Here is a 144,179-nt window from a genome sequence, read left to right on the forward strand (position 1 = left end):
GTTCTCCGACCTGACCCTCAGAGGCCAATGCCAACAAGAAAAAGAGCCTTGGAGAAACAATCCCGAACCAAAGGGGCCACTACAAACCGAGGGGCAAAAAGATAAGAGAGCAACCCGATCCAAAGACCAGGACAGCCCATGCGGCGCATGAGCAGGCAGGTGGGTGACAACGCACAAGACAATTTGCGAAACAGTGCAGAAGTAACATCAATGCTAAATGCCAGCTGCAGTGGCTCCGCCAGCACCGCACAATAAGAGGCGACAGTATTCGGCATAAGATGACGGTCCTGAAACAACCACGAGAGAAAGGACAAGACAACCCTATCGGAAAGCGAAGTAAACCTACGAAGGGACAAGAAGAGCCTGAAGGACAACCAGGAAACTTCATACTGTCACCGAGATGAGGCACAAAAGTGGGACAATTAACAAAGCCACCATACAAGTAGTGATACTCTAGTAAAAAAGACCAGACGCAAAGACTCAAGGAGACGATCGAACCAGCCATGTAACGGATCTGCTAAAAGAGGCAGAGCCACGGGAAAACCCCTAGGTTCGGACACCGAGCAAGCAGCGCCTGAAACCAAGGCTGGGCCGGCCACCAAGGAGCCAAGAGGACTACTCTTCCCTGGTAAGTTTCCAAGCGAGCTAGGACCTAGAGCAACAGATGAACTAAGGGAAAGTGGTACAGGAAACCCCACCTCGATTAGTCCTGCCGAAAGGCATCGACCCCGACTGACGGCCCCGCAGTCGTGGGAAGGGCACCACATATATCGGGAAATGCCTCGACCACGCCGACGTGAAGAGGTCCACCTTCAGGAGCCCATACGTCCGGCAGAGCCAACTGAACAAGTCTGCTTCAACTGTCCATTCCATGGACAGGGGAATGAACCAAGACAGGCTGTCCACCAGGACGTTGGACACCCCTCAAACGTGAACCGCCAGGAGAACCAAACCCCGATAACTCAGCAGACAAGTCACTCAAAGCGACCAGCCCCAAAGAGCCAAGGACCGCATTGAACCCCCACAGTTCAAGCAATGAACCACCGGGGAGCAGTTCAAATGGAGCCTGATCGTCGATTCGAACCCTCCGAAGAGACATCCACATCACTGCAAACTCCCGCACCATGCTGTGGGCCTGACGGTAGAACAAATCCCACCTCCCCTGGCCAGCCTAGTGAATACTGGTCACAAAGCCCCAGCCGAGAGACAAAGTGCCTGTGAACACATCGAGTGAGAGGCGCGGGTAGGCGCCAAGGCACTGAACCACAAAAAACCTGAAGAGGAAGCCAATGATGCAGCAACCGACGCAAGGCCCTCGGAGGCCGAACCCAGTGATCGCGAGAGGCATGGAAGGGATCCCTCACAAACCCTCGAGCAGCCACCAAGTAACCCAGGAGCCCTCCAGAAAACAGGCGAAGGCAGGACTGCAGCCAAAGCAGAGCCTCCGGAGGGACACACAGGGAAGGGGTCCAAGAGTCCCACACAAGGCACAACCAAGTCCGAACCTGACAGAGAACCAGATGGGACTTCCTCCAGTTTACCAGAAACACAAACCCGGCTAGCCGGAAAAGAACCAAATCCCTGGTGAGCAGACACGCAAACTGGCTGGGAGCCCACACCAGCCAGTCGTCAAGGTAGACCAGCACCCGAACCCCTAACAGATGCAGAAGGCCCACTATGACCCGGGTAAGGCATGTCAACACACAAGGTGCCAGCTTCAAAACGAATAGAAGGCAATGAAAGTGGTAACAGATGCCACACAAATCCAAGCCAGTCCCTGAGCCCAGGATGAATCGGAACGTGCCAATACGCGTCCCAAAGGTCCAGGGACACCATCCAAGCGCCCAGCTCCATGAGAAACAGGACCAGCAACAGTAGTCATCTGACAGGAGTGGCAATAGACCCAGGGGCTCAGACGGGACCAGTCCAGAATGAACCTCAGGTCTGCTCGGTCCCATTTCGGGACTGAGCAAACAGCATGAGCCTTCCCCCATCGCCCCATCAATGGGAAGAACTGAGAAAGTGTAGAGGCCCCTTGCAAGAACCCGACTTACACACAGAGCAATCACCGCGCCAACCAGACGAAGACGGGGTCAAAAGGTGGCGCCGGCTCCAAAACTGGCACCGCCGGCCTACCATGATGGGAGAAACCACAAGCCCTGGCACAACCTCTCCAGGAAGAACTCCCATACCCCGCCCCCCCCATCCCTCCCTTGGAGGAGCAACAAGTCCGACATAGGACGGCAACTCGAAGAAGCTGCCTGCATATACTGCCCAACCGCAGATTCTGCAAACAGCAAGGGGACAAAAAGGTGAAGAAAACCTAAGAGCCAGGGCCCAAACAGATTCCAAAGAGGAAGTGACCACTACCTGCTGACACGCGAGATGCAAAGCAAAAAAAGAAAGACTCTGCATCCCGCAGGATCCCACAAGGGGCCTCGTAGCCTGGTGGATAGCGCGCAGGACTCGTAATTCTGTGGCGCGGGTTCGATTCCCGCACGAGGCAGAAACAAATGGGCAAAGTTTCTTTCACCCTAAATGCCCCTGTTACCTAGCAGTAAATAGGTACCTGGGAGTTAGTCAGCTGTCACGGGCTGCTTCCTGGGGGTGGAGGCCTGGTCGAGGACCGGGCCGCGGGGACACTAGAAAAAGACCCGAAATCATCTCAAGATAACCTCAAGGATCGGTGCGAACAGCTTAAACAGAGCAGACGACGCACATGCTGCCGAAACCATGGCACCGGACCCCAGGAACAGCTCTAAGCACTTCCACATCCTTCTTAAGTCAATCAGAGAACAGCTTCATGAAGGAAAAGAACCACAAGACCGAAGCCAACAGGCCATGAGCGCGCAAGTCCTCCGCAATCAGTGCAGCCGAAAGGGAGAAAACCTGTATGTGAAGCTGCACCATGCCAATATCCTGAGGAAGGACAGGGGCGAGCAAGCACGCACTGAGGTGCTCAAACTTGCCCCCCCTAGATGAACCTGGACCAATGTCAGCACCTCACGCCACTCAAGCTTGCAGGAACAACAAAGTACTGTATGCCAAGCCTCCAACAAAAAGAGCAGTCCGCTAGCCAGTATGACTCCGGAATCTCATAATGAACCCAGTAGGAAGACGAAGACCCAAACCTGAATGAAGACCGAGTCCTGATGGAGGCATAATCTGGGTCGTGCAGGAGGTAAGCAGCAATGGCTTCCTGAACCTCATGAGGAAGGATGCGGGAAGCCGAAAATCCCCGGATGGACGGGACCGATGGACCCGAAGGGATATGGAACTGAATCTGGGAAGAGGCCGACACCAAATCCAACTCGTACACGGAGGGGAGGAAAGAAAACCCTACTCCTTGTATCAGCAAGCCCTGCTCCGAGGGTAGAAAAACCCAAGCGGGGCCCACAGCCTCCAAATCAACCCCTCCCCAGCCCCGAGAACCTCCACATCGGGACTCAGGACCTAGGGGCAGAGTTGTCCTCCAAAGCCCGGCCTCAAAGAAAAAGCCAGAAAGGCAGTAAGGAGGGGGTCCCACTGGTCAGACCCAGACGCCATGGCTGGAGGAACCAACTCTAATGCTTCCGTCGCCAGCCCGGCAGGGGCATCCCGAGACTGCTTGAGTCTCAAAACCAGCTAAACCCTGCTGCGACCCCCGAAACCCTTAGACACTTTGGAGCCAGAAGCAGAGGGGAAGGATCAGAATGAAGAGGGTGGCAGATGGAACCAGAGTTGAGGCGACTATCACTCCCAAGTCCGAGTCCCTATAACCAGAACGAGGCGGTCTCAGGGTTTCTGGGACAGCAATCAACCTAGCGCATTGCAGCAACCTAAACCTAGCATGCAATGCCTTAGCTGCTTGCACCCGAATAGAATCATCAGTAGACTGGGTGAACCAAGTCACTAACAGGCTACAAAAACTCGCAGGACTACGGGTCAAAGGCGTCACTGACCCAACAGGCAGCATAACGGAGGCAAAAACGGCGAGTCACCCGAAACAAGGGGATAGAGCAACCCTCAAACTCACATGTGAGAGGAGACCCAAGGGTTGTATCCATCTCATGCCTGGTCTCATGCACCGCTGCGGGGATTCCCAGGACCCTTAGACTGGTACTGCTAAGGGAAGCCCCAGGCAGGATACTGCAAACCCACAGCCAAATCCACCAAGAAAACCCACTAAAAACTGTGCCCCTGGTATGTGTCCACTCACAGGGACCTAGTGGAGGTCCCACCAAAAGACAATGGTAATAACCTAACACAAGGGGCAGCCCCCTACCAGGCAGGAAACAAAAACAAAAGAAAAACCCTGCAAGAGGACAATGTACCCAGGTGGAACAGAGCCGGCCGTGATAACTAGCTTGGCTTACATAACTAGGAAAGAGGTGATAACTAGCTGTGCAATACCCCACACCCCAACTAGTGCAAACTACCCCCCTTTCCAATAGCACCAAGGGTGCAGAAAACACCCCCACACATTAAGGGCAGCCAATCACCGAGCAGCAAAAGACCTAGCAGAGTTAGATCCCAAGGTGACTTGTGGAAGGAGGCCCCAAGCCCCAAGGGCAGTATGTACAGGGTTCCTAGGGAAGATAACCCTAGATACATGCAGCCCAAGTATTTGTGAGATTACTCCTGGCACACGCACCAGAGGACAGCACCACACCACAAGGAACAGAGCTTGAAGACAGAATCTGGAGCCAGAGTCACCAGACCATTGCCAATCACACCAGTCGAAGAACTGAGATTTAGGTAGCCCGTGTGAGGGGTCTGCTCCCCTTCCCAGGGAGGGGGAAGCTGCGCAGACAGTGGCATGACACGTGATGACGTCATGCTCGTTTTCATTTGGAGAGTTCTGTCCAATCATTTGAATATCAGTAGTAGTTTTAACGAGAATAGGGGTTTGTTTTGGGGCGCTTACCTTTCTGGGTGCCTAACCCAGTCAACGGCAGACATAGACACAGAATGGCAGACTCCAAACCACATGTGCAATTCTATAGGCCATTGCTCCTCGCGCCTCTCTGAGGGGGGCCAGGTTCTGACTCGTGGTCCCTGGTAGGCCTAGAACTTCATTCACTTGACTGATCCCAAAGTCTAATATATCCATATCAGCCTGGATAGCTCCGGGGAGCTGGAGGGGCTTCCCTCCAGAAAGATAAATATGTTCTTTTTATTTATAGAAAAAGTGCAAATAAAAAGTAGCTGCAATCAAGGTAGTTAAAAATTACTAGTTTAAACATTTTAAAATGGTTCAAGGACAGTCTCAAACTGCCATTATTTGGTTACTATACCACCAGTTTAGGAACCCGTATTAAAGAGTATACAACCTTAAGAAACCACCTAAAATGGCATGACCAAACTAGTCTTACAGCATAAACAGGACATCCACTCACCTATTCCATATGCTATCCAATCCGTAGTTGTAGTTACTGTACTTGTTTGGATGTGACATTTTTTAGACTGGGACTTTCCTACCCACTCGACACCTTGTGATTGAAGATCTGGTCAGCAATCCCACTGCAAGAGGAAATACTGTATACAGTATTAAATACTCCTAGCAATAATGGCATTTTCATATAGGACATTTATCAGATAAAAATTCTTACTACAGTACAACCTCGATTCAATGTACTATATGGGACCAACCCCAGTTCGTTGGATCGTTGGATTAGTTGCAAGAGGTGACCTTCAGGAGGCGTTTGTGTCAGTGTCTTTTTTTTCTGTGCACAATAAAAATGCATTATCATATTAAATACTGTACCTATATATTACTTCTCTACTAAAAAATACTGGAATTCATAAATTTACCTTACTGTTGGAGTTATGTCCATCTTGAAGTTTCGTGAAATTGTGAATGCTCTACAGTAAATACGTGCTGTAGTGCATTATGCCGTTAGCACTGTGTTGATTAAAAGTAGTTCTGCTTTATGTTGAGTACTACAATACAGTTTATAAAAACTATTGTACACTAAAATTCATGCAACTTTAATTTTAACACTGTGTACACACTTAAATTTAACACTTGTTCTAACTGTTCACGCCGCACACGATGTTTTTAGATGTTTGCATCAGCTTTGCTGGTGCTCGCTGCTGCTGTGGGTTCAGCTGCTTCTGAGCTGGTGCTGGCTGCTGTACCAGTGCTGGGTACAACTGTGCTCGTGCTGGGTACGGCTGTTCTCGTGCTGGGAACGGCTGTTCTTGTGCTGGGTACGGCTGTTCTCGTGCTGGGTACGGCTGTTCTCGTGCTGGGTACGGCTGTTCTCATGCTGGGTTCGACTGTTCTCGTGCTTGGTATGGCTGTTCTCGTACTTGGTACGGCTGTTCTCTTGCTGGGTACGGCTGTTCTCGTGCTGGGTATGGCTGTTCTCGTACTTAATATGGCTGTTCTCTTGCTGGGTACGGCTGTTCTCATGCTGGGTATGGCTGTTCTCGTGCTGGGTACGGCTGTTCTCATGCTTGGTACGGCTGTTCTCATGCTGGTTGCTTCGTACCACTCTGGGTACAGCTGGGTACCACTCTGGGTACGGCTGTGCTCATGCTGGTTGATTTTCTGCTACTAGTTCTTGCAAAATATTGCTTCATTTTTGGCATTAATAAGGCACTATTAGTAAGCCCCTGAGACATTTTGTTTTATAACCAAAGAGCTGTAGTAAAAAAATGGTCAATTCCACAATTATTCTTCCACCGGCGGATAAATACTGTACGTCAATCGCAGATAAAGCTAAGGGCACTGGGTGCATACTGTACAAACGCAGACTAAGTCTATATGTACACCCTTTAGTCGGCTGGTGTTTAAGCCAGATCCAGTAACATAAATCTCTCTTAAATATTCAATTTACATCAAATTATATATTTTGGGGTTATATATTTAGTTTAGCAACATTATTACGGTAATAAGAGCTATACAAAATACTTATTTTGGAAGTGATTTATTAATTTTATTATTTCGAAGTCGTAGGTCACTGAACTGTGGCGACGAAATCGAACAAAACACGCCTGGTGTTGTGTTTGATTTCCAGTAATATAAATTTCTCTCAAATATTCGATTTACATCAAATTATATATTTTTGGGTTACATGTTTAGTTTAGCAACATTATTACGGTAATAAGAGCTATAAAAAATACTTACTTTGGAACTGATTTATTAATTTTATTATTTCGAAGCTGGAGATCACTGAACTGTTGCGACGAAATCGAACAAAACAAGCATGGTGTTGTGGACAGGGATTAGACCCGTCCACTCGTGCTGGAGTTGTGCTGCCAATAACGTGAATAATTTCTTAAATACCAGATATCAATCATATTACAGTATATTTTTGGTTTAATTTAGTTTAGTTTAATTAGGATGATAAAGAGTTATAAAAACATTAGTTTTAGAAATGATTTATTAATCTGAAACGTTTAAAGTCATGGGTCACTGAACTATGACAACACAGACTATAGTGAGTGAAACCTCACTGTAAAGTGACGTTTACTGTACAGTATTCCCTTATCTGTCCACCCTCACTTGTCTTGTTTCATCACAGAAAATGTATATAAGAAGATTTCACAACATTAGCTAGCTATTCACGATTCAGCCTTTAAATTAATTTACAAAGATACGTGTGCCACAAATCGGTGAACGAAAATCATTGAAACTCAGTCGTTCACTTGTGTGGACCACTCTGGCTGGTGTTTGGTTAATATGCGTCACTTCTTGTATGGAACATTTTGGCTGGTGTTTGGTTCATATGATTCACTTGTTGTGTGGTCCACTTGTGTGATCCAACTTGTCTTATGAAGGAATTATTAATAGTAATCTGTGATAGAATGAGACATTTTCCACCACTCTGTGAACTCTGTCCCATCATCATAAGCTTGTGGACCGTTTGTGGTCACCTTGTGTGGTCCACTTGTGTGATCCAACTTGTCATATGAAGGAATTAATAATTGTAATCTGTGATAGAATGGGAAAGTTTTCCACCAGTTTGTGAACTCTTGTCTCGATGTCGTAAGCAAATCCAAACATCCCCCGCTTCGGCGAACCATTGTTCGTCGAACTGGGCGAGTAAATCCGGCCTGAAAAGTGTGCGAACTAGCTGGAGATTCGTTGAATCGGGGTACGTTGAATCGAGGTTGTACTGTATATTGCCCCTTGGCAATCATTAGGTGTCCTAAGGTCTAGGATTAGATCACAAAACATATTATAGAGGGTGTACACCATTTAAAGGAATATCTAATATTACTCTTCAATTTCCACTATTCAATACACAATCAACTAATAGTTCCAATTTTACATGACTAATCAACAGACCACTACAAATTTTCCAATCCTGCCAGAATTGTTGACCCATTCAGTAATTTATTTGCAAAGGAAATTTTGCATTAAACTACTTATATCCTTAAGTTTATGTACATTTCTTATATAATCATCAGTTACAAGTTTCTAAACATGCCTACTGGCAATCTTTAGGTGTCCTAAGAGTTATATTATATCACCACAATGTTCTTTGCCTATAGGAAAGTACCCCAAGCATTTGACAACTAATATGATCTTAACACTTTCGTGCTCCCTGGGATGGTTAAAAAAAAAGCAGTATGTGCGCGGTGCGGTTTTGCTGCGTAAGCGTAAAAACAAAAATGTGAATACTCTTTTTACTCTCCTTACCTTAGTTCTTGAGCTACGTATTTAATTTTGGTACCAACGTGTTCGCAATAAAATTCTCTAGAAGAACATCAGTAAAAAAAAGTCACGAAACGTATAGGGATACCAGCACCAAATAAATAACTACAAAGATGACTCGCCGTGAGCGCCCAACAGCAACAAAAAGTTTTTACTCTTGGGATTGTTATCACCTCCACACTTGTCCTACAGCGTTAATTTTGGTATCAATGGACTCGCAATGAAATTCCCAACACGGTGATATGAATATAAGCGTAGAATAATGATTGCGGCCCGCTCGCAAGAGTGTGGGAAGTGGTGAAATTGTTACCCGGTATCGGTGACGGGACGACGCACGGTGCTTTGAAAGTTTATACTTATTTCACTCTCATGACATTAATTTTCTATGTACGTCATTCATTTTTGTGTCAATGTGTTTGCAATAGAATGTTCTATGAGCCTGTAGGTAAAAAAGATCAACAAAGCGTAAGATAGAATAGCGCCAAATATAAAACAACGCTGGAACATATCAGTGAGCGTCAAACACACACGAAATGTTTTTACTTTTGTTATGTTTGTCAAGTTTATACTTGTTGCACACAGTTATTTTTGGTTGTACATTGATCGGAATAAAATTCCCTAATCAGACATATGCATATAATACATGATATGGTGGAAGCATTACCAGTATAAACGGCTAAAGTCACCCACCTGCAACCCGTTTGGGACATAATACCATTTGATCGAAGTGTTTCATACCTTTCATGAACTTATTGTACCATGCAGCCTAGTGGTGAGAAAGAGAGCCTCATGGCGCGCAGTTTGAAACAAACCCAAAGTAAATCGGATAAAAATTGAATTTTATACAAATATTTTAAAAGAGGACATAACTTTATGTCCACCATGCGGGAGCGGTTGGCGAAACAGGACTCCTCAGTGAGTCCTGATCCCGCGAAAGTGTTAAGTCTTTGTCAGTTTGGCTTCCACTCCCAAAAACAGAGTACCAACAATGCAATTATTAGCCCTCAAACTGCGCATATCATATATAAATGATATCAGTGACAAAACCGAAACCGCGCACATCATTTATATATGATTTCGTGTCTAGCGCTATAATTTAAACGCCCCGCCTGGGATAGGGGCAGCTATAGTACAGCCACGACCGATAGTTGCCAGATGCCACCTAGAAAAAAATCCAGGCCAACATTCTTGGGTGTTAGAGCGTCAGTATTGAGGAAGCCACCAAGGCTGGCACACGCAGCACGAGCTCACAGCACCGCTGTTCAGCTTGTGACCACAGCATCGCCTACAAATGCCAAAATATATTTGATACTGCTATTATTTAGCAGTGATAGTATTAGTGAAGCCCACTGACTGTGATAAAACTGACCAGGATTCTGATAATAGCAGGATTGTGGTGATATTTAGCGCTGTGCTCCATGGAGGGAGGGTTGTGGCGTCGTCTTCTGACTGTGTGTAGCCACCATTTATTGATTGCACTCACCATACCAGCTTAGTGGTTCGCTATGGTGAACACAAATGTAGATACTTATATATAACGTGTGTATAGTGTGAGATCACAGCGTGAGGAGTAGGTTGGGAGCCGCCATTTTGGTGAAGGAGGAGCATCGTCTGCACGACTTGGCATGTTGTTTACTGATGGCCACTATGGTCTTTGGGCACCATACCAGCTTATTTGTACAGGTATGGTGAATAAAACAGGTAGATACATATATATAACGTCTGTGTACAGTGAATAAATGCAAAAACAGTACTGTGGGAGGAGAATGAGGGCGAGTGAGGTGGTGTTGAGGGAGGGAGTGGCAGTGAGTGGCTCGCTGGTGTTTGGCGGTCACTCCTCGTTGCTTTTTGACTCACAAGACCAACTTAGTAGTTCGTAATGGTGAACAAAACATGCAGATACTTATATATAACCTGTGTATATAGTGTAACAACAGCAAAACTATTTGTTTATTGTTTTATGAACATAATAATTGAATCACTAATATGCACACCATAATTTTGAGTACAGCGATGGTTCACACGTTTTATTATATAAATATATCACAATTCACTGTATGGAATAATATTACTGCAAAAAACTAAGAAAAAACCAATCAGAGACATTGAAATAAATACGTAATAATATATTTGTGGCAACTGCCGTCTGACAGCTCGGGCGGAGTAGACCTCGTCTGGCGAAGGTTCTGCCAACGCCCCTTTTTTGCCACACTTCCCTACCCTATTGCGGCTAAAATATGCCCCCTACAATTTTTTTGTTATTTTTTCCGTGATCAGGAACAAAAATTAACACTTCTATAAGGCGAAAGAATTTTTTGGATTTTTTTTTTGTTGCATCTGTGGGCGTAAATTCCATTGGGGCCCCCTAGCGGTTTGAGGGTTAGTATGCTTGATATAATCAACTCAGTTCTTGACAAAAATGAATTTCAGATTGGACTCTTCATTGACCTGAGAAAGGCCTTTGATACTGTTAACCATACCCACCTCTTACTTAATCTCCGCCATTATGGAATCCAAGGCCTTGCCCTTAACTATATTCAATCCTATCTTAGAGACAGACACCAATAATTAGCCATCAATGATATAACCTCTCCCACTCTACTATTAACTGTAGGAGCGCCACAGGGCAGCATCCTAGGACCTCTCCTATTTCTTATATACATCAATGATCTGCCTAATGTCTTTAACATCCTTAACCCTTAAATGGCGCATGGCTATATACCATTTGACACCCACAGGCGCATACAAAAAAAAAAAAAAAAGTGTTGAATGTAACGAAACGCCATTTTCTGGGCGAGTCCCGGAGGCTCCCCGAAGCTTTCTCAGGCTGATATGCTAATGTCAGACTTTGACATCAGTCATGTGTATGGAGTTCTGAGGCCTACCGGGGACCATGGCCAGAACCGGGCCCCCCTCAGAGAGGCAAGGGAAGCAATGGCCTATAGAAACCCCCGTGTGGTTGGAAGCATTCTATGTCTGCCATCGATCGGAACAGGCACCCAGAAAGGTAAGCACCTCAAAACAAACCCGTATTCTGGTTAAAATTGCTACCAAAAGCCGAACTAGTGGATAGAATTCCCCAACAGAAAAACAAGCAAACTAGTGTGACGTCACACGTCACCGCTGTCTGCGCAGCACCCCCCTCCCCGGGAGGGGGAAGGGGGAGCCCCAGACCCTCCACGCCGGCTACCCACACCTCAGTTCTTGAGGCTGGATGTCAAAAATGCGAAAAAAACGCCGACCGGAGGGAGGGAGGGATGCCGGGGAGCCTCCGGGACTCGCCCAGAAAATGGCGTTTCATTACATTCAATGCTGGTTTTCTGGGGGAAGCCCCATCTGCTCCCCGGAGCTAACTACCCACAGATTGAAAAAGAGGGACTTACCCGGGAGGTGGTCGTCGCTCACTCCTCAACTCGAAGCCGAGACAACTGGCTGCAACCGCCGACCCAGAGCAACACAGGCCCGACGGGGCCCAGGGACATTCACAAGGTAACGAGCAGCCAGGACCCTGTTCGACCGCCAAAATCCCCGCACCTGAATATCAGACCAAGACATATTCCCAAAGACGGCAGCAAAAGCCGCGAACTTACGAACGTCATGGGCACGGGTATAGACCACAGGCTGGCTGGACTTAATAACCCTGCAGACGACCTGAGAGACCCAAACCCGCGAACAGGGAAGAAGGGAAACCGGATCAACCCAAAGCGCGTCCCCGGACACAGAAGCCGTGGTGCGCAAATAACGGCGAAGCACCGCAACCAAACACAAAACATGATGCACCCCCGGCCTGACCAACCTAGCATCAACCACCCACGGACCCCTCCGGAACCCAGCAGTCTCATTCTTCGCCAGAAAAGAAGGAGACGGCTGCAAACGAACAAAATAATCACCACGACCAAAAGAGCAGAAAAACCTGTGCCGAAGGAGAGCATGAAGCTCCCCTACCCGACCCCCAGAGGCCAATGCCAACAAGAAAAGAGCCTTGGAAAAAAAATCCTGGACCGAAGGAGCCACAACGAAACAAGGAGACGAAGGGAAAGCGAGCACTCGATCCAAAGACCAGGACGGCTCAGGCGGCGCATGAGCAGGCCGGAGGCGAAACAATTCACGAGACAGCTTGCGAAACGGCGCAGACGTAACATCGATACCGAAGGCAAGCTGAAGCGGCTCCGCCAGCGCCGCACGACACGAGGCGACAGTGTTAGGCATAAGATGACGGTCCTGAAACAACCAAGAGAGGAAGGACAAGACCACCCGAACAGACAAGGAAGTAACACGACGAAGATGCAAAAAGAAATAGAAGGACCGCCAGGAAACTTCATACTGCCGCCGAGAAGAAGCCCGCAGGTGGGACACCAACAAGGAGGCCACCTGATCACCATAGAGATGATCATAAACTCGAGTAAAAAAAACCATACGCGAAGACTCGAGGAGAAGATCGAACCAGCCACGTGACGTACCGGCCCGATCTGCTGAAAGAGGCGGAGCCGCGGGAAAACCCTCGGGTTCGGACACCGAGCAAGCAGCGCATGACACCATGGCTGGGCCGGCCACCAAGGGGCCAGAAGGACTACTCTCCCCTGGTAAGTCTCTAAGCGAATCAGGGCCTGGAGCAACAGCCGAACTGGGGGAAAGAGGTACAGGACCCCCCCCCCCTAGACCAGTCTAGCCGAAAGGCATCGACCCTGATGGCCTCGCGATCGGGGAAGGGCGCCACATACACGGGAAGACACCACGACCATGCCAACGCGAAGAGGTCCATCTCGGGACGCCCGAACGTCTGGCAAAGCCAATGGAAGGACTCGTCGTCGACCGCCCATTCCATGGAGAGGGGAACGAAGCGAGACAGGACGTCGGCCAAGACGTTGGACACTCCCTGTACATGAACCACCAGGAGAGCCAAACCCCGAGAACTCAGCAGACGAGTCACCCAAAGCGACCAACCCCAAAGAGACAAGGACCGCATCGAACCCCCGCGGTTCAGGCAATGAACCACCAGAGAGCAGTCCGAATGGAGCCGAATCGTCGATCCGCGGGCCACCCGAATCCTCCCAAGAGCAAACCACACTGCCGCGAACTCCCGCACCGTGCTGTGAGCTCGACGGAAAGACGGATCCCAACGCCCCTGGCCGGCCTGGTGAGCACTGGTCACAAAGCCCCAGCCGAGAGACGACGCATCCGTGTACACATCGAGCGAGGGCTCGGGTAGACGCCAAGGCACTGAACCCCGAAAAACCCGAAGAGGAAGCCGGTGACACAGCAACCGACGCAAGGCCCCCGGGGGTCGAACCCTGCGATCGCGAGAGGCGCGGAAGGGGTGACCCTGAAGGAACCAGAGCAGCCGACGAAGCCAAACCCGACCCAGCGGGTAGACCACTATCGAAGTTCAGGCTCCCACACAGCCCCTCGAGCAACCGCCGGGTGACCCGAAGGCCCACCAGAAACAGACGAAGGCGGGACTGCAGCCGCAGGAGAGACTCTGGAGGGAGAGACAAGGAGGCGGTTCGAGAGTCCCAAACGAGACCCAGCCAAGTCAGAACCTGAGAGGTGACCAGATGGGACTTCCTCCAGTTCACCAAGAACCCGAACCCGGCGAGCTGGGAAAGAACCAAATCCCTGGGTAGCAAGCAAGCTGACCAGCTGGGAGCCCAAACCAGCCAGTCGTCGAGGTAGGCCAACACCCGAACACCTAGGAGACGCAAACGGGCCACTACAACCCGTGTGAGGCGTGTGAACACGCGCCTTACCTGGCGCGTGTTCACGTTGATTGGCACCTCGCACCACCTGAACCTGGCACCTCGCCTGGTTGAACCTCGCGAGGTGCCAGGTTCAACTCGAATGGGAGACAACGAAAGCGGTAACTCAGACGCCCCACAACAAAACCGAGCCAGTCCCTGAACCGTGGATGAATTGGGACATGCCAATAAGCGTCCCGGAGGTCCAGGGACACCATCTAAGCGCCCGGCTCCAAGAGGAGCCGAACCTGAGACAGCGTAGTCATCCGAAAGGAGGAGCAATGAACCCAGGGGTTCAGACGGGACAAGTCCAGAATGAACCGCAGGTCCGCGCAGTCCCGTTTCGGAACCGGAAACAGACGGGAAACCCATCTGAGGGACGACATCGTTTCGACGACGCCCAAGTATACCCAATCCAAGACGACTCGACAGAGCGCAGGGAAAGAAACCTGCCAGCCCCGACCCCCCCAAGGGGGGGAGGGGCCACCCAACGCCACCGCAGGCTGACAGACATGACCCGAAAGGCCCACGAATCGTGGGACCAGGAGTGGGCGAACAGCGCAAGCCGCCCCTCCCCCCCCCCACATCGGAACCACGAAAGGGCCGGCGACTCTTACAAGACCCAGAACCCCGCACAGAGTGAACACCGCGCTGACCAGACGAGGGAGGGTCTGGGGAGTAGGAGCCGAACCTGAACCTGACACCAGTGGCCTACCACGACGAGAGGAACCCCGCGCTCTGGCACGACCCTTCCGGGAAGACCCACCCCGGGACCCCTGGAAAACCAACAAGTCCGACATCGGACGACAAGCCGACGACGCAGCCTGAATAAACTGCGCCACAGTCGACTCATCAAACAGAAAAGGACAAAAAGGCAAAGAACGCCTAAGAGCCAGAGCCCAAGCAGATTCCACGGAGGAACCCAGCACCATCTGCCGACACGTGAGACGGGAAGCATAAAACAGGGAAACCGCATCCCGCAAAATCGGCGTGAACAGCTTCAACAAGGCAGCTGACGAACGCGCTGCCGAGAACAAGGCGCCGGACCCAGGGACGGACCCAAGCGTCCTCATATCCTCCACGAGCCAATCCGAGGACAGCTCCAGGAGGGAAAAGAACCGCAAGGCCGAAGCCAAAAGGCCCCGGGCGCGCAAGTCCTCCGCAATGAGCGCCGCCGAAAGGGTGGGAACCTGCACATGGAGCTGAATAACGCCCACATCGCGGGGAAGGGCAGGGGCAAACAAGCACTCATTCAGGTACTCAAGATCGCCCCCCAGGAAAACCTGAAGCACCGTGGAAGCTTCCCGCCACCCCAGCGTGCGGGAATGACAGAAGGAATGCCAGGAATCTAGAATAAACAAGGGGCAGTCTGCTAGCCAGGAAGACTCCGGAACCTCATAACGGAGCCAGAAACGGAACGAAGTCCCAAACCTGAACTCGGACGGATCCATTTCTGAGGCATAATCCGGGTCACGCAGGAGGTAAGCTGCAAAGGCCACCAGGTTGGATGCGATAAGCTGAAAACTTCCGAAAAGACGGAACCGACGTACCTTGGGGAACACGGAACCGAACCTGGAGGAGGAGCCGACACCAAATCCAACTCATACGCAGAGGGGGGGAAAAGAAAACCCCACTCCTTGTAACAATAAGCCACGCTCAGAGGGAAGAAAAACCCAGGCGGGGTCCAGCGGGGTCCAAGGCTCCCAAGTCAGCCCCTCCCCAGCCTCGAGGTCCTTCAACACAGGACCCGGGGCTGAGTCCTCTCCCCAAGCCCCTACCCCACAAGACAAGGACGGAGCAGCCATAGAAGCTGGAGGAAGGGGGGCCCACTGGTCAGACCCAGAAGCTTCGGCCGGGAGACAAGACTCAAATGCCTCTGCCGCCCCCACTGGAAGGGGCACCCCCCGAAGCTGCCCAAGTCTCGAGATCAAGTAACCCCTGCTCCGACCCCGAAACCCTCGGACGCTTTGAAGCCGGAAGCATGGGGGGGGGGGACCAGAATGAACATTAGGGGGAAGGACGAGGAGGTGCGGACTGAACCAGGATCGAAGCGACCCCCACCCCCCCAAGTCCGGGTCTCGAAAAGCAAAGCGGGGCAGCCCTGAGGCATCCGGGTGAGCAACCAACCGAGCTCGTTGCAACAGACGAAACCTAGACTGCAACGCATGCGCCGCCTGTACCCGAATAGAATCAGAAGATTGGGTAAATTGAGTCACAAGCAAGCAGCAAAACTCACAGGACTCAGGGTCGAAAGTATCACCGACCCAACAGGCAGCGTGGCAGAGGCAAAAACAATGAGGGTCACCCTGAGACAAGGGGACCGAGCAGCCCTCAAACTCACACACAGCAAGCGGGGACTCCGGGGTCACATCCATCGGACCCACGCGCCCCCTAGGGGATTCCCAGGGTCCTGAGCGTTTACTTTAACCCTTAAACTGCGCAACGCGCCTGCAGGCTCACGTCTGGTTTGCGCAACACGCCTCCGGGTATTTGTATTTTTCACGTTCCATTCAAAACTCCCGCGGCTACATGGGGTTCACATCAGCTTCCTCAGGGCTCTTGTAAACAGACGCCATCTTTAAAAAAAATCGTGGTCCACATTCCCGGGTGTGGGAGCCTCAATAGTGTGTGCGCAACCGAGGCTGGCGCTCGCAGCATGAGCACACAGCACTGCTGTTCAGCATGTGACCACAGCATCGCCTAATAATGTCAAAATATATATATAACTTGTATTATTTAGCTATGATAGTGATATATATAAGCGCCTGAGTGTGATAATGACTGGGTACAATGTTCAAATATCAGTGATTCAATGCTGTTCACGATGTTCGCAGTGCTAGTCACAGCACCACAGCATTATTTCGTTCAACTAGGAATCTTCAAATGATTTCTTAGGTTTCTTTTCAAAATAAACGTGTGGTCAATTATTCATTTACAGGAATTAGTGACCAGGATTGTGATAATAGCAGGAATGTGGTTATAATTAGCGTTGTGCGTAGTATTGTGGAAGGAGGAATTTTGATGAGGGAAGGAGGGCGAGAACTGAGGTAGCCTCATTGTGTGTGTGGCTGCCACTCTTGTTTTGCTCACCATACTAGCTTAGTGGTTCGCTATGGGCAACACATATGTACATGGGTATATATAGTGTGTGTATATAGTGTAAGAACAGCAACAGGAGAATGTTGAGAGGAGCTATTTTGGTGAGGGAGGTGACGTAATCGTAGCGTCGTCTGCTGTGTGATTTTTCATGCAGTGTATGGTGGCCACTGTACTGTTTGGACACAATACCGGCTTACTTGCATAGTTCTGGTAAATAAAACATGTAGATAGGTATATAGAACATGTGTAATAAGAACTATAACAATATGGTGGGAGGAGCAATGTTGGTGAGTAAGATGTTGGAGTGAGAGAGACAGGCTGGCTGTGGCTGCTCTCACTCGAGGCAGCTGCTGTTGGCCCATACGAGGCAGCTGCTGTTGGCCCATACGAGGCAGCTGCTGTTGGCCCATACGAGGCAGCTGCTGTTGGCCCATACGAGGCAGCTGCTGTTGGCCCATACGAGGCAGCTGCTGTTGGCCCATACGGGGCAGCTGCTGTTGGCCCATACGAGGCAGCTGCTATTGGCCCATACGGGGCAGCTGCTATTGGCCCATACGGGGCAGCTGCTATTGGCCCATACGGGGCAGCTGCTATTGGCCCATACGGGGCAGCTGCTATTGGCCCATACGGGGCAGCTGCTATTGGCCCATACGAAGCAGCTGCTATTGGCCCATACGGGGCAGCTGCTATTGGCCCATACGGGGCAGCTGCTATTGGCCCATACGAGGCAGCTGCTATTGGCCCATACGGGGCAGCTGCTATTGGTCCATACGGGGCAGCTGCTATTGGCCCATACGGGGCAGCTGCTATTGGCCCATATGGGGCAGCTGCTATTGGCCCATACGGGGCAGCTGCTATTGGCCCATACGGGGCAGCTGCTATTGGCCCATACGGGGCAGCTGCTATTGGCCCATACGGGGCAGCTGCTATTGGCCCATACGGGGCAGCTGCTATTGGCCCATATGGGGCAGTTGCTATTGGCCCATATGGGGCAGCTGCTATTGGCCCATACGAGGCAGCTGCTGTTGGCCCATACGAGGCAGCTGCTGTTGGCCCATACGAGGCAGCTGCTGTTGGCCCATACGAGGCAGCTGCTATTGGCCCATACGAGGCAGCTGCTATTGGCCCATACAAGGCAGCTGATATTGGCCCATACGAGGCAGCTGATATTGGCCCATACGAGGCAGCTGATATTGGCCCATACGAGGCAGCTGCTATTGGCCCATACGAAGCAGCTGCTACGCGGTGTTCTGAATGTGTTGATGGTGAATGTATAGTGTGTGACAGTGTATAGTGTGTAAATAGATTGTATATATACACAAATTAGCATGATACATAGTAAATATGTGCTGCATATGTGTACACAAGTTTCATGCACGTAACACAGTGTCTACGGACAGTACGGATGTTGTACTACGATATTATAGTGTACGTGTTCATTATACATTGGATTGGCACATAAAAACAATGAAAATGTATTTGGAAAGGTGCGCAAAAAATGAACGAAAATATATTCGCGGCAACTCGCGCGCCCCGCCCCGAGCGCTTACGGCACGGGCGCACGGGGAATGATGACGTCACGCCCCAACTTCCGGACCCCATAGCAGCCAAAATAAGTTTCGACTTTTTTTTTACATACCCATACTGAGGGAAGGGTTTTTAACACTTTAAAAAGGAAAAAGAATTTTTTCCAGAGAATTTATTTCCTGCGCACTGCGGGGGTGTCACATTTGGAGGCAACGCAGTTAAGGGGTTAAGAGGACTTGCGCTCAGGTAGTCCCAGGCAGGGGGCTGCTAACCGGCGCCCAAAACTACCAAGCGAACTTCTATAGCTGTACCCCAGGGACATGTACACTCACGGGGACCTAGCAGGGGGTGCCACTGAGGAGAACCGTGAAAGGTCAAAAACTAGTGGAACAAGAGGGCAGAACCCCCTACCAGGCAAAAACAAAAGGAAAAACAAAACCCCGCAGGAGGACAGCGAACCCCAAGGAACAGAGCCAGCCGCTATGTCGGGAATACAAGCTGTGCAGCACCCTGCGCCCCTACCAGTGCAAGCTGCCTCTTACCTGCCAGTAACAAGGGAGAACAGAACACCCAAGAGCACAACAGGCGGCCGAAAAAACAAAAAAGGTAAAACAGACCAGCAGAGGCAGACCCCAAGGAGGCTGTGGAAGGTGGCCCCAAGCCCCAAGGGCAGTACTTACAGGGCACCTAGAGAAGGAAGCCCTAGGCACATGCAGCCCGAGTACTGAAGATAACTCCTGACTCTCACACCCACAAAAACAAACACCACACACAAAGCACAGTGCTGTAGCGACACCGGAGTCAGAGCACACGACCTTCGCCTAAAGCATCAGCCTCAAGAACTGAGGTGTGGAGGGTCTGGGGCTCCCCCTTCCCCTTCCCGGGGAGGGGGGAGCTGCGCAGACAGCAGCGCGGTGACGTGTGACGTCACACTAGTTTCTTTGTTTTTCTGTTGGGGAGTTCTATCCAATAGTTCGGATTTTGGTAGCAATTTTAACAAGAATACGGGTTTGTTTTGAGGCGCTTACCTTTCTGGGTGCCTGTTCCGGTCGATGGCAGACATAGAATGCTTCCAACCACACTGGGGTTTCTATAGGCCATTGCTCCCCTTGCCTCTCTGAGGGGGCCCGGTTTTGGCCGTGGTCCCCGGTAGGCCTAAGAACTCCATACACATGACTGATGACTGCTATAGGGCGGGGAAGTCTGGCAAAAAACAGGCGCTGACTCAGCGTGTGTCCCAGGTGGTCTGTTGCTCGCCAGCTGTCAGGCTGGAGTTGCCACAAAGAGATAATTACCTAATTATTTCAATATGTCTCCGATTGATTTTTCGTAGTTTTTTTGCTGTAATATTATTCAATAGTGTGTAGTGTGATATATTTATATAATAAAATGACTGAATCATCGCTGTACTAAAAAATATGGTGTGCATATTGTTGATTCAATTATGTTCATCAAACAGTGAACAATTATGTTCATCACTCACCCACATTCTCCTCCCACCATACTGTTTTTGCTTTTATTCACTATATACAGACGCTATATATAAGTATCTACATTTGTGTTCACCATAACGAACCACTAAGTTGATATGCTGAGTGGCAGTGGCAGCCTGCCACTGGCTGCCACTCTCTCCCTCCCTCACCTCACCTGACTTGCCACCATTCTCCTCCACCATACTGTTTTTGCTTTTATATACAGACATTATATATAAGTATTTACATGTTTTGTTCACCATAACTGTACATCTAAGCTTGTATGGTGAGTAAAGGCACAAAGACGTAGCTACTCATACAGTCAGCTGATGGCTGCCGCCCTCAAGGCCAGACGCACTAATATTTCTCCTCCAACAATACTGTTTGTGGTGTTACTGTCTCCACTCGATCATCCGGACTATATGGGAAGGACCCCCAGCCGGATTATCACATTTTTCGGATAATGGTACTTTTTCACCTACGAGTCCAAAAGTGACCATTTCCAACTATTTTTATACTACAAACAACATAATTTGAATTGCCTTGCCACATATAATTATTAAATATTCAACTAGAAACCTCAACTTACCTTGTTGATGTTCGTTTTCTTGATTGATGCCACACATCTTGAAGGTAAGAATTCTTAACAATTTACGTAACCTATACTAACACAACACTAAAATTAACACTTAAAATTACTGTACAAGTTCATTAAGCAAAGTGAGTTTTGACTGCCAGCTGCTGAAGCCTCACTGGTTGAAAGTATTTGGCTTGCCTGTGAGGCCTCACTTGTTGAAGGCGCTTGGCTTGCCTGTGATGCCTCACTTGTTAAAAGTGCAAGGCTTGCCTGTGACGCCTCACTTGTTAAAGGCGCTTGCTTGCGCCTTTAACAAGTGAGATGTTGCATGCAAATGTTGAAGGCATTTGGCTGCCTGTGACGCCTCACTGGTTGAACAACACGTAACTTGTCTTTAATTGCAAGGACAACCTTCTTCCTCTTAACACCTCCAGAACGATTGATGCTGCTACCAGACATAGTCTTGGCCAAAAATATTCAAAGTTACTATGAAAATAAAAAAGTTATTTAAAAAAATATTTCACTAATGGCGCAGCACTGTGTATAACACGAGGGACAGACGCACAATTTTCCCCACACAGACGGGGAATTTCTCAATAAACTCCGCGCAGCACGGTGGTTAAACCTATATTGTTTGCTGATGATACTACCCTCATCTACTCAGACCCCAACCCACACACATTAACCCTTGTCCTGCTCAGGGCTAATTAGCATTTGCCACCCACAGGCACATACCAAAAAAAAAAAGTTTTTTCTTCTAAACCTATTAATTTGTGTCCTCTGATCATGGGAGAAATAGTAAAAAAATCGTAAGTGGCATATATTGCCTGCTATAGGGCAGGGAAGTCTGGCAAAAAACAGGCGCTGACTCAGCGTGCGTCCCAGGCGATCTGCTCCTCCCCAGCTGTCAGGCAGGAGTGGTCACAAAAAGATAATTACCTAATTATGGTATTTCAATGTCTCTGATTTTTTGCAGTTTTTTTGCTGTAATATTATTCAGTAGTGTGTAGTGTGATATATTTATATAATAAAATGTGTGAATCATCACTGTACTCAAAATTATGGTGTGCATATTGTTGATTCAATTATTATGTTCATCAAACAGTGAACAAATACTTTGTCATTTATTACACTATATACACAGGTTATATATAAGTATCTGCATGTTTTTTTCACCATAACAAACCACTAAGTTGGTATTATGAGTCAAGAATCAACAAGGAGAGACCGCCACACGCCAGTCAGCCACTCGCTGCCACTCACTCCCTCAACACCTCACTTGCCCACATTCTCCTCCCACCATACTGTTTTTGCCTTTATTCACTATATACAGACGTTATATGTAAGTATCTACATGTTTTGTTCACCACAACAGTACAACTAAGCTGATATAGTTAGTTCAGGCACTAGGAGACGTTGCTACACAGACAACTGGCAGCTTCTTCCCTCGCACATTCAAGGTCAGACGCACTAAAATATCTCCCCCAACAATACCGTTTGTGGTGTTATTAAACTATATACACATTATATATAAGTATCTACATTCGTGTTCACCATAACGAACTATTAAGTTGGTATGCTGAGTGGCAGTGGCAGCCAGTGGCAGGCTGCCACTGGCTGCCTCTTTCTCCCTCCCTCACTGCCTCACTTTCTCCCTCCCTGATTCGCCATCATTCTCCTCCCACAATACTATTTTTGCTTTTATTCACTATATACAGACGTTATATATAAGTATCTGCATGTTTTGTTCACCATAGCGAACAACTAAGCTGGTATAGTGAGTCCAGACAGTAAAAGGTGGTCACACAGAGACAGCAGACAATGCTACCTCCCTCCCCACCAAGATTACTCCTCCCACTACAGCGCTAATTATCACAATAATCCTGTTATTATCAGAATCTTGGTTATTTTTATCACAGTCAGGGGTCTTCTGTAAGACTATCATCACTAAATAATAGCATGAACATATATATTATGGCATTTTTAGGCGATGCTGTGGTCACAAGCTGAACAGTAGTGCTGTGAGTTCATGATGCATGCATCAGGCTTGGTGGCCACTCAATACTGATTCATTCATGAATCAACTGATTCAATATAAATTCACACCCGGGAATTTGGCCTACAATTTTAAAAAACCAGCGTTGAATGTAATGAAACGCTATTTTCTGGGTGAGTCCCGGAGGCTCCCCGGAGCTATCCATGGCTGATATGGATACCCTAACTATTTTGCATCAGTCGATGTGGGTGGAGTTCTAGGCCTACTGGGGACCACGAGCCAGAACCTGGCCCCCTCACCAGAGGCACGGGGAGCAATGGCCATAGAATTGCACATGTGATTTGGAGCATTCTATATCTGCCATCGACCGGGACAGGCACCCAGAAAGGTAAGCGCCACAAAACAAACCCCTATTCTGGTTAACAACAAAAATCGGCAAACTAGTGGACAGAACTCCCCCAAGAAAAACGAACTAACAAGCATGACATCACACAAGCCACGCCGCATGTCTACGCAGCTCCCCCCTCCCCGGGAGGGGGAAGGGGGAGCCCCAGACCCCCGCGCAAGCGATCCCCGCCCCAGTTTTGAGGCTGGATATCAAAATCGCGAAAAAACGCCGACCGGAAGGTGCCGGGGAGCCTCCGGGACTCGCCCAGAAAATGGCGTTTCATTACATTCAACGCTGGTTTTCTGGAGGGAGCCCCTACGGCTCCCCAGAGCTACTTCACCAAAGACTACCTAAGAAACAAGGGGACATACCCGGGAGGCGGTCGGTGCTCCACTCCTCAACACAAAGTCAAGACAACACCAGGTGAACCCCTGGCCTGATAACCCAAGCAACAACCACCCAAGGACCCCACCGGAAAGCAGCAGTCACATCCTTCACCAGAAAAAGGGAGATGGCTGCAGACGAACAAACCTATGACCACGACCATAGGAGCAAATAACCACTGCGCCTGAGAAGAGCATGAAGCTCCGCCACATGAACCCCAGAGGCCAATGCCAACAGAAAAAGAGCCGTAGCAAAGTAATCCTGAACTGAAGGAGCCACAACAAACCAAGGAGAAGAAAGACAGGAGAGCACCCTGTCCAAAGACCAGGACCGCAGGACCGAAACCAAAAAGCCACAAGCTCGCTATTCTACCACCACAAGTGTAGCCGACAGGGAAGGAGCCCGCACAAAGGCCCCCCACATTAGCCCCACCCCAGCCCCGGGAACCCACCTTGCAGGCCCCGGAACCGAGCTGTCCCCCCAAGCCCCAGTGTCAAGAAAAACCCCGGGGCAGCCGTGAAAAGCACTAAGGAAGGGAGCCGACTGGGCTCAGGAACTTGAACCAAAAGCGAATAATAGGCGAGGGGCGAGACGAAGATCCCAAGCTCATCCCCAGCCAGCACAATGAGGTTAGGACAGAGAATCCCAGGAACATGAAAAAACCAGGCCTGGCACAGCAAGACCAGCAAGGAAGGAGGGCCCCAGAGGGAACACGGAAGGACCGAACAAAACGCCACAACCATACCCCTACATGCAGCTGCAGTACCAAAACCGCAGCGAAACGTCACCACACTCCCCGAGGAAGTGACAGAGAAGATAAAGATAAACTAGAACACGAGTGGCACACAACAAGGGGACACAGGCGGAAACCGAGTACCCAACCGAGCCACAGGGACGGTAGAAGAAACGTGTGCAGTGTAACAGGCAAGAGATGGAACACATTAGGCAGCCATACCTGGGCTGACCCCATACACAGCCCCAAGAGCAGAGACGAGAGTGCCCAGGAAGCAAAGAATCTGCACGTCAGGCGAACGACAGGTGAGAGGCGGAACGAAAGAGCCAGAACCCAACCCCTCAAGCACAAGGAGGCGAGCACATAACACCCTCGACACAGGAAAATGTACCACTGAACAGGCACCTCCACCGTTGCACCATGGAACAAGGTGGAGGCGGGGCCTCGAACTCAAGCATGGTTAGACAAGCATAGGAGAGGGGGGCAGGATGAGTACAGGCAGGAGCCGCCTCGTAAGAGCCAAGAGGCCACCTGCAGTCACCCGTGAACCGAGGAAGGAATTGGGTGGTGTGAACAAGAGCTGCCACATATGGGCCAATAGCCCTGGAGCAGGCACTTCGGTTGTTACGTTCCACGTTCTCAAGTACGTATGTACACCCATTCCTAGTTCCAAAAACAAAAACAGTGTCAGGACGAAGGAGATGTCAGACCGCACCAACCCACCTGCAGAACATAGGCGCTGAAGGGCCATGACGAAAGCCTATGAGAATGTAGCCGCCGGAGGCGGTAAGGGTGCCCATGCAGGAGAGGAGGAGGGGAGCGGCGAAGGAGGCTCCCCCCTAAAACACAAGGAAAAAACCTCGTGACTTCCCCACAGCGGCACTCCAGAACACCCCCAAGAGAACGGGGCACGGACTGGAGAAAGATAAGAGAGAGAGGCGAGCGCCCCCCCCCCCCCCCCCCCCGAGATAAAATGGACGCAGAACACCGACACGTGTGCACACCGCCCGGAACCAAAACAAACTCCCATGGCGCATGTGCAGGACATGAAGTAGCCCAACAAGGCGACAAATAGCCCAACAAAGCGACAAGCAGTCCAACCGGCGACAAGTAGCCCATTTGGCTATAAGGAGCCCAACCGGCTACAAGTAGCCCAATCCGGCATCCCGGACCAGAACGGAAGGAACCATCGCGGAGGCAAATTCCGGGTCATGCAGGAGGTAAGCTGCAAAGGCCAACAACACCGCAGGCGAAGAGATGCGGGTAGCCGAAAACCTCCGGAAGACGGAACCGAAGAAACCACAGTGACATGGAACCGAACCAGGGGAGGAGCAGAACCCAAGTCCAAATCGTATGCAGAGGGGGGGAAAAGAAAACCCCCACTCCTTGCAATAGTAAGCCCCGCTCAGAAGGACGGAAATCCAGGCGGAGCCCAAGGCCCCCAAGGCCGCTCCTCCCTAACCCCAGGAGTCTCTACACCAGGCCCCGGGGCCGAGTCGACCTCCAAAGCCCCGACCTCACAAGAAAAAGCCGGGGCAGCCGAGAGAGCTGGAAGAGAAGGGGCCCACTGGTCAGACCCCGGAGCATCGGCCGGAGGAACGGACTCGAATGCCTCCGCTGCTACCCCGGACGGGGCAACCCCCGAAACTGCCCAAGTCTCAGAAACCTCTAACCCCGCCCCGACCCTGAAGCCTGCAGACGCTTAGGGGCCGGAAACAGGAGGGGGAGGGGGAACAAAATGAACCACCGAAGGAGAAAAACAAGGGGGCGTGGACGGAACCAAGGCCGAAGCGACCAAAACCCCCAAGTCCGGGTCCCTACACAAAGCGGCGCAGCCTTGGGGCGTCCGGGGAAGCAACAACCCAAGCACGTTGCAACAACCTACCCTGCAACGCGCGAGCTGCCTGCACCCAAGGGAATTCATCAGCAGACTGGGTGAATTGAGTCATGAACAAGCAACAAAGCTCGCAGGACTCGGGGTCGAATGTTCCACCGACCCAACAGGCAGCATGATGGAGGCAAAAACAAGGAGAGTCACCCTGAGACAAAGGGACAGAGCAACCCTCAACTCGCACAAAGCGAGAGGGAACGCAAGGGTCTCCACTATCAGACCCGAGAGCCCCCGTGGGGTTTCCCACGTCCCCTAGACTGGGTCTGCTAAGGGTTATCCCAGGCAGGGCACTGCTAACCGGCGCCACAAACTACCAAGCAAACTGCTAAAGCTGAACCCACAGGACGTGTCCACCCGTGAGGGCAAAGCAGGGGGTGCCACCACACAAACGACCCTAATATAAGGGGGGGGAGGGACACAAGGCAGACCCCCCCCCCTACCAGGCAAAAACAAATATAAAAAAAAAAACACAAGTGGACAACGTACCCAGAGGAACAGAGCCGGCCGCTGTTATAGGTAAAAACTATAAGGTGTGAGGTGAAAACTAGCTACGCAGTATCCTGCTCCCCACCAGTGCTATAACTACCACTTACCCCAGGTAAACAAGGAAGGAAAACCCCCAAACACTCGGGACGGCCAAATGCCAAGCAGCGAAAAGCCAACAGAGGTAGACCCAAGGTGACTTGTGGAATGCAACCCCAAGCCCCAAGGGCGGTACTTACAGGGCACTCAGGGGAAGGTGACCCTAAGCATATGCAGCCCGAGAACCTGAAGAGCAGCACTGAAAACAAGTCACAGCACTGAGACAAGACCGGAGCTGGAGCCACACGACCATGCACTATCCCATCAGCCTGAGGAACCGAGGCGGGGATTGCCGGCGCGGGGGTCTGGGGCTCCCCCCTTTCCCCTCCTGGGGATGGGGGAGCTGCGCAGACATGCGGCGTGGCTTGTGTGACGTCATGCTTGTAAGTTTGTTTTTCTTGGGGAGTTCTGTCCACTCGTTTGTCGATTTTCGTTGTTAACCAGAATAGGGGTTTGTTTTGTTGTGCTTACCTTTCTGGGTGCCTGTCCTGGTCGATGGCAGATATAGAATGCTCTAAATCACATGTGCAATTCTATGGGCCATTGCTCCCCGTGCCTCTGTGAGGGGGCCAGGTTCTGGCTCGTGGTCTCCGGTAGGCCTAGAACTCCACCCACATCAACTGATGCAAAATAGTTAGGGTATCTATATCAGCCATGGAAAGCTCTGGGGAGCCGTAGGGGCTCCCCCAGAAAAAAAAATGGCGTCTGTTTACAAGAGCCCTGATGAAGGCGAGGTGAACCCTTTGTATCCGCGGGCCGTTTATATCTTGTGTAGTACTCCAACACGTCATATGACATGATGATGGGCAATTTATAGCAAGTTACTCAACACATCATATTGCGTGTTGTGCAGTTTAAGGGTTAAATAATATTGTAAATAATGAATTAAAAAAGTCCACTCATGGATGTCAACTAAAACTCACACTAAACATAGAAAGGAACTACATCTCATTTGGAAGCACATCAACAAATGCAAATGATGGAAAGTTCCTCGGCCTATACCTAGACAAGAGACTCAACTTCAGCACCCACATTCAACACAAAAAAGGTTTCTAAAACAGTTGGCATACTCCCTAAGATCAGATATTATGTACCCTACTCTGCTCTCCTCTCTCTCTTGGTTATCTTGTTATCTTGAGATGATTTCGGGGCTTCAGTGTCCCCGCGGCCTGGTCCTCAACCAGGCCTCAACCCCCAGGAAGCAGCCCGTGACAGCTGACTTACACCCAGGTACCTATTTTACTGCTAGGTAACAGGGGCATAGGGTGAAAGAAACTCTGCCCATTGTTTCTCGCTGGCGCCCGGGATCGAACCCGGGACCACAGGATCACAAGTCCAGTGTGCTGTCCGCTCGGTCGACCGGCTCCTAGAGTGGGAGTAAAGGAGTCCTAGGATGGAGTGAAGGAATAGTGCCCAAATTCTTATATCATTTGGGATTAAAGATCAATACTGTAAGATCATCACTTTACAATCAAAGTGGATGGATAAATCCAAAGACATGTAAAACAAAATAGATGCCAGAGCTATGAGGAAAGGCTGAAGACTTTTGAATATAACGAAAAAATATCATGGACCTCACACAAGTCTGCCAAAGAATATGAAAAGAGAGAAGCTTTTGAAACATGACATTTGCAAACTATTGTATAAATGGCAAAGATAAGATAATGTGAGTGACTGATTGACTGATTTTCACCAGAGTGACTGATTTTTGGACTAAACTTCAGGAGATGGTAGTGTGTATTAAAACCATTGAGATAAAAATATATTATAAAATATATAAATTATAGAAAGACAGTACACCACAACAACTGGCATTTTATAACTATAAATTACACCAGAACCCAGATTACACCAGAAATTAAATTACACCATAGTATGTACAATACAAAAAATACATGCTTGATACAACTTATGCTCAATAGTTAAAGAAAGATACAGAGCATATAAGTCAACAGTTGCACGTACCAATAAGAAGCCATCCAGCGACAAAGGGTACCGTGGAAGCCAGCATTGTGCCTCATCTACTTAAAACACCAAGACATAGGCCACCAACAGGACCCCCCCATCAGAGCTCCCTAGTTCATTGACGATGAGAACCACATATTTTGTTCCGTGGTCAGATGCAGCGGTCCAGTGGTTGTATTAGACATGAATTTAGGACCAGCTGGAGACGAGTAGCCCAACACAGTCCCAGCAGCCAGGGCACCCATGATAGCTAATGACAATGTTAGTGCAGTATTAGATGGACAAGCTGAGAAAGCAATCAATTCATGCATACAATTCCAATGATGTAAAATTTACTCAATTCATTAATTACTATAATCCATTTAATTTTGCAATCCAATAAGGCATAAAGACACCCATTTCTTTTATTCTTTCTTATTCATGCTCACTACATCTCCATCTTTTAGGGCTCTTTTCCACTTGGAAAAAAAAACAAGGCAAATGGGGGGGGGGACCTTCGACAAGCTGCCGACTTCCTGTCCTCGTCGAGGCCACTAGGGTTAGTGGCCCTCAGGTAAATCAGGTAAATCTTTTTATATAATTCAATGATGCACTCGTCAGCATATCCTGCTTATAATCTTTTCATTGGAAGCAATTTAAGAATATTCAACTATCTCACAACCAATGCATAATCACTGCCTACTGACTTGTAATGTTCCATTAATTTTATTTCATAGGAAGTGAGGCGCCAGATGATTAGATTAAGACCACAAACTGCTACCACATAACCTTGTACCCTACTACATACTAGAAGGTGAAGGGACGACGACGCCTCGGTCCGTCCTGGGCCATTCTCAAGTCGATTGTGAGAATGATTTGAGAATGGTCCAGAACTGGACCGAAACGTCATCATCCCCACCTTCCAGTGTGTGGTCTGGTCAACATACTTAAGCCACATTATTGTGACTCATCGCCTGCCTACTGCATGCATTCTGTGCACTCTTCACACTTAATCCATGCTTACTTACACACTTAGTATGTCAACCTAACCACTTAAGAACATGAGAACATTGGAGGCCTATTGAGTAATGCAGAGCAGATCCTATAAGAACATAAAAATGAAGGTAACTGCAGAAGGCCTATTGGCCCATATGAGACAGCTCTTACTTATATCCACCCAATCTCTATATCCATATCTAGCAGGGATTAAAGTATTTGATTAGGGTCCCAATCAACCATGTCAGTGCATTATCTTTTAAGCTTTTCATTTACCACAATTTGTACACCACATCTTTCCAGGATATTAATCATTTACTTTATTCCCCAAACACCACAGATCTCAGATTGTCTATTTCTACTGCTCTAATTCTTGATTTTTCTCATTTCTGTCACAGTAGCATCTTGCATCCATTTGTACAGGTAGGAACTACTGCATTACTTCTTTATGCAGTCCACTAGTTGCATCTCTTTCTAAATGATCCTTTCTATCCGGCCACCAAATGTAACAAATTATTAAATTTACCAAGGTCCTAATGCTTTCTGATGATTCTCATCCTAATAGAGTTGCTCTTTCTCATTTCTGCTAGAGGATGTGAAGATGCTGTAATTGTTAAGTAAGGAGAAAAGTAACATACTTTCTTTTCAGTGCAAATGTAAGGAGAATACTTGTTATTTTAATAATTGAGAAGTTAAGATTAAACAATGATTTTGTGGAATATAAAAATCACGTTCAGTACATTCATTTCCATCAAATCTCACCAGAAACTTCTCTTGCTGCTACCCATATCTCGAAGCTCTAATCATGCTCCAATCACCGAGTACAGTAACTAATAAAATAATACATCATGTTTGTATGACCAACCTGCAAAGGCAGTGAGATACTGAGTAGCATGTCCCTTTGAATGCCTTGCTACAAGTGGTATTGTTGGCCTCGTGTCATCCATTCCGCTTGCCAAATTTCTCTGTGGTGGTGAAGAAAATTATGCACTTATCAATCTTAATTATGGTATCTGTGCATGGGGTTCAACCTCTGCAAACTACCTCAAGCCCATCATCACCCAGCAGAAATCTGCTATCAGGACAATAACAAACTGCTTTCAGACAACACACAGTTCCCCTGTTTAAATCCCTAAACATGCTAAACATAAATTCACTCCATACATTCTCGTGTCAATTACATTTATAAAACCCTTTTTCTAAGTGCAAACCCTGTACTGAAACTCTTCCTTGACAGATATAATAGAACACATAATCACCACACCAGACACAAATCTTTTTGATATCGCCCAGTCAAACTGAATCTGTGTAAACACACTGCAAATAAAGGTACCTAGTCTAAGGAACTCACTCCCTAATGAATTGAAAAGCTGTCCAACTTTTGCTTTATTCAAAAATAAAACCAAAAAGTACCTAATTTCAGCTTCATAGTCTTCTACCTAGAGCTTTATCTTCGCACCGTTTCTAGTGCTACCCATTCCTCCAATATTTGTACCTAAGACATATTACTTTACCATTGTAATCTTAGATCACCTGATAACATGTTGTATTTAGTGCATATTCTACTGCATTATTCCTTGTAATGATCCTCATATTGTGCTTCAGTGAACCTATGTATAACCCTGAGATGTTTTCCTAATATGCCTAGTAATACTTGTTCATTATTGTGTATTGTTATTATTGTGTATTATTCTAATCTGCTTTTGTGTCAACAATTTTTGCAAAGTACCTGTAAACTTCTTTTTTTTTTCAATTTACTATAATTTTTCTACTTAAAATCATCTGTACTTGTAAAGTAAAGCTGTAAAGTACCTGTAACCATTTTTTGTCAATTTTACTGTTAATTATCTAAAAATTATCTGTTAGTTTAAGGACTTGCCCGAAACGCTATGCGTGCTAAGTGGTTTTACAAGAATGGAAATTCAACTTAAATTCTATATTCTCTGTTAACCCCCAATGTACCTTCTTGTATATATATAAATAAATAAATTTATAAATTAATCTCCGTGGTGTAGTGGTAAGACACTCACCTGGCGTTCCGCACGCGCTTTGTCATGGGTTCGTATCCTGGCCGGGAAGGATTTACTGGGTGCAAATCCTTAACTGTAGCCTCTGTTTAACTCAACAGTAAAATGGGTACTTGGTTGTAACAACGATTCTTCGTGGGGATCATATTCCAGGGACCTGCCCAAAACGCTGCGCGTACTAGTGGCTGTACAGGAATGTTACATCACTTGTATATAAAAAAAAAATGAATTAATTCAGCTTTAGACAATGTTAACATCAGCAATAAAACTGATGCAAAGTTCCTTGGCATATGCTTAGACAAGAGACTCAATTTTAGCACTCACATGAAATACAATACTAAGAAAGTCTCAAAAACAGTTGGATACTCTCTAAAATCAAATATTATGTTCCAAACTCTGCTCTCCTCTCATAATACTATGCAAAAAATCTATCCCTATCTTACATATGGTATCTGTGCATGGGGTTCAACCACTGCAAACTACCTCAAGCCCATCACCACCCAGCAAAAATCTGCTATAAGAACAATATCAAACTCTGCTTTCAGACGACAACACTCGGTCCCCCTGTTTGAATCCCTAAACATGCTAAACAAACTCACTCCACACATTCTCTTGTGCCATTTACAAAACCCTGTTCTTAAATGCAAACCCTGTTCTAAAACTCTTTCTGGGCATAATAAGGTATAGTACACCATGTGGGGTAATAGACCCCATAATCACCATACTGTACCAGAAATATATATCTGATATCCCCAGTCAAACTTAATCTGTGTAAACACTATGCAAATAAAGGGGCTTTTTCTATGGAATTCACTCACTAATGAATTGAAAAGCTGTTTAACTTTTGCCTTATTCAAAAATAAAACCAAAAAGTACCTAATTTCATCTTTAAAGTTTCCTATTTAGTGCTTTATACTCACTGTATCTAGTGCAACCCAATCCCCCAATATTGTACCTAAGCCATACAATCTTTACCTTTGTCATCACTGCTATCACCTATATCATGTTTGTTATATTGAGTACATATTTTATTGCATTATTCCTTGAAATGATCCACAAATTGTGCTTCAATGAACCAGTTGATAATCCTATTTTGCCCTAATATACCTACTAATCTTTGTTATTATTGTGTATTAATCTAATTATTGTGTATTGTGTTAAATTTTCTTACAATACATGTGTAAACATTTTTTGTCAATTTTGCTGGAAATTATCTACTTAAAACTATCTGTTAAATTAAGGACCTGCTCTTAACGCTATGCGTACTAGTGGCTTTACAAGAATGTAAAAATCTTCATTGCTATGTACTCTCTTAACCCCCAATGTACCTTCTTGTATATATAAAAATGAATAAATATTAAAACCTACTTAACTGGTGTTATTTTTAATAGTTTAAAACCACTGTCCTGGTGGTTTTGAGCTAGATATCCAGCTCTTCATCTCAAGTGTTCACAATGTCACTCAACTGATGTACTAAATAGCCCAAACCTAACCTAACCAACGACCATGAATAAAAAACTGGACATTACATCAATTTTGCAGGCCACTATGATTTTTAGTTAACAGTTTTGGTGTTGGAGGATTTAAGCATCAAAATGTGACTTACAGTAATATTTGAGAGAACAGGTTCAGATATCACCTAGCAAGTCTGCATCAAACCCCTGCATATCAACACAAGTGAAAAAATCAGACAGTTGGTACCAGCAAATGTACGTTTCAACAATGTCGACTAGAAGTTATAAGGAATAAACTGCAGGCATAATTCTGTAGCACTGACATGCTTGTATGTATTTAATAAAAACTTGAACAAAGTGGCTAATACAAGTTATGGCACAATTTTAGTCTTACAGGACAGACTAGGATAAGAATCTTAAGTAATGAAACTACATTTAAGTGCATGAAGTATTGTATTTAGTACAAATGTATTTAGTACATTTACAAGACTAAATTTATCAAAAGGTTGAATCGTCAATATTCAAACAATGGGGCCAATGTATTTCATCGCATACAGGTTACATATTACCCTATGCTGCTGGAAACCAATTGTTAAAAGCAAATATATTGCTTGCATTTTAAAGTGGTAACCATACACTGACCTACTAAAATTAAACTGTAAAACTAAACTCTTTTAATTAGATTTAGAAATCCCTAGGTGTTAATGGTGACAGGACCTGTACAATTAAAACATTAAGATAGATGACAATACCTGGCCCTCCCAAGCACAAATTTAAGACCAACAATGGTATGACTTTTGCAACACTTACATCATTCAACTTTCCATCACCAGGAACACAGCCTCATTACCACAGCATTAGCATTGCATTGTGATCCATTACATCCACACACAATGTACATGAAGGAAGGTGCATGAGCCAGGAGCACTTTTGACTAATGTACACAAAACTAAGAACGACCCCTGAAAATCTCTCAAAGTATCTTTTCTAAAACATCTTTCTGAAAAGAAACATTGTGTGTATCGAGCCCATGTTAGATTCCCAGACACCTGGCTAGCTGCCCCGACCCTACAGGTGTGTGCACACATTAACATTCCACTACAGAAGTGCACATATAAGAATCTTCCTCATTCTGTGTGCATTGCACCAAACAGCTCGCATAATGCATTTAAGAATTACTTGCTAGTAATTCTACTTAGGGAGAACATAGCCACAGCAGATTAAGCAAAATCATGAGAACGAATAATTATTCTACATAGATGTGTACCCCCAAGGGGGCATTTCGTACCCAAGCCTGCTTACAAATGTTTAAGCATTTGTAAGCAGGCTACAAACATACAGTTATATACTGTATATAGAACTTTCTGTACTGCCTCAAAGGCCTAAACCTATTATTCAAATAACACCCAGAAGTTATATAGCACTATTTAGTGGCAAAGACATTTATGGCACTAAATAGTGGTCTTAACATGGTCATTAAAAGACCTTCAGTGTTTGACAGTGTTAAACAGCACATTAGAGATGACTAGAGCAAGGCAGGCCAGTCACCATCACTAATACAGTACTGTATTTAATATTTCAGTTAACCATGCATTTGTCCCCCACAATAGCTCAACCTCCACAACTAGCCCCACCACACTGCCTCCCGGGTCCGTCTAATTACTGCAAGCTACCGCAAGTTATACAAGCTTCACAAAGCTTCCTGACAATACGTTAGTAATGAATAAATATGACATGTTAGGTTAGGCTGACCTAACCTAACCAAACCAAAACTAACCTAACCTAAGCTAACTGACGCTTGGATCGTCTACTTGATTTGGCATCACCAGTTCATTATTTTCGTCTAATTTCTTTATAAAAAGATACTTTTTCTGATTAAAATTATGTTTTTTCGTGTTGTACATTCAGCACCAACATTATAATGAGTAAATATATCATATTTATTCATTACTAACGTATTGCCAGGAAGCTTTGTGAAGCTTGTGGTAGCTTGCGGTAATTAGACGGACCGCTGCCCCCAACAACTAGCCCCACATAACGCTGCCCCCTACAACTAGCCCCAGATGATAGTTGGGGCAGAAATAAGCTGGAGACGCCAGAGGATGCGGCGTCCATAAGCCCTTTAATTACCTGCTTCTCTCAACTAGCCCCGGCACGAACTAGTCTCAGCACGAACTAGTCTCAGCAGATCCAACTAGCAACACCACACTCGCCCCCAGTAGTCGGTGTACACCGCCCCCCCCCCCAATCCAGTGGGAAGCGGTGCATAGGTTATAATCACTTAGTTACTACCTACAGTTAGCAAACTGGGGATATTTGGCTAAAATTTCTGGTAGCAGATAATTTTTAATGACATATTTACACATCGTTGGAACATTGGTTATAGAATTGTCTCTGAATTCACGTATCTTTTCGCACTCCACCATATAGTGACGGTGGGTGTGCGAATAATTTTGTTGACAGTTTACATTTGGTCAGGTCTACATCGGCAGATAATGAGAATTCCCAGAGATACTTGTAACTGAGTCTAAGCCGAGCAGAAACAACATCTAGAAGACTGCAAAATAAATAAAATACAACATTACATTTGTATCAGCAAAGATCAGTGACAAAGAAAATGGGCGGAGGAAGGCGGCGAGGAAGCGAGCGAGTGACATCTTCACAACAAACGGGAGCTGCTGTACAGGGTGTAAACTACCTTTATTTATTTATTTATTTATTTATTTATTTATTTATATATATACAAGAAGGTACATTGGGTTTGTGAGAATACATTGGATAGTACAGTATTTACATTCTTGTAAAGCCACTAGTACGCACAGCGTTTCGGGCAGGTCCTTAATCTAGCAGATAATTTTAAGTAGGTAATTTCAATCAGAATTGATAAATGATAGATACATTACAAGAGAAAAATGAGATGAGAGAGATAAGTAGGTATATTAAAGCACATTGTTATAATAAAGCTCTGATTAATTACATTGACAGCTTGATTAGTAATTTAAACAAGGTTAATAGACACCAAACAGCAGATTGACAGCACATATATAAGACAGCAATGATCACAATGGTAAAGATGTTCAGATTGGGTACATAAAGATTGGGAGACTGGGTAGCAAAAGATACAGATAAACAAGATTTATAAACACCATACAACAGATTGGCAGCACATATAAGAAAACAGCAATGATCACAATGGTAAAGATGTTTAAATTGGGAACATTAAGGTTGGGAGATTGGGTAGCAATTGATACAGTGCAATTTTAAGGCAAAAAGTGAAAAACTATGAAGATGAAATTAGGTACTTTTTAGTATTGATTTTGAATGATGTAAAAGTTGGACAGCTTTTCAATTCAGTAGGGAGTGAGTTCCATAAACTGGGTCCCTTTATTTGCATAGAGTGTTTACACAGATTAAGTTTAACTCTGGGTATATCGAAGAGATATTTATTTCTGGTGTGGTGATAATGGGTCCTATTACATCTGTCCAGGAAGAGTTTCAGACAAGGATTTGCATTTAAGAACAGGGTTTTGTAAATGTAGTTGACACAGGAGAATTTGTGGAGTGAGATTATGTTTAGCATATTTAGGGAGTTAAACAAGGGGGCTGTGTGTTGTCTGAAAGCAGAATTTGACATTATTCTGATAGCAGATTTTTGCTGGATGATGATGGACTTGAGGTGGTTTGCAGTGGTTGAACCCCATGCACAGATACCATAGTTAAGATAGGGATAGATTAGTGCATAATATAGAGAGATGAGAGCAGAGTTAGGAACATAATATCTGATTTTGGAGAGTATACCAACTGTTTTAGAAACTTTCTTAGTTATGTGTTGTATGTGGGTACTGAAGTTAAGTCTCTTATCTAGGAATATGCCAAGAAACTTTCCATCATTCTTATTGCTAATGTTTGCATTGTCAATCTGAAGCTGAATTGCATTTGTAGATTTGCTTCCAAATAGGATGTAGTAGGTCTTTTCTATGTTAAGTGTTAGTTTGTTGGTTGACATCCATAAGTGGACTTTTTTTAGTTCATTATTAACAACACCATTTAGTGTATGTGGGTTGGGATCAGAGTAGATGAGGGTAGTATCATCAGCAAACAAAATAGGTTTCAGAATGTTAGAGACATTAGGCAGATCATTAATGTATATAAGAAAAAGAAGAGGTCCCAAGATGCTGCCCTGTGGCACTCCAACAGTTATTGGTAGAATGGGAGAGATTATATAATTGATGGCTACACATTGGTGTCTATCACTAAGATAGGATTGGATATAGTCCAGAGCATGGCCTCGGATCCCATAATGATGGAGTTTACTTAAGAGGTAATCGTGATTAACAGTATCAAAGGCCTTTCTCAGGTCAATGAAGAGTCCAATTGGAAACTCATTTTTGTCAAGAGCTGAGTAAATTATATCAAGGAGACTAATAATTGCATCGTTGGTACTCTTTTGAGAGCGGAATCCAAACTGACAGGGGCTAAGAATGTCGAATTTTACGAGATAGGAGTAGAGCTGTTTGTAGATAATTTTTTCAAATATTTTTGATAGTATGGGTAGGTTCGATATTGGTCTATAGTTGTTTATGTCTGACGGATTACCTCCTTTATGAACTGGCGTTACTCTTGCTTTTTTAAGGATATCAGGGAAGGTATGACACTCAAGGGATTTGTTGAACAGCAGAGCTATAGGTGGCGCAAGGGCATGGGAGGCGCTCTTGTATACAATGGATGGGATTTCACTGATGTTCCCAGCTTTGGTTTTTAGTGAGTGTATGATGGACACAACATCTGACGGGCTGACTGGTGAGAGGAGAAGAGAGTTTGGATAGCTGCCTGAGAGATATGTGTTGATATGATATCTGTCACTCTGTACCACTGCGCACCGTACACACCCATACAGATAAAAAATTAACCCAACAGTTAACCCACATAACCCCCGCTTCCCAACCAATCACTCACAAAATCTTTCCTCACACGGGCTACAAATAACCTCAATATAGACCTCTCTCTACTCCAAAACTCGGAAACCCAACTTATTGTTCCCCCTATTCCACCTTGGCTTTATACAACTCCTAATACAGCAATGCAACTCAAAGACAACATTCCAAAGTCTGCACCAAACTCAGCCATAGCCTCAGTCTTTCTCTCAACAATGAAAAATTGCTACCCAAATACCACAGCGATTTATACAGATGGATCTCGCATCATCATGAACAACGTACCCTCGGTCACTAGCGCTGTATGGATACCGGAATACCATCTCAAGCAGGGATGGCGATTACCAAACCAACTATCTGTTTTCACAGCTGAATTATATGCCTTATATCAAGCTCTCCAAATAATCACAATATTACCAATCGGGACATATATAATCTGCAGTGACTCCAAGAGTGCGATTCAAGCCATTACATACTCTTCAACAACGTGCAAGGAGTTTGTTTACCCATGTCTTCAACTTCTTCATGAACATCGATTAAACGGTTATGATACCTCTATCCAATGGGTCCCAGCGCATTGTGGTATTCTCCATAATGAACTAATAGATCAACTAGCCAAAGCAATGCACAACACACCTCACAGTACCCGTCATCCAATTCCCCATGTTGCACGTAAAGGAGCCTTCAAAAATGCCATCACCCAAGATTTTGCGACGAAATGGAAAACGTCATGCTCACCCTTATACTATGGGTCCATAAAAAAGAAATAGGAAACTTGGAAACATGTCAGATATAAAAGCAGAGAAACTGATGCATTTCAGCCTCAGATTCTGCTATTGAGTTCAATAGGTTCTTCTCTTCCATTGGGTCATCCCTTGCAAATGATATTCCATCTTCCAGTACTGACGTTAAGGACTATCTCACAGGTAACTATCCACAGTCTCTGTACCTAAAGCCTATTAATTCCACTGACGTCAATGAGATAATCCTTTCCCTTAAAACCAAGTCTAGTGCCCTTGAGGAGATACCAATGTAACGGTTCTATTGTTACGTAAAGTATGGTGACAATAAACACAGACACTAAGATACTATATATATATTTGGTCGAATATACAGAAGTACACAGGTGATACTTTGGTGTGAGTTGAGCGCACTGAGCGTCGGTACAGTATCTCGCAAGTGTCTGCTCTAGACCACACTTGAAAGTAGACTAGTTAATGTTTGATAAAGATTGATTGATAAAGATTAAGCCACCCAAGAGGTGGCACGGGCATGAATAGCCCGTAAGTGGTACAATTTTTTTTTTCTCAGTATAAAGTTAATGTTTGCTATTCTGCTGCTTATATGCTCGGGCAACACCTCACCGTGTTGCCCGGGCAACGCCTCACCCCTTCATCTCCAAAGGTTGACAGGAATATTAACAATGCATTTGGAGCGAGTATATTATTGGGATAATCTACTCGCTACACCAACTTCAATTTACAAAAAAGCCTCCAGATCTTTAGCCCCTGCTATTGCATTGCTCTTCAACAAGTCACTTGAACTCCTAACCTTTCCAGATATTCTAAAAAACACGAGAGTAACGCCTGTCCACAAATGTGGTGATCCCACAGATGTTAACAACTACAGACCTATATCAATCCTCCCAAACTTGTCAAAAAATTTTGAAAAACTAATCTATAAGCAGCTTTACTCTTATCTAGCCAAACACAATATACTTAGCCCTTGCCAATATGGCTTCAGACCCAAAAAAAGCACTAACGATGCACTTATTAGTATGCTTAACTCGATTCATACAGCTCTTGATAAAAATGAGTTCCCTGTTGGGTTATTTGTGGACCTGCGTAAAGCTTTTGACACTGTCAACCACCAAAACCTTCTTCTTAAACTACATCATTATGGAGTCAGAGGACACTCCCTGCAATACCTCAAATCCTACCTTACTGACAGGCTCCAGTATGTTTCTGTGAATAATACAATTTCTCCCACCCTACCCATCAACATTGGTGTTCCTCAGGGCAGCATACTTGGCCCTCTCCTCTTTCTCATCTACATTAATGACCTTCCAAATGCCTCCCAACACCTCAAACCAATTCTATTTGCTGACGACACAACCTTCATTTACTCCAGTCCTGACCCCCTTGCTCTAAATGCCACAGTAAATACTGAGCTAAATAAAGTCCATCTGTGGCTAACTGCCAACAAACTCACCCTTAACATTGACAAAACTTTCTATATTCTGTTTGGCAATAAATCCTCTAATCAAATAAATCTCAAAATAAACAATACCCAAATTTGTAACAAATTAGATGGCAAATTCCTTGGCATTCTCACTGACCACAAGCTAAATTTCCAGGGACACATTCTAAATATATCAAAAAAAGTTTCAAAAACTGTTGGCATTCTTTCTAAGATCAGATATTATGTACCCCGCCCTGCCCTGGTGACTCTCTATTTCTCCCTCGTCTATCCATATCTCAACTATGGTATTTGTGCTTGGGGTTCTACTACCCAAAATCATTTACGTCCTCTAATTACCCAACACAAAGCTGCTATTAGGACAATATCCAACTCTGGCCCCAGACATCACTCGGTACCCTTACTCAAATCTCTGAATATGTTAGACATTAAGTCACTACACATTCTCTCATGTGTATAGCAATATGGAAGTTGTAGTGAAGGACCTGGTGACTCTAGTGGGAGCCCTGAGGACAGAGTTGGACTCTCTGCGGGAGGAGGTGCGTCAGCTGAAAGAACAACGAGAAGTAACGAAGGAGGAGACCAGTAGTAAAGGAACCTCGTTCCTTTACTACTGGTAAGGGTAAATGTTCGTCCCATAAGAACATAAGAACAAAGGCAACTGCAGAAGGCCTATTGGCCCATACGAGGCAGCTCCTATTTATAACCACCCAATCCCACTCATATACATGTCCAACCCATGCTTGAAACAATCGAGGGACCCCACCTCCACAATGTTACGCGGCAATTGTTCCACAAATCAACAACCCTGTTACTGAACCAGTATTTACCCAAGTCTTTCCTAAATCTAAACTTTTCCAATTTATACCCATTGTTTCGTGTTCTGTCTTGTGTTGATACTTTTAATACCCTATTAATATCCCATTTGTTATGTCCATTCACCAACTTGTAAACCTCTATCATGTCACCCCTAACTCTTCGCCTTTCCAGTGAATGCAACTTAAGCTTTGTTAATCTTTCTTCATATGAAAGATTTCTAATTTGGGGAATTAACTTAGTCATCCTACGCTGGACACGTTCAAGTGAATTTATATCCATTCTATAATATGGCGACCAAAACTGAACTGCATAATCTAAATGGGGCCTAACTAGAGCAAGATATAGCTTGAGAACCACACCAGGTGTCTTGTTACTAACGCTGCGATTAATAAATCCAAGTGTCCGATTTGCCTTATTACGAACATTTATGCATTGATCCTTTTGTTTTAAATTCTTACTAATCATAACTCCCAGATCCCTTTCGCAATTCGACTTCGCAATCTCAACACCATCTAGCTCGTATCTTGTAACCCTATCATCATTACCTAACCTCAGAACTTTACATTTATCAGCATTAAACTGCATCTGCCAATCCTTCGACCATTTCAAAACCCTATCTAGATCAACTTGAAGTGATAGTGAGTCCTCCTCCGAATTAATTTCCTTACCGATTTTCGTATCATCGGCAAATTTGCAAATGTTGCTACTCAAACCTGAATCTAAATCATTTATATATATTATAAACAACAGAGATCCCAGGACAGAGCCTTGAGGCACTCCACTTACAACATTTTCCCACTCTGACTTGACTCCATTTATACTAACTCTCTGTTTCCTTTGGTATAGCCATGCCCTAATCCAGCTTAATATAGCACCCCCAATACCATGAGACTCTATCTTTTTAATCAGTCTTTCATGTGGCACTGTATCAAAAGCTTTGCTAAAGTCAAGGTACACAACATCGCAATCCTTACCACTATCAACTGCCTCAACAATGCTAGAATAAAAAGATAACAAACTTGTTAAACATGAACGGCCATTTATAAAACCATGTTGCGACTCAATTATTAATTTATGTTTTTCAAGATGAAGACGAATTTTATTTGCTATTATAGATTTGAGTAACTTTCCCACAATAGACGTTAGGCTAATTGGTCGATAGTTAGACGCAAGTGATCTATCTCCTTTCTTAAAAACTGGTATCACATTAGCAACTTTCCAAAACTCTGGCACTCTGCCTGACTCTATTGATTTATTAAATATGGTTGACAGTGGGTCACAAAGCTCCTCTTTGCATTCTTTAAGCACCCTGGCAAACACTTCATCCGGCCCTGGGGATTTGTTTGGTTTGAGTTTTACTATTTGTTGAAGAACATCCTCCCTGGTAACTGCTAAACTCGTCAACCTGTCCTCGTCCCCACCCACATAGACTTGTTCAGCTGAAGGCATATTGTTAAGTTCCTCTTTAGTAAATACAGATACAAAATATTTATTAAAAATACTACTCATCTCTTCATCACTATCTGTTATTTGACCTGTCTCAGTTTTGAATGGACCTATCCTTTCCCTAGTCTTAGTACGATATAACTGAAAAAAACTTTTAAGATTTGTCTTTGCTTGCCCTGCTATGCGAACTTCATAGTTTCTTTTTGCTTTCCTTATATCTTTTTTAACATTTCTAACCAGTTGTACGAATTCCTGTTCTAAAGTGACCTCCCCATTTTTAATCCTTTTGTACCAAGCTCTCTTTTTACCTATAAAGTTCTTCAAATTCTTTGTTATCCATTTTGGGTCATTAGTATTCGATCTATTCAATTTGTATGGTATACTACGTTCCTGTGCTTTGTTTAGAATATTCTTAAATAAGTTATATATTGAATCCACGTCGAAATCCCCATTTACGTCCCCTGTCGCTGGGTTCATGTCTCGCTCCAAGACCGGCCCCCACCCCATACCCAAGACTTTCCAATCAATTTGACCCAAAAAATTTCTTAGGCTATTAAAAAATCAGCTTTTCGAAAATCTGGCACTTTAACAGAATTTTCTCCTACAGGCCTATTCCATTCTATGCTAAATCTGATTTCTTTGTGATCACTGTTCCCTAGCTCACTCCCTATTTCGATGTCATTAATTTGTGTTTCCCTGTTAGTTAACACTAAATCTAAAATATTATTTTCCCGTGTTGGTTCCTTAATGTGATTAATTTTCAATTCTGATTGAAATTACCTACTTAAAATTATCTGCTAGATTAAGGACCTGCCCGAAACGCTGTGCGTACTAGTGGCTTTACAAGAATGTAAATACTGTACTATCCAATGTATTCTCACAAACCCAATGTACCTTCTTGTATATATATAAATAAATAAATAAATAAATAAATAAATAAATAAATAAATAAATAAATAAATAAATAAATAAATAAATAAATAAATAAATAAATAAATAAATAAATAAATAAATAAATAAATAAATGTGTTGCGTAAGAAAGCAATCGTCAATTAATTCTAGAAAATCTTCTGCTTCACTATTCCCTGTTTTGTTCAACCAGTTTATTCCACTAAAATTAAAGTCACCCATGAATTCAGACACATCAGTGTTAGGAATTCTATAGACTGCACCCACAGACAGGACAGACTCGGCACCCTTGACTCTGAAACTGGCGAAGATATATACTCCCCACAGTATATACTCCTACTAGTTCTATACCTACCACATATACTCCTCTAGTTCTAATTATTTTTAAGCATGTTAGTTCTTGGTGGTAGTAAAGAGCAGTACCACCACCTCTCTGCATTTGACGACAGTTGTGAATTGCCGAGTAGTTAGTCATGTTAAAGAGTTAAGTAGTATCTTCTTTCAACCACGTTTCAGTAAGTATAATAAAAGAGAATTTGTTGTCAATAGTTTCAATCAAGTCACTAACATCATCGAAGTGTTTACCTAGGGATCTAACGTTCAAGTTGATTACAGAGATATTGTGATTATCTGTTAATACATTGTTTACATCATGTGCTGTAAAATATCTGCAATTTTGATCATTGAAGTGATGATTGTCATAGATAGTGGATAAGTGGTTTAGTTCTGGGTCTATACTTGTCTGCATAAAAAGGCTGTTTGCAGGAAAACAAGGCAAGAATGGCAAATTACAAAATAGAAAACAAAGAAAAAAGTAGAATAAAAATTCTAAAGTAATATAAACTTAATGGTAATTTTAAGTAAAAAGAAAAAAAAACTTAATGGGAACTAGGAATGTAAAAAATTAACTAGAATAATTAATAACAATAGATGACCAAAAAAGTAAAAAAGCAATTATGAAATCTATAAGATGAAAAGCTTGCTTTTCAACACAAACCTTAGAAATCTAATACTAGATAACAGACTGAACAAAAACCATCTAATTATCGCAGGGGACTTTAATATTGACCTCTGCGAGCCTGAACACCCTACTGCTGTTAGCTTCCTCAACTGTATGAATTCCTGCTTCCTCATACCCTTAATCACTAGACCAACTAGAATCACTGATAGTACTGCTACGACTCTAGATCACATCTGGACCAACATAACCTCTCCGCTTACTTCAGGTATAATCACCGATAGCACTACAGACCATTACCCCACATTTCTCTTAACTAACATTAGCAAACCACCTCTAGAGACAAGGGAGTTAAGCTTTAGGCTGCACAATGAAACTGCTATAAACAATTTTATAACTGCTGCTGATAATGTCAACTGGGAGTCCGAGTTAGGTAACATAGGGGACATCAACCTAGCAGTGCAATCTTTTCTACAAACAACTCTTAGCCTTTATAACACCCACTGTCCTATGCTTACAAAACAAGTCACAAGCAAAAGGCTTAACAATCCTTGGCTTACAAAGGGAATACTTAAATCCATTAACAAAAAACACGACCTTGAGAAGAAGTATAGGCTAGGAACAGTCTCCAAAGAATTCTCAAAGAATTACTCGTTATTGCTATCTAAAATAATTAGACGAGCCAAAACTAAATACTATGAAGATAAATTTACCCAAATAAAGAGCAACATTAAAAAAACTTGGAGCACAATTTCACAAATATTGGGATCAAAGAAGATTTTAAATAACAAACCAACACTCCTTTCCAATAACGATGGTCAGCTTTCAGCCTCTGATTCTGCTATTGAGTTCAATAGGTTCTTCTCTTCCATTGGGTCATCCCTTGCAAATGATATTCCATCTTCCTGTACGGATGTTAAGGACTATCTTACAGGTAACTACCCACAGTCTCTGTACCTAAAGCCTACTAGTTCCACTGATGTCAATGAGATAATCCTTTCCTTTAAAACCAAGTCTAGTGCCCTCGAGGAGATACCAACTTTAATTTACAAAAAAAACTCCAGATCTTTAGCCCCTGCTATTGCATTGCTCTTCAACAAGTCACTTGAACTCCAAACCTTTCCAGACATTCTAAAAAAAGCAAGAGTAACCCCTGTCCACAAATGTGGTGATCTCACAGATGTTAACAACTACAGACCTATATCAATCCTGCCTAACTTGTCAAAAATATTCGAAAAACTAATCTACAAGCAGCTTTACTCTTTTCTAGCCAAACACAATATACTTAGCTCTTGTCAATACGGCTTCAGACCCAAAAAAAGCACTAACGATGCACTTATTAGTATGATTAACTTAATTCACGCAGCTCTTGATAAAAAGGAGTTTCCTGTTGGGTTATTTGTGGACCTGCGTAAGGCTTTTGACACTGTCAACCACCAAAACGTTCTTCTTAAATTACATCATTATGGGGTCAGAGGACACTCCCTGCAATACCTCAAATCTTATCTTACTGACAGGCTCCAGTATGTTTCTGTGAATAATACAATTTCTCCCACCCTACCCATCAACATTGGTGTTCCTCAGGGCAGCATACTTGGCCCTCTCCTCTTTCTCATCTACATTAATGACCTTCCAAATGCCTCCCAACACCTCAAACCAATTCTATTTGCTGACGACACAACCTTCATTTACTCCAGTCCTGACCCCCTTGCTCTAAATGCCACAGTAAATACTGAGCTAAATAAAGTCCATCTGTGGCTAACTGCCAACAAACTCACCCTTAACATTGACAAAACTTTCTATATTCTGTTTGGCAATAAATCCTCTAATCAGATAAATCTCAAAATAAACAATACCCAAATTTGTAACAAATTAGATGGCAAATTCCTTGGCGTTCTCATCAACCACAAGCTGAATTTCCAGGGACACATTCTAAATATATCAAAAAACGTTTCAAAAACTGTTGGCATTCTTTCTAAGATCAGATATTATGTACCCCGCCCTGCCCTGGTTACTCTCTATTACTCCCTCATCTATCCATACCTCAACTATGGTATTTGTGCTTGGGGTTCTACTACCCAAAATCATTTACGTCCTCTAATTACCAAACACAAAGCTGCTATTAGGACAATAACCAACTCTGGCCCCAGACAGCACTCGGTACCCTTACTCAAATCTCTGAATATGTTAGATATTAAGTCACTGCACATTCTCTCTTGTGTATTATACATATATAAAACGCTGAACTGTAATGCCAATCCTGACCTCAAAAGCTTCTTTGAAGGTTGTAACAGAACCCATGAGCACCACACCAGAAATAAATACAGTTTTGATATTCCTAGAGTACGACTTAATCAAACTAGAAATGCTCTACAAATCAAGGGACCCAGAATGTGGAATGACCTTCCCAACCATGTTAAAGACTGTACCTCTCTCAACCAGTTTAAGATAAAAACTAAACACTACCTAATAAATTCCCTGTAACCTACCTCACTCCTCTATTGTCAACCCATGTCTGTTTTTTTTTAATCAACACTGTTTGTCAACCTATTGTATTTGGGTGCTTTTTCAGTCATGTTCCCCCTTTTTTTTATCTTTATTTGTATTTGTTCTCAACACTTTTTATTCTTTATGCTCAATTAGTATTAAGTTCTAGATATTAATGTTTTTCTTGCCCGAAACGCATTGCGTAATAGTGGCTTTAGGCATTGTATGTATTAGCTCTATCTATATATCAATCCATTAATGTAACATCACTTGTATGTATGTACCTTACCTGAATAAACATATTTATATTTATTTATTTATATGACGTCACCTACTGTTAGATCTAGATGCCCTAGATATTTCATCCCATAGATGCTTTGCTTCCATTCTGTCTAAATTTGGTGGCCTATATATAACTCCTATTATAATATTATTTGCTTTTTCGTATAATTCTATCCATATAGTTTCTGTGTGTGGCTCAGTTTTGATTCCCTCTTTGAGACTACATTTCAAATTGTCCCTAACATATATGGCTACTCCCCCTCCTCGTCTAATATATCTATCTGTGTGAAATAGTTTAAATCCATTTATTTGATATTCAGCTAATAGTTCTCTATTTTCTACATTCATCCACGTTTCGGTAAGTGCAATAATATCTATTTTTTCTGTGCAGATAAGAGCATTTAATTCGTTAATTTTATTTCTTAGACTTCTACTGTTAGTGTAATATACCCTAAGTGAATTGTTATTTTGAGGCCCTTCCCTTTCCCTGATCATTTTGCCAATTCCTTTCTCCCACAAACACATACTTTTATTATCTCCTTCCTCCAAATCAATTCCCATACCTCTATCTACTAACAGTTTAAACCCAAACAAACACCTCTAACCACTTCTTCCAACGAGTTCGCAACAGCAACAACCCCAGCTCTCGATAAATGCACCCCATCACGAGCATACATTTCATTTCTTCCATAGAAGTGTTCCCAGTTGTCTATGAAAGATATTGCATTTGATTTGCAATATCTTTCCAGCCGGCAATTGACACCAAGTGCCCTTGACATCCATTCATTTCCCACTCCCTTTCTTGGAAGAATGCCACATATGATCGGGATTCCTCCCTTGCTCCTAACTAATTCAATGGCTGTCCTGAATCTCTTTATTAGTTCCTCACTCGTAACTTGTCCAACATCATTACCTCCTGCACTAATACAAATAATGGGTTTGTTCCCATTTCCTGTCATAATATCATTCATGTTTCCAACAATATCACCAATTCCAGCCCCCGGATAGCAAACCCTTAATCTGTTCCCCCTATCTCTGGCACAAAACGTTCTGTCTAAATACCTCACCTGGGAATCTCCCACAACCAAAATTCGCTTCGATTCTCCCTTTTCCTTTCGAACAGTTTGAGGGACCTGCGCTTCAATGCTCCTCGTTGCTTTGCCTCCTCCTTGAACAACAGGTTCACCACAGCACTCGTCCTCTAATACGTCAAATGCATTAAAAGTCCTTAGGTGTAGGCTATTAGTTGTCGGTTTTGCCAAGGTCTTCTTAAGACCCCTGTCTTTCCCAACTTGCCAAGACGAGGTCTTCTTAATACTGGTCCCGTCAGTCCTTCTTAATGAGGTCCCGTCAACACTGGCCTCCTCCTTCGTTTCCTCCAGAAGTCTCAGCCGTCGTACCTCCTCCCGCAGGGAATCCATCTCTGCTCTCAGAGCTCCAACCAGACTCACCAAATCCTTCACTAATCCTTCCATTATTGCAATAATAATGTTACTAGAATCGGAGCTCCAGCTAACACAACCTCTCACTGTGACTGCACCTGACTGACTGACGAAACTAGAAATGCTCTACAAATCAAGGGACCCAGATTGTGGAATGACCTTCCCAACCATGTTAAAGACTGTACCTCTCTCAACCAGTTTAAGATAAAAACGAAGCTATACCTAATAAATTCCCTGTAACCAACCTTACCTCTCTAATGTCATCCAATGTCTGTTTTTTTAAAGAGCGCTGTTTGTCGACAGAATTGTATTTGTGCTGCTTTTTCAGCTATGTTTTCATTTTACTCTTTATGCTCAATTAGTATTAAGCTTTAGTCATTTAAGTTTTTTATGCCCGAAACGCTTTGCGTAATAGTGGCTTTAGGCATTGTATGTACTAGCCCTAACTATAAATCCATCACTCTTTGTAAAATCTCTTTTATGTATGTACCTTACCTAAATAAACATTTTGATTTTGATTTTTGATTTGATTTGATATAACGATGACCAGATTAAGGCTGGGACACAGCAAACTAGCAGCACACAGCTCTAAGTACAGAACAGACATCAACGAACTCTGCATCCACTGCCAGGTGCCTGAAACAGTCGAACACTATCTCCTTCACTGCTTCCGACATTATAGCGCCAGAGTAAATCTCAAACAAGTACTTATTTCACTTAAAATACCCTTTACCATCGAGCACCTATTAGGAGGCGGTGACCACTCGTTACAAGAAAAATACCAAATAGTCAAAGCACTGGCTAAATATCTCCAGTCGACCAACAAATTGGGTCACATCTGACCCGCGCCACATTTATACCTGGCGCCAGCAACAGCTAAACACAGAAAACAACTGCCTCGTCGCAGCACCATGGATCAGCTGACGCCACAAACACAACACACCGCCCTACAGTGCGGCAAGTCTCCCTCTAACACACACCTCTGTTCTAGTCGTCGCTCCTCTATCTACAGCACAACGCAACAAGCACTTTTGAAACTCTTATCATCCTCAACATAAACGCCTCTACCAACATCTGCACTGGTGCAGTCATCGGGAGGACAAACCCTTCATGCAAACTGCACCTACTATCAACAAGAAGAAGTAAACGATCCTTACGAAAACACTAACGCTCCGGTCTGCTGTGTCCAAAATACCCGTCAAATTTTCCCTCCCACAATACTCTCAAAACACTTATGGCAGTGTAAATATGTGGTGATGGCACACCAGAGAGAGAGAGAGAAGATTAAGCCACCCAAAAGGTGGCACGGGCATGAATAGCCCGTAAGTGGTGGCCCTTTTGAGCCATTTCCAGTATCAATAGATGATACTGGAGATCTGTGGAGGTGCGACTGCACCCTGCGTGACGGGAGATGTCTCCCGGACCAAGTGGTGACCAGATGGTGTGGCACACCACTGAAGATATTAAGGATATACCACGAAAAAGAGACAAAACTGTTGAAGGAAGGAGTCTCTGGTTCCACCTAACCACCTTGTTCCTCGCTCTCTCATCATCCTCCGTAAGTACTCGAGTGCTTTCTGCTCCACCATGGTCTTACATAGGCCTATACAGTTGTTGGAGTGTGGACATTGACCTATGGCATTTTTGGGGTGTATGGACATTGACCTATGGCATTGTTGAAGGTGGACATTGACCTATGGCATTGTTGGGGGTGTGGATATTGACCTATGACATTGTTGGGGGGTGAATATTGACCTATGGCATTTGTGGAGGCGGTCGCCTATGGGGTTTGGGACGACCAACCACGTGGTAGCTTATCAGAGTAACAATAATGTGGAGGTGACCCCAAGTGGAACAACAACAGACGTACAGTAATAGTTCACCTTGAGCTGTCGTCGTCGTGGGAGGTAGGTCTGGGAGGGCAGGTGAAGCAAGTCTAGGCTTCTCAGGAAGGATAGGATAGAGGGAGTCAAAGCCTCTTTAGGAGTCCTATAGGCACATATCCTAAGTGCCAGTGGTGCCGGGTAGGCGTCGTCCGTGCTGGGTCACATGCAGTTCAAATCTGGCTCTCCCAACCTACGCGGGTAGGCTGTGCGCAGTCGCCGTCCACCAATCAGGGTACAGTCCTGCCTATACTATAAAATGTCTCCTTTGGCGGGCACTTTGAATGTGGTTCCCTCCACACTCCTCCTGTCCCTATAGAACAATGGGTATACTAGAGGGGGAAATGTTTCACTATATATAACATGTCAATATCAAATCTACCCATTCTATCAAAAATATTTGAAAAAATTATTTACAAACAGCTCTATTCCTACCTCGTAAAATTCGACATACTCAGCCCCTGCCAGTTTGGCTTCCGGTCCCAAAAGAGCACCAACGATGCAATCATTAGTCTCCTTGACGTTATCTACTCAGCCCTTGACAAAAATGAGTTTTCGATTGGACTCTTCATTGACCTAAGAAAAGCCTTTGATACTGTTAATCACAACTACCTCTTACTTAAACTCCAGCATTATGGAATCCGAGGCCTTGCCCTTGACTACATCCGATCCTATCTTAGTGACAGACACCAATATGTAACCATCAATGATACAACTTCTTCCACTCTACCAATTACCGTTGGAGTGCCACAGGGCAGCATCTTAGGACCTCTTCTATTTCTTATATATATAAACGATCTGCCCAATGTCTCTAATATTCTCAAACCTATATTGTTTGCTGACGATACTACCCTTATCTATTCAAACCTCAACCCACATACACTAAATAATGTTGTGAATAATGAATTAAAAATGGTCCACTTATGGATGTCAACGAACAAACTAACATTAAACATCGAAAAGTCTTACTACATCTTATTTGGAAGCAAATCATCAAATGCAATTCAGCTACAGATAGACAACATTAACATCATTAATAAAAATGATGGCAAGTTTCTTGGCCTATTCCTAGACAAGAGACTCAACTTCAGCACCCACATTCAACACATAACTAAGAAAGTCTCTAAGACAGTTGGTATACTCTCCAAAATCAGATATTATGTTCCTAATTCTGCTCTCCTCTCACTATATTATGCACTAATCTACTCCTATCTTAATTATGGTATCTGTGCATGGGGGTCTACCACTGCAAACCACCTTAAGCCCATCATCACACAGCAAAAATCTGCTATCAGAATAATAACTAACTCTGCTTTCAGACAACACTCAGCTCCCTTGTTTAAATCCCTAAACTTGCTAAATATTAACTCCCTCCACACATTCTCTTGTGTCAACTACATTTACAAAACCCTGTTCTTAAATGCAAACCATGCTCTGAAACTCTCCCTGGACAGATGTAATTGGACCCATTATCACCACACCAGAAATAAATATCTCTTTGATATCTCCAGGGGTCAAACTTAATCTGTGTAAACACTATGCAAATTAAGGGACCTAGTCTATGGAACTCACTCCCTAGTGAATTGAAAAACTGTAAAACTTTTGCCTTATTTAAAAGCAAAACCAAAAAGTACCTAACTTCATCTTCTTAGTTTCCTACACTGAGCTTTAAATTTGCTCTGTACCTAGTGTTATCCAATCTCCTAATTTTTATGTAATATCAAACAACCTTATCATTGTGTTCATTGCTGTCTTCTTTTATGTGCTAGCCATATGCTGTATTGTGACTACCAATTTTTGTCAACTACCATTCAAGCTGTCATTGCAATCAATCTTATATTGTTCCTGCTGTATTGTGCCTACCAATTTTTGTCAACTACCATTCAAGCTGTCATTGCAATCAATCTTAGCTACCTATGTGCTTTAATATACTGTACCTACAATTTTCTCTCATCTTTTTTTTTTCATTTCATGTAACTGTTATCATTTTTTTGTCCATAAATTTTGCAAGTATTTACCTCCTTAAAATTTTCTTAGATTAAGGACCTGCCCGAAACGCTGCGCGTGCTAGTGGCTTTACAAGACTGTAATTACCATATTTGTATCCTCACATTCCTTATGTACATTCTTGTATATGCATAAATAAATAAATAAATAAATAAATAAATAAATAAATAAATAAATAAATAAATAAATAAATGTCTTTTTGTAAAAAGTCTTCTCCAGCTCCACACCAGGGGATGGAGTTGCAAGCAAAGCCACAAAGGAGAACATTTCTGGCTTCATGAATGGGTCCTATTACAATTATTACCCGTATTATCTTTGCACTATACACGAACATTACAATTATTACCCGTATTATCTTTGCACTATACACGAACTGTTTCAACATTGCATACACTACACTATCTTTCCCTTTCCTTTTTTTTTTTTTTTTTTTTTTTTTTTTTTTTTTTTTTTTTTTTTTTTCCTTTGCCCTTATGGCTCACACCGAGGACTCACACCGAGGACATGCATACTCTGGTTTAGACCGTACACTCGCCAGAGTCACTCCCACGCAGACCCCATGGAACCACTCCGCGCACATATCACATTGCACCATAAACTTTCCATCGTATGGTTGCCGACACACACACAGTAAAGGTCCTTGTATGGCACTCCCACTGGGTCCTGAACCTGTGACATATGACGTTTAAACTTCTCAATCCAGCTGGGGCATGTAAGGTCCTTGCACTTCTTTAGTTTATCGTGATTTGCTGTGATATTGTCATTCTGGAGCTTGACCCTGAATAAACAAGATGAGAACTTGTGGATGATGACGCCTGGGCCCTTTCACTGCGGTGAGATCTTCCGGCACTGCCCCTTCACCTGTGCCGTGTCTAGCAGGTAAACCAGGTCCCCTTTCTCATAGACCTGTAGCCGTGCCCGTAGGTCATAATATCTCTTCATTCGTTCCTGGTTTGTAGATAGAGATTTCCGTGCCAATGCATGCGCCTTCTCAATTTCCCTCTGCAAATTTGCTAAGTAAGGTATTGCATCTGATTGAAGTTGCACCTCCCGGGGGTACATTAAATCTATTGGCTGGTTGGTTTCCCAACCGAGCATTAACTTGTTGGGCGTGAAGCCAGTCTGTCGGTTCACACTAGACCTGATGGCCCCTGCTATGTGTTGAATATAGGTGTCCCAGCTGTCATGTTGGGAACTGGCATAACACCGCAATGCATCCATGATGGTTCTGTTATATCTTTCCACCTGCCCATTCGCCGACGGCCTGTAGGCGGTAGTCTGGGCCTTGTGGATGTGCATCAATTCACAGAGTTTCGTAAACAAGTCACTTTCAAAATTCCTGCCCTGGTCAGTGAAGATCTCAAACGGATACCCGAACCTGGTGAAGAACCCATCGAGTGCTGCTCTGGCGGTGTCCTCTGCCGTCTGGGACGGTAGTGGCACACACTCAATCCATTTAGTGAACTGATCTACCATCACCAGGAGATATTCGTTGCCTTTCGGAGTCTTAGGCAATGGTCCCAAAATGTCCAAGTGTACCCTTTCCATTGATGCACCCGCATGGTACTTAAGCAGCTCGTGCCTGCTGGTCTTGGATGCTTTTTTGTTCATACTACAGTAGTGGCATGATGCCACGTAGTTGGCAACATCCGTTGATAGCCCATACCAGAAGTACCTTGATCTGACCCGCTCCATTGTGCGATTTCGGCCCTGGTGGCCCATATCAGGTATATCATGACACAGATTCAGTACCTCCTGCCTCAGGCTGGTGGGTATATACAAAAGCTTCTGGGCGGCTCCCCCCTGATCTACTTTGTGCCACCACCAAAGCCCATTTTCCATGAGAAATGCCTCTTTGTTTAACCAGTAGTATTTTGTTGCGGGACTGGCTCCGAACAGGTCCCCTTCTGCTGGTTGACGGCCTCCCACCCATTCTCTTACCATTCTCATGTCCGGGTCTCTCTCCGTCTCCTCCTATAACTCGAGTAAATGCAATCCTAGTCTGTCCGCCGTTGTTCTGGTGATGATCCTAATGCTTACTACTTCTGGAGCCATTGCATCTTCCTCCTTATCCAGTGTCTCCGCAGGCTTCCTTCGGCCATCGTCAAAAGGGTCCCATGGGAAGACAGTCAAGTTGGAATCCTCCGACCACCAGTCTTGAATAGGGGCTGTAGTGTCACTTGTCTAATCGTCCCCCGGATCTGAACATTACATGCACATCTGAACGAGCCCGTAGCCAGTGGGACGACGTCATCTACCGTCTCCTGGAAGGTCGCCCAGTTCTGATGTGCCCTGCGACAATATGGACATCCTCCACACGGCAGGTCCTGCACTGGCATGTCCTGGCGAAAGTGGGTACATGCCTGTTGAGCGCTTCCCTCCCTGGATAAAGAGTCTGCATTGTTGTGTTTTTTACCTGCTCTATGTTGGATTTTTAGATCAAATTGGCTCAGCTCCTCCAGCCAACGTGCTAGTTGGCCCTGGGGGTTCTTAAACCTAATCAGCCAGACCAAGCTGCCGTGGTCAGTGCGAATGGTAAAAGGCCCCCCAAGAGATAGTGCCGGAAAAGCCTGGTAAACCTGACTACTGCCAATAACTCTTTCCTCGTGGTGCAATACCTTCTCTGTTCTGGGGTCAATGCGAAGCTGGCATAAGCAATTACCTTCTCTTTCTTCTCTTGAACCTGTAGCAGCTCCGCTCCTATCGCCCAGTCGGAGGCATCGGTGTCCAGGATGAAGGGGTCATGTCCATTAGGTAATCCCAGCACCGGAGCTGTAGTTAAGGCCATTTTGATAGCTGCAAAGGCCTCCTGATGCTTGTCTCCCCATTCGAATCTGTTTCCGCCGGTCAGTGCATATAGGGGTGCGGCTAACTCTGCGAATCCCTTTATGAAGGCCCGATGGTAGTTGGCCAGTCCCAGAAATCTTTCCACGTCTTTGGATGACCCAGGCTTCTGCCATTTCACCTCTGTGTCTATTGCCTCTTTTCCCAGTTCTAGTCCCGCCCTGCTAACCATCCTGCTTAGGAACTCAACCCGCTTCTTAAAGAGGGCACATTTTTGTGGTTTCAGGCGTAAACCATAGGTCCTGAATCTCTCAAATACCTGTGCTAGGTTGGAGAAGTGGCTTTGGAATGAATCACCCAGCACTAAGATGTCATCCAAGAATGCTAGCAGTTTCCCAATTTAGCTCCCGCAACACCAAGTTCATGACCCTGGCGTAGGTAGCCGGAGCATTACAGAGACCAAAGGCCATTTTCCTAAATTCAAACAGTCCGTACTTTGTGATGAATGCCGTCTTCTTCTGCTATGTTGATCTGATAATAGGCCGAGTTGGCATCTAGCTTGCTAAACCATTCGTTTCCCGCCAAGGTGTCCAGACACTCATCGACTAGGGGGAGTGGGTACACGTCCTTTATGGTGCGAGAGTTTAACCCTCGATAGTCTACACACCACCGAACTGACGCATCCCTTTTCCTTACCAGAACTGGTGCCGATGCCCACTCAGATACTGACGGTTGGATGATGCCCGCGTCGAGCATGCGCTGAAGGTGTCCTTTCTCCTCCTGTGCGAAGCATGCGGGTGTTCGTCGTATTTTTGCTTCACGGGTCTTGCATTACCCGTGTCGATGCGGTGAGATACCTCCTTGAACGATCCCAGGTCAAATTCACTTGAGGCAAAGATGTCCTGGAAGTTCCATAACAGGTGGGTCAGTTGGCTTGCCTGTTCTGCTGTCAGCGTTTCTTCGACGTCCTGTACCATGGTCATCATATGAGGAGGTAGTTTGACTTGAGTTTCACTTGGTACCCTCCCCACTGCCCTTGCTGCTACCGCTGGACCCGGCCCAGGTAGAATTTCCCATACTGCCTCTGCATTGGCCACATGCATCCGCCTCTTTAATGTAATATTCTGTCTCGTTACATTGAGTACACATACCTTCAGGGTTCCTCCCTCCTGATGGAGTGTGCGAACCACTGGCACCTGCCCATCCTCCAGGGGCTCCACTATACACTGGGGCATGCTTTTGTCCAGTTCACATTTGACCCTGGCCACTGAATGTGGTGGGATAACAGTGTATTGGGACAATGCTACTTTAGCGATGCACGGAGCTAGGTTAGGGTTAGGCTCCTCTTTCTTCTCTAACTGCATGGGAATCACCTGTCCCTGTAATATCATTTGGGACTTGTCCAGGACTATACTGGCACCGTATCTTTTCATGAAATCGAGCCCTAGCAACATGTTGTCTGCAATGGGCGCCACGTACACTCCCACAGTGTATTCCCATCCCGCAACCAGCAAGGGGATGGGGCCCACCAGTGTTCCCGTAAGGTGCATACGTTTCTCCGCCGTGCTTTTTTTTGGAGGTCGAGGGAGGGGGAAGACGTACCGTGCGCGCTTCGTTAAAATCGTGACATTAACCTTGATTTCTTAGGACTACTGCCATGGATTACTGATTACAGACACAAAGTGCATAGTGACCCGCTGGAAAATTGAAAATAGTCATTAACAATAGAACTTTGTGTTAAATAGAGAATAAACGGGAGACCACGTGTGAGCCAGTGCACGAGGATTTGTGTACATGCGTGTATTAGGAAAAAAATAGTGAACGGTTATTCGTGGAACAGTGATGCGGAACGGGTATCACAACAACATATAAGTTGGAAGTGAAGGAAAATCGTGCATAGAATATTATAAATATAGAATACTAGAAATATAGAATAGTGGCAAGAGGCGGCATCAGTGGTTATAAATCGAGTAACTGGAAACTGGTGACATCAACCTGGGACATCAAGAGGTCACCTGTACCGACCGGGGACCAGCTTCGCTACCCTACGCTAAGTACCTGCCATAAAGTTTGAACAAAATAACATACATAATATTACAAATATACGGTATACATATAATATTATAAATATTAAACATATAAATATATACATATAATTTTATAAAGAGTTAAAAGGACTGACATCAACAAGTGATCCATACAGTGAACCTCAAATACAATACAATACATCAGACAATGGAGAGGTGTGGCGAGTGTTCGGGAGTACTGGGAAAACGTAATGTAGGCGTCCAGTGTTGCATCTGTAACATAAGATTTCACTTGGGCTGTACAGAATTAGCTCCAGAATGCACAAAAAGGCAAGGAATTTACTGGGTTTGCAAAGATGACAGATTAATGTCAGAGAACATAACTAAACTGATGAAAAACATTCCCGAGTCACAGAGATTATCATTCACAGACAAGCTACCAGTGATATATGTGGACTGGGAAAAGACAACATTGGATAATGACCAAAACTCAGGAACAGATAGTTTAGAGAACCACAGCAGTAGTGTGGAGGAAGAGGCTATTGTGGTACAAAATAACAGCAATATTGCAGAGCCAGGTAATATAAACGATGAGAGCAACAGTGAGACAGAGTGCATAGATGAAGGAATTGGGACGGAAAACGGAGATGGCTCCAATAAAGAGGTAGACAAGACAGTCACAGATATAAATACCTTGAGAAACGCAAAACCAGAACACATTTGCAAATTCTACGCTAAAGGAATATGCAAATATGGAAAATTAGGAGCAAAATGCCATTTTCTGCATCCTCGAAAATGCAGGAACATGTTGGAGAGGGGTACATGCCGTTTTGGAACAGGGTGTAGATACTTCCACCCTAAATTATGTCAATTTTCAATTAGGGACAAAAAATGCTACAATCTTCAGTGTCCGGAATTCCACGTGAGAGGTACACAGCGTTATAGACGGGAAGATCAATATGACACTACTGGAAATTTTTTAGAGGAAGGCAGAAACAGAGTAGTAAATATAAGAGAGAGGAACAGTCAGATGGTGACAAGAAAGTGCGCCCTCTTGAGTTGAAGGAAGGAAGCCTCGTATTGAGAGTGAATGAGGCTGCGCCCGCCAATCAGAGCAGGAAACTAGCTCCAAGGTGGCGAGGACCATATAGAGTAATTAAAAGGGCGGGGCCAGTTAATCTTGTTATAAAAGGAGTGTTCGAGGACCAGGTGGAAAGGACAATTCATGTAAATAAATTGAAACAATATCATGCTAGAGAGGAATTAGAACTGCCTTCAGCGGGTCTAGTTCCTGACTCATGGCTTCACCGACGAGTCAGAAGATGAGGATGATCCTCTGTCATCGCTCATCAGTAGTCAGGTGCAGTCTCGCCACCCTATGGTGACGAGATCTCGCGCTATACAGTAAAGTAACTTCCTTAGTTAGTATAATTTAGTATTCATTAGATTTTCCTGTAAAGGCAATGAGGTGTACTATGTCTATACTTGACTCAAGTAGCAACTTTTACCGTGCTCTTGGGTTCCACCCCCACCAAACCCAGAGTATATCTATGCTTCCGCTGTGTTGTGTCTGTCTGTTCCCAGGTCTGATTGGTACACCGACCCAGTTGTTCCAGCCACACGTGAACCCTTGTCTGTAAAGACCGAGGGGGGAGGCACGTTACACAAAGCCCTCCCCCCACCAGACCCAATAACCCATACATCAGTTACTTTGGGGATAAGTGACTGTCCAAGAGTCACCCGGCCGACGCCTTACGTCACTAACGAGGTTGTCAGGGCCAGCGAGCTGTCCACATTATAGCAGTCACCGGAGGTGCCATACAACGCCGGGGTAGCTGTCTCGAGATCACCACTACCCACCTGCTGCGTCATCAAGACTGCAGCCATTCCAGCAGTGTTGGAGGAGAGGTCAAGAAATGGAAAGCACGTAGCAGTACTCAAGAATTTCGCCGGAAGATTAATGATTACGTCATCTGAAGTAACAAGAAAGCAGAAGTAAGGCGGTCACAGGTGGAAGGCACGGTTTCCCTACAGAGTACCGGGACTCGCCAATAGAAGGTCGCAAAATTGTCTCCTTTGGCCTAAAGTCGGCGGTACGAGGGTATACACAGTTGGTGTTTACGGCCTAGTAACCTGGTGACATCAAGAAACGCCGGAGATGACGTGAGCAATGATGGAAGACGAGATTCACCTGTTCTGCAAACAAGCAACCCGCCTCTACGACCTTCTAACATCACTCCTGCTAAGAGACACCGTTGGTACATCCAGTCCTGCTCTGCTGTGGTCATCTGCGCCGTCAAGTTTAACATCAAGACTGCCGTGTGAACTGTGATTGATATGAAGGCGTGTGAACTGTCGAGAGCAAGATTAATGGCCGAAGTAACAGTATTCTACAGCTGTCACTTGGCACTCAGCTCTACTACACTCTGTCGTCATTCAGGAGTACCGGATGGGAGTACAAGAGGACCAGGTATTGATGTCTACACATGGGAAGAAGCAAGATCGACATCGTCATCGTTAGCGACTACATTCAGCATCCAGCAGCAGCGATTTTTTTTCTCGTTTACTCAATATGAACAATTGATACAAACAACAACGTTGGCTCTGAACATCTGTGTAAAGAACATCTGGACACTTTTGTTTAAATGTTGAAAAACAGAGTTAGAATTACAATACTTTTTAAATGTTGAAAAACAGATTTTAAATAATTCTGGTATAATATATGAAAATTTTACTCTATAAATTGGTCAGTAATCAAAATCGAAGCCCCTGTGTAATTGTCTCAGCCCAGAACAAACGGTTATGGAAAATTATGTTGTGATACTTTTGCAGAATGTTTGAACACAGGAGAGGCGGACCAATATAAACATTGACACTTCTAGTGAGTGAGAACACTTGGCTGTACAGTCAGCTGAAACCTGTGATATAGTATAGGAATTTATTTTTTATTTTTAGATACATGTAATAAACATTAGGTGTGTTCCTTAACATGTCAAGGTTGACATTGATGGGGAGTGGGTAGTACACGGATGTGTACCTGATAGTTCCGTAGTACACTCTCGGATGACAAAGTTCAGTCTGATGATATAACTTTAATGTTTAGGTTTGAGCACGGTGTGGCCGGCTCTTGAGGACACACGAACTTGGCTAGTGAAGAGCCAAGAGAGTTTAATAGCTAGTCTTTGATGGTAGAGTAGGGACATGTTATTTAGCTATGTCAGTAAGGATAGGATGTATGTTTCCTGATATTGGAGGATTGCTGTCAGTTGACAGCTGAGAAATTTATGAATTTAAACATGTTGATGTTGGACACTCAAATATTTGTCAAATTTCATTAGTTAGGGTAGCTTTTGTTTGTGGCATGAGTTGAATTGTGGGTTTGGATACTAAACCTCGTGATTTTTTTAACAAATTAACAAGGTTTACTAAGTGCTTGTGCGGGGGGTTGTAACAAACTAGGCTGGTTGTAAGAATTATCCAGAGTGGGTTATCGACAAAAGAGAATGGGAAGCTGAGCCCGCATGGTGACCTGGGAACCAGGACCCCAGGGGAATTCGCGGTGGAAATAACCGACGCTTTGTTCATAGCTGCGTATAATGAACCATCCTATAGTATTCGGTAATTTAGAGAAATTAGCCTTTATTCATTTTGCATTAAAATTGTATTGTATAATAGTACTGGATACAATATCAAGAGTATTCTAATTATTGAGTTTAAGTCACCATCAGTGACGTCACGAATCAGATCTAACTTGTAAGGCGGAGTGACCGGCGGTCATAGGTCATCAGGGTTGACAGGTCTACTATTTCTCAAAGTTCAATTAACCATTTTGGGGGATCAGAAACAGCTCTGCCGTTAGATGCTTGTGTAATTTAATTTCAGTAAAATAATTCAACCAGTCTGGATCAATTCAGTACAAACAGAGGTTAATTGTTATAACTTAAACCTGGCTAAGTAACTGGTAAGCGAGGCGGAAGGATACAATGTTCTAGTCTGGGCTAGATCAGACGAGGACAGGTCAGTGTGGTCACGAGAGCAGCTGGGAGAGGTCAAACATCTTACCTCTCCCCGAGACCAGCCCAACATCTTTAGCTGGTAAAACATAGAGGTATAGTTGCTATGGTTATTTATAGAATAGTCTTCATTGCCATTTACGTCAAGTAGGGAGTGTTAAAGTGACAGGGAGTGAACATATTTAGATTTTGTTTTAGTTTTTCTTTTAATAAATTAATTAAGTTAATAAATTGCATTTTTATTATTTCCATGTGTTTTATGTGTATACTTGTCCTGGTCACGTGGTCCACACGAGGAAGAGTTGGATTGGGCGCCGATTCTAACATCGATTCTAACATCGAATCATTCCCGTGTAATTAATTTCACACTCTTAAGTTTCCACGGTCATCGGTTATAGTGGGGATCAAGCCCCAAGGTTGATTAATTCGCATGATCGATCCAGACCTCGATCATTGCTGTGTTACTGGTCTGGTGGTGGCAGCGTAGAGGCGACTCTAGGGTTTTGCTCAAAGCCTAGGTCACGTCATACTGGGTGTAGAATCCTAAGTCGGTCAATCGTCTTAGGACCACGTGGCGTGGAGTTGGCTTTGGTAAATATTTTTGGAGTCCCTTGGTAGAGAATAAAAAGTAAGAATACGGGTAGAGGGCAAAGAAGGAAGATAAGTAGAGAGAACCCTAACCAGTGTTACAATGGAACCACTACAGGATTACAGAGGGGAACGAAGGTACCCACAAGACTGGAATACAAATTATCAACAAGCACACAGGTACTACACCAGACAACACCCGTCCTACTACCAAAACTGGATGAATCACTTCCAAAACAACACACCCTGAACGCAAACACAGTGGCCTCCTTACCAGAGCCTCAGATATTAACACCAAGTAAGGCTTCCAGCACTACCACTAACACGATAACATCATTTATATTTGCCAACATCCAGGGTATAAAAACACGCAAATCCAACAAAGTTCACTTTATAGATGGTCTCCTTCATGAGGCAAATGCAGTGTTTGCAGCCCTAACAGAAACCCACACAAAGGACTACCATGATGGTGAAATATGGATCTCAGAGTACAATCTTTTCAGATGTGATTTTATTTTTTATTTTTTTTATTTTTATTTATATATATACAAGAAGGTACATTGGGTTTGTGAGAATACATTGGATAGTACAGTATTTACACTCTTGTAAAGCCACTAGTACGCGCAGCGTTTCGGGCAGGTCCTTAATCAAACAGATAATTTTAAGTAGGTAATTTCTGTCAGAATTGATAAATGATAAAGATACATTGCAAGAGAAAAATGAGATGAGAGAGCTTAGTAAGTATATTAAAGCACATTGTTATATTAAAGCTCTGATTGATTACATTGACAGCTTGATTAGTAATTTAAACAAGATTAATAGACACCATACAGCAGATTGACAGCACATATAAGGCAGCAATGATCACAATGGTAAAGATGTTCAGATTGGGTACATAAAGATTGGGAGACTGGGTAGCAATAGATACAGATAAACAAGATTAATAAACACCATACAGCAGAATGGCAGCACATATAAGAAGACAGCAATGATCACAATGGTAAAGATGTTCAAATTGGGAACATAAAGGTTGGGAGATTGGGTAGCAATAGATACAGTGCAATTTTAAGGCAAAAAGTGAAAAACTATGAATAGGAAACTATAAATGAAAACTATGATAGGAAACACCGGCTTCAGGGTGGGGTCAGCCTCTACATCAAAGACACACTCATCTGTATTGAGCTGCTAAACACCTCAAATGATTTGGTGGAAGTGCTGATAATCAAAATAGAGATTCTAAATGTAGTTATTGTCCTTGTATATAAGTCACCGGAGGCAAACCCTCAGCAGTTTAAAGAAGAGTTCAATATAGTGAACTCTTCACAATAATGTGCCTCCCTTTGAACTTTGCAATCCACCCTTCACTAGCTTGGAAATCCTTTATTCCCAGGCTTTCTGCAAACCTGCTTGCAGCATTTTGTATTTCTGGGCCGTGAATTGTCATGCCAGCTGTGCGGTGCTGAGCAAACCTCTTGTACACAGCCTCATCCAACTATACATGCATCAATTTTTCAAAGTTTTTCTACCACACTCTCTGCACCTTTACTCTCACTGGTTGAAATGTATTTCAGATATTTCTCTTTTTGTTTCCTTATATCAGAAACAATACTAGTGCCCATATTAACCCTTAAACTGCACAACGCACCTGCAGGCCCCTTGTCTGGTTTGCGCAATGCGCCTCTGGGTATTTGTATTTTTCATGTTCCATTCAAAACTCCCGAGGCTACATGGGGTTCACATCAGCTTCCTCAGGGCTCTTGTGAACAGACGCCATCTTTAAAAAAACATTGGCCACATTCCCGGGTGTGAGAGCCTCAGTACTGAGTGAGCAACCATGGCTGGCGCACACAGCATGAGCTTACAGCACTGCTGTTCAGCTTGTGACCACAGCATCACCTAATAATGTCAAAATATATATATAACTTGTATTATTTAGCCATGATAGTATTTCAGAAGAGCCTGAGTGTGATAATGACTGTGTACAATGTTCAAATATCAGTGATTCAATGCTGTTCACGATGTTCACAGCGCTAGCCACAGCATTATTTCGTCCCTCAAGGAATCTTCAAACGACTTCCTAGGTTCCTTTACAAAATAAACTTGTGGTCAATTATTCATTTACAGGATTTAGTGACCAGTATTGTGATAACAGCAGGATTGTAGTGATAATAAGCACGGTGCATAGTTTTGTGGGAGGAGGAATTGTGGTGAGGGAGGGAGGGAGGGAGGGAGAGAATCGAAATTGAATTGAAATTGAAATAAGTTTATTGAGGTAAAATACACACAAAGGGATGAGGTAGCTCAAGCTATTCTCACCCCATTCAGTACAACGTGTTAATATATACATATACACACATCACAAATAAACACATTACCAAACATTTTGAGAGGTAAAAATATACATTTCCTCCTTCACAAGTAGTATGTTATCAGACGTACACACAAATACTTTTATGACCTAGGTATACTGTATAGACAATTTGCAAGACACCTGCAGATAATTCAACAAAATATTACAATCTTGGTGCAAAATTCTTATATCTCTCAAGAATATCATCAACCTTTCCGTTGTGACACATCCAGGCTATTTGTTCAGGAACAGTCCTTATCTCAGTGTTTCTATATACACTAATCAACGGACAATCAAGAATATAATGGGCAAGGGTGTGAGACCTTAACATACCACATAGTTTACACTTCGTGTCATTACCATGAACATCTATCCCATATTCCCAGTAATATTTGTACCCAAGCCTGAGCCGCATGTACACAGAGTCACTCCAAGCATTTCTCCTTTTACCATAAGTGAAATGGGTGTTTTGACTCACATACATGTAGTGTTGCATGGTTTGACTACTCTCATACATTATCTCTCTCCTCTCCACTCCCGCCTGTGCCTGAATATTTCTGATTTTGCTTCTTATTTGTCTCATTGTGAATTCACATTCAATGTCAACTTGTGGTTTTGATGTGGCACGTTTGGCCAAGTCATCCGCCACCTCGTTGAGCACTATTCCAACGTGAGATGGAATCCACATGAATTTCACACTATAACCTTTCAGCTGTATCTCAGTTATTCTTCTCTTACAGTCCTCCACTATAGACATGAAGACTGGGTTTCGACTGTTTAAGGACTCCAGTGCTCCTCGGCTATCGACAAATACAAAAACATTTTTGTCGTCATGACGTACTTCCTCCAAACACGCCAGAATGGCCTGCAGTTCAGCTTGTGTGGATGATATATAATTACTAAGCCGGAGTTCAATTATCCTGTCCACAGTCCCAAACTCCGTATAATCCCTTATTAGGACACCACACCCTGCCCTGCCATCCTCCGCCACCGACCCGTCGCAATATACATGTAAACTGTTGCCTCTTGGTAACCGAGATATCATGCTTCCATACAAACACCGTAATTGTCCCGGTTCATGATGAATCTTTTTCACCTTGAGGGGTACAATTTCGACGTCTATTTTCTGTACTTTCCAGGGAGCAGACATATTACACTTTCGAGAGGGTTTACAGCAGTCAAGTACGTCGTATTCCCTGAGGTCATGAGCTAATCCTCTCGTATAGCGTGTCTCCCTCAGTTTCCTGGAAGTGTGTACGTCACTCAAGCAGGTCTGAACGCTCTCAAACAGCTTATCCCCTCCTTTTCTCCGCATGAAACGAATAGATACTCTAGTGTTAATGTCACGGACTCTATCACACACACTCTGTAAATTTAATTCCATTCTCATTATTTCAATCATTGCATTTCTTTGACATCCAAGAATAATCCTCATAGCCTCGTTCTGTATCAGCTCTATTTTTTGAATTCTGCCTTGGCCTGTGTAAGACAATACGGGTGCTGCGTAGTCTATCAGGGAGCGAACAGTGCTTATGTACAACATCCACAAGATAGGTACCCCAACACCTTTACCAGAAAAAGCCAGTGCTTTTAGAGGATGCAGACGGGCTTTACATAAGGTGCTGATATGATTTATTTCAGCATTTTTACTCTCACATGTGTATCCAACATACATGCCCAGATACTTGTACTTCTGTACACGGCTCAGTTCCACACCATTTAGAGTAAGTGTTATATTTCTTCGTTTCCTATACTCGTATTTGGTTTTATCTGCATTTATAACTAAGCCTAACTTGTGACAGGTTGTACCAAGTATGTTAAGAGCATCTTGAATTTTGTTCCCAGAAGTGCCTTGTATAAGAATGTCATCAGCATATATGATCGTCGTGACCCCTGGAGGATACATCTCTGATGCTAATCTGTTCATTAATACATTGAATAAGGTGGGACTTAATACTCCCCCTTGTGGGGTACCTAACTGAAACCTCCGTTCCTCAGACATGTATCCCTGGTAATACACCTGACCTTTTCTGCCTTGCAGGTAATCCCTTATCCAGTGTAGCAATCTCCCTGTTATTCCCAGATTGGCTAATTCGTATAAGATTACTTCCCCATTGGCTTTATCAAACGCTCCTTGTAGATCAACAAAAACTCTACAATTGTCATCCACATTAGACAAACACTTTAAGAGACAATCCGCAGTACTTTTGCCTTTGATAAAACCAAAGAGATTATTGGACATGTTATCACCTACAAGGTAGAGTAGCCTATTTAACAAAATCCTTTCCATCATTTTACAAAAGCAGGATATTAAGGAGATAGGTCTGTAGCCTCCGTTTGACTTAGGGATAGGAATGATGACAGCCTCTTTCCATTTTCTTGGTAACTTTCCCTCTCTATAACTCATATTAAACAAATCAAGTAAGGGATTAGGTTTCATACCGGCTAAATAATTAAGTATGTCATACGTTACTCCATCTTTTCCCGGAGCAGTGGAGCTGCCACTTTTTATAGCATCCAGTAGCTCATCGTGGGTTATCTCAGTGCATGCTATAGATCTTGTATTTAAGGCACATAAAGTTACTCCATTTCTAATATTTTCCCATGACTCAATGATGACTCTCGTGTCTGCAGGTAAGGACTCCATACCAGCAGCACTTGCCCATTTATCTACTAACTCATTAGCAACTTTCCCTGGATCTGAGTGAGCAATGAATTTGGTCTTACAACCCCTGACTTTATTTACTGCTCTCCATATGTCTTTAAGGTTCTTAGTATTACCAATGGCCTGAGCAAAGTCTTGCCAGTATCTGTCCCGCGCCTCCTTCCTCACCTGACTGCATTCCCTAGCCACTTCCAACATTGTATTTTTCTCTTCATCCCTCATTCCATTTTTTAACCATGCTTTATGCGCACCCCGTAGCATTCTCTCCCATCCCTTGACTTGCTGATCATTGGAATATTTAAATTTCTTAGGTCCGTGCGTCTTGCTTCCCCTGCCCCCGTTATTTTCCCTCTGTACTAATTTCTCTATGTTCTCGACCATGTCCTCGTAAAAACTATCAACGCAGAGCGGCGTGTAATGTTGATACCAATCTCCCATATTTTGAATAAAATAATTTTTCATATCTTTCTTAATATTTAGCCTTTTCCTTTGAAAGTGGACTTGTTTTTTCCCCAGTGGTAATTCAACGTTCAAGGCAAAGTGGTCACTAAGTAGTTCCCGAACAACCCGAGCCTCCCCCATAATCCCCTGAGAGTTTAAAACGCAGGCATAGTCAAGCCGTCCTCCCCTGATGTGAGTTGGTTCATTGTTTCCCAAGAGACAGGTATCTGGATGATCTTGTAGAAACTGTAACCACTTGACCCCATTAGCATTAATACTACCCACTGTCCCAAGGCTTGTGTGCCGAGCATTAAGGTCCCCAATGACCAGTGAAGGATTAGTATAAATGCAGTCAGGGAAATAGTTAGCGTCGAAGCAGTTCCTGGATACATACAAATTAACTACAATAAATTCCCCTTCCCTTAATGATAATTTAACACAGACACTCTCTATACCTTGCGTTTTTGATGGCGGTTCTACTAACTCTGCTGGTATGGAGTTCTTAACATAAATCGACGTGCCTCTGATGTTATTTGCAGCGAAGAGGTTAAACCCTTTATAACCATTTAATTTCAATAATCCTTCATTCCTATCCCCTGTCTCTTGGAGAGCTACAACATCAATATCATTTCCCATCACATAACAATGAACATCTGTAACCCTGTTTCTCAAACCATTAACATTCCATGACAACACTTTCAGTCTAGGGTGATCCATTATTAATCAATTCATTGCCTAAGTCATCCCCAATAAGTTCACTAAATGATAGCCATACCTTGTATAACATCTCCCACCTCCTCCCAAGTTCACCAGTAAAAGCGACATTGCGATTCTCAAGAGATTTTTTCAGCCCTGAGATGTCCATTGTTGGCCCAAATGATTCCTTCATTTTATGTGTAATTATAGGGTTCTTCCTTTCACTACGACTACCATCATTCACACACACTTCACTTTCCTTCATTTCATCACTCAATATTTCATTTTTGTCCTCAACCACTATATCCTGACTATCCTTCACCGTTTTGTGATTTTCCTTGACCTCCTGAACGTTTAATTTAGCCTCGATGGACTCGATTCTCTGCCCCAGATTTTGGAGGAACTCACCAACTTTTTTAAGTTCAGCCCACACTTCCTTGACCATATTATTATGACCCTCTCTCTGAGCCACAGTAGCCACTTCACTCACCGTTACACTGTCACTGCCGGAGTCCTGAGTGGTGGCGTGGCTGCTTGTTGCTGGAGCCTGCCTAAGTAAAGGTGACTCCTTTACCCACGCATTCGTCCGGTTCACTGGCACTGTTTGGGGCAGACTGTTTTGCTGTGCTCCCGGTGTCTGGGTAAGAGCTCTTGCTTGCTCTGTAACATTCACCGGCCGGAGAACAGCCATACTCGGCCTCTTGCTACACACAGCCGAGCTCGCATTGTGAACACCTCCACAGTTGCAGCATCTGGGAACTATTTTCTCACCCAGATTCAGTCTGTTTCTACACACAGTAGAGAGGTGAGACTTTCCGCAGAAACGACATCGTGGATCATTTTGACAGCTCCAGGATTTATGCCCCCATCTGCAGCATTTCAGGCATATTATGGGCTCTTCCACATACTTTGCTACATGCCTGTAGCCAGCCCCGGTGATGAACACTTTTTCGGGTACGTCACCTCTCACTAGAGCCACCACCTGACTCCTAGCTTCACCTTTAATAAGGTGACGCTTGGCCCACACAAATCGTTGGTCGTCGAGTATAAACTCGGGGTCCAGAATCTGAGGGTATTTATAGATAATTACCTTCGTCAGCTTCTCGTTCCCCTCCGGTATTTCCATAAGAATTCCATCATATCCTTGCTGGCTAAGAAACGTCACTGCCTCCCTAGAACCTACCGTTAAGTAAGGTCTGTTTACACCTTCCTTCAGCAGGGGCTCGAACTTGCGGTGTTCTCTTCCGAGTTTGACGGTCCACAGCAGCTTCTGATGATAGGCCAACGTGCATGAGGCAGGGAAGAGAAGCCTCCATCTCCGCTGATCCTCACCTTCCTGACATCGTTCCGTCCGTTTGTCTGCATCAGTCTCGGCGTCGTTCTTCATTCTTTTATCGTTTCCGTTAAGTGTACCATTACTGTCCACACTACGCCTTGCATCCTGTCTTCTGCGTTTCTTCTTATTCCTTGTCAGAACTTCTTGAAACACGCCCTCCTCGTCTGACTGGCTGCTTTCAGAGTCCATGTTAATATCTCCGTGGGAAGCAGCCAGTTCTACTGGTGACTGAGTCTCCATCTCAGTACCCAGCATGGGGGGAGGGGGAGGGGGAAGGTGCGGAGCAGAGGTCTTGACCCGACCGCGTCCCAGGTAAGACTGGAGAGAGAGAATCGAGGTAGCCTCAATGTGTGTGTGTGGCAGCCACTCTTGTTTTTCTCATCATACTAGCTTAGTGGTTCGCTATGGTGAACACACATGTACATGAGTATATACAATGTGTGTTGTTATGACCCTGGGTTCCTCAGTGGAAACCAGAGGTCAAAAGTGAGCTATTAAACTTTCTTATAGTACAGTTGAGCGCATCACGAGTGGCAATTGTTTATATCTTCCCTGCCAGACGTAAGACTATTCTTGTTTCTCAAAGAGCTGTTAAAGATTGACCTGGGGGTTGATTATTAAATAATAACATAGGCACCAACTATGTTTACTAATACTTTAATCATTTGTAAAGTAACAATACGTTGTATAGGGGAAGATCTTTAATGTGCTTAGCTGCACGATCAATTAGGCTCCTTCCGGCACCACGACATGCGGGAGGCCTAGCTGGTCGCTAGGAGCGTTCTTCTTCAGGCTGGCGTTCGTGGGGACGAGACCTACTCTGTGGTTGCACCCCTACTCTCCTCCCTTTTCCTCTTACTTATTTCCCTTAACTGAAGTTCCTGTACCATTATGTTAAGTACGGGGCGTTTTTAAGTGTACCTACTCTGGTAGTAAATATTGGTGAGACCTGGGGGTAGTATTTGCCAGTGTTTTGGGTACCCCCTAAGTGTTGTGTTTTGTATTAGGGTCCCACGTGGTTTCATTACCCTAAGCTGCATCCAGCTTCAGTGCTTATCCAGTAGTACTTTACCCTAGCTTGTTCTCTGTGTAAACCTTGTATCCTACCTACGTGGACCAAGGCTTTAACGTAAGATAGGGTGGTAAAGTAATTATTATTATTGTTATTGGTGTGAGTGTGTATGGGGGGTTGTTAAGGGGTTAATAAATAAGTACCTTAGAACAGAGTACCCCTTCTTCCTGTGTGGGAGTGTATTGATCAACCCTTAGACTGACATGGTCTAGTAGCAAGTATTATTACTATGGATAATTTATTTTGGGGGCCGGGCCTTTTAGCTCTCCCATATTTGATAACTCTGTCTTCTAACTACCCTTACCCCTTAATAGAACCAGTTCCCCCATAGCAAGCCCACCATTTATTTATAACATGTGTATATATACCCATGTACATATGTGTGTAGTATTGTGAGAGGAGGAATTGTGGTGAGGGAGGGAGAGAATCAAGGTAGCCTCACTGTGTGTTTGTGGCAGCCACTCTTGGTTTGCTCACTATACTAGCTTAGTGGTTTGTTATGGTGAACACATTTGTACATGGGTATATAGGGTATATACAATGTGTGTATATAGTGTAATAACAACAACAGGAGTATGTTGGGAGGAGCTATTTTGGTGAGGGAGGTGACGTAATCATAACGTCATCTACAAAGGGACCCAGTTTATGGAATTCACTCCCTACTGAATTGAAAAGCTGTCCAACTTTTACATCATTCAAAATCAATACTAAAAAGTACCTAATTTCATCTTCATAGTTTTTCTCTTTTTGCCTTAAAATTGCACTGTATCTATTGCTACCCAATCTCCCAACCTTTATGTTCCCAATTTGAACATCTTTACCATTGAGATCATTGCTGTTTTCTTATATGTGCTGCCATTCTATTGTATGGTGTTTATAAATCTTGTTTATCTGTATCTTTTGCTACCCAGTCTCCCAATCTTTATGTACCCATTCTGAACATCTTTACCATTGTGATCATTGCTGTCTTATATGTGCTGTCAATCTGCTGTATGGTGTCTATTAATCTTGTTTAAATTACTAATCAAGCTGTCAATGTAATCAATCAGAGCTTTAATATAACAATGTGCTTTAATATACTTACTTATCTCTCTCATCTCATTTTTCTCTTGTAATGTATCTTTCATTTATCAATTCTGATTGAACTTACCTACTTACAATTATCTGCTAGATTAAGGACTTGCCCGAAACGCTGCGCGTACTAGTGGCTTTACAAGAATGTAATTACTGTACTATCCAATGTATTCTCACAAACCCAATGTACCTTCTTGTATATATATAAATAAAATAAATAAAATAAAATAAAATAAAAAATACTGGCTGCTGTGTGATTTCTCATGCAGTGTACGGTGGCCACTGTAAAGTTTCGACACAATACCGGCTTACTTGCAAAGTTCTGGTGAATAAAACATGTAGATAGGTATACATAACATGTGTAAATAGTGTAATAAAAACAATAACAGTATGGTGGGAGGAGCAATGTTGGCAAGTAAGATGTTGGAGGAGTGAGGGAGACACTGGATGTTGGAGGAGTGAGGGAGTGGCAGCTGCTACTCACAGAGTTCTGAGTGTGTTGATGGTGAATGTATATAGTGTGTGATAGTGTATAGTGTGTAAATAGATTGTATATATACATAAATTAGCATGATGCATGGAAAATATGTGCAACATATGTGTACATATGTGTCATGCATGTAACACAGTGTCTTCGGACAGTACGGATGTTCTACTGCCATAATATAGTGTATGTGTTCATTATACATAGGATTGGCATGAAAAAAAAAAAATAAAATGCATTTGGAACTGTGCGCAAAAAATTAACAAAAACATATTCGCAGCAACTCACGCATCCTGCCCCGGGGGCGTACGCCACGGGGGACCAGGGAGTGATGACGTTACACACGAACTTATGGACCCCTGTTATAAATATATGTGTGTGGGGCTTCTATGGGGGACTGGTACTATTAAGGGGTAAGGGTAGTTAGAAGACAGAGTATCAAATATGGGAGAGCTAAAAGGCCCGGCCCCCAAAATAAACTATCCACAGTAGTAATAACTTGCTACTAGACCATATATGTTAGTCTAAGGGTTGATCAATGCGCTCCCACACTGGAAGAAGAGATACTCTGTAATTCATGTACTTATTTATTAACCCCTTAACAACCCCCCATATACACTCACACCAATAACAATAATAATAATAACTTTACCACACTATCTTACGTTAAAAGCCTTGGTCCACATAGGCAGGATACAAGGTTTACACTAATAACAAGCTAGGGTAAAGTACTACTGGATAAGCACTGAAGCTGGATGCAGCTTAGGGTAGTGAGACCATGTGGTACCCTAATACAAAACACAACATTTAGGGGTACCCAAAACACTGGCAAATACTATCCCCAGGTCTCACCAATATTTACTACCAGAGTAGGCACACTTAACAGCATATAATACTTAACTTAAGGGTACAGGAACTTAGGGTAAGGGAAATAAGTAAAGAGGAGAAGGGAGAAGAGTAGGAGTGCAGCCACAGAGTAGGTCTCGTCCGCACGAACACCAGCCAGAGAAGAGAGAGCTCCTAGCGACCAGCTGGCCTCCCTCATGTCGTGGTGCCGGAAGGAGCCTAATTGATCGTGCAGCTAAGCACATTAAAGATCTTCCCCTATGCAACGTATTGTTACTCTATGAATGATTAGAAAGTATTAGTAAGCAAAGTTGGTGCCTATGTTATTATTTAATAATCAACCCCCAGCTCAGTCTTTAAATGCTCTTTGAGAAACAATAATAGTCTTACGTCTGGCAGGGAAGATACAAACAATTGCCGTTCGAGATGCACTCAACTGTACTACTAGAAAGTTTAATAGCTCAATTTTGACCTCTGGTTTCCACTGGAGAACCCAGGGTCGTAACAACCCCATGGCACCCAAAGTACAGTGGCATGTTAACCTGTTTCCATACGTCTGCTACGATTCCTGTACACAGGGATGCCTGAAAGATCAGGTGAAGTGAAACACTGAGTTCAGATGCACATTCTCTCAGAACCCATGGTGAAACTCTAACTGGAACAACTGCTTTGTTCTTACTTATCTCCTTTAACATATTTTCCATTTCATCTCTAGACACCTCTATACACTCTATGTTGTTCTCTGGAATTCTTATTGTGTCTGGTTCTCAGAAGATCTCATTTGCACTTTGATCAAAGTGCGATCACAAACGCACTTTGGAACTTTTCGTTTAATGTTTCATACATTTCCTTTTCATTATCCATGTGTCTGTCCCCCATTTTCAACCTCTGACTATTATCCTTTACCTGCAGCTTACTGTGGTGTTGCTGAGGAAGTCTTGGTTGTAGGGTTGATATAAAGGTATTGCTTGGTTACTGACTTTAATACTTTTAAAGATACATGACTAGCAGTGTCCCAAACTTGGTGGGCATCCTGTACGCTCTCTGTTGTTTACCTGCTGCTGGTGTATGAAACGCAGAACATACAAACGGATGGTGGTGTTTGCTATGAACATGACATCCCTCCTTTTCTTTAAAAAGAATGAATACAGGATGTCTACCATGCTTGTAGCACAAAGCAAAGTTATTGACACAAAGTAAGTTATTAACATATCAAAAGATGTTGCATACATTTAACATTAATTAAGCACACAAAGAATTTAAACAACTTAATCTTCACCACACAGGATTTCAAAGTTAAAAATACATATGCAATGTTAAACAACAATGAAAGAACCTGTACAACAAAGTTACAAAATACTGAATGAGAGATCTGCATTATTCAAACAATATTAAATTAAATTTACCATAATAAGTAAATACTTTGCATTACATAGGAACACAATTAATCATCAAATCGCGTTGGGCGTTTAACATGATGTTTAGGACCAAAGTCCTTAAACACAAGAATATCCCTTGATGAATTGTTTGTTGAGTTATAACTCATTTTTTCTTTATCGCTTGTACGACTTTGTACTTCATCATTTTCTATACTAATTGGAATCACTTTAAAATAGGCCATATTACGTGTTATACTATGATCTCTATTACTAGCTGTTACCATAGTTCCTTTTACACTAATCACTTTATATGGTTTTGTATCATACGGCATTTTTAGCTTTCCCTCTTTTTTCTTTTTAACTAAAACAGTGTCTCCAACCTTTATAAATTGTTCCTTTGCACATTGATCATAAACAATTTTCATTTTGCCCTTGGCTAGTGCATCCTTCTGAGCGAGACGTGTATCCGTTACCTCGGCTGGCATGACAGGTAGTGAGATCCTCATAGGACGTCCAAATAAGAGTTCAACTGGCGACTTGCCTAGTGTTCCATGTGGTGTTGCCCGGTAGTTCCTGAGAAAAGCATACATAGCTTGTTTCCAGGATCGTCCTTCGGCATGAGCACAGCGTTTCGCTTTCATGAGAGGTTGCATGAATCTCTCAACTTCTCCATTTGCTTGAGGATGTAGTGGCATCACACGGCAGTGTTTGAATCCAGTATGATCAGCTAAGTTGATGAAGTCTTGTCCATTGAATGGCGGTCCATTGTCCGTCTTGACAACTTCAAAAATGCCAAAATTTGAAAAGATCTTGTCGAGTTTCGGGATGACAGCCTGTTATAAATAATTGTGTGGGTGGGCTTTTGCTATGGGGAACTGGTACTATTAAGGGGTAAGGGTAGTTAGAAGACAGAGTATCAAATATGGGAGAGCTAAAAGGCCCGGCCCCCAAAATAAACTATCCACAGTAATAATACCTTGCTACTAGACCATATATGTCAGTCTAAGGGTTGATCAATGCACTCCCACACAGGAAGAAGGGATACTCCTATAATTCATGTACTTATTTATTAACCCCTTAACAACCACCCATATACACTCACACCAATAACAATAATAATAATAACTTTACCACACTACCTTATGTTAAAAAGCCTTGGTCCACTTAGGCAGGATACAAGGTTTACACTAAGAACAAGCTAGGGTAAAGTACTACTGGATAAGCACTGAAGCTGGATGCAGCTTAGGGTAGAGACACAACGTGGTACCCTAATACAAAACACAACACTTAGGGGTACCCAAAACACTGGCAAATACTACCCCCAGGTCTCACCAATATTTACTACCAGAGTAGGTACACTTAAAACGCCCCGTACTTAACTTAATGGTACAGGAACTTCAGGTAAGGGAAATAAGTAAGAGGAGAAGGGAGGAGAGTAGGGGTGCAGCCACAGAGTAGGTCTCGTCCCCACGAACGCCAGCCAGAGAAGAAGGCTCCTAGCGACCAGCTAGGCCTCCCGCATGTCGTGGTGCCGGAAGGAGCCTAATTGATCGTGCAGCTAAGCACATTAAAGATCTTCCCCTATGCAACGTATTGTTACTTTACAAATGATTAGAAAGTATTAGTAAGCAAAGTTGGTGCCTATGTTATTATTTAATAATCAACCCCCAGCTCAGTCTTTAAATTCTCTTTGAGAAACAATAATAGTCTTACGTCTGGCAGGGAAGATGCAGACAATGACGCATAGGGTTGCGTTCAGCTATACTATAGTTAAGTTTAATAACTCAATTTTGACCTCTGGTTTCCACTAAAGAACCCAGGGTCGTAACACAGCCTTTGCAGATGTGGAAGTGATGATTTCTACTTCTGGATAACGTGAGTGATCATCAATGACTACCATCAAGTACTCTCCAGTTGGTAGCGGTCCGCAGAAGTCCATCGATACTTCCGTCCAATGGTGCAGCAGGTAGTAGTGAAGGTTGTAGAGGTGTTGGTCTTGAAGTATCCACTGCAGCTTGGCAAGGGACACAGGCATCATGCATGTCCTTTGCTTGACGATCAATGCCAGGAAACGACACCTTTTCTCATAGCAGCTGTTTGGTCCTAACAAGACCTTGGTGTCCTTGATGTGCAAGCTTCAGAGCACGTTGCTGGAGAACTGCTGGAATGACGATACGAGTACCTCGCAGCATGGTGTCGCGTTGTTGCGTAACACTTAATTCTGTCTGGATTCGTTCAAGTGCTTTAAATGCATTGTGGTCAACTCCTGAGGGTGGAATGCGTGGAAACTTTTTCTTAGTCAATGCATCCACTGTTGCTTGCAGAGTTGGGTCCTCTAGGGTTGCAGTACGGATTTCATCAAGAGTGAGAGCCTTAGGGACTGCATCACAGGTTACAGAGTGTACATATTCTTCGGCAACTTGCTGATATTGAATGAGAGATTGAATGAGAAAAAAATATAATAAAAAAGGAAGAATTTTGAAAAAAGAACAAACGTTAAAAAGGTTCGTTCGGTGGTCGGCAGGTAGGCTGTTTCATGTTTCGTAAATAAAAAAAAACAAAAAATAAAAAAAATGGTTGAAAACACTGTGAAAAACGGACAAATGCCATAAAGGTTCGTTCAGTGTTTGTCGGGTAGACTGCTTCGTTAATAACAATCTTTCTTTGTTTCAAATGTGTTCCATTTGTTTTGTATTTTTCATTTATTTCTTAATAATGGAGCAGCCTACCCGCCAAACACTTAATGAACCTTTATGGCATTTGTCCGTTTTTCAAATTGTTTCAACCGTTTTCTTTATTTTTTTTTTATTTACGAAACATGGAGCAGTCTACCTGCCTACTACCGAATGAACCTTTTTGACATTTGTTTTGTTTTTCAAATTTCTTCATTTTTTTTTCTTTTTTATGAGAAACATGGAGCAGGCTACCTGACAAACTCCGAATGAACCTTTTGACATTTGTTCTTTCTTTAAAATAGTTCATTTCGCTTTTCTACAAAACGTCAATGCTTTGCAACATCCTAGCATCAAAAGCATCTTTAAACAAAGAAAAATAATTTATTTGCTTTGTCGGCGGCGTCTGAGAATGTGCGAGAAGCAGTCCCCGACCCCACCATGTGGTGTTGACGTTATTCAAATGAGCGGTCGCCTAACGAGACGAATTGTCGGCGATCGGGGCGTTCGTTACCAAAATGGTCACCATTTGAGGCAATCGTCACTCGAGGTTCTACTGTATTTGCTTGGTTATGCTCCCAAAAATGTAGGTCATCAGACATCATTATTCCCATATTCTTTACATGTTGCTTTCCTACTATGGGCAAATTTGATTGCATTTTGTAGCCTGTATTATGTTTAAGGTTCTCATTTTTACTGTATCTGAGTACAGTACCTGGAATTTATCGTTTTTAAACATCGTGTTATTTTTGGCTTCCCAGTCGAAAACTTTAGTAATATCTGCTTGTAGTTTTTCAATATCTTCAGCAGAGGTAATTTTCATGATTTTTGTGTCATCTGCAAAGGATGACACAAAGCAGTGCCTTGTATTTGAGTCTATATCTGAATAATGAAAAGCAGTGGTGCAAGGACCACTTGAGGTACTGAGCTTTTAACTGCGCTTGGACTCGATTTTATATGGTTGACTGTTATTCTCTGTGTTCTGTTCGGCAGAAAACTGCGTATCCAGCGTCCTACTTTACCATTTATTCCCATTGACCTCATTTTGTGTGCTATCACTACATGGTCACATTTATTGAATGCCTTTGCAAAATCCGTGTATACCACATCTGCATTCTGTTTTTCTTCTAATGCCTCAGTGATTTTGTCTTAATGGTCAAGTAGCTTTGAGAGGCATGATTTTCCTATTCTAAATCCATGTTAGCCTGGATTGTGGAGGTCATTGGTCTCCATGAAACTAGTGACCTGACTCCTGATCACTCTTTCAAATACTTTTATTATGTGGGACCTTAGTGCAACTGGTCTGTAATTATTTACCAATGCTTTGCTACCTCCCTTGTGTAGAAGAGGTATGTCTGCTGCTTTAAGCGCATCTGGTATTTTCCCTGTGTCCAAGCTCTTCCTCCACACTATACTGAGTGCCTGTGCTACTGGCACTTTGCATTTCTTTATAAATATTGAATTCCATGAGTTTGGACCCGGGGCTGAGTGCATGGGCATATTGTCAATTTCTCTTTCAAAATCTGCCACGCTCGTGTTGATATCAGTTATATTTACAGGTGTTTGGATATCACACATAAAGAAATTGTCCGGATCTTCCACTTTCATGCTGTGTATCGGGGTGCTAAATATGTCCTCATACAGTTTTTTTAGGATTTCTCTAATTTCTTTGTCATCCTCAGTATATGAACCTTCACTAGTACGAGTAGGTCCAATACTGGCAGTGGTTTTTGCTTTTGATTTAGCATATGTGAAGAAATATTTTGGGTTTTTCTTTATTTCTTGAATTGCATTCTGTTCTAGTTGCCTTTCTTCAATCTGATATGAATGCTTCAGTCTCTGTTCGATTTCTTCAATCTCCCTGTTTTAATTATTCCTTCTGTGTATGGAAAGTCGTGTCTGCATCAGCATTTCCGTTAACTTTTTTCTTCTTTTGTAGTGTCGTCTGCGTTCTCTTTCTACGTTGGACCTCTTTCTGGCTTTCCTCAAAGGAACATGTTTCAGATAGACTTCATAGGCTTCAGAAGTCAGTTTTTCTATTTCTTGTGTAGGATTTTTATTTCTTAGAACATTTTCCCATTGAATGTTTGTAAGTTCCCTGTTTATTTTCTCCCAGTCTATCCTTTATTATTAAAATTGAATTTATTGAATAGCCATTCTTGCTTGTTGTTTCTCTTGGGCCTACTACCGTTATTAATGTTAGTTTGCACTTCAATGAGCTTGTGGTCCGAGTACATAGTGTCTTGAGACAGTAATGTCATTGATTATCTAATCATTGTTCGTAAATATGAGGTCCAGCGTGTTCTCGTTCCTAGTCGGTTCTGTAATCTGCTGACTGAGCGAGAATTTGTCACAGAATCTCAGTAGTTCTCTGACCTGTGATTGGTTATTTCAGCTTGATTTCCTGCTATAATGTTATTGTTTACTATTCTCCATTGTAAACTGGGTAGATTGAAGTCCCCATGGAAGATAATATCTGGTACTGGGTTTGCTAGGTTATCAAGGATATTCTCTGTTTTGTGGATCTGTTCAGTGAATTCCTGAACTGTTGCATCTGGCAGTTTGTATACTAGAATAATAAATAGATTTATATTCTCCACCTTGATCCAAGTACCTCTACCGCCTCATTTGTCAAGTTCAGGAGCTTTGTGCATGCCAGCTCCTCTTTAATATACAGACCTACTCCTCCACTTGACCTAATTACTCTGTCACATCTATTTAGATTATAATTTGGGATCCAGAATTCACTATCCATGTGGTCTTTTGTGTGGGTTTCTGTAAGTGCACCAAATATTGAGTTCGATTCTGTTAGAAGGCCATTTATGAACTTAACTTTATTTCTTGACTTTGATTTTAGACCTTGAATGTTTGCAAATATGAATGATTTCCCATATTGCATGACGTGTAGTTGTTTCTTAAATCTTTGTATCGCTGGTATGTTTGGGGGTTTGGTCTCTTTCTATAATGATTCCATGCTTGTGTCTCTTGATCTCTGGCCCTCTCACAATTTCTGTTGAACCAACCCTGTTTCCTAGATCTGCATGTCTGTTTTGGTATGAATGTTTGTGTGCCTTCATTGTATATTTTGCAAAATTTGGCACACATCTCATTTACTTCCTTGCCTATCAAGGAAGTAAATGAGATGTGTGCTATCCAATTATACCCCATGAAAAAACATTCCAAGTTCCCCATAGCGTCCTCTCTTGAATTCGAGTTTAACAACTGTTTCACTGTCCCCCATTCTCTACTAGATTATATCACATAGAGTATTTAATGTCCAAGAAGACGTGATCACTCTTTCCCAAAGGAGGAAGATACTGGATATCAAATACCTCTTCTTCTTTCCTGGTGAATACTAGATCTATTACTGATGGAACATCCACTTCCCTCATTCTTGGGGCCTGCTTGACGTGTTGATACATGAATGTCGCCAAGATGAGGTTTACAAATCTGCCTGTCCAAATGTCCTCTGTTCTTGCCTCGTAGGCCTCCCAGTCTATTGCCTTAAAGTTGAAGTCCTCCAGTACCAACAATCGGGATTTATCTTTGTCAGATCTTACTATAATCTCTCTCATGACCATTATGAGGCCCTCTCGTTTGTCATCCAGTTCTTCCTTTGTCCATGTGTTGCTTGCTGGTGGACTGTAGGCATTTAAAATTATCAGCTTATCATCTTGACTCCAGAGCTACAATGCCAATGCAGCTCTGCACGGTTGTTTGTTTGCGATGCACGGTTGTTTATTTGGGGTGTGGAAGACCCCTCACATGTGCTCGTGCACATGCGAGCACGAGCTCTGCGAAAAACAATATATATCTAGGGGATATGTCAGTGTTATAGGAACTAAACACAGTCAGATATCTCATAAAGTGCATCTCAACATATTAAACAGTATACCATAGTGATTGCCATCCGACTTTTGTGTTTTAAGGAAATAACAAGTGAATTTCGTGTGGAGTCAACCTCGTGGTGCCAGAGCCGCCCATCCCATAGACCCACGTCCCGTGCGTCCACCGTGTGTGTGTGCTTACTAGTAAATTGGTTTCCAACAAGTGTAATTGGGGAATGTGGATCGAGAAATTAGTAATAGAGAAAGTGAATACCATTGCAAGTCGGAAATAAAGCAGAAAATCCCCGTAAAGGGGCCTCGTAGCCTGGTGGATAGCGCGCAGGACTCGTAATTCTGTGGCGCGGGTTCGATTCCCGCACGAGGCAGAAACAAATGGGCAAAGTTTCTTTCACCCTAAGTGCCCCTGTTACCTAGCAGTAAATAGGTACCTGGGAGTTAGTCAGCTGTCACGGGCTGCTTCCTGGGGGTGGAGGCCTGGTCAAGGACCGGGCCGCGGGGACACTAAAGCCCCGAAATCAATTCAAGATAACCTTCAAGATAACCTTATGGTAATACAGGCAAATTAATATATCAGTGTTATAACTCAAGTATATGGCAACTGACGGCATCCAGCCGCGACCTGGGACAACAACGTGTCAACTGTATAGCCTCTTGTCGGAAAACCCGACACCATTTAATAATATTACATGCAATATGCAGATAATATTGCTGCTGTGCTGTCTGAGAGTCTAAGTGGGTCTAAGAGACCCAACAAGCGAGAAGGAATATTCAATCAATTCATTTTCAACAATAAGAGGATTGACTGGGGAAAAATAAATGTAGACCTTGCAACCATTCAATGGGAGACGGTCTTAAGCGACAAAACTCCCACACAGGGAATAGCTCAACTGACAGCTGAAGCTTACAAGGTCTGCTTGAAGCACGTACCTGTGAGGAGGGGCAGAAAGAGGACCACTCTAGAAAGAGAACGCAGACGACTGTACAAGAGAAGAACAAAATAACCGAAATGCTTCGGCAGACACAACTATCACAAGCAAGGAAAACAAGCCTAAACAGGGAGATCGAAGAAATAAAACAAACGTTGAAGCGATCATATGAGTCTGAGGAAATGGAATTGGAACAGAAAGCTATACAAGAGATAAGAAAAAATCTGAAATATTTTTTCACATACGCAAAATTAAAATCCAAAACCTCGATCAGTATTGGACCGTTAATTACAAATGAAGGTACGTACACAGAGGACAACAAAGAGATTAGTCAAATTCTAAGAAGCCAGTATGAGGCTATGTTTAGCACACTAATAAACAACATGAAAGTTGATGACCCAGACAGCTTCTTTATGAATGACATTCAAGCTGCAGATAATATAACGGATATTACCACAAACTCGGAAGACTTTGAAAGAGAAATTGACAATATGCCTATGCACTCAGCTCCTGGGTCAGACTCATGGAATTCAATATTCATAAAGAAATGTAAAGTACCAGTAGCGAGAGCACTCAGCGTAATATGGAGAAAGAGCCTGGATACAGGGGAGATACCAGCAGCACTTAAATCTGCAGATATAGCTCCGTTGCACAAGGGAGGAGTAAAGCCTTGGCAAAAAATTATAGGCCAGTTGCACTAACGTCACACATAATAAAAGTGTTTGAAAGAGTGATTAGGAATCAAATTTCTAGTTTTATGGAAAACAGTGAATTGCACAATCCAGGATAACATGGATTTAGAGCGGGAAGATCCTGTCTGTCACAGTTACTCAACCACTATGTCAAAATCACAGAAGCCCTAGAAGAAAAGCAAAATGCAGATGTTGTATACACAGACTTTGCAAAGGCGTTCGACAAATGTGACCATGGGGTGATAGCTCACAAAATGAGGTCAATGGGAATAACTGGAAAAGTAGGACGCTGGATACTCAATTTCCTGTCGAACAGAACACAAAGAGTCAATCAGATAAAATCGAGTCCAAGCGATGTTAAAAGCTCTGTACCTCAAGGTACAGTCCTTGCACCGCTACTGTTCCTTATTCTCATATCTGATAAAGACAAAAATATACGTCACAACTTCGTGTCGTCCTTTGCAGATGACACAAAAATCAGCATGAAAATTATCTCTGCTGAAGACATTGAAAAACTACAAGCAGATGTCAACAAAGTTTTCGATTGGGCAGCAGAAAATAACATGATGTTTAACAGTGATAAATTTTAGGTACTCAGGTACGGCAAAAATGAGGATCTGAAACATAATATAGGGTACAAAACACAATCGAATCTTCCCATAGTAGAAAAACAGCATGTCAAGGATTTGGGAATAATGATGTCCGACGATCTAACGTTTAGGGAGCATAACCAAGCAAATATCGCGTCAGCCAGAAAAATGATCGGATGGATTACGAGAACTTTCAAATCCAGGGATCCCATCACAATGGTTGTACTCTTCAAGTCACTTGTGTTGTCCCGTCTCGAGTACTGCTCAGTACTCACTTACCCCTTCAGAGCAGGAGAGATTGCTGAAATAGAGGGAATACAGAGAACATATACAGCATGCATAGACGAGATAAAACACCTAAATTATTGGGATCGTCTCAAAGCCCTCCAAATGTACTCTCTAGAAAGGAGACGAGAGAGATACCAAATAATATACACATGGAAAATACTGGAGGGTCAGGTCCCAAATCTACACAGTAAAATAACAACGTACTAGAGTGAACGATATGGAAGAAAATGCAAGATTGAACCAGTGAAGAGCAGAGGTGCCATAGGCACAATCAGAGAGCACTGTATAAAGATCAGAGGTCCGCGGTTGTTCAACGTCCTCCCAGCGACTATAAGAAATATTGCCGGAACAACCGTGGACATCTTCAAGAGAAAACTGTACGGTTTTCTAAGAGAAGTTCCGGATCAGCCGGGCTGTAGTGGGTATGTGGCCCTGTAGTGGGTATGTGGCCCCACCAGGCGAGCCTGGCCTCGGGCCGGGCTTGGGGAGTAGAAGAACTCCCAGAACCCCATCAACCAGGTATACAAGTAAACCCATAGAAAATGTAGCTTATAGTAGAATTTTCCATCAATAGAAAACAGGATATCATTGCTACATAGTACTATAAATTCGCTAGCTATTATGTTGGGAATTATTCTAAAATACCGTAGTCTTTGGACTTATTACATCATAAAACATCTTATTTGAGTAAACTTAATTATCAGTACCAAAATAGAGTAAATGTGACCCTTCTATCAGTTACTGATATCTGGACAATGAGAGCCATGCATCAGTGGTGAGAGAAGGTCAGCCATTGTTAAAACCAGAATCGTTGGAGCAAATTCCGCTCCTATAATTCTCTTGGACGAAGTGTTATGGAGATCAAGTTAGTGCTCTACCATCATCAACACGCTGTCAACAACCACAAGGGAAGTGTCTTTCCGAAATCTTGTCTAAGTCATTATTGGCCAGTAATGTATGTTAGGATTATTTCCGGTTAGAACACGAAAGATCGTCTCAACACAGGTAATTAAGCCTTGGTCCTTATCTAATAATATACAGTGTTTTCTCTGATATAGCTGTCATATATTAGGATTCCGGCTTTACAGCTAGTGCCCTTTGACAGGAACAAGAAGAGGAAGCAAGAATTAATTTTGTACATCAGTTACTTGGGTGATGGAAGCTAGCCTCTCACGAGGATAATTTGGTGTCTACATCCTAGTTATACCTGGTGGACTAAGCCTGCTGTACAATAAGATAAGGCACCTTCAATTTATATACTAATATATGTAGTTTAATACTGTAGTTTGATTGGCTACATATATATAAATTTAATATAAACCCCCCTAATGTGTAAGGATCGATTTGTGAGAAAAATTGCAGAAATACAATCCACTTAACATCATGCCAATTCTTATCGAAATATATAAATTAATGTAAATATAAATTCTATATAAATTCATAAAAATTAAATAAATATAAATCTCACAGGTCGGTTCCCACACCTCTGGGACCCTCGACCGTGCAATAAGTACTGCCCATACAGTAGAACAAATAAACATATATATTATTACAAATATACGGTATACATATAATATTATAAATATATAGATATACACAACAAAACAAAGCAAAATTGGAGTAAACAAAAAAATTTGCGGCCACTGTAACAACTCCTTAAAGTCGAAGGCAATGGGAATCGAGTGTTACATCTGTAAGAATAGATTTTATTCAACATGTACAGGAGTGAGTAACACCATGGAATTGAGAGCTGGCCACTTGCTCTAGGTGTGTAAAAATGACCTGCCAGCTTGGAATATCCTAAAAAAACTTCTAGATATCATGACGCATGAACGGAAAACATCGTTCATTGAAAGCCTACCAGCCATCCAGAAAGAGTTCATTATTGAGGTGGGTACCTGAGGATCTAAAGTCATGAAATTGTGCGTGCTGTGTATGATATTGATTCCATTTGTTAATGGTTGTAATACCAACTTTCTCTATTGGTATTATCAGCATAATAGGCGCTAGTGTCTCACTGCTCCAGGATAGAGCCTGGTGTCAGCTAGTGCTGAGTGTATGTAGTTTAGAGACCGGTTGATGATCATGCAAAGCTTAAAGAAGCTGGATTAAGTAATAGAATGTGAATTAAAGAGTTGTAGTTTCTTGTGGTGTTATGGTGACTTATGTTTTATGCCTAATAAACTGGAATATTTTTATACTAGCCTTTAACTCCCCTAGATCTTTATTGATTATTGGCCAGGCTATATTTTCCAGCGATGCTGTAGGTTCACTCCCCCATAACAATAAATAGGGGCATTGTCCTTAATCTCAATTAGGTAACTCCTGTTGTTCAGGATCATAATGATGTAACTCCTGTGTTCAGCATCATTATTGTTGTAATCCTAGTGTTCAGGATTAATTATTGTGTATAACACGGTTAGACTGATCCATGTTTATTTTCTAGTTTGTTGTGCCTTTAAAGTGAATGTTCCAGTATCATTTGTAGAAGACGCTTTAATGACTTGTGTCTCTGCGAATGATTCAGTTTGCATTCTTATGTGAACCTAGTTAATACTGTACTTGCAAAGCTGCACGACAAAGGTAAATGTTCCATGTTTTGCGTCTGTCGGACATGCTAATCTAGTATATTCCTATTTGGGTGATAATAATTTTTGTAGAAAGTGTCTTATTAATTAAGATGGAGCAAGTAGTAAAAGAGATTTTGTAAAATTCATCAGTGGATAGGATTAAGACCTTAACTAATCAATGTTGATTTGTATGGGAAAACCCTAAAGTTACATATGGCACTCAGAATGAATAAAGCTAAATTATTGCAAATTATTTTCTTGCATCTAGTAGAAGATGGCATGTTGAGTGATGAGGTAATAGAGGAATACCCTGACAAGGCTGAGAGTACTGCTAGACTGAGAAGGCAGGAGTTAGAACTTATGCTAAAGTAAGTTGAATTAGAGAGGTTTAAGTGTGTAGAAGAACTAAATAAAGAGAAGAGGAAACTACGCAAAGAGAAGCCGAGTTAGAGTTAGTTAGACTCAGAGGAGAAGAGGAAACTAGGCAGAAAGAAATAGGGTTAGAGACAGTTAGAATTAGACAGCAGATGGCTGAGGCGCAGATTAGGCATGAGGAGAAAAAGCTAGATTGAAGCTACAGTCGTTGCTAGTAGTAAGGGTTCTATTGGAAATAACCAACATTTTTCATACATCTCTTGTATTTTTATACAACATTTTGTATTAACCACAACTAGTTACTAAAATTACTAACTTGTAAAATTAATCATCATCATGATTTTATAATACGTAATATTTTGCCAAATCCTACCTACGACGTGTTTCAACAGGCAGCACCAGGAAATATCTCCACATTGTTGGATTTAAAACAAAGTCCAGTTTATCACTCCTTTTACTAAGGATAATTGCTTATTAATAAGTATGTTTTCGTAACACATTGCTGCTTACTGGAAAGCCCTTATTTAGTTGAAATTAAACACTCCAGTGGAAATTATTAAAATGTAAAATAATTCCACTATATTCCTTTTATTTACGTAGCTTTAATAAACCGACTTACGCTACGAGAGGTTATATTATAATATGAAAGATTTAAACGTGACATAAATACTCGTCACAGTATCTTCCTTCCCTAGTTAACTCCGAAATATATAAATTCATTTACGCTCGAGGTACCTACCAAGAGCCGTGCATGCACAATCGGAAGAGGGAGCAGGGAGAGCGTCACTCTTGCCTCTCCGATGCCATCACATGGAAGCGTGGGCATCCATCTTGCCAAGTTACTGTGTTGCAGAACTCCTACTTAACGACTCATAGTTATGTCATCCTTGCATTAACGGGTGCCAGAGTTCGTGGAGATCTACATCTGCATTCAACACAATTCCAGGCGAGCATAATTCCCAGTTCCTACTGATTTTTGTTATAGAAGTACACTTGATAAAATTTTCATATGTAGGTTGCTCATTCGTTATGCCATGTGACAACACCATAAACAAAGTTAATTTAATTAAGTCTAGATTCCCACTTTTCAATCAGAAATAGTGATATTAACTAGACAACCTTTATATTTAATCTGCCTTTCAGCTTGACTGGTAGTGGCGTGAAGGAGAAGAATTACTTCCATTCCATGCACTTGCTCGACATTACGTTGCAACAAGTGTGCTGTCGTTATCGCCCCACACTTTTCCAACTAATCCAGTCGAACAGCTAAGCTGACAATATTTTTCTTGTAGTTTAGTATTAGATATACTAACATCTAGTTACATGAATGATTTCTTTTCAAATTGCCATTTACTTGTCATTTATGAATGTTATACTATTTACTAACTCCATTTCATTTGATTCTATGTGTATGAACTATGATTTGAATTTACATACACATTTCTTTCTGACGGTTGAGCCAGCGTCAGATTATTGGTGCTAAGAGATTATTGTATCCTAGAGCTCGTACCCCTCAAATTGTAAAAGTTAATTTGACTCTTATTTCATGATGAATACAGTCCCATTAAGATCCATAGGACACTAGTTTTTGGTATGAAATTAATCCACTTGCTCATTTTTGTTTTCCACTTTTTCTCAAAAAGTGGTAGTCCTTCGTAGCTATTGAAGTCCTTTCATTTTAATTACATATAGTGGAGTCACATTTTCCCACACAATTTATGGTCCTGTCGAACCGGATATGCTACAATTAAGGCTCACTCTATACTAGATAATCACAATTAACCATTTACTAACACTAATTATCATGTGTGTCATTATTATTAGGCTATATATCAATATATTCCATTATTTATGGCTGTCAGCAGACTGCCCATATAATAACCTAAAACTCATTAATTATTATTAACATTTCTACTAATACTTCATGTATAAAGTAGCATTAGTGGGACATAGCCAATTACCCACAACCGTTAGACATATACCTCACACCGAGGTGAGAATTTTTAGGTCACTAGGAGCAACCGCTCATAATACTATCAACCATCACAAACGGTTGTTGCTAGCAAGTCAAACTTAGTGTATATACTCATAATTTTCACTTGTGTTTCTAAGTGCATACATTATATATAAAAAAAATCCCCCCAAAATAGCACTATATATATTCATATTACTGCACCATTGTTTGCATATATGCCAACCTCTGATAAGGTAGGATATTTTTAGACTGTAATTGTACTAAGGTTGTGTACAAGTGCAGCCTAAACTATTTAGTCATTCCTAAGTAGGAATTATTTAGCGAGTACTTCACTAGACAATGCTGGTGAACATATACATATGTTATACAAATTGTGCTGACCCTAATTAGGGTGGGATCTATAAACCATTTATTGTGTATTTATCATATTATTTTGTGTATTTTTTGAGTGCTACTGAATGCTTACTATCCCATCGAATGGTGATAATTGATGACCTAACCGGCCGAAATTTTAATAGTAACATTTAAGTACTACTCAAATATTAGCTATCCATTGTTAGGTACGTAAAGTAACCTCTAAACGAGTAGTGTAGTCTATTCAAATACATTAGGCTATTATACTGATATTGAGCTCCATTAAATGAGCCAATATCCCAGTTACATCAGTAACAACTATTTATTATCAAATCAGCTTTTAACCATCAAGATGGAAGCAGCTGACAGAATGAAAAAGACCCTTACAGGTCTGAAAGGTCACTTGACCCGACAAATTACCAATTGTCAAAATCTGTTACAACAGTCACCTGTTGATTATATTGAACTCGAAAACTACCTTCAAGTTGCCGAAAGTAAATTCGAGCAAATTAAACAACATATGAATCTGTACTTGTCAGAACTATACAAAACCTCAATAGGTGAAACTGAACTTGATGACATTGTAAATAATTTACCCCATACGAAGATGATTTACAGGTTAAACTTCAACCCTTCAAAAAGCAGATTGCAAAAAACAATTTAAGAACAGCCTTTACTGTACTTCCAGATCCTGATGTTAAATTAACTCAGATCAGTATACCCGCATTCTCTGATAACGAGAATGAGAGTTGGGATGACTTCTGGAGTAAATTTGTGGATGCAGTAGACTCCAGAACTAATATTCCCAAAACAACCAAGTTCACTTATTTACAAGGGTTGTTATGAGATGAAGCTTTTTAAGTAATCTCTAACGTAACACTGACCAGTGATGGTTACGACCTAGCTGTTCAATTGCTTAAGATCAACTAGGATAACAAAGAAAGGACTATTACTATTTTAGTCCAAAAAATGCTGGATTTACCAGCTGCTAACAATTCTACATATTCTCTTCAATTTTTCAGACTAGAACTAGTCTTTACTCAAGGCCTTAAGCCTCAAAGTTCAAATTCAGACTGCTGAATGGATGACAAAGGAAGTTGTAAGGCATAAATTACCAAGGGGAAACTTTGGACAAATTGTGTACTGTGTACAATAAAACCTCTTTGACCATGAACGAGATCACAGTAGGTTTACACACCCTAGTCGAAAGACAAAGAGTCAATCAAGATGGGAAGAGTGTTTCAGACTTCTCTGCTAATTCCCATCATAAACCCCAACATACTGCAACTACTGTAGTAAAACCAAATTCCAATAAATCATCTCCTTAATGGAAATCTGGAAATGTAAGTACTTACACAGTGAATCCAGCAACCCCCATAGTAGTGAGTGCAACTCCTACCACTTATCCTACAATGGAGTCCAACCTGAGCTGCTGTAGGGTGAGGACGTGTCGTCTGACCGCTCCAGCAGTTTGGGGCGGTTGCCGTTTTCGCTGGCAGGGGGTTTGGGTGTCTCTACCTTCCTTACTGTCCCTGACTGGTGTTGACGTGGCTCTTATGCGATGAGTGGTCATATTCCCTATGTTGTGAGGGTAAACTCCGTGGGGATGGAGTTTACCTGCCGTGCAGGGTATCCTCTCGTAAAGTAGGTCATGTGTGACGTGCTACATGTCCCGATTGTGGAGATCTACGGGGTTGAGCTTGTGACTGCTCGCCGGGTGATCATCAAGTTTGTGGGTGAGGAGGTGTACCGTGACTTTCTCCGGCGGTATAAGGGCAGTACCTTGAAGTTGTTGGATGACACTGGTTCTGTGGCCATTTCTGATCGAATTGCCATGCCCGAAACGCTTTGCGTAATAGTGGCTTTAGACATTGTATGTACTAGCTCTACCTATAAGTCAACCAATCTTTGTAAAAATTTACTTTATGTATGTACCTTACCTAAATAAACATTTTATTTTATTTTATTTTATTTTAAGTGGTGCCGTGACGTATGTGAGCGTCCATGGGGCCCCCATGGAATTCCCTAAGTCCCTTCTCTAGCGTTTCTTCCAGAGATTTGGCTCAGTCGTCAGTGTGAGGATGCACAAGCTATCTTCTGGAAAATATGCGGGAGTGAAGACGAACATTCGTACCCTCGGGATGCGCCTGAGGTCGGACATTCCATCCTCTGTCCGACTTTTAGGGTACTACGTGCGGGTGTATTATGCCCGGCAACCCCGTACTTGTTTCCGGTGTGGCATGTTGGGGCATCAGGCTGCTGGATGCACTGTGGATCCGGTTGCTCTGGTCAACTTGTTCCGGGAAGAGGATTTCCCGCCGCTCCGTCTGGAGGAGGTCTCCGGGGATGAGAAGGTGAGCGTTCAGCTAGCAGATGCGGCTCCCCATACATCGCCGGACGTTCCTCCGGTTGTTGCAGACTCTCCTCCGGGTCTTGCAGTACCGTCGGATGGTCTACGTGCTCCTGTTGCTGTCTCCGCTGCTCCTGAAGGCCTTCCTGGTGATCGCTGTGACGCACCGCCGTTTTCTCCCTCGTCTTCGGCTGCTGCGCCTGGCCCTGTGTTCTCGCCTCGGGTCCCGGATGTGCTGAGTGCTGGGGTGGCTGTGGAGCCTCCTGCTGTGTGTGGGCCGGTTCCCCGTGGTAGAGGCTGCTGCCGTTCTGCGTCGGTTCGTCCGGCTGGTAAGACCCGTGTTTCTGGGTCTGCTTCCGGCTCTGACGATCTCCGGCCGGAGCCCAAGCGTTCCAGGCGTTCGTTGTTTGCCTGGGCTGATGTTGGGGAATTCGGTGACTGTGGGTCCTTGGGAGTTGACGGTGTGGAACCGGATGTGTCGCTGTCTCCACGGTTGGTGGTGGCAGAGGTTCATGTGCCTGCTGATGATGGTGCCCGGGTCTTGGGGGGGTGCCTTCTGTTCCTTCTCCGCCTGGGGACTCCGCAGTGGGAGGTGGTGACTTCCACTCCCAGGGATGGTGTGGTTGCTGGGCGTGGCCTGGTTGTGACATTACGGAAGGATGCACGCCGCCCTGGCTCCCTGCAGTCGTCTGGTGGTGTGCCTGTGGTCGCGGGTGCCCCAGAGGTGGTGTCCTATGTCCACGTACCCTCCACGTGGAGTACGTGGAGGGTACCCTCCACGTACCCTCTCCTGTGAGGGTACGTGTTGTGGACCTGGGGGACGTGTTGCCGGCGTCGGTGATGCCGCCGGGTCACTGGTTGGCGATTGCTGAGTTACTGCTGAATGACGACCCGGGGGAATTTCATGGTGGGGGTGTTCCCATGATGTGCCAGATTGTTGCAGTTACTCGTGTCAGAAGTGATACCATTTGGGTTCCCTGCTTGCGAGTGTTTGTTGCTAGGGTTCTGGATGACATGGCATCCCCAGTGGGTGAACAAGACCCTTGGGGGTGGTTACGTTGGGAGGCGTTCAATGTGCGGTTCCCATGGGTCTTGTTCCCGGGCTAGTATGTCCGCTGATTCCCCCTTTTTTTTTTTTTTTTTGCTCTTTGTAGTGTTGTGTTCCCCTCTAGCGTTTTGTTTGCCCTACTGTCTTCTGTGCCTCTCCCTTTGTTTGTGGAGGGGCCGGTGTTTTGCAGTGTGTGGTGTTCTTTATGTATTTGAATTTGTGTTGTCACTTTCCCCTGTGTATTCTCTTCATGCATTACCATGTTGTATTGTATTTTCTTTTTATTTTTCCTTTTGTTTATATTTATGGTTTGTTTGTGTGTGCATTGTCTTGTGTTATGTTTCATTTTATACATTATGATGTGTTTTGCTGTCGGTCCTTCCGGCTGGTGCTTCTTTTTGTTTTATATTGTTCCTAAGTTTTGTTTATTTGCTTACATTATTTACTTGTTTGTTATTGTTTTATATTTTGTCTTGATGTATGCTGTGTTTCTCATGTGTTTCTCCATTTTTGCTAATTGTTGTCCTGTGCTGTCGGTCCTTCTGGCCGGTGGCTTCTTATTTTGTTTTCTGAGATATTTTATTGTATTTATTGTCTTTACCTTGCATGCTTGCTTGTAAAAAAAAACTTCTACAATGAAGAAGTGTTTGTTCTGCAATAATGAACATTTTACTTACAGGTGTAGTACTGACCCTGATGGTAATTCTCGAATTCATCGTTTGCAAGAATTACACCGATGCACAAAGTGCATGGGTCCTCATGACCCTAACAGCTGTACTGTCTCCTTACGTATGTGCAACAAGGGTAGACACCATTACTCCTTGTGTGGAAATAATCAATCAAGATCAACTCATCCTCATAAGAATTCTACAAAACTTACATCTGTAAAGTATTGCAATATGCATCAAGACATAAGTGTACTTGCAACAGAGTCGTGTAACACCACTACCTTACCAACGGCTCAATTAAAATTAATCACAAAGGGATCTAGGATTTCCACTCGTGGTCTCTTTGACCAAGGTTCACAGAAAACCTTTATTTCTCAACAGTTAGTTGACCAGTTGAAACTGAAACCTACTATTCGCGTGAATTTAAATATTTCTGGATTCCTAACCAACAGTGGCCCTCGTGACTACCAGGTTGTTAAAGTTTAGGTATGTTTAAGAGGCTGCACCAGCCCAATACAAGCCATAGTCGTTGACAAGATCCCCTTTGATCTACATGATACAGGTTTTGCTCAAACAGTGTTACAACCCTTGACACTTAGTACGTTTTTTTTCCGCAGTGATCACAATATATTATATCGGCCTTCCCAACAGGTGTCTAGGGGGTAAAGGAAAAACACTGCATAAATTGGGAAAACAATATATCTACGCTAAGGGTGACAAACATAACAATTAAATGATAAAAATAATAGCCAGAAATATTCTTTAGCATGCAATAATATAAATAAAAAATCCTTATTGAGCAATGAGCATAATCACCAGCCCATGAATTATTAAATGGGATAATTGCACAATCATCTAACCAGAGAATTAACCGAGTATTAGCTAAAATAACAATAACCACTGACTTAACTTAAAAACATGTCTCCTCTCGATCAACTCTGCCACACCTCTGACAAAGCGTCGGTTCCCAGGGCAGGCGTCCTACCACAATATCAACTAAATATTCACATAAACTATTGTGGAAATTCTACTAACAAAATGTAGTACTAATATTCAAATCATTATTAATCTTAGGAGTATATAATATTGTTACATTACTCAATATAATTTACTTGCAAACAATAATAAGAATTAATCAAGGTTGAATTATAACCACTCGCTTGACATCAAGTTCCCACACTGGCCACATCCAAATATGGTCATCCCCCCACACAGAGAAACCAACAGGAATTAACTTGCAAAAGCCTCATACAAAATAATGCAACTCAGGCACACTACAGCATGCTACAATATATAACATACAATATTCTATCATCATACAACTGGATACTATATTTATTATAGAACAAGACAATAAAGTATATAAGCATCAAGAGTAATGTTAGAATCCTAGTAAGGTTCGTATCAAACAGTCAAATTTCTTAAACGCAGCGGTATTAGGCTAGCGGATCATAAAATAAATACAGACTGTCTCAACAATGTAGGTATCCTTATTGGAGCTGACTACTACTATAAATTTATTACCGGATGCACCAGGCAACGAGGTGTAAATTTGTTACTGTCAACTGGGGGTAAACTACTCACAGGACTGGTGTTGATCCAACAAAAAACTAAATCTACTAGTAACCAACAAAACAATTCAATAGTGGCGTGACTAGGCCTAGAGCAGTCACCACTACATGTCAGAGAAGAAACCGAGGATGATGAGCCTAATCCCCCTGTACACAAATTATGGGATTTGGACACCTTGGGCATAGTCCCTGATCAACCTAATCCAGATGACACATGGACGAACCAACAATATCTTGATACTGTTATTTTTCAAGATAATCAATATTGGGTGAGACTCCCGTGGAAGCTGAACCACCCACAGCTTCCAATAAATTATTTCATGGCCTCAACCTAATTACATTCTCAGTTAACTAGGCTACGGAAACAATCAAATAAATTACAACTGTATCATGATTTGATACAGCAGCAACTTACTAATAAGTTTATAGAAGTTGTTGAAGAAGACAACCATAAATCAGGCCATTACTTGCCACATCATGCTGTCCTGAAAGATTCAGTTACGACATTAATCAGGATTGTATTCACCTCCAGTGGCAAATAAAAGGCAGACAGTGTGTCATTAAATGATTGTCTACAAACTGGACCTAGCCTAACCCAAAGACTACAAGATGTCTTTTTACGATTTTGCTCTGGTATTTTCACCTATACGGCTGAACGTCAGTAAGGCCTTTTTAAGAGTAGGCTTGCAAGAGACGGATCGCGACTTCATTAAATTTCTCTGGGTGTAAGATTCACAGGATCCTAATAGCGACGTCATTACTTATAGGATTGCCTCAGTACTGTCCAGAGCGACATCTTCACCATTCTTACTCCAGGCTACTCTAGATACACATCTTGACTAGTCTAATAGCTCCTACAAGGCTGAGATTAGCAACAATTTGTACGTCGATAATTTTCAAGGAACCACTAATGATGAAAATAAACTAGTGGAAACTTACCATGAGGCTAACCGTGAACTGTTAGGAGTCAATATGCCCCTACAGTCGTGGTCCTCAAATAACAAACAACTAAACCAGATAATCAAGGAAGAATTCTCTGATTATAAGGTACCTCACAAATTGAAAGTCTTAGGTATGTAGTGGAATACTTCCACGGACAAACTAAATGTCAAGTCGATGGAAATCAACCATTCACCCTTGACTATGAGAAAACTACTCTCCCCTGTCAGCAAGCCATTTGACCCTTTAGGCCTACTCAGTCCTATTCTAATTAGAGACAAACTCCTTATGCAAGAGTGCTGGCAAAGGATTTTATTATTCTTATTCTTCTTCTTCTTCTTCTTCTTCTTCTTCTTCTTCTTATTATTATTATTATTATTATTATTTTCTACCACAGACGTGGCCACACATTTACAATGCTAATCAGCATATATACATATTCTTCTGTCCTCCATGGACAGGGTAAGAGATTTGTCAAACATACAGATTTATTGGACAATCAACCACAGAAGGTGATTGTAGTGCTTTTAAAATGCTAGGCTAAGCTATATACATAAATACATAGATACACAGATTTATGTATGCTACAAAAAGTGTTCGATGTGTCTTTTACATAGTGTCATTAATGTGCATTTACAAAGGCGAAATGCAACTTTGATCAGCTTCCACATATACTTTATACACATACATACACACACATATACATACATACATATATACATAAACATATATTTGTCTCTTTTACTCTGACAGGGTGGGATACCTGATAGCGAAACTAGTGTGCAATTAAAGACTTAACCCCTGAAGGTGATTAAGATGCTTTTACAAGCTCAGGTTATATAATTACATCACATACATACTGAGGTAAAGGAGAAGCATTACCAGACATGTGGCTTTATTGAACAAATAATTACAGTACAGTTACATCCTGCAATAAACACAAGCTATGTAATATGCATTACTTATAAAGACTAACAGTACTTAAGATATATAATATAATAAGCAAACTACACATGACTAACGCTAGAACAAATAGAAATTAAACTAGGAGTGAACATAAACTAACCTGTACACAGGCACGACACAGCTGATCTGACAACAACAAAACAGTCAAGCAAGCATCCAAACGAAACAGTCAAGCGAGCATCCATCCGGGTACAATAATATAATAACACTTTTACTACATTCACCCCATCTAGCTTTAAGTAACATAGTCCCGAAGATGAGTAGGGGTACTGCGCGTCCTGCCAGATCGTCGAAGGGACTCCTGCAAAGTTGAAGCCTCTAGTGTCCCAGTTGTGGGAACCGACCTGTGAGATTTATATTTATTTAATTTATATGAATTTATATTTACGTTAATTTATATACTTCGATAGCAATTTGTATAATGATAAGTGGACTGTATTTCTGCAATAATCTCTTAATCTCACAAATCGATCCTCTACACATTAGGGGGGTTTATTAAATTAATATATATGCAGCCAATCAAACTACAGTATTAACTACATACATTGAAAAGGTTCCTTATCTTATAGTACAGCAGGTTAGTCCACCAGGTATAACTAGGGAGTAGACACCAAATTATCCTCTTTGAGGTAGCTTCCATCACCCAGTAACTGGTGCACAAAATCTTGCTTCCTCGTCTTGACCTGTCAAAAGGGCGCTAGCTGTAAAGCCAGATTCTATATATGACAAGCTATATCAGAGAAAACTGTACATGGAACATTGAAGACCTGGCTTAATTACCTTTAGTTTGAGGCTTCCACGTGCTCTAACCGGGTCACCCTATATAATGACATTAATGGCCATAAATGAAAGATACATGGGTTTCGGAAAGAACACTTAACTTGAATTTGTTGACAGCGTGTTGAAAATGGTACACCTTTAGTTTCCATAACACTACGTCCAAGTAAAATTAACAGGAGCCGAATTTGCTCCCGTGTGAGCCTCTGGTCTCGTATAAACAATGGCTGCCCTCCTTCCTCCCTGACGCCTGGCTTACATTGTCCAAATGTCAGAAAGTGATAGAAGGGTCACATTTACTCTACTTTAATACTGATAATTAAGTTAATTTATATAAGATGTTTTTATGATGGTAAAGTCCAAAGACTAATGTATTTAAGAATAATTCCCACCATAATAGGTGGAGAATATAATAGTATGTGGTGATGATATCCCGTTTTCTATAGACGGTAATTCCACTACAAGTTACGTTTTCTATGGTTAACTTGTTTATACAACACAGCTATTATCTGTCTGTATGATATATTAAATGGTGTCGGATTTTCCGACATAATTCCCCAGGGGCTACTCACGGGTCGAAGTCCTAATTAGAACAGACGAACACCGATACTCCTCCTTCAAATTATTAGATTAATTTGATGTTAGTAGTTAGTAATCACACATTTGTGCGTCGGTTCGTACAGGACGGATGTCCCGTACTAGAGTTGCAGGGGTTAGAAGTCTAATGCGATTTCATTTCCCTGTCAACTCTTAAAAGGCTAATATTCAAGCCTTATTACATATTATTTAACCCAGAAGACTGAATGTGATCAAGTACTACAGTCAAGTATGATTCAGGGACTGCAGTGAGATCAGTGACATTAGATATAACTTGAAGTTTCTTCAGGTAACTGGTCACTGATATATAAACACTGAGGCCCATGGAATACATCTTGATTAAATAATAAATGTATCAAATCAGTCATCAGATTTATTGGGGTTTAATTTAGTTAATTGATTCAGAAGATTGAATAGCTCATCATTAAAGTAAAGTATGGTTCTGAGACTGCAGTGGGTTCAGTGACATTGGTCGCAGTGACTTGTAGCTGTTTTAGGCTACTTTTCACTGATTTGCCACTGAGGCCTCATGAACTCATCTTCAGCTTTAAATGATGATACTAACATCAACCTCTGTTGGTATAGTCAGCTGTAATCTCCTTAGTATAATGCTACTGGAGAAATATAATCAGCTGACAAATTTAGATCTCTACTGGTATTGTTTATCTGCAGGCATAGGTCTCCCCAGGCTTGATACTGGGCCTGAGAGTAATTTACCTCCTGCAGAGTTTAACATGGTTATACCCTGATATTTAGTAGGGCTACCAATGAATCGATGGCAATAGTCTGTCCCTACAAGGAGACCGAAGTCGGTGAGGTGATCAGACTTAATATTATCTGCCAATTTTATTCCTCTATTTCTCAGGAATTTGGCTGTTGCTCTCAGACCTTGAACTTGTAGGTCTACTGGTATTTTGTCCACCACAATGGCTTGTACTCGACAGACGTACCTGCCTAAGCGTACTGATGGCTGTACCACCTGGTAGACTTGAGGTCCTGCATCTGTTACAAACCCTGAGATGTTGAATGACATCTGGGCTACAGGCCTTAATTGTAGTTCATCTGCCAGCTTTTTAGTGACATATGTTCTCTGGGATCCTTGGTCAAACAACCCACGGGTATGGACCTTGGCCCTCTTATTCAGGATGGTAATTTGGGCAGTAGGCAAAGTCGTATTACCTTTAGACTTTGCCGATTGGACACTCTTTGTTTGTTGCACCTTGCAGTACTGTACTGTGGTGGGATTGCTATCTTCCACCTTGGGTCTTGAATACGTTAATTTCGTATATTTGCACAGTGCTGCATGGTGCCTACCCCTTCTACACCTGTTGCAGGTGTTGAATTGGGTATCACAGTCGTTGATGTTATGTTTCCTGAGGCACCTCGTGCAATGTTGCAAATCTTTGAGTCGCTCAACACGGGCGTCACTATCAGGAAAATTAGGGCAGTGGTACATTGAATGTTTCTCATTGCAGAACAAACATGTTCCATAGCTTCCAGTACCCTTTGGTGTCACGTTCTTGGGTGACACAGTAACTATAGGCTTGGAGGGTCCCACTGCATATACGCCCACACTGTTACTGTTCCACTTTGGTGTTGAATTATATTGTCTAGATTGATTTGGAGTACCTTTGGTACTCTGTGGTTTACTATTATTGGTTTCTGAGGGTTTACTTGGTGGTTTTAATTTGTCATGTGTTCGTAACTGATGAACTACTGACTTTAAACCTTCAGATATTTCATTCATGGATAAGATGCTTTTATTGTAATGAGCACTCATTTGTCTCAATATGTCCCTAGGTATTTTCTCCAGGACAATTATTTTCAAGACCCACTCAGCCCCGTTTGTATCTGCTGTCAGGCTGAGGGCATTGATCAATGATTCTATCTCCAGCTTGAAGACTTGGAGTGAATCAGCTGAAGCCTCCGGTGGGGGTAAATGCAACAGTTCATGAACTAAATGTGATGTTCTTACTTCTGGATCAGCATAATTATCCTTGAGGAGTTTTACTGCTAGATCATAGCCGTCATTAGTTAATCTCAGATGGGATACTACTGTTTTAGCCTCACCTGATAATTGGCCTTGCAAATAAGAGAATTTACTACTCTTTGGTAAAGATTGTTTTGAGTCTACAAGGTCAACGAATTTGTTCCAAAATTCGTCCCAATCTTCCTCATCTTTTCCTGAGAAAGTGGGTAAATTAATTGGAGGGAGTCGAGCTTCTGCTTGACTCGTATTAGATGCAACTGTTGTTGTTGTTGCTGTTGCCTTGTTCTGGGCAATTAATTTGACATAAGGCTGTAACGTGGCCTGAGTGTGATCTTCATAATTCGCAAGATCAACCATAATGTCGTCTATTTCTGTTTCTGATAAATTGGTGTTGGCAAGTTCAGCCACATATGTTGCTATTTGACATTTGATTTGCTCAAATTTACCTGCAGCTGCTTGATAATAGCTTTCCAGGTCAGCATAATCAACTTGAGATTGTTGTGACAAATCTTCACATTTCTTGATCTGTCTTGTTAAGTGGCCTTTAAGACCTGCAAGGGTTCTTTTCATTCTCCCTGCATTATCCATACTGGCTCGTTGGTGAAGCCTTGTGGGACTTGTACTTGGGCTGCTCATAATACTGAACAAGCTCTAATGGTAGCCTAGGGTAAAATGCACTCACTAGGCAATAATCCTACCTCTACTAGAGGTTAGCACTTAAAATTAATACACATTATATATATACAATCATACACACTAATGATTTGAGTGATAAACCAGTGTCACTGGAAGTACCTTTAGGTTAGCTCTTCTATATCACCCTAGGATGGTAGAGACACTAATTAATCACTCAAAGGTGTAATGATCATAAGTAAATTATTATATATACAACTCAACTCGAGTTGATAAAAATTACACCCAAAATAGGGTCTGGACCATTCATTAATGGTGCTAGGTTAATCAATATAGTACAACTGACTATGGGAATAATGGGACTAGGATGAACGATAATAGTTCAACTAGTCAATGGTTTTATCCTACCCTGTTGTGGGTTGGCAATTAGTAAATATTATACTGTGATCACTAGTGCAATATATATTAAATAATTCTCTATTTTGGAGAAATAATATACACAATTATTGATAATAGCCTCTTAATTAGCCTCTATGAAACTTCTAATATTATCAAGAAGTATTAAATATTATTAGTGACCTCGCGAAATAAACTCCACAAAATTGGTAGATAATCTCTCGCGAAATTTAACACCACAAAATCCGTGAACAATCTTGCGAGGACACAGCCACTAATTTGGCTGGCTTCAATATTAGCGCTGTCATTTCACGAAATAACACGCCACCAAATATCTGTGGGTGTGCATGAAACCGCTGACGAAGCTGAACTCAGTTGAGGGAGGCTCCTGAGCTCCCACGAGGCTTCGCCGCTGTCTTTGACTGGGTGGCCTTTGTTTAAATCACACTGCACTAGTATATTTAATGAATCCACTGGTTAACTGGTTCATCCGGTACTAAGATGACCAAATGTGGGTTCAAAGGATCAAATAATCCATCATCCGGTTCGAAGGACCAAATAATGTGGGAACCGACCTGTGAGATTTATATTTATTTAATTTATATGAATTTATATTTACGTTAATTTATATACTTCGATAGCAATTTGTATAATGATAAGTGGACTGTATTTCTGCAATAATCTCTTAATCTCACAAATCGATCCTCTACACATTAGGGGGGTTTATTAAATTAATATATATGCAGCCAATCAAACTACAGTATTAACTACATACATTGAAAAGGTTCCTTATCTTATAGTACAGCAGGTTAGTCCACCAGGTATAACTAGGGTGTAGACACCAAATTATTCTCTTTGAGGTAGCTTCCATCACCCAGTAACTGGTGCACAAAATCTTGCTTCCTCGTCTTGACCTGTCAAAAGGGCGCTAGCTGTAAAGCCAGATTCTATATATGACAAGCTATATCAGAGAAAACTGTACATGGAACATTGAAGACCTGGCTTAATTACCTTTAGTTTGAGGCTTCCACGTGCTCTAACCGGGTCACCCTATATAATGACATTAATGGCCATAAATGAAAGATACATGGGTTTCGGAAAGAACACTTAACTTGAATTTGTTGACAGCGTGTTGAAAATGGTACACCTTTAGTTTCCATAACACTACGTCCAAGTAAAATTAACAGGAGCCGAATTTGCTCCCGTGTGAGCCTCTGGTCTCGTATAAACAATGGCTGCCCTCCTTCCTCCCTGACGCCTGGCTTACATTGTCCAAATGTCAGAAAGTGATAGAAGGGTCACATTTACTCTACTTTAATACTGATAATTAAGTTAATTTATATAAGATGTTTTTATGATGGTAAAGTCCAAAGACTAATGTATTTAAGAATAATTCCCACCATAATAGGTGGAGAATATAATAGTATGTGGTGATGATATCCCGTTTTCTATAGACGGTAATTCCACTACAAGTTACGTTTTCTATGGTTAACTTGTTTATACAACACAGCTATTATCTGTCTGTATGATATATTAAATGGTGTCGGATTTTCCGACACCAGTCGGTTCCTGCATACTACCACCTCGAGGGAGTGTTACGTCAGAGAAAGGTTTCCAGTTAGGTGTTTCTAAGTTAGGTGGTTCAGAACGAAGTAGTTCAGGATGAGGTAGTTCCGGATGAGGTAGTTCTGGATGAGGTAGTTCAGGATGAGGCGGATTGGGGTTTACCCCAGCTTTCACAATCGCTGGGTGTTGCTGTTGAATGTTGAGATTGGGGTCCAAACTCTCGCAGCCCTCTGTGGCATTGGTGAGAGGTATCTTAATGATACAGTAGTAATCCTGCCATCCGGGAACTTGACATGGGCATATTCCGGATTCACGTCTACGACCTCAACCTCATCAACTAGAGGATCATTTTTGCTGTCTGTACACAACTGTACACAACACATATAATCTGTCATCCGACTCGCAGATGACCAATAATGTGGGTTCATAGGATCAATAATCTGTCATCTGGTTCGAAGGACCAAATAATGTGGGAATTGACCTGTGAGATTTATATATACGTTAATTTGTATACTTCGATAGCAATTTGTATGATGTTAAGTGGACTGTATTTCTGCAATAATCTCACAAATCGATCCTCTACACATTAGGGGGGGGGTTATATTGAATTTATATATATGCAGCCAATCAAACTACAGTATTAAACTACATATATTATTAAACATTGAAGAGGTTCCTTATCTTATTGTACAGCAGGCCTTAGTCCACCAGATATAACTAGGATGTAGACACCGAATTATCCTCTTTGAGGTAGCTTCCATCACCCAGTAACTGGTACACAAAGCATGCTTCCTCGTCTTGACCTGTCAAAAGGGCGCTAGCTAAAGCCAGAATCCTAATATATGACAGCTATATCAGAGAAAACACTGTACATTGAACCGTAAAGACCTAGGCTTAATTACCTTTTATTAAGAGGCAGTTCGTATTCTAACCGGCCGCCCCTATCTAATGACATTAATGGCCATAAATGATAGATAAATGGGTTTCGGCAGAATACTTAACTTGTATTTGTTGACAGCGTGTTGATGATGGTACACCTTTGGTTTCCATAACACTTCGTCCAAGTAAAATTAACAGGAGCCGTATTTGCTCCCGTGAGCCTCTGTGGTCTAAGTACAATAACAATGGCTGACCAATCCCTCCTCACTGACACTACTGGCCTACATTGTCCAGATGACAGTAAGTGATAGAAGGGTCACATTTACTCTATTTTAATTCTGATAATTAAGTTAATTGATGTGAGATGTTTTTATGATGGTAAAGTCCGAAGACTAATGTATTTAAGAATAATTCCCACCATAATAGGTGGTGAATTTATAATAGTATGTGGTAATATCCCGTTTTCTATAGACGGAAATTCCACTACAAGTTACATTTTCTATGGGTTAACTTGTTTATACAACACAGCAATATTATCTGCCTGTATGATATTATTAAATGGTGTCGGATTTTCTGACATAATTCCCCGGGGGCTACTCACGGGTCGAAGTCTTATTTAGAACAGACGAACACCGATACTACTCCTTCGAATTATTAGATTAATTTGATGTTAGTAGTTAGTAATCACACATTTGTGCGTCTGTTCGTACAGGACAGATGTCCCGTGCTAGTGTTGCAGGGGTTAGAAGTCTAATGCGATTTCATTTCCCTGTTAACTCTTGTAAGGCTAAAATTCAAGCCTAATTACATATTATTTAACCCAGAAGACTGAATGTGATCAAGTACTACAGTCAAGTATGATTCAGGGACTGCAGTGAGATCAGTGACATTAGATATAACTTGAAGTTTGTTCAGGTAACTGGTTACTGATATATAAACACTGAGGCCCATGGAATACATCTTGATTAAATAATAAATGTATCTAATCAGTCATCAGATTTATTGGGGTTTAATTTAGTTAATTGATTCAGAAGATTGAATAGCTCATCATTAAAGTAAAGTATGGTTCTGAGACTGCAGTGGGTTCAGTGACATTGGTCGCAGTGACTTGTAGCTGTTTAGGCTACTGTTCACTGATTTGCCACTGAGGCCTCATGAACTCATCTTCAGCTTTAAATGATGATACTAACATCAACCTCTGTTGGTATAGTCAGCTGTAATTTCCTTAGTATAATGCTACTGGAGAAATATAATCAGCTGACAAATTTAGATTTCTACTAGTATTGTTTATCTGCAGCCATAGGTCTCCTCAGGCTTGATACTGGGCCTGAGAGTAATTTACCTCCTGCAGAATTTAACATGGTTATGCCCTGATATTTAGTAGGGCTACCAATGAATCGATGGCAATAGTCTGTCCCTACAAGGAGACCGAAGTCGGTGAGGTGATCAGACTTAATATTATCTGCCAATTTTATTCCTCTTTTTCTCAGGAATTTGGCTGTTGCTCTCAGACCTTGAACTTGTAGGTCTACTGGTATTTTGTCCACCACAATGGCTTGTACTCGACAGACGTTCCTGCCTAAACGTACTGATGGTTGTACCACCTGGTAGACTTGAGGTCCTGCATCTGTTACAAACCCTGAGATATTGAATGACATCTGGGCTACAGGCCTTAATTGTAGTTCATCTGCCAACTTTTTAGTGACATATGTTCTCTGGGACCCTTGGTCAAACAACCCACGGGTATGGACCTTGGCCCTCTTATTCTGGATGGTAATTTGGGCAGTAGGCAAAGTCGTATTATCTTTAGACTTTGCCGATTGGACACTCTTCGTTTGTTGCACCTTGCAGTACTGTACTGTGGTGGGAATGCTATCTTCCACCTTGGGGTTTGGAGACGTTGTTTTGGTGTCTCTGCACAATGCTGCATGGTGCTGACCTTTGTTACACCTATTACAGGTGTGTAATTGGGTATCACAGTCGTTGATGTTATGTTTCCTGAGGCACCTCGTGCAATGTTGCAAATCTTTGAGTCGCTCAACATGGGCGTCACTATCAGGAAAATTAGGGCAGTGGTACATTGAATGTTTCTCATTGCAGAACAAACATGTTCCATAGCTTCCAGTACCCTTTGGTGTCACGTTCTTGGGTGACACAGTAACTATAGGCTTGGAGGGTCCCACTGCATATACGCCCACACTGCTACTGTTCCACTTTGCTGTTGAATTATATTGTCTAGATTGATTTGGAGTACCTTTGGTACTCTGTGGTTTACTATTATTGGTTTCTGAGGGTTTACTTGGTGGTTTAAATTTGTCATGTGTTCGTAATTGATGAACTACTGACTTTAAACCCTCAGTTATTTCATTCATGGACAAGATACTTTTATTGTAATGAGCACTCATTTGTCTCAATATGTTCCTAGGTATTTTCTCCTGGACAATTATTTTCAAGACCCACTCAGCCCCGTTTGTATCTGCTGTCAGGCTGAGGGCATTGATCAATGATTCTACCTCCAGCTTGAAGACTTGGAGTGAATCAGCTGAAGCCTCCGGTGGGGGTAAATGCAACAGCTCATGAACTAAATGTGATGTTCTTACTTCTGGATCAGCATAATTATCCTTGAGGAGTTGTACTGCCAGATCATAGCCGTCATTAGTTAATCTCAGATGGGATACTACTGTTTTAGCCTCACCTGATAATTGGCCTTGCAAATAAGAGAATTTACTACTCTGGTAAAGATTGTTTTGAGTCCACAAGGTCAACGAATTTGTTCCAAAATTCATCCCAATCTTCCTCATCTTTTCCTGAGAAAGTGGGTAAATTAATTGGAGGGAGTCGAGCTTCTGCTTGACTCGTATTAGATGCAACTGTTGTTGTTGTTGCTGTTGTTGTTGCCTTGTTTTGGGCAATTAATTTGACGTAAGGCTGTAATGTGGCCTGAGTGTGATCTTCATAATTCGCTAGATCAACCATAATGTCTATTTCTGTTTCTGATAAATTGGTGTTGGCAAGTTCAGCCACATATGTTGCTATTTGGCATTTGATTTGCTCAAATTTACCTGCAGCTGCTTGATAATAGATTTCCAGGTCAGCATAATCAACTGGTGATTGTTGTGACAAATCTTCACATATCTTGATCTGTCTTGTTAAGTAGCCTTTAAGACCTGCAAGGGTTCTTCTCATTCTCCCTGCATTATCCATACTGGCTAGTTGGTGAAGCCTTGTGGGGCTTGTACATGGGTCGCTCATAATACTGAACAAGTACTGATGGTAGCCTAGGGTAAAATTTCTGCACTCACTAGGCTATAATCTTACCTCTACTAGAGGTTAGCACTTAAAATTAATACACATTATATATATACAATCATACACACTAATGATTTGAGTGATAAACCAGTGTCATGGAAGTACCTTTAGGTTAGCTCTTCTATATCACCCTAGGATGGTATAGACACTAATTAATCACTCAAAGGTGTAATGATCATAAGTAAATTATTATATATACACAACTCAACTCGAGTTGATAAAATTTACACCCAAAATAGGGTCTGCACCATTCATTAATGGTGCTGGGTTGTTTAATATAGTACAACTAGACTATGGTAATAATGTGACTAGGATGAACAATAAATAGTTCAACTAGTCAATGGTAATATCCTACCCTGTTGTGGGTTGGCAATTAGTAAATATTATATTGTAAACACTAGGCAATATATTAAATAATTCTCTATTTTGGAGAAATAATATACACAATTATTGATAATAGCCTCTTAATTGCCTCTATGAAACTTCTAATATTATCTAGAAGTATTAAATATTATTAGTGACCTCGTGAAATAAACTCCACAAAATTCGTGGATAATCTCGCGAAGACACAGCCACTAATTTGGCTGGCTTCAATATTAGCGCTGTCATCTCACGAAATAACACGCCACCAAATATCTGTGGGTGTCCCTGAAACCGCTGATGAGGCTGAACTGAACTGAGGTGGGCGCCTGAGCTCGTACGAGGCAACGCCGCCGTCTTTGACTGCTGGCTTTGTATAAATCACACTGCCCTAGTATATTTAATGAATCCACTGATTAATTGGTTCATCCGGTACTAAGATGACCAAATAATCTGTCATCCAACTCGCAGATGACCAATAATGTGGGTTCATAGGATCAATAATCTGTCATCCGGTTCGAAGGACCAAATAATGTGGGAACCGACCTGTGAGATTTATATATACGTTAATTTGTATACTTCGATAGCAATTTGTATGATGTTAAGTGGACTGTATTTCTGCAATAATCTCACAAATCGATCCTCTACACATTAGGGGGGGGGGTTATATTGAATTTATATATATTCAGCCAATCAAACTACAGTATTAAACTACATATATTATTAAACATTGAAGAGGTTCCTTATCTTATTGTACAGCAGGCCTTAGTCCACCAGATATAACTAGGATGTAGACACCGAATTATCCTCTTTGAGGTAGCTTCCATCACCCAGTAACTGGTACACAAAGCATACTTCCTCGTCTTGACCTGTCAAAAGGGCGCTAGCTAAAGCCAGAATCCTAATATATGACAGCTATATCAGAGAAAACACTGTACATTGAACCGTAAAGACCTAGGCTTAATTACCTTTTATTAAGAGGCAGTTCGTATTCTAACCGGATCGCCCCTATCTAATGACATTAATGGCCATAAATGATAGATAAATGGGGTTCGGCAGAATACTTAACTTGTATTTGTTGACAGCGTGTTGATGATGGTACACCTTTGGTTTCCATAACACTTCGTCCAAGTAAAATTAACAGGAGCCCATGCTCCAGTTAATTTGCTCCCGTGAGCCTCTGTGGTCTAAGTACAATAACAATGGCTGACCAATCCCTCCTCACTGACGCTACTGGCCTACATTGTCCAGATGACAGCAAGTGATAGAAGGGTCACATTTACTCTATTTTAATTCTGATAATTAAGTTAATTTATATGAGATGTTTTTATGATGGTAAAGTCCAAAGACTAATGTATTTAAGAATAATTCCCACCATAATAGGTGGTGAATTTATAATAGTATGTGGTAATGATATCCCGTTTTCTATAGACGGAAATTCCACTACAAGTTACATTTTCTATGGGTTAACTTGTTTATACAACACAGCAATATTATCTGCCTGTATGATATTATTAAATGGTGTCGGATTTTCCGACAGTTACTACGTTCGGGTGTATTATGCCCGGCAGCCCCGTACTTGTTTCCGGTGTGGCCAGTTAGGGCATCAGGCTGCCAGGTGCTCTGAGGCCCCTACTGCATCTGTTAACTTGTTTCGGGAAGAGGATTTCCCGCCGCTCCCTCAGGGCGTTGATTCCTGAGATGAAGAGGGGCAGGTCCCATTCGCTGCTGATGCGGCCCCCCTTGCGTCACCCGACATGCCCCCGGTGGTTGTTGTCCCTCCGCCGAGTGTTCCGGTGGCTCCTGTCGCTGGTCACTTCGCTGTGCCAGTTGCTCCCGAGGGTCTTCCGGATGGAAGACCCTCGGGAGCAACTGCCGGTCGTCTGCGTCTTCCTCGACTCCTGCTGCTGCGCCTGGTCCTGCACCCTCGCCAGGTGTTACGGCTGTGCTGGGTGTTGGGGGGGCTGTGGAGCGTCCTGTTGTGTGCGGCCCGGTTCCCCATGTGGTTGAGGCTGCTGCCGTACTGTGACGGGCGTTGGTTCGCCCGGTTTGTGAGGCCCGTGGTTCTGGGCCCGCCTCCGGCTGTGAGGATGTGCGGCCAGTGCCTAAGCGTTCCAGGTGTTCTTCTACTGCTTGGGTTGATGTGGAGGACTATGACGCAGGTGGAGCTTCGGGAGATGATGTGGCGATTCCGGGTGCTTCGCGCTCTACGTCGCTGGTGGTGTCTGATGTCCATGTGTCTGCTGTTGACGATGGTTGTGTGTCTGATTTACCTCCTGTTCTTTCTCCTGCAGAAGGTTCTACGCAGTGGGAGGTGGTTGCTCCTACAGACGTGGGTGGTGTGGGTTCTGGTGCGAGCCGAGGCATCAAGCTGGTGCTGAAGAAGGATGCCAAGTGTGGGGGGTCCCAGCAGGTACAACGTTCGGTGGTTGACGCGGGGCCCTGTGAGGCAGCCGAGGAGGCTCCCAGTGCGCTGCCCATTGCCCGGCCTCGTGGGAAGGAGCCTCTCCCTATCGTCTTGGCCTCCGGAGTGGCGCATGATGATGAGCATCCTTTGCGGTTTGACATTGTTGACCGCGTGTGTCCTGTTCCGTGGTGCCCTTCTTCCATCTGGGTTCGACGGGCTCGGTGTTTTATTGTGGGTGTGCCGGAGTTAATGCCTGATCCTCGTACGGTTCGTAATGATCCTGTTACGGAGGACGTCATGTTACTTTGGGAGGCGTATTGTATTCGATTCCCGGCGGCGGAGTGGCCAGATAAGTATGAGAAATTTTAGTATTCTGTGTGCTTGCTGTGTGTTTGGTGTGTGCTTGGACCTGTGGTTTGTTTGAAATGTGTTGTACCTATTGTGCGCCCTTCAGGCTGGTGTTATGTTTGTTCTCATGACCGTTGTTTTGTTGTATTTCTTATATTTTCGGTATTGTTTCTTTTTCTTGTTTCATTATGTTTCTGTTTTTGTTGTCGGCCCTTCAGGCCGGTGTTTAGTGTCTTTGTATAAATTTGTATTGCTTTGTTTGTGCTGAAGTGTCTTGTTATGTTTCTTGCTATACTTTGTTGTTTTATTCTCGGTCCTTCAGGCCAGTACATGTATGTTGTTGTGTTTGTGCCTGTTTTGTTTTCAGGTGTGCGTGTTATGCTTGTTTATTATTATTGTTTATTTTGGCCTCGCCCTTTGTTTACGGGCGGATGGCTTGGTGTGTGTGTTTTTTATTCCTGTATTGTTTGTGCTGTGCGTTTGACCTGGTGTTTTTATATGGCTTTACCTGTTGTACGTGTTTGTTCTTTATGTTTTGTTTGGAATGTATTGTGTTTGTCCTGTTCTGTTTCCTGCTATGCCTCTTGATGTATGTTTTGTTTTTCTGGAGGTTTTGTTTTGTGATGTAACTGTGATTGCTTGTTTGCCATTGAATTATGTTTTGTGCTTTGTTGTATGCAGTATTTTTCTGTTTTTCTCGTGTATGTGTTTTGTTGTGCTGTGCTGTCGGCCCTTCTGGCCGGTGGTCTATTGTTTTCCTTTGTTATGTATTCTGTATTGTTTTTATTGTATTTAAATTGCATGCTTTGCATGTAAAAAAAAAAAAAAAAATTAGGATAACTGCTAAGAGTTACCGAAATGGTATTTGATTTCATTAACAAGATAGGGATCAAGTATCGATTTCCTAGTTCCATCAAATATTGGGTCAAGCAAGCTCAACAAGAGACTTATGGGAAGGAATATGAACACCTCCCAGATAAGTTGAGTAAGTCTTTGGGCATTTGGCTTGACTCAGATAACTATAACATTTTGAGAAGCGGTGGACGTCTGCTTCATGCAGAAATAAATTTGAATACGGAGAATCCTATACTTCTACCACGTCACCACATCATCACTAAACCCATAGTTCTGCATTACCATGAACATAGTACATTGCATGGTGGAGTATTAGATACTCTTACTGATCTTAGACAGAGTTTATGGCTTCCCCAAGGTCGCCAAACTGTCAAATCCTTAATCAAATCTTGTGTAATCTGCAGGCGATATGATGCTCGAGTGTGTCCTTACCCAGGTCCACCACCCCTACCTAAGGAGCGAGTCGTCCACCTTCGTTCCTTTGAGACCACAGGTGTCGACTTCACAGGAGCACTAATTTTAACAGGCACTCCAGATAAGATTCCGGTGAAAGCCTACATTTGCTTCTTCACGTGTGCTACCACATGAGGCGTACATATAGAAGTCACTTCTGACATGAGTGCAGAAGCCTTTCTCCAAGCCTTTCGCAGATTTGCTGCATGCAGATCTTGCCCAAAATGAATGATTTCAGATAATGGATCTATCTTTGTGGCAGGAGAAGCCTGCTTACGAGAAATATGAAACCATCCAGAAGTACACTCTGTGCTTAAACAGAGAGTGTGCCACTGGAAATTCATTCCTCCACGAGCCCCATGGCAAGGTGGTTTTACAAACGAATGGTGGGAACTGTCAAGAAATGCCTAAGAAAGGCCTTACACCAGCAGAAAATTAATCTCACTGAACTGCAGACCCTTGTCACGAAAATTGAGGCACGAGTCAATAACAGACCTTTAACCTTTTTATCAGAAGATTTCTCCCAAAGAGAAACCCTGAGTCCCTCTCATTTGATTCATGGTGATCTTCTGAGCCCTCTAATATCTCTAGGAGACGAGGATCCAGCTGACCCTTCATGTGTCAGAGCGAATGACTTGGTGGAGAGTTATAAACATCTTTCAAGAGTAATAGAGAAATGGAATGAGGTCTGGACATGCGAATATTTCACTGCTCTAAGAGAATATCACTATGGAACTGCAAGCCCATACAATAAAGTTCAACTCAAACCAGGTGATCTTGTTCTAGTAGACAGTGATGGACCCAGGTTAGATTGGCCCATCGGTAAAATTGTTGATGTCCATCCAGACCGTCATGATATTTTACATATTGTTAAGGTTCAGTGTTGAGGCACTACTACCTTAAAAATGCTAGAGAAATTAGTACCATCAGAGTTAGCAGAACATGAATGTTCTACAGATGTACCTGTAACCCAAGTTTCAGAGAACAGTGATTCTGCCCAACAGAGCACAAGACCATCTAGAGTCGCTGCTCAGAACTGCAAACAAAAACTAAAATAATATTTTGATTCTGCTTAAGTGTAGATAACTCATAATTTAAACTTGAGGTGACCATGCTGATGCAGTGGTGGGGGTAATGTCTAGTAACTAGATAGTTACGAGTCATAGTGACCCTAGAGAGTGACCTCACTGTGTTGTCGAAGTTTCCAAGATCTTAAATGATTTAATTATTCATATTTCATTTTGATATTATCATTCTGTTTCTTACAGAGAATTATTCAATATTTTCAATGTTTATTTACGTCCCCATGCTGACTTAAAGTCATATCTACCACAGATTCGAGACATTCATTAGGTGCGTACTAACCCATAAATATAACATCAGGATAGAGAAACAGGTGCACGTTAGTACTAAGACCTGAACTACGACCCGAGTTTTTTCCCCCCGGAGTTAAGTTGGAGATAACCAACAGTTTTCATACATCTCTTGTATTTTTATACAACATTTTGTATTAAATACAAGTAGTTACTAAAATTACTAACTTGTAAAATTAATCATCATCATGATCTTATAGTACGCAATATTTTGCCAAATCCTTTCTGCGACTTGTTTCAACGTGCAGCACCAGGAAATATCTCCACATTGTTGGATATAAAACAAAGTCCAGTTTACCACTTCCTTCACTAAGGATAATTGCTTACTAATAAGTTTATTTTCGTAGCACATTGCTGCTTACTGGAACTCCCTTATATAATTGAAATTAAACACTCCAGTGGAAATTATTAAAATGTAAAATAAGTCCACTTTATATTCTTCATTTATTTATGGAGCTTTTATAAACCGACTTACGCTATGAGAGGTTATATTATAACATGAAAGATTTAAATGTGACATAAATACTCGTCACAGTATCTTCCTTCCCTAGTTAACTCCGAAATATATAAATTCATTTACGCTCGAGGTACCTACCAAGAGCCGTGCATGCACAATCGGAAGAGGGAGCAGGGAGAGCGTCACTCTTGCCTCTCCGATGCCATCACATGGAAGCGTGGGCATCCATCTTGCCAAGTTACTGTGTTGCAGAACTCCTACTTAAAGACTCATAGTTATGTCATCCTTGCATTAGCGGGTGCCAGAGTTCGTGAAGATCTACATCTGCATTCAACACAATTCCAGGCGAGCATAATTCCCAGTCCCTACTGATTTTTGTTGTAGAAGTGCACTTGGTAACATTTTCATATGTAGGTTGCTCGTTCGTTATGCCACGTGACAACACCTTAAACAAAATTAGTTTAATTAAGTCTAGATTCCCACTTTTCAATCAGAAATAGTGATATTAATTAAATTCTAGACAACCTTTATATTTAATCTGCCTTTCAGCATGACTGGTGGTGGCATTGAAGGAGAAGAATTACTTTCATTCCATGTGCTTGTTCGACATTACGTTGCAACAAGGGTGCTGTCGTTATCGCCCCACACTTTTCCAACTAATCCAGTCGAACAGTTAAGCTGACATTATTTTTCTAGTAGTGTAGTATTAGATATACTAATATCTAGTTACAAGAATGATTTCTTTTCAAATTGTTATTTGAAAAGATTTATTTGTAAAAAGTTATTTATGAATGTTATACTATTTACTAACTCCATTTCATTTGAATCTATGCGTATGAACTATAATTTGAATTTACATACATATTTCTTTCTGACGGTTGAGCCAGCGTCAGATTATTGGTGCTAAGAGATTATTGTATCCTAGAGCTCGTACCCCTCAAATTGTAAAAGTTAATTTGACTCTTATTTCATGATAAATACAGTCCCATTAAGATCCATAGGACACATAGTTCTTGGTATCAAATTAATCCACTTGCTCATTTTTGTTTTCCATTTTTCTCAAAAAGTGGTAGTCCTTCGTAGCTAATGAAGTCCTCTCATTTCAATTACAAATAGTGGAGTCAATTTTTCCGACAGGTTCTAAGGTAAGTTCAAATAGTAGTCACAGTAGTGGACTTCATTTCCCAAAACGATTTGAATTACCCAAATTTGATGAGAAGGACCCTGAATTGTTTTTCTTGCATTTTTCAAAATTAGCTACTAGTTTGAAATGGCCATAGGATCCTTGGGTTACCATTATGCAAGGACAGTTGTGCGGGAAGGCACAAGAGATTTTTGCCTCGCTCCCTTTCGAAGACAGCTTTCATTACCCCACAGTTAAAAAGAGAATCTTGCAAGCATATAAACTCAATGCAGAGGCACTAAGACAAAAGGTTAGAGATCTCAAGCGTGCACCTGATCAGACAGTTACAGATTTTGCTCAAGTAAGAGAGTCAATCTTCGACAGGTGGCTTAATAGAAATAATACTCATGATTTTTTGTCCCTTAAGCAGCTGAACCTAGTAGAAGAACTTTTGGCTTGTTTTCCTGTAAAGTTGACCATGGCACTAGCCACAGGTAAACGTTCATACAAGGATGTTCATGATTTAGCTATGTTGGCAGATGAACATGAGACGATAAATAATTATATAATACCGTATACTAATTTTCACATGGCACCTAAAGCATTCACTTCTAGGCAGGATATTTCTGAGAAGTCAAGGAGTAGTCATTATAATGCTAAGTCTGTTCTTACAGCCAGGACAGACTATGCATCTAGTAAATTTAAGGGTACTGTTAACCCTAGTAGAGCTACATCAGGTTCGACAAGTTTGCCTGATGTGAAACAATGTAATTATTGCCACAAGAAAGGACATGCTGTTCGTCATTGTTTCAGGTTACAACCGAAATTACGACCAAACGCGTTGATGGTGAATAAAATAAGGCAAGGTCATAATTCTGAGACATATTGTAAGGGACCCTTTTATGATTCATGCTAAAATTGTTGGAGTTGTAGACAAGTGGTTCCTGTAGTTATATTTTGAGACACTGGTGCGCCGTCAACGTTGATTACTTCCAGTATGTTGTCCAAGGTCAAGAAGGTTGACCTAGACGATGTAATGCTTATACAGGGTATAGTTGGGGTTGTGCAACGTGTTCCCCTTATGCAAGTATAAATTAAATCCCCCCATACTCCTGAACTATATACTGTAGGTGTGTGTGATACTTTACCCATACCTGGTGTCGATATAATTCTAGGAAATGACATTGCTGGCACCTTGATAAACAGTCATCTCCCCATCATATTCAATGACCCAGGTAGAGTTCTCTAAAAAAAACGAGTGAGATTGCTCCTGAAGTGTATCCAGCCTGCGCAGTCACCAGATCTCAAGTCGCCAAGTCCCAGAGTGATGTTTCCAACCCTACAACCGTAGGGTTTGCTGGAAAACCTCCAATGTTTGAACCGGAAATCAACTTGGCAGACACTTTTATAGCTCGTTTGGATGAGGTTAGTGCAGTTGAGGGAGTTGTGTCATTTAAGGAAGTCGTACCTCCTGTTACTACCTCTTCCCCTATTTTTCATGTAAAGTCCCACACTTTAGCCCAAATTCAACAGAGTGACCCTAGTTTACGTGCATGTTTTTCTGAAGCTATTAAGGAGGAGGACGCTTTGGCAGATGATGTTGGATACTTCCTCCGAGATCAGATGCTGATGCGACGATGGAGATCTAAGTTATCTCCCTCTCCAGAGAACTGTGAGAGTGTTACCCGCTTGTGGTCCCCAAAGCATACCGTGGACAAGTCCTCTCAACTGCCCATGTCGATTAAGTGGTCACGAAGGGATCAGTCAAATGTTGTATCAGGTATCTAAATATTTCTATTGGCTCAGTCTTAAGAAGGATATTGGCAAACATTGTAGACAGTATGTAACCTGTCAAATAGTGGGTAAACCTAATCAAAGTGTACCTAAAGCTCCCCTGCATCCAATTGTAGTTCAAAGTGAACCTTTTTACCACATCATTATCGATTGTGTAGGCCCTTTGAATCGGACCAAGTCAGGTCATGTATTTTTGATAACCTTAATGTGCGCCACATCCAAGTTTCGAGACGTTTATCTTGTACGTAATATTAGAACAAAAACAGTCATCCATCATGTGATATAGTTTTGTACCTTGTTTGGACTACCTCGAGTGATCCAGTCTGACAACAGTAGCACTTCCGTTTTGCAGATTTCCAACGATTTTGTGTGAAGTTCAATATAGAACATCATGTGTCCAGTAATTATCATCCACAGAGTCAAGGTGTCTTGGAGAGATTTCACCAGACCATGAAGCAGATGTTACGGACTGTTGGCGAAGACTCCAGACGAAATTGGTATGAGGACTTACCCTTTATATTATTTGAAGCTCATAATGGGTTACAGAATTCGTTGGGGTGTTCTCATTTCCAATTAGTTTTCGGATATCAAGTGAGAGACCCAATCCAGTTTCTGCATGAGAGGATGATGGAAAACATTTCTCTCCCTGATGGAAGTCGGTTGTTGAGTGAGATCCAGTCCAAGTTGAAGAAGTACCAAGACGTGGCGAGTGAGCATCTGAAGAAGTCGCAGTTGAAGATAAAATAACACCATGACAAGAGGTTCAGAGTGAAGTTGAGATGTTTCCAGCCAGGTGATCTTGTTTTGAAATCTAGAGTGGCAGCTGCTTTAGCTCATCATTTTGAAGGTCCTTTTGAAGTTGTTTGCTTATAACTTATAACTTTGAAGTAACTTATAAAATTAAAAGTCTGCAGGACCCTTCCAAAGTTTTGGTAGTGCACATTAACAGGTTGAAAGCATTTCAAGGCTCCAGGCCAGTGTCATGTGTGGTACTGGACACAGTCACCCCTGAGAACCATATAACTGATGACTTGTCTAATCCTACCCTTTGTCAGTCTAACTTTAAAGAGATGTTGGGACACTTGGATGAGGAGAAACAGGGAGAGCAGGGATACTGCTTTACTTCACCAGTATTCTAATCTGTTTGGAGAAGTGCCTACTCGACCCATGTCATTAGCCATGATATTCAGCTCACAGACACCACCCCTATTTGCATGCATTCATATAGAGTATCACCGGAAAACAGGGATATTATCAGGAGGGAAGTGGAGTTCCTCCTTGAGCATGGTCTTGTTAAGCCCAGTCAAAGTTCCTGGTGTTCGCCATTCTTACTAGTTCCTAAACCGGATGGGAAGTGGGGCCTGTGTAACTACAAGCGGTTAAATAAGGTAACTGTAGTAGACACTTTCCCTGTACCATTGCTTGAGGATTGTATTGACCAGATTGGTTATAGTAAATTTATATCTTAACTCGATTTGTCAAAAGGTTATCATCAATTGTCTTTGACAAGTCGAGTTAGTGAAGTTTCAGCTTTTATAACACCTGATGGTTGTTTTCAGTATACCATTAAGCCTTTTGGTCTTAAGAATGTCCCAGCAACTTTCCAGAGGTTAATGAATTTGCTGTTGCAGGATATTCCCAATTGTCGTGCTAACTTAGATGACATTGTTTTGTTCAGTGATTCCTGGCAAGACCATTTACAGGGTTAAAAATTGTTGTTTGCCAAGTTACAGGAGGCCAATCTTACTGTTAACCCTCAGAAATGTAACTTTGCCAGAGGTACAATTGTCTTTCTAGGGCACGAGGTTGGATAAAGGTGATGCCTTTATCTGATTAAATTAATGCCATTGTTAATTATTCTATCTTGATTAACAAGAAACAGGTTCAGCGATTTTTAGGGATGAGTGCCTATTACCGTAGGTACTGTAAGAACTTTTCTATGGTAGCTTCACCTCTGACTGATTTGTTGCAGCAGAGAATTAAATGTAAGTGGACTACCCAGTGTCAAGAAGCCTTTGATGGTTTAAAAAGTATCTTAACTTCATCCCCAGTCCTCGCTAGTCCTGATTTTAATACGTCTTTTGTAATGTATACAGATGCTTCCAAATTGGGTGCAGGTGCTGTCCTACTCCAAGTTGGATGTGATAATGTTGAGCATCCTGTATACTGTTTTTCTAGAAAGTTCTCTAGTACAGAGAGAAATTACTCTGTTGTTGAGAAGGAGGCTTATGCTCCTGTGTTGGCATGCAAGAAGTTTGAGGTATATCTACATGGGAATAAGGTCGATATGTATACTGACCATAATCCTTTAATATTTATTGACAGAATGAAAATTCATAATCAGAAAATTTTGAGGTGGTTTTTTTATTTGCAGGAATTCAATCATCACATACATCATATTCCTGGCAAGTTAAATATTTTGGCTGATGCCTTGTCCAGGTGGTTTCCTGAGAAAACCCTGAGTTTGACAAACCACCCTAAAACTTCCTGCTTGACATTGCTTGTATAACGATTATAATTTCTTGTAATTGCTGATATACTTTTAATAGATTTAAACTTGATGATGTTGTATATATATTTTACATACTGTAGTAGTTGATGCTGTAGTTATGCTTGCACTGCATATTGTGCAGCTCATGTAGTTTATTGTGAATATATATGTATGATTCATGATATTATTTTGCGGTCCCTGTCTGTAAGAATGTGTAAATTGTCTCTCACATTGTACCCATTTCTTGCCATGGAGGGATGCTATGACCCCACATACACCAGTATGATCATACTGTGGCTGGTGTATGATGTGTTCAAACTGTATAGTGATGTCTTGGCTGATTAGCCTAGTATCACAAATATTATATTATTTGCTTAATCTTCTTTCGACAGTATTCTATTATTAATTGTGTACTTCCAATGTATATCAAATATACTTATGAATATTATATTTCAATACCGAAGTTGAATGCCATGTATTTGTGGATATATATTGGAAGTGTAGTGAATAGCAGTAGCCTAATGTCATATAGCTAGGAAAACATCATAATGTGCTTATTGTATGGAATGCTACGTATTGTTGTATAGAACATGATATGTATATTATGATGTAGAATGTATACATTTAGGTATCTGATGAATTACTCGCATGTATACTGTGAAATATCCATTTCATTGTCATCTTGTCATGACAGTAATTTACATTCTGGCACTGTGAGATGTATATGTAGCACAGAGACAAGGCTTTGATACTTATTTTGCATATGATACTTGTTATGATCTCAGCCTGTAGGAGAAACGAGTCTCCCCTTTGAGAGTTATTCAGCAAGCCTGACCTAACCAGAAGGTCTAAGAAATATAGAGGTGAAAACACATATGTAAAACAGCTGGTTGGATTTAAATAACAATTTGAGATTATGGGCAGTGAAGAAGAAAACAGATAAATGACTGGTTAGGAGATGTGGATATTTTGCTGGAGGCGTGACGCTTGCTTCTGGAGGGCTTTGACCTCACTTGAGGCCAGACATCGCAAGGGGAAAGCCGCGCTCCGTCGAGCTCTCGTCAGAAAGGGACCCCTAGTGATATATCTCCAAGAGAAGAGAAGTGTGCAGACGTGCCAGCTGTGGAATTGAGCTGAGAACGTTGTGGTCTCAAGTCCTGGTCGACGTGGAGAGTATTAAGCCGCCCAGAGACATTTTCGTGGGCTGTGGAATCGCCCTGACCAGGCTTCGTCAGAGGGAGGAGCGCCCTCGACCAGATAATCTGTGGTAAGCACGATAAATGCCAGTTCATAGTGATTGCTTGTAGTTGGTCGTGTGCCCAGCGACAGTAGCGATGTTTATTTATAAGTTAGACATGTTTTGATAAGGCAGAAAGCCTAAAATAAGAGAGTGGAGAGGGAGGAACACGGAGCGACGTCCGTCCCCTCGGAGCGCTGGCAGGTGACTGAGGGCTCCTGACGGCGGAGGACCGTCCCAGTGTGAGGCCCACCAGGCGAGGTGGAGCATGGACCCGCCCAATGGGGGAGTCCACTCTCACAGTATGTAGAGGACAGATAGAGTTTTAAGGCAAACATATTGTGTGATTATTTTTGTTTATGTGTTAAAGGGGAAACATTTTTATTGGAGTGTCGATGGGTTGCAGGTTTGTCTTTGGGGAAGAAGTTGCTGAGAACTTCGAAGCCAGCACAGATGAAATAATTGATGAGACTCCAAGGTAGTGGAGGAGAGGACCTCGAGCTGTGAGGAGAAGCAGTGAAGAGGAGTGTCACGTGCTTCTGTAGAGGTGGTGAAGCACCATAGTTGCTCGAGGGAACTTCATGGTGTAGCAGCCAGGAGAGCTGTGGAGGACCCTTGCAGAAGGGTGAAGCACCGTAGTTGCTCAAGGAGAACTTCATGGTAGCAGCCTGAAGGAGCTGCAGAGGATCCTGGTAGTTAAGCCCGGAAGAACCTGAAGAGATCAGGGTAGTGAACTTCCAGATGTGGAAGGGGAGTTCTGAATGATTACTTGTAGGGAGGTAATCGAGTGTTTGGTTGTCATTAGCGTGCAAGACGCAGTGAGAGGTGAGTGATTGTTTGCATTCTTATGTCAAGGAGTGTTTTATACTGAAGTTTAGAGTTACAGTCGTAGGCTGGATTACCTACAAATGTATGTGTTCTAGGACTGATAGAGTGATCGATTGATCATTGTTGTGTATCAAGGAACATTTATACTGATATATATATATATATATATATATATATATATATATATATATATATATATATATATATATATATATATATATAAATATATATATATATATATATATATATATATATATATATATATATATATATATGTCGTACCTAGTAGCCAGAACGCACTTCTCAGCCTACTATGCAAGGCCCAATTTGCCTAATAAGCCAAGTTTTCATGAATTAATTGTTTTTCCACTACCTAACCTAACCTAACCTAACGTTTTCGGCTACCTAACCGAACCTAACCTACAGAGATAGGTTAGGTTAGGTTAGGTAGGGTTGGTTAGGTTGGGTCATATATCTACGTTAATTTTAACTCCAATAAAAAAAATTTACCTCATACATAATGAAACGGGTAGCTTTATCATTTCATAAGAAAAAAATTAGAGAAAATATAATAATTCAGGAAAACTTGGCTTATTAGGCAAATCGGGCCTTGCATAGTAGGCCCAGAAGTGCATTCTGGCTACTAGGTACGACATATATATATATATATATATATATATATATATATATATATATATGTCGTACCTAGTAGCCAGAATGCATTTCTCAGCCTACTATGCAAGGCCCAATTTGCCTAATAAGCCAAGTTTTCATGAATTAATTGTTTTTCGACTACCTAACCTACCTAACCTAACCTAACCTAACTTTTTCGGCTACCTAACCGAACCTAACCTACAGAGATAGGTTAGGTTAGGTTAGGTAGGGTTGGTTAGGTTCGGTCATATATATATGTTAATTTTAGCTCCAATAAAAAAAAAATTACCTCATACATAATGAAATGGGTAGCTTTATCATTTCATAAGAAAAAAAATTGAGAAAATATAATAATTCAGGAAAACTTGGCTTATTAGGCAAATCGGGCCTTGCATAGTAGGCCCAGAAGTGCATTCTGGCTACTAGGTACGACATATATATATATATATATATATATATATATATATATATATATGTCGTACCTAGTAGCCAGAACGCACTTTTTGGACTACTATGCAAGGCCCAATTTGCCTAATAAGCCAAGTTTTCCTGAATTAATATATTTCCTCAAATTTTTTTCTTATGAAATGATAAAGCTACCCATTTCATTATGTATGAGGTAAAAAAAAATTTATTGGAGTTAAAATTAACGTAGATATATGACCGAACCTAACCAACCCTACCTAACCTAACCTAACCTATCTTTATAGGTTAGGTTAGGTTAGGTAGCCGAAAAAGTTAGGTTAGGTTAGGTTAGGTAGGTTAGGTAGTCGAAAAACAAATAATTCATGAAAACTTGGCTTATTAGGCAAATCGGGCCTTGCATAGTAGGCTGAGAAGTGCGTTCTGGCTACTAGGTACGACATATATATATATATATATATATATATATATATATATATATATATATATATATATATATATATATATATATATATATATATATATATATGTTATTGCATTCAATGCTGATTTTCCTTGTACACGTTTATATATATATATATATATATATATATATATATATATATATGTCGTACCTAGTAGCCAGAACTCACTTCTCAGCCTACTATGCAAGGCCCGATTTGCCTAATAAGCCAAGTTTTCATGAATTAATGTTTTTTCGACTACCTAACCTACCTAACCTAACCTAACCTAACATTTTCGGCTACCTAACCTTACCTAACCTATAAAGATAGGTTAGGTTAGGTTAGGTAGGGTTGGTTAGGTTCGGTCATATATCTATGTTAATTTTAACTCAAATAAAAAAAATTGACCTCATACATAATGAAATGGGTAGCTTTATCATTTCATAAGAAAAAAATTAGAGAAAATATATTAATTCATGAAAACTTGGCTTATTAGGCAAATTGGGCCTTGCATAGTAGGCTGAGAAGTGTGTTCTGGCTACTAGGTACGACATATATATATATATATATATATATATATATATATATATATATATATATATATATATATATGTCGTACCTAGTAGCCAGAACTCACTTTTCAGCCTACAATGCAAGGCCCGATTTGCCTAATAAGCCAAGTTTTCATGAATTAATATATTTTCTCTAATTTTTTTCTTATGAAATGATAAAGCTACCCATATCATTATGTAAGAGGTCAATTTTTTTTATTGGAGTTAAAATTAACGTAGATATATGACCGAACCTAACCAACCCTACCTAACCTAACCTAACCTATCTTTATAGGTTAGGTTTGGTTAGGTAGCCGAAAAAGTTAGGTTAGGTTAGGTTAGGTAGGTTAGGTAGTCGAAAAGCAATTAATTCATGAAAACTTGGCTTATTAGGCAAATCGGGCCTTGCATAGTAGGCTCAGAAGTGAGTTCTGGCTACTAGGTACGACATATATATATATATATATATATATATATATATATATATATGTCGTACCTAGTAGCCAGAACTCACTTCTCAGCCTACTATACATGGCCAGATTTGCCTAATAAGCCAAGTTTTCCTGAATTAATATATTTTCTCTATTTTTTTTCTTATGAAATGATAAAGCTATCCATTTCATTATGTATGAGGTCAATTTTTTTTTATTGGAGTTAAAATTAACGCAGATATATGACCGAACCTAACCAACCCTACCTAACCTAACCTAACCTATATTTATAGGTAAGGTTAGGTTAGGTAGCCAAAAAAGGCTAGGTTAGGTTAGGTTAGGTAGGTTAGGTAGACGAAAAAACATTAATTCATGAAAACTTGGCTTATTAGGCAAATCGGGCCTTGAATAGTAGGCTGAGAAGTGCGTTCTGGCTATTAGGTACGACATATATATATATATATATATATATATATATATATATATATATATATATATATATATATATATATATATATATATATATATATATATATATATATATATATATTCTCTTGTTGATAGTGCAAAAGTGTATGTAGACTTGATCTACTTGAGGAGGTTGATAGTATCAGGTGGTAAATCAGAAGATAGGATACCACTTGGTAAACTGAAAATAGAGTTCTGATGGTGTTGGAGAGCAACCTGATTGTAATAGTATATAGTATAGGATTCATTATTATCATATGTGTATATGTATTGTGTATGTGCTCTGTCCAGTAAATGTATTCCAATTTGCTGGTGTTTGCCCTTGTCCTAGTGAGGCTTCCTATGAAATAGTACAGAAGAAGAGAGAGAGAGAGAGAGAGAGAGAAAGAACCAAGAACCACTGCTGTGGACAGGGTAGGAGGTAATACTAATAAGTCAAAAGGGGATTGAGGAGATCATATCACATAAGGAGAGAGTGGGGAGTCACAGCGGCTCGAGTGGGTGTGTGCATGTGACAACGAGGCTAAGTGTTGGAGCCGCATCCCCTAAATGTGTGACGTTGAGCCCCTCTCCAAGAGCCAGAAGCGCCTAGTGTGATCTCCTAGCGAAGCACTCTACCGAGTTGTGGGTTGGGTTGTCTGCAAAGGAGGAACGACGACAACAACACAACCAACATAACTATAATAAATTGGGGGCCTGTGTCCGGGAGAGTGAACTGACACACCCACACCCTGTCCAAGAGTGGATTTGTACACCCCTTCCTGAAATAGATAAACTGTGTGACCGCAGGTGTATACTCTCTCTCTTGGGAAGACTCACTGGACAAAGATGGATAAGGTGCAAGCGTTTGTGGAGTCAGGCAAGCCTGAGAACTTGGAAGGTTGCACGAGGGATCAATTGAAACAAATAGCAGAAAAATGTGGCATTAGGTTGAAAGCATCTAAAGTAGCTGGGATGAATTGTGAGATCCTGAGGCAGTGGAGAGCCAGAAGTGAAGCGGCAAAGCAAGGAGCCCAAAAAGGAGCTGAAAGTGGAAAGGAGGATGATGGGCAGGATGAAGTGAGATCCCAGGGATCGAGTAGGAGCAGCAAGAGTAGCCGCAGTAGTAGGAGTAGCCGAAATAGGAGCTTGGAGAGATTCCAGTTAGAGCTCCAGATGCAGCGTGAGGACAAGGAGAGACAGTTCCAACTGGAAAAGATGAAATTAGAACTCCAGATGAAAAATGAAGCCGAGAAGGAAAAGAAGAGAACCAGGCTGGAAGTAGAGAAAGCAAGACTAGAGGTGGAGAAAGAAAAAGAGAAAACCAGAATAAGGGAACTGGAGTTGGAACAGGAGAAAGAAAAAGAAAAAGCCCAGGTCGAAAAAGAAAAAGAGAGAACAAAACAAATGCAGACAGAAGCGAATAGAACCTTGGCTGAGCAAAGGATTGAACATGGGTTGCCAGAGAGCACCACCCAGGTATCACACTCACCAGATGTTAGGGTTAGGGAGAAGGACATTCCCTTGTTTGTTCCCGAAGAGGCAGAGAGCTTCTTCGAGCATTTTGAAAAAGTTGCCAGCATCAAGGAGTGGCCACAGGAGGAATGGGCCCAGCTGGTCCAGTTAAGATTGACCGGTGCAGCCAGGGAGGCATACACCCAATTGTCATTGGAAGAGTGCCAGGATTATGTCACAGTAAAGAGCAGCATATTGCGCTCGTTTCAGCTAACCCCAGAAGCTTATAGGAAGCGTTTCAGAGAGATGGTGAAGGTTGGAGCGTGTACTTTTACTGAGACAGCAAGAGATCTGGAAAGACGATTCCAGAAATGGATTGAGGCTGCCGGAGTTAGATCTTACACTGACCTGAAGCAACTGATGGTCATGGAGAAGTTCTTGGAGATGATGCATCCCGAAACAAAGTTCAAGATCCAAGAAGCAGGGATTAAGGAGGTGAAAGATGCCGAAGATAAGGCGGATATGATTACTGAAGCATATAAGAGCTTGAGGGAGAACAGAGTGAGAAGCGAGGCGAGACGCAACAATGGCATATCCAGTGGAGTCTGGGGAGGAAGAAATTATGAGAGACCCAGAGTAGTCTGGGGTGAGAAGAATTTTGATAAATGGGCAGATAGACGTAAGTACCCTAAAACTCAGAAGAGTAGGTCGCGCACTTCGTCTGAAAGTAAAGATGGAGGAGCTAAACGAGAAACTGATCGTTATCCAGGAAATCAAGAGTCCAGTAAAGCCCCACAGAGTGCAGGTAGTATACCTGGCCCGAGGAACTCTCATGCGACTGGGCAGAGTCAGAGCCACTCTGGTACATATAGAAGAGACTTTTCCCAGATGAGATGTTACCAATGTAACGGATTGGGCACGTGATGCGAGATTGTAGGCAGGGCAAGAAAGTTGTGACCCTGGCCATGTGTGACCCCCGAAGTAAATATACTAATGTGTTTCAAGACAAACCACAGAGAGCAAACTTAGTGAACGAGAGGTATAGGCCGTTCATTAGCAGAGGTTGGATCAGTATTGGAGGCCAGCCTGAGGTAGAAGTTGGTATCTTAAGAGATACCGGAGCTAATCAGAGCTTGATTACGAGAAGCCCGATTGGGAATGATCGACGGTTAGCTGGCAGGAGTCAGATGAAAGTATATGGGTTATTGTCTGAGAGTGACATACCCGTATGCACTGTCCTGCTAAGGTCGGAATATGTGTCGGCGGAGGTGATGTTGGTGATGTTGTTGCCCCGACATACCTATTCCAGGAGTCCAAGTGATCCTGGGAAATGACTTGTGCGGGACAAAGGTGTTGCCAAGAATCATGGTGGAGACAGTGCCAGAGGAGTGCCCAGAAGGCCCCGAGGTGATGAGTCAGGAGACCGCCAAGCCATTGAAAACCCTGTCTCGGTAGTGATGAAGGCAGAGGTGGCCGACAAGGAAGACGCTGGAGAAGATGAGACAGTGTCGATTAAACCGGTAGAAGATATCGATGTAGATATAGCGTGGCTGTTTGATGAAGGTCCAGCCCAGGAAAATGAAGTCTCGGTGAGGTCAAAAGTGAAGATGACCCAGCCGAAGAAGAATCATGTGAAGAGAGTGGACCTGAGTAGAGCCCAGCCTGCTGAAATTAAGAGTCGGAAGGTGAATGCAACTGTGCTGAGTAGAAGTGAAGAAAGATGTGGACAGATCAAGGACGGGTGTAAAACGTCAAATTGTCCACGAGCACAGAGGCATATGGATAGTGGAGTTAAGTTGTTTGAGATGTCAGGAGTTGACATGTTTCACAGAAAACGTGGAGGAGAGATAGTGAAGAAGAGTGATAGCCGAGAAAATGAAAGGAGAAGAGACAGTATGTGTGGAGAGATGCTTACGAGCACTCTAGGAGAGGTAAAGCGACATGTACGGTCGAGTGCTGTTGGATGTAGTACAGTGCTCGAAGAAACTTTTAGGGAACGAAGAAGAGTTGACGGAGAAGAAAAGGAGTTGTATAGAGGTGAAAAGTGTGGGAAGAGGATGATACAAGCATGGAGGAATAGAAGAAAGCCGAGGACTCGATGGAAGTCAAACAGGATGAGATCTCGGATAAATGAGAAGACGAAAGGGAGGATCGTCGGTGAAGACGAGGGAGTGAAGTATGATGACAGGAGACGGAAGTATAATGACAGTAGATGGAAGTGTGAAGACGACAGAGGAGGTACAGACAGTAGATGTCTGACTCTGGACATGAAGAGAAGAAGACGAGGAAATGGAGGGTGGAAACAATAAGTAGAGTGGACCGATGGAACGCAGGCGTCCTAGGAGGACAGCCTAGCTAAGAGGTGCCAGAGAAGTCAGATCGTTTATTAGAAGATCATGTTTCTGGAGAGTTGTGAGCCGGATGTTGCAAGGTACAACGAACTAATTGTAGACTCCTAAGGGAGTACGTAAGCAGATCAACCGGTCGAATCAATCGGTTGAAAAACGAGAAAGTGTGGTGGCGGATGTATTATCCCGAGCTTTGCCACTGGAATAACTCTCAAAAATAAGGGGAGGGGAGTGTTATGATCTCAGCCTGTAGGAGAAACGAGTCTCCCCTTTGAGAGTTATTCAGCAAGCCTGACCTAGCCAGAAGGTCTAAGAAATATAGAGGTGATAACACATATGTAAAATTGTGGTTGGATTTAAATAACAATTTGAGATTATGGGCAGTGAAGAAGAAAACAGATAAATGACTGGTTAGGAGATGTGGATATTTTGCTGGAGGCGTGACGCTTGCTTCTGGAGGGCTTTGACCTCACTTGAGGCCAGACATCGCAAGGGGAAAGCCGCGCTCCGTCGAGCTCCCGTCAGAAAGGTACCCCTAGTGATATATCTCCAAGAGAAGAGAAGTGTGCAGACGTGCCAGCTGTGGAATTGAGCTGAGAACGTTGTGGTCTCAAGTCCTGGTCGACGAGGAGAGTATTAAGCCGCCCAGAGACATTTTCGTGGGCTGTGGAATCGCCCTGACCAGGCTTCGTCAGAGGGAGGAGCGCCCTCGACAAGATAATCTGTGGTAAGCACGATATACGCCAGTTTATAGTAATTGCTTGTAGTTGGTCGTGTGCCCAGTGACAGTAGCGATGTTTATTTATAAGTTAGACATGTTTTGATAAGGAAGAAAGCCTAAAATAAGAGAGTGGAGAGGGAGGAACACGAAGCGACGTCAATCCCCTCTGAGCGCTGGCAGGTGACTGAGGGCTCCTGACGGAAGAGGACCCTCCCAGTGTGAGGCCCGCCAGGCGAGGTGGAGCATGGACCCGCCCAATGGGGGAGTCCACTCTCACAGTATGTAGAGAACAGATAGAGGTTTAAGGCAAACATATTGTGTGATTATTTTTGTTTATGTGTTAAAGGGGAAACATTTTTATTGGAGTGTCGATGGGTTGCAGGTTTGTCTTTGGGGAAGAAGTTGCTGAGAACTTCGAAGCCAGCACAGATGAAATAATTGATGAGACTCCAAGGTAGTGGAGGAGAGGACCTCAAGCTGTGAGGAGAAGCAGTGAAGAGGAGTGTCACGTGCTTCTGTAGAGGTGGTGAAGCCCCATAGTTGCTCGAGGGAACTTCATGGTGTAGCAGCCAAGAGAGCTGTGGAGGAATCTAGCAGAAGGGTGAAGCATCGTAGTTGCTCAAGGAGAACTTCATGGTAGCAGCCTGAAGGAGCTGCAGAGGATCCTGGTAGTTAATTAAGCCCGGAAGAACCTGAAGAGATCAGGGTAGTGAACTTCCAGATGTGGAAGGGGAGTTCTGAATGATTACTTGTAGGGAGGTAATCGAGTGTTTGGTTGTCATTAGCGTGCAAGACGCAGTGAGAGGTGAGTGATTGTTTGCATTCTTATGTCAAGGAGTGTTTTATACTGAAGTTTAGAGTTACAGTCGTAGGCTGGATTACCTACAAATGTATGTGTTCTAGGACTGATAGAGTGATCGATTGATCATTGTTGTGTATCAAGGAACATTTATACTGATATATATATATATATATATATATATATATATATATATATATATATATATATATATATATATATATATATATATATATATATATATATATATATATATATATATATATATATATATATATGTTATTGCATTCAATGCTAATTTTCCTTGTACACGTTTATATATATATATATATATATATATATATATATATATATATATATATATATATATATATATATATATATATATGTTATTGCATTCAATGCTAATTTTCCTTGTACACGTTTATATATATATATATATATATATATATATATATATATATATATATATATATATATATATATATATATATATATATATATATATATATATATATATTATCTGTTGCACTATCTTCCTGATAGTGCAACAGCGTATGTAGACTTGATCTACTTGAGGAGGTTGATAGTATCAGGTGGTAAATCAGAAGATAGGATACCACTTGGTAAACTGATAATAGAGTTCTGATGGTGTTGGAGAGCAACCTGATTGTAATAGTATATAGTATAGGATTCATTATTATCATATGTGTATATGTATTGTGTATGTGCTCTGTCCAGTAAATGTATTCCAATTTGCTGGTGTTTGCCCTTGTCCTAGTGAGGCTTTCTATGAAATAGTACAGAAGAAGAGAGAGAGAGAGAGAAAGAACCAAGAACCACTGCTGTGGACAGGGTAGGAGGTAATACTAATAAGTCAAAAGGGGATTGAGGAGATCATATCACATAAGGACAGAGTGGGGAGTCACTGCGGCTCGAGTGGGTGTGTGCATGTGACAACGAGGCTAAGTGTTGGAGCCGCATCCCCTAAATGTGTGACGTTGAGCCCCTCTCCAAGAACCAGAAGCGCCTAGTGTGATCTCCTAGCGAAGTATAAGCACTCTACCGAGTTGTGGGTTGGGTTGTCTGCAAAGGAGGAACGACGACAACAACACAACCAACATAACTATAATATACTTTACACTGTATTTATGTATACTTATGAATAACGGCGGACCGGTAATGTCTTGAAATCCTCCCTAACCCCCCTTTCCCCTCCCCCCCTTGTGTACCGTTTCAGCCAGTCTAACCATGTCTTGCTAAAATGAATTCCCTGATCAATTATTTATATATCATGATATATTTTATTATGCAGTGATATATTGTATGTATTATTATGTAAAGTAGTGTATTATACCCTTTGTTTAGTTATATTATGAATTAGGCATTATTTACTGAGAAATGTCTGTATATGAGCTTGTGATATATGAAAGAGGAGAGTCAGTTGACTTGTGGAGTTGGAAACTGTCGCTCTAGGCCTGCCTGCCTCCCGGGCAGTCACTAATCTTTGATCTTCCTAGTTAGGTGCATGTATGTCGCTCTGGTCCGGGTTTAGTGTTCTTATTTGTGTAAATTGACTGCTAGAATACTTATTGTTAAGCAGTAGGTATATCTACATATATATACCATGGTTCTGTTCTACCGTTATACATCATTTATACCAGGTGGTAGGTGCTTTGATATGTATTATTGAGGTAGGTACCTGAGGATCTTAAGTGATGCCAATGTGCCATGTATGATATTAATTCCTCAACCTCATTTGTTAATGAGTGACTCCACCATCCTGTATTGGTATTAGCAGCATCTTGAGATCTTCTTGAGGTTATCTTGAGATGATTTCGGGGCTTTAGTGTCCCCGCGGCCCGGTCCTCGACCAGGCCTCCACCCCCAGGAAGCAGCCCGTGACAGCTGACTAACACCCAGGTTCCTATTTACTGCTAGGTAACAGGGGCATAGGGTGAAAGAAACTTGGCCCATTTGTTTCTGCCTCGTGCGGGAATCGAACCCGCGCCGCAGAATTACGAGTCCTGCGTGCTATCCACCAGGCTACGAGGCCCCATTAGAGCATAATAGGCGCTAGTGTCCTACTGCGCCAGGATAGAGCCTGGTGTCAGCTAGTGCTGAGTGTAGGCAGTTTAAAGGCCGGCTGATGATTATGCAAAGCTTTAAGAAGCTGGATTAAGTAATAAAATGTAAATTAAAGAGATTGTAGTTTCTTATGGTGTCATAGTGATTTATGTTTTATGCCCAGTAAACTGGAATATTTTTTACTAGCCTTTAACTCCCCTAGACCTCTATTGATAATTGATCAGGATATGTTTTCCAGCGATGCTGTAGGTTCACTCCCCCATAACATGAAATGGGGCCACATAACATAATGAAACTGAGAAAAGAGAACAGATACACAGAGTGTAACAGATCATCACAATCTTCACAGATTGTGAAGATCTCAACAAAGATTACAGAAGATCTACACAATAGAACAGTGAGAAGTACCTGTACTGAGAGAGGAGGCGGTAAACTAAGCAGCCTTAGATGAATTTCAGGTTACCATTGATGAGGTCAAAATGAATGTTTTGGAGCTGAATGCAACAAAGGATGTTGGGCCTGACAGGATCTCACTAAGGATACTGGAAGAGGGTGTAGAAGCACTAAGAGTGCCACTCTCTATGATGTATAAAAGGTCAATGGAAACAAGAGACCTACCGGAAAGCTGGAAGACAGCTAATGTAATTTCAATATACACAAAGGGTGACAGGCAAGAGGTACTGAACAACAGACCAGTTTCCCTAACTTGTAAACCATGCAAGGTGGTGGAAAAGATCGTGAGGAAGCAGCTCGTTGAACATCTGGTTGAGAACATCTGTAACACACCAGCAGCATGGATTCAGGAATGGTAAATCGTGCCTCACATGTATATACAAAATATATATAATCACAATATAACTATATATATCCAGGCGACAAAAAAATTGGCAAGAAAGAGAAGATTGGGCAGACTACATTTTCTTAGACTGTCAGAAAGCCTTTGACACGTACCTCATAAGAGGCTATAATAATAATAATAATAATAATAATTTTTATTTAGGCAAAGGTACATACATAAAGAGATTTTACAAAGTTTGTTGGCTTTATAGATAAGAGCTAGTACATACAATGCCTAAAGCCACTATTACGCAAAGCGTTTCGGGCAGGAAAAAACACTACTGACTAAAGCTTAAAACTAATGGGTAAAAAGAAAAAAATGCGTTGAGTACAAATAAAAATAGAGGTAAAAGAGGGGGGAACATTGTTGAAAAAACAGCACAAATACAATTACAAATTATTACAGAAAATTACATTAAAACAGCGTTGATTTGTAAAACAAAAAAAAAACAAAAAACATACATGGGTTGACAATAAAGAGGTAAGGTAGGTTACAGGGAATTTATTAGGTATAGCTTCGTTTTTAACTTAAACTGGTTGAGAGAGGTACTGTCTTTAACATGGTTGGGAAGGTCATTCCACATCCTGGGCCCCTTGATTTGTAGAGCATTTCTGGTTTGATTAAGTCGTACTCTAGGAATATCAAAACTGTATTTATTTCTGGTGTGGTGCTCATGGGTTCTGTTACAACCTTCTATGAAGCTTTTGAGATCAGGATTGGCATTACAATTTAGCGTTTTGTATATGTATAGTACACATGAGAGAATGTGCAGTGACTTAATGTCTAATATATTCAGGGATTTGAATAGGGGTACCGAGTGATGTGCGGGCCAGAATTGGATATTGTCCTAATAGCAGCTTTGTGTTGAGTAATTAGAGGACGTAAGTGATTTTGGGTAGTAGAGCCCCAAGCACAAATACCATAGTTGAGATATGGATAGATAAGGGAGTAATAGAGAGTCACCAGGGCAGGGCAGGGTACATAATATCTGATCTTAGAAAGAATGCCCACAGTTTTTGAAACTTTTTTTGATATGTTTAGAATGTGTCCCTGGAAATTCAGCTTGTGGTCAATGAGAATGCCAAGGAATTTGCCATCTAATTTGTTACAAATTTGGGTATTGTTTATTTTGAGATTTATTTGATTAGAGGATTTATTGCCAAACAGAATATAGAAAGTTTTGTCAATGTTAAGGGTGAGTTTGTTGGCAGTTAGCCACAGATGGACTTTATTTAGCTCAGTATTTACTGTGGCATTTAGAGCAAGGGGATCAGGACTGGAGTAAATGAAGGTTGTGTCGTCAGCAAATAGGATTGGTTTGAGGTGTTGGGAGGCATTTGGAAGGTCATTAATGTAGATGAGAAAGAGGAGAGGGCCAAGTATGCTGCCCTGGGGAACACCAATGTTGATGGGTAGGGTGGGCGAAATTGTATTATTCACAGAAACACATTGGAGCCTGTCAGTAAGGTAGGATTTGAGGTATTGTAGGGAGTGTCCTCTGACACCATAATGATGTAATTTAAGAAGAAGGTTTTGGTGGTTGACAGTATCGAAAGCTTTACGCAGGTCCACAAATAACCCAACAGGGAACTCATTTTTATCAAGAGCTGTATGAATCGAGTTAAGCATACTAATAAGTGCATCGTTAGTGCTTTTTTTGGGCCTGAAGCCATATTGGCAAGGGCTAAGTATATTGAGTTTGGCTAGATATGAGTAAAGCTGCTTATAGATTAGTTTTTCAAATTTTTTTGACAAGTTTGGCAGGATTGATATAGGTCTGTAGTTGTTAACATCTGTGAGATCACCACATTTGTGAACAGGCGTTACTCTCGCTTTTTTTAGAATATCTGGAAAGGTTTGGAGTTCAAGTGACTTGTTGAAGAGCAAAGCAATAGCAGGGGCTAAAGATCTGGAGGCTTTTTTGTAGATTAAAGTTGGTATCTCCTCAAGGGCACTAGACTTGGTTTTAAGGGAAAGGATTATCTCATTGACGTCAATGGAATTAATAGGCTTTAGGTACAGAGACTGGGGATAGTTCCCAGTAAGATAGTCCTTAATGTCAGTACTGGAAGATGGAATATCATTAGCAAGGGACGAATCAATGGAAGAGAAGAACCTATTGAACTCAATAGCAGAATCAGAGGCTGAAAGCTGACCATCGTTATTAGACAGGAGAGTCGGTTTGTTATTTAAAGACTTTTTTGATCCCAATATTTGTGAAATTGTTCTCCATGTTTGTTTAATGTTGCTCTTTAGGCTGTTACAAAAGTTGGAGAAACAGGCAGGAATAAAAGATAAGGGGCTCCAGTGAATAAGGGAGTGCCTACGCAACTGGAACAGCGAGTAACTGTGAAGGGGGAGACCTCAGTGTGGTAAGATATCACCAGCGGAGTCCCACAGGGCTTTGTACCTCGAACCATCCTGCTTTTGATATGTGTAAACAATCTTCTTGAGGGTATAGACTCATTCCTCACAATGTTTGCTGATGATGGAACAATTATGAGAAAAGTCAAGTTAGATGAAGATAGAGACTACAAGACGACTTGGACAAATTAGAGGAATGGTCGAGAAAATGGCTACTAAATTTTCACTCAGATAAGAATAAATTTGTAAGCAAGATTTTAAAACTGAATAATATATTATTTTTAGACAAATATTGTCACTTGATAACTGATAGTGAGTGATAATTGATAATTAATACTGATCATTCATTATTGAACTTAATCTAAATTAGATTAAGATTTAAATAGAATATTCATCTTTACTGATACCTAATGGTTTAAGATAATTATTACTGTAGATGCTTTTTATTTTTGGTGTTCTCCGCGTTATAATGGTTAACAGTTTATGGAAAGATTAATGAGTATAGTATAATGCAAATTGGTCAATTAACATCCTATAGGCACTCAATACATAACCAACAGAAAACCGGAGTCTAGTCTGAACCGTTGCCCGACTAATGATCTCTCCTGGTGTCACTGTTTTGCCTCAGTACTTTTGTAGTTTTAGATATCAGCTTTACTGGAGGGATAGATAACACGCAGTAGCGTTGGATAAATTAAGATTGTGGTGTGTGGTAGCGTAGATGGGTCTCTGAACACATGAGCGCGCACTCACCACATATATATGGAGACCTTCTCTGATTTAGATGATAATTTTGATCTGAAAATTATACAGCACCTCTCTGATTATTATAAGGTGCTATCACTGCCATTAAATAGTATGTTAGTACGTTATTTGGTCTCTTTAGAGTTCCCTAACACCGTTACTTGTTCACAGCTTGAAGATAAACATATAGGATTGTCGTTTATACCTCATGAATGCCTGTAGACAGTCGGCGTGAAGGAAGCGGAGTTGTAGTGTATTACAGTAAATCCGCACAAGCCTAACCAATTGATGTGGTCATCCCTATTCATCTGGAAATGATGTTTTAATATATTCATGTATCCCAGACCATTAATAAGGTATACGCAGTGATCAGACCTTAATTACAGAGTGCTTCTCTAAACAACTTCCAGATGATTAATCTTAGCTCCCAACTAATGCACCAAAACTGTTAGCACATTTAAATTGTGAGCGAGATCATCGTAAAATCTCATACAGAGGGATTTTAATGAACTCTTAGTAGTTATTAACCAACAAAACTTTGGTGACCTTCCCAACTCTTCTTTAACGTTCTTCCCTTCATCATGATGTAACTGATCTAGACTGTGAGCATATATCATGGCAGAACCCAGGGACATGTTGGTTCATCTGTCTAAGAGACTGTCTTGTCTACACTGACTGTCGGGACAACCGGTGTAGTGAACACTAAAAGCGGAACACAATACCTCCACCAACACAACTACTAAACAATAGAGATGGATCTCAGAGACACCCAACTGGTGTCCAACTGAGACTTGAGGCCTTCCCTGTATGCCACTTGTGTATGGAGGTGTTAGGTGATCAACACCCCAGTCATATAATTGCTAACCACATGCCCTCTCAAGGATGCAACCTCACAACAAACTGACCTATTTACTGACAAGTAACACGAGACAGACAACGAACACATTGGTTCCTATTTATTGCTAGGTGAACAGACGCATCAGGTGATAGGAAATCCGCCTAATAATTTGTGTCCCGCCCAGGATTTGAATCCTCGGAATTCCCGATTGCTAGTCGAGAACGAAGGCTACTGTACTACAAAGACCCTTTATACAAGAATAGTTGTACCAATGTACAGTTTGAGAACACACTTGGCTGAGTATGAGAACACACTTGGCTGTGACAACGAACATTATTGGTAGAACCTCAGTTATGAGAATGAACAGTATGAGAACAAGAATAACTGTGACAAGGAACAGTGAGAAAATAAACAGTGAGAGATAATGAACAGTGTGAAAACAAACAGAGAGACACAACGAACAGTGTGAAAACAAACAGTGAGAGATAACGAACAGTGTGAAAACAAACAGTGAGAGATAACGAACAGTGTGAAAACAGAGAGACACAAAGAACAGTGTGAAAACAAACAGTGAGAGATAACAAACCGTGAGAGATAACAGTGTGAAAACAAACAGTGAGACATAACGAACAGTGAGAGAGAGAGAGAGAGAGAGAGAGGGGGGGGGGGAATAATGTGGGAGGAAACTGGTTGGTTGAGAACCAGTATGGAGAGAGTGAGGGTTGTGAGAGGGTTTTGGGGGACTTTTGGTAGTTTATATTAAGTATTTTGTTTGTAAAAGTTTGGGGACTTTGTGGCGTAGAGCATAGCATTCTCGACTGTGACTCAGAAGGTCCCGGGACGAGTCCTGGTCAGGGTGCCAGGATGCAAGGGTGTCATACTGATAGAGTTAACAACATCGTTGGTAACACTAACCCTTCATTCCTTGAGTGGTGCGGTGCTAGCATGAGGTACTCCACTCGGCGGAGACCTGAAGGGTACCAATGCGGCAGTTGCTACCGCCAGGGTCGAAGGTGTTCCTTGTCTCGGTTCGAACTGGAAATGGAACCCTCTCGGCGGAGACCTGAAGGTTCCAGATAAAGTCACCGAGGCACACAAACACATAACACACACACACACACATGCACGCAAATACACACATACACACAAACATACAACGGTGTTGTTAACTGCATCAATATGAAACTGTGGTAAGGGAGAAGGAGAGGGATGGAGAGAGATTTGGAAGTGGGGAAGGGGAGGGAGGCGGGATTGGTTTTAGGTGCCTATTATTAAGTATTTTATTGTCAAATATAGTGGGCAATGTTACTGTGGTATGGTAGTCTTATGATATATGATTATATGTCCCACGGTCATATGGTATATGATTATATGTCCCACAGTCATATGGTATTTGATTATATGTCCCACAGTAATATGGTATATGATTATATGTCCCACAGTAATATGGTATATGACTGTGGGGTACTGCGTTAGCACTTTCAACCCACAATCAGTAGGTCCTCAGGCAGAATCATGCGCAGGGAGGAAGGACTAAAGTGTTTGGTTCAGATACAGTAGGAACATCGCTGGTAACACTGCACTACATTCCTTGAGTGGCACAACACTAACATGAGGTACTCCACTCCCTGGTGGCTGGAAGGTACCCATGAGGCAGTTACTACTGGCTAATACGGCACTCCCTGGTGGCTGGAAGGTACCCATGAGGCAGTTACTACTGGCTAATACGGCACTCCCTGGTGGCTGGAAGGTACCCATGAGGCAGTTACTACTGGCTAATACGAAAGACTTACTTCTCTTGGTTGGAAGTGCACCAGGAACCTGTCCGGCGGAGACCTGATAGTCTCAGATAAAGTCACCGAGACACGTCCAAAAATATAATACTAAAATGCCAACAAAAACACAACAAATTTAACGCAACAGTTCCATCAGTTTTCACACCACGAGCCTTAGATCGTTCCCATCTGAGTTAGAAGTTCATGCCTTATGAAACAGTTCCATTTAGGTTCTTAACACCATTGTTGACATTAGACACAGTCGCTTATGACGTGTGTTAACAATAGTGACACGTACAGGAAACATTAATGACCAGCGTGTACCACAGTAGTGCCGTGTGGCGTAGTGTTATCTCCTGTAATTACCTTGTGATCGTCACCTCGAACGATCATTATTTATAACAGTGCTGCGTTAGCGCTTTCTTCTGACAATTGTTAATTTGCGTTAACAACATTGTATTGTTAAACATATCTACCTTAAGAACGTGTGAACGTGAACAGCCAATCCATTAGCATGATGTCTGCCAACATCAGGAGCTTTATTGTCAATTTTAGTGTTCTCAAACAAGGTTTCATGATGACTCATCGTGGTACCGATGTGGCTGTTGTTTTGGAAACATTTCTAGATAACAGGATTCCTGAGGATTTTGCTAGGATTGTCCTTTATACTTCTTGGATGCTTATAGACAGTCGGAACCAGGGAAGCTGATTTGCAATGTATTTCAGTAAATCTGAACATGCCTAACCAATTGATGTGGTCATCGCAATTAATCTGTAAATTATGTTCTTCATAATATGCGTAAATCCCGGAACCTCAGTACAGGAATTTTCAAAGAAAAAACCTGAGTGTTAGGATGCTTCCCAAAATTCTGATGGTTAATCTTGACTACCAACTATTGTAACAAAACTGTCAGCACATTAAACATGTGGGCGACCTCATCTAGCATCTCACACACAGAGATTCTAACGAAATCTTAGTATTTATCAACCAACAAAACTTTGGTCACCCTCCCAACTCTTATTATATGTTTTTTTCTTGACCTAAATAAAAACTGATTTACATAGTGAGGATAATTACATTACTAATTACAGATCCCTGAGAAATGTTGATTCTTTACTTTGCTGGCTATTCCGACAGCCAGTGTACTGGACCACACAAGCAGAAGACAATAGTTCTACGAAAAACTACGGAACACGCACAACAGAGAATCTCAGAGACACCGAACTGGTGTCCAACTGAGACCCTAGGCCTTCCCTGTATGCCACTTGTGTATGGAGGTGTTAGGTGATCAACACCCCAGTCATATAATTGCTAACCACATGCCCAATCAAGGATGCAACCTCACAACAAACTGACCTATTTACTGACAAGTAACACGAGACAGACAACGAACACATGAGTTCCTATTTATTGCTGGGTGAACAGGAGCATCAGGTGATAGGAAATCCGCCTAACAATTTCTGTCCCGCCCAGGATTTGAATCCTCGGAATTCCCGATTGCTAGTCGAGAACGAAGGCTAATGTACTACAAAGACCCTTCATACAAGAATAGTTGTACCAATGTACAGTTTGAGAACACACTTGGCTGAGTATGAGAACACACTTGGCTGTGACAACGAACATTATTGGTAGAACCTCAGTTATGGGAATGAACAGTATGAGAACAAGAATAACTGTGACAATGAACAGTGAGAAAATAAACAGTGAGAGATAATGAACAGTGTGAAAACAAACAGTGAGAGATAACGAACAGTGTGAAAACAAACAGTGAGACACAACGAACAGTGTGAAAACAAACAGTGAGAGATAATGAACAGTGTGAAAACAGAGAGACACAACGAACAGTGTGAAAACAGAGAAAGACAACAAACAGTGTGAAAACAAACAGTGTGAAAACAAACAGTGAAAGATAACGAACAGTGTGAAAACAAACAGTGGGACACCACGAACAGTGAGAGAGAGAGAGAGAGTTGGGGGGGGGGGGAGGAGGGGGGAATAATGTGGGAGGAAACTGGTTGGTTGAGAACCAGTATGGAGAGAGTGAGGGTTGTGAGAGGGTTTTGGGGGACTTTTGGTAGTTTATATTAAGTATTTTGTTTGTAAAACTTTGGGGACTTTGTGGCGTAGAGCATAGCATTCTCGTCTGTGACTCAGAAGGTCCCGGGACGAGTCCTGGTCAGGGTGCCAGGATGCAAGGGTGTCATACTGATAGAGTTAACAACATCGTTGGTAACACTAACCCTTCATTCCTTGAGTGGTGCGGTGCTAGCATGAGGTACTCCACTCGGCGGAGACCTGAAGGGTACCAATGCGGCAGTTGCTACCGCCAGGGTCGAAGGTGTTCCTTGTCTCGGTTCGAACTGGAAATGGAACCCTCTCGGCGGAGACCTGAAGGTTCCAGATAAAGTCACCGAGGCACACAAACACATAACACACACACACACACACATGCACGCAAATACACACATACACACAAACATACAACGGTGTTGTTAACTGCATCAATATGAAACTGTGGCAAGGGAGAAGGAGAGGGATGGAGAGAGATTTGGAAGTGGGGAAGGGGAGGGAGGCGGGATTGGTTTTAGGTGCCTATTATTAAGTATTTTATTTTCAAATATAGTGGGGAATGTTACTGTGGTATGGTAGTCTTATGATATATGATTATATGTCCCACGGTCATATGGTATATGATTATATGTCCCACAGTCATATGGTATATGATTATATGTCCCACAGTCATATGGTATATGATTATATGTCCCACAGTCATATGGTATATGATTATATGTCCCACAGTAATATGGTATATGACTGTGGGGTACTGCGTTAGCACTTTCAACCCACAATCAGTAGGTCCTCAGGCAGAATCATGCGCAGGGAGGAAGGACTAAAGTGTTTGGTTCAGATACAGTAGGAACATCGCTGGTAACACTGCACTACATTCCTTGAGTGGTACAACACTAACATGAGGTACTCCACTCCCTGGTGGCTGGAAGGTACCCATGAGACAGTTACTACTGGCTAATACGGCACTCCCTGGTGGCTGGAAGGTACCCATGAGGCAGTTACTACTGGCTAATACGGCACTCCCTGGTGGCTGGAAGGTACCCATGAGGCAGTTACTACTGGCTAATACGGCACTCCCTGGTGGCTGGAAGGTACCCATGAGGCAGTTACTACTGGCTAATACGGCACTCCCTGGTGGCTGGAAGGTACCCATGAGGCAGTTACTACTGGCTAATACGAAAGACTTACTTCTCTTGGTTGGAAGTGAACCAGGAACCTGTCCGGCGGAGACCTGATAGTCTCAGATAAAGTCACCGAGACACGCCCAAAATATAATACTAAAATGCCAACAAAAACACAACGAATTTAACGCAACAGCTCCATCAGTTTTCACACCACGAGCCTTAGATCGTTCCCATCTGAGTTGGAAGTTCATGTCTTATGAAACAGTTCCATTTAAGTTCTTAACACCATTGTTGACATTAGACAGTGGCTTATGACGTGTGTTAACAATAGTGACACGTACTGGAAACATTAATGACCAGCGTGTACCACAGTAGTGCCGTGTGGCGTAGTGTTATCTCCTGTAATTACCTTGTGATCCTCACCTCGAACGATCATTAATTATAACAGTGCTGCGTTAGCGCTTTCTCCTGACAATTGTTAATTTGCGCTAACAACATTAGTATTGTTAAACATATCTACCTTAAGAACGTGTGAACGTGAACAGCCAATCCATTAGCATGATGTCTGCCAACATCAGGAGCTTTATTGTCAATTTTAGTGTTCTCAAACAAGGTTTCATGATGACTCATCGTGGTACCGATGTGGCTGTTGCTTTGGAAACATTTCTAGATAACAGGATTCCTGAGGATTTTGCTAGGATTGTCCTTTATACTTCTTGGATGCTTATAGACAGTCGGAACCAGGGAAGCTGATTTGCAATGTATTTCAGTAAATCTGAACATGCCTAACCAATTGATGTGGTCATCGCAATTAATCTGTAAATTATGTTCTTCATAATATGCGTAAATCCCGGAACCTCAGTACAGGAATTTTCAAAGAAAAAACCTGAGTGTTAGGATGCTTCCCAAAACAACTTTCTGATGGTTAATCTTGACTACCAACTATTGTAACAAAACTGTCAGCACATTAAACATGTGGGCGACCTCATCTAGCATCTCACACACAGAGATTCTAACGAAATCTTAGTATTTATCAACCAACAAAACTTTGGTCACCCTCCCAACTCTTATTATATGTTTTTTTCTTGACCTAAATAAAAACTGATTTACATAGTGAGGATAATTACATTACTAATTACAGATCCCTGAGAAATGCTGATTCTTTACTTTGCTGGTTATTCCGACAGCCAGTGTACTGGACCACACAAGCAGAAGACAATAGTTCTACGAAAAACTACGGAACACGCACAACAGAGAATCTCAAAGACACCCAACTGGTGTCCAACTGAGACCCTAGGCCTTCCTTGGGGTGCTACTGAGTATTGAGGTATTGCGTGATCCACGCCCCAGTCACATAAACTGCTAACCACATGCCTCTCCCAGTATTCAACCTCTCATTTAGCTAACTAACAACCGGGTACCTACTTACTGCTAGATGGACAGAGGTATTCGGTGACAGAAAATATGCAAAACCATTTCTTACCTGCATATGATTCGAAACCGGAATTTCCGATTTTTACTCGAGAACGAACCAACTGTACTACCGAAACCTTATAAATAAGCTTAGTTGTTGCACTGAACATTATGGGAACAAGCTTAGTTATGTTTATGAACAGATCTCATTCTTTACCTGGGTAGAACTAGGTCTGTAACAATGAACAGTATGAAAACAGACTTAGTTGTGACTATGAACAGTACGAGTATAAGCTTAGTTGTTATAATGAACACTATGATAACCAGCTTAATTGTTACAATGAACCGTATGGTAACAAGGTTAATTATTACAATGAACAGTATTAGGAGAACGAAGAGAATGAGAAGAAGCTTAGCTGTAACAACGAACATTACTGGTACCAGCTTAGTTAACTAAGCTGGTACCAGTAATGTTCGTCACCACGAAAAATGAACATAATGTTCGTAATGTAATGTTCGCAGTAATGAACAATGTAATGTATATAAAATGTAATGTAATGAAGTAATGTTCGTAATGAACACCACGAAAAAAATCTTAGCTATGACAATGAGCAGTACCAGAAAAAGATTAACTTTGACAATGAACATTATGAGAAAAAGCTATTTGTGACAATGAAAAGTACGAGGACAAGCTCAGCTCAGAAAACGAATAAAGAGTATTAAAACTATCTGTCTTTTTGGCAATGAAAATTATGAGAACAAGCTCAGTTCTGAAAAACGAAGAATTTGATACCAATCTTTGTCAGAAAAAACAAACATTATTATAAGAATTATAGTATTATAAGTATTATAAGAGAGAGAGAGAGAGAGAGAGAGAGAGAGAGAGAGAGAGAGAGAGAGAGAGAGAGAGAGAGAGAGAGAGAGAGAGAGAGAGAGAGAGAGAGAGAGAGAGAGAGAGAGAGAGAGAGAGAGAGAGAGAGAGAGAGAGAGAGAGAGAGAGAGAGAGAGAGAGAGAGAGAGAGAGAGAGAGAGAGAGAGACAGAGAGAGAGAGAGAGAGAGACAGAGAGAGAGAGAGAGAGAGAGAGAGAGAGAGAGAGAGAGAGAGAGAGAGAGAGAGAGACAGAGAGAGAGAGAGAGAGAGAGAGAGAGAGAGAGAGAGAGAGAGAGAGAGAGAGAGAGAGAGAGAGAGAGAGAGAGAGAGAGAGAGAGAGAGAGAGAGAGAGAGAGAGAGAGAATGTGTGCTAGGAAACAGTTGGGTAGAAAGTCGATAGGGATAGACTGAGGGTTGTGAGAGAGATTTGGGGGGAGGACATTTGGTAGATTATATTTAGTGCTTTATATTTTTACCTTTAAAACTTTGGGAACTTTGTGGCGTAGTGTAAGGTATTCTCGTCTCTGAATGAGAAGGTCTCGGGACGAATCATGGGCAGGGTGCCAGGATGCAAGGGTTTCATACTGGTACAGTTAACAACATCGTTGGTAACACTAACCCTTCATTCCTTTAGGGGTGCGGTGATAGCATGAGGTACTCCATTCAGCAGAGACCTGAAGGGTACCAATGCGGCAGTTGCTACCGGCTAATATGAAAGAGGGGACGTTTCCTAGGGCTGTTTCCCGCCCCATAAACAACGTTGAGTTGATGTTTATGTTCCTACACGAGACTCTTCCTATCAATGCTTGTATACTAATGTTGGATATTGTGGTGTCGGACTTATGACCATTGTGGTGTGGGTGAGTCTCAACTGCAAGCTTCTTATTTTTGACGACGGGTTTCATGTTTAGTAGACTGGCTTCGGGTTACCATTGTGGTGATGATTTGCAGGTGGAATTTTTTAGGAATTTTGTTTTCATCGTTTATAGTGAGAATCCGTAAGATTCGGAACACATTGGTTGTGTTTATTATGGATTACATATTTTGTTTGTGGGTTGGTAGACTGGAGGATTACACTGTGGCTCAACACCTGGGGTTCTTGAAGGATCGGCTGCGACTGCAACCACCTTGTGGTGGTTGCAGTTGTTGTTTCTGAGAGATCTTGATAGGTGGTTTAAGGCGGCTTTTGTCGCCTCTGCACGAGTAGAGGTTGTCTGGTGGTTGGCTCTTGTTCATAGTGTTAGCTGGTTGCTGCAGGTGTGTACTTTACGGGAGGCCATGTGCCTTGTTACATGTTAGTGCTCTACACCTGTTGTTTGATTTGGGTTGCCTTGCCGTGTCTGTGTTTAGGGGAGTGGGTATCTGCAGGGCTCCCATGGTAATATAGGGAATTTCTCAGTATGTAAGGACATGCATGTTAAGTGTGTCTTCTCTTGCTCTATATATATATTCTTTGTACAATTGTCTCTGTGGGTCCCAAACTGTGTTGTTACCTTCAGTAA

General features: G+C 42.2%; 1 protein-coding gene and 1 long non-coding RNA gene across 2 annotated transcripts; both read right to left on the reverse strand.

Annotated features, from left to right (window-relative positions):
* Positions 1–5,364: 5,364 nt before the first annotated feature.
* Positions 5,365–35,707, reverse strand: LOC123750321 (uncharacterized). Its single transcript, XR_011223682.1, has 4 exons — positions 35,583–35,707; positions 30,837–30,936; positions 28,997–29,246; positions 5,365–5,502 (listed from the first exon to the last, which is right to left on the reverse strand). It is a non-coding gene; the product is annotated as an uncharacterized lncRNA (long non-coding RNA).
* A 17,936-nt stretch (positions 35,708–53,643) lies between these two features.
* LOC123769080 (uncharacterized) lies at positions 53,644–90,699 on the reverse strand. The gene is made up of 6 exons (XM_045760035.2): positions 90,646–90,699; positions 56,754–56,981; positions 56,333–56,570; positions 56,098–56,207; positions 55,481–55,858; positions 53,644–54,528 (listed from the first exon to the last, which is right to left on the reverse strand). The coding sequence occupies exons 1-6, from the start codon at positions 90,697–90,699 to the stop codon at positions 53,644–53,646; spliced, it is 1,893 nt and encodes a 630-aa protein (XP_045615991.2).
* Positions 90,700–144,179: the final 53,480 nt, after the last annotated feature.

Source organism: Procambarus clarkii, chromosome 64 (genome assembly GCF_040958095.1).
Source record: "Procambarus clarkii isolate CNS0578487 chromosome 64, FALCON_Pclarkii_2.0, whole genome shotgun sequence".
Taxonomy (NCBI): Eukaryota; Metazoa; Arthropoda; class Malacostraca; order Decapoda; family Cambaridae; genus Procambarus; species Procambarus clarkii.

Excerpts from the sequence above, each read along its gene's own strand:
- LOC123769080 (XM_045760035.2), bottom strand. The coding sequence starts at position 90,699 with ATGGCAATTCGATCAGAAATGGCCACAGAACCAGTGTCATCCAACAAC. Across the intron at positions 56,208-56,332 it reads GACGCGGGCATCATCCAACC|TCGATGAGTGTCTGGACACC; the intron begins GTCAGTATCTGA and ends CACTCCCCCTAG. Across the intron at positions 55,859-56,097 it reads AAGACGGCATTCATCACAAA|AAGCGGGTTGAGTTCCTAAG; the intron begins GTACGGACTGTT and ends GCCCTCTTTAAG.